General features: G+C 41.2%; 5 protein-coding genes across 7 annotated transcripts; 4 read left to right on the top strand and 1 right to left on the bottom strand.

Annotated features, from left to right (window-relative positions):
* The first annotated feature begins 8,435 nt into the window (after window positions 1-8,435).
* LOC124870279 (regulator of G-protein signaling 13-like) lies at window positions 8,436-10,209 on the top strand. Of its 2 annotated transcripts, none has more exons than XM_047368872.1 (5): window positions 8,436-8,597; window positions 8,700-8,759; window positions 8,853-8,914; window positions 9,011-9,177; window positions 9,290-10,209. In XM_047368872.1, exons 1-5 carry the CDS (start codon window positions 8,452-8,454, stop codon window positions 9,473-9,475), a joined length of 621 nt encoding a protein of 206 aa, XP_047224828.1. In that variant the 5' UTR covers window positions 8,436-8,451; the 3' UTR covers window positions 9,476-10,209. The 2 variants fall into 2 exon arrangements, with proteins under 2 accessions (XP_047224828.1, XP_047224827.1); XM_047368871.1 differs by having other exon boundaries at window positions 8,437-8,597; window positions 8,697-8,759.
* A 29,006-nt stretch (window positions 10,210-39,215) lies between these two features.
* Window positions 39,216-42,564, top strand: LOC124870346 (regulator of G-protein signaling 5-like). Its single transcript, XM_047368978.1, has 4 exons — window positions 39,216-39,543; window positions 39,810-39,871; window positions 39,964-40,130; window positions 41,425-42,564. Exons 1-4 carry the CDS (start codon window positions 39,491-39,493, stop codon window positions 41,689-41,691), a joined length of 549 nt encoding a protein of 182 aa, XP_047224934.1. The 5' UTR covers window positions 39,216-39,490; the 3' UTR covers window positions 41,692-42,564.
* A 1,178-nt stretch (window positions 42,565-43,742) lies between these two features.
* On the top strand, window positions 43,743-57,892 carry ro60 (Ro60, Y RNA binding protein). Of its 2 annotated transcripts, XM_047369184.1 has the most exons (10): window positions 43,743-43,842; window positions 46,493-46,705; window positions 46,879-47,470; window positions 48,791-49,011; window positions 50,860-51,006; window positions 51,091-51,228; window positions 51,315-51,431; window positions 51,722-51,838; window positions 54,853-54,999; window positions 55,510-57,892. In XM_047369184.1, exons 2-10 carry the CDS (start codon window positions 46,616-46,618, stop codon window positions 55,660-55,662), a joined length of 1,722 nt encoding a protein of 573 aa, XP_047225140.1. In that variant the 5' UTR covers window positions 43,743-43,842; window positions 46,493-46,615; the 3' UTR covers window positions 55,663-57,892. The 2 variants fall into 2 exon arrangements, with proteins under 2 accessions (XP_047225140.1, XP_047225141.1); XM_047369185.1 differs by lacking the exon at window positions 46,493-46,705 and having other exon boundaries at window positions 43,757-43,842.
* Window positions 57,893-61,203: 3,311 nt separating this feature from the next.
* Window positions 61,204-97,154, top strand: cdc73 (cell division cycle 73, Paf1/RNA polymerase II complex component, homolog (S. cerevisiae)). Its single transcript, XM_047368317.1, has 17 exons — window positions 61,204-61,399; window positions 62,007-62,112; window positions 62,214-62,283; window positions 65,930-65,992; window positions 66,142-66,194; window positions 69,104-69,192; window positions 69,342-69,555; window positions 73,367-73,465; window positions 73,607-73,685; window positions 77,024-77,088; window positions 88,644-88,701; window positions 89,625-89,660; window positions 89,747-89,834; window positions 91,279-91,440; window positions 95,674-95,774; window positions 96,032-96,173; window positions 96,275-97,154. Exons 1-17 carry the CDS (start codon window positions 61,269-61,271, stop codon window positions 96,309-96,311), a joined length of 1,593 nt encoding a protein of 530 aa, XP_047224273.1. The 5' UTR covers window positions 61,204-61,268; the 3' UTR covers window positions 96,312-97,154.
* On the bottom strand, window positions 78,103-84,638 carry LOC124869987 (beta-1,3-galactosyltransferase 2-like). The gene is made up of 3 exons (XM_047368319.1): window positions 83,594-84,638; window positions 80,973-81,038; window positions 78,103-79,680 (listed from the first exon to the last, which is right to left on the bottom strand). The coding sequence occupies exon 3, from the start codon at window positions 79,578-79,580 to the stop codon at window positions 78,366-78,368; it is 1,215 nt and encodes a 404-aa protein (XP_047224275.1). The 5' UTR covers window positions 79,581-79,680; window positions 80,973-81,038; window positions 83,594-84,638; the 3' UTR covers window positions 78,103-78,365.
* Window positions 97,155-144,179: the final 47,025 nt, after the last annotated feature.

The following is a 144,179-nucleotide window of genomic DNA, read 5'->3' as shown; positions in this document are numbered from 1 at the left end:
GAGCAAAACAACCACGTATGAAATAGCAGGAATCCACTGCACCTGACTGTCCTCACAAGGTAGCAATTAGCCGAAACATTCTTGTTATCCTTGTCCTTGTTATCAGCTATCCATCAACAGAAAATATTGCCACTTACAGCTTTCCGTTGTCAATTCTTTCCAGCTTGATCTTTAATCCAAAAAATATCCAGCATGTCTTTTAAATCCAGAATCCATGCGAAGCAGTTTTTTGACAAAAATGTAGATCCTCATTAAACGAAACCTGAGCCTGACGCTCCCATTACCTCCCGCATGTCTCTCATCCCGAGAAAAAATATAAAAAATAAATTCTCAGAGATGTCTTGCTTCAAAATGTTTACTTAATGAACCGAACATGTACAACAAAAGAGAAAAATAAGGAAAAGCGACTTATCCACATGTTGTTAGCTAAACAAAAAGGAGGGAGGGAGGTCAAAAAACTGTTAGGCTTCACTCCCCATCTTTTTTCGTCTTCCACCTCGACCTTCCTTCTTTCCCCTAGGCTCCACCCACATCATCTGACCAAAATAAGCATCTTACCAGCCTCATAACTAACAAACACCCTGCATAACACATAGTTTAGGCTCCTACAATAATGATGCAGTACGTGTATGGATACGAGTACGAAGTGGGAATGAACAGCTTTATAAGGCTACAATACTGTAGTTAAAGTACTGCAACAAAAAAGTGTTGTGGTTATGAATATGAATATAGTATTTTATATTTACTATTAATACTTTCATTTTTTGTTAAATAATATTTAGGTCTGTTAAGGGTTGTCCTGTGAATACCAGCCCAATAAGGCGGTGGTATTTGGACAAAATTGAAAGGCATGAGCCAAGCTATGGGATTATTGAACAGCAAAACTCTGTACGCACACAGAATGAATTCACACAATTTATTAGAATACAAGAACTTATTAACAAACATAAGTCAACTCAAAGTCAGACATATTTCAATCAACAAACTCTTTACTATGCTAAAACAATCCAACTAAACTACCAAGCAGAATGAAAGAATAAGGAAGACTAATAGGCTATGTACAATATAAACAAGTGAATCAAAGATGGATGAAAACCATGATCAAAAGAGTGATGGATGTTTGAGAACCAAGGATTGTCTTGAAGAATGTGGAAATTAAGTTAAGTTAGTCTTGGAACTAAATTAGGCAATAATTGGTATACCTTCAAACAACCATTCACAATGCAAGATCAAATATCACATTATTTTAATAGCATTTTGAAGAATGATTTGCTGAATAAAACCAACCGTCTGGATGACCAATTCTCAATGGTGTTTAATTAGCTGCCTTTATTTATTAAAATAATATTTAAAGAAATGTTATTAAGGAAACAGTAAAATTATATTTAGGGAAATATTATTTTGAATAAGAACCAAACATTTCTGGATAAATGGGTCTTAATGGTGTTTAATTAGTTATCAAGTTTAGTAAAATAATATTTAGGGAAATATTATTTCCTAGATTGGAAACTAACAACCTTTCTGGGTAAATGATCTTCAGCTGACTCATAAAGCTGAACAAAGGTCAAGTTGACGAAGCATCCACGGTGAACAAAGGGTTAACTTGCAGCTAACCTCTGTAGCTGTGGGCCAAACTACACGCAGAGCGGCGTGCTGCGTTGCGGTACCTTTGTCCTTCCTTCAGACCGGGAAAACCGCTCCACTTGGCGTTGTAGAGACAGGGTCTCTGCTGGGAACTCAGTTTGCTTTTGTAGACTTCAGAAAGAAAAGTCAAGCCACGCTTGCACCTTAACAACCCCGTTCATGAATAAATACTGGATACACAAACAGCAATTCATTCCTACTTAAGTTGGTGGATATGATCGTGTGATCGTATGACACTCTTGGATCCAGTTTGAAGAGTTATGTCTGTTTGCCAGCAAAGAGACAGTAGCGCGCTGTGTCCCTCCATCCAGTTCTGCTGGGGACCTGCGTGGAAGAGGTCTGTTTGTTGGGACGTGGGGTTTTATTCATACAAGTAGGTTAATGTGATTTATTTTGAAAGTTCCAGAAAAGGTCTTATTGGCCTTTAATGTTGTAACCCATGGCTGGGGTCCCAACAAAAGGCAAACATTTATATCTTACACTTACTATTTAAGTTCCCAAAAAAATCAAAGTAATCTTTCTATTTAGATGAATTCATCAATAATCTGGCCTTATTAAGCGCTTAATTCTAAGTGACCTCCTGTGTTTTAGTGTTTTTTTATAAATGTAGTTTGAAATGTAGTCTCAAAGCCTTTCCATTCCTATGTAACCGTCTCGATAGCAATAGACCCTTTCGAGTCAGACTAAGCGAAGCGTACCAGCTGCTGACCTCAAAATTCAACAATCCACAGCAATTTTTTACTCAGCTCAGAACTGCTTTAACAAGCAGCACTCATACAAAAAACATAGAAACAAGCTTGTTTTATAGATGGTTTTATAGGCTGTTCTTTTTTCCTCAAGCTCCTGCTTTGCTGCCCCACTGTGTGAAACTGAGATCAGTCTGAAGAGGAGGAGTGCTTATTTAATATGAAAATATTGCATGAAGTCATCTGAGTTGGCCACTCTGCCTTCACGTGAGTGCCTACTAAACAGCTGTCTAAAAGGATAACATGACACACAACTCTTTATTTAAAGTAAGTGGCTCATGACTCAAAAAGAGAGTCTAGTCTGAGCCAAAAATAAAATGGAGTAGGATCTGAAAACCCTTTTCATATCTCATTCAACAAATAACCTAAAGAAGACTAAAAAGAATTATAAAAGATCAGAAATAAAAATCTAGTCCACACATGCAGGGCCAGCCCAAGTCTCCACGAGGCCCTTAGCGAAATTTGATTTTGGGGCCCTCGATTTCTGCAATACTATGGATTGTTACAATAAACAATCAGATCATTCACACACCTTCTATAAATTATCATATCATTACAGCTCTGGCAGTGTTTTTTACATTCTACAATAAATGTCATCTAGTGTTACAAAAAGTAACAAAAATAAACTGACTAAATTAATTTTCATTAGATGTAAATCTTATACGTAAAAATTAAATGTATACTGCATGGTGAGTCTTTCCCTCACCTGATGCATTAACCACAGTTGAGTGTGAGGATGTGGACCATCACTGGGCTGATTCTGTGCCTCCATAACAATTCTCCTGGAGAAGTTTCACATACCTTATGAGTTGATGTAAAAATAAGGTTTATTTTACTCACATAAATTACCATGCTCTGCAGCAAACATTTTGTGAAAACAACATATCTCAAGCTATAACTAGATGCCATGTAACCTGACGCAAAAACATATTGCTAGCAAATGTCAAACATGGTGATGTTTTGCTGTTGTTGATATAACCTACTGGCTGTTGTTTTGATAGCACAGCTTCGTGCCTCCTGCTAATGTTAGTGCTGTGCACTCGCTTTTAGCTCCTTAAGAACACCCCCTTATTGTGTGTTTTGAAAAACAATATTAAACAAACAGTTTTGCAATCTTTTTGGTTGCCTTTTTTGCCTTGGGAAACACATGATCCAAAGGTATTCAGTGATGTTGATGCAAGCCTTAGCTAACTCGTTAACTATGATGGGGTCTTGTTTAAAAGTTGTGTTCATTCAATTTGTGGTAGCATTAGCATTTTAAAAGGTGTCTTACATGTAGTTTGTGTAAAAATGTTATCAGTAGCATTAGTAATGGGATTACAGCTTTTGTTACTACTGTTAATTCCTTAACCTTTCTCTGCTATGGTTTAAGAATTTAAATTTTTCAAGTAGCATACTTTGGCAGGTGTGTTCAAAGTCACTTCTTGTGTGGTTCTTAGGTTTCCCTGCTTTAACACACCTGATTTAGATTATTACAGCTCAGCAAAAGCCTGTTAATCAACCATCGCTGTTGTTTGTTGGATTTGATAGCTTACAGCTACAATAGTAGTTTTAGTGCTGTTGTTCTCATTCATTAGTAAACGTAGCACATTGTTGGTGCAATGATTTTGTATATACTTCTTGTTTTTTAGACATTTGTTTACATTTATCAAGGGCAAGTAAAGTAATGGAATCTTGTTTTATTGATATGTTTAAAGCAATGAGGCAGGAGCCATCATTTACCAGCGAACGGGGTGGAGTGGCCCCCTGGATGCTTTAAAAATGAGGAACATGAACATCTAAGGAGCTAAAATAACAAGAAATTTAAACCAAAGAATTGCAGTTTCACTTTATACAGACCACATCTGAATGATTTAAATAGGAAAAGCAAGGATTTAAAAGCATATGTCCCCTTTAACTGGACAGTTCACGATAAATTTCACTAGTCTTTAGCGAACTAATTCTCTATTAACGACTACACAAATCTCTTTGATAAATATTACATTAACAAGACATGCGAACATACCTTTATCTTAGCTGTTTTCTCTTCTACCACCTTTTTCTCTCCACCCCTAAAGGAAATGTGCTTTTTTTGCAACATTGCTTTACCTAATTGCCTCTCATTTGCACTTTGGAAGGTTAGATGCACGTTGCACTGCAAGAAGCACATATTACTGGTGCAGCAGAACATTTCAACACAGGCACTCTGTCATAAAGATTTATAACAAACATATATTTTTTGCTCGTATGAGTAATGATTTCTATTCGATCAAAGATATTATAGCAACTTAGGGCCTCTCCTGAGAGACACTGTAGTGTTTTGAGACTTGTAGATCTGTTTTTTTCATGCCAGGCCAGAAAATGAAGTTGTCTGCCGCTACACATTTCATACTGACAATGTGTCAATTCGTACCAGCAAGGTGACCCAGATACAACGGGGCTAGCAGCAAGTTACTAATATTTAAACAGACACATTTATGTTAATGCCATCCAGGTGGTTTTAATTCTTCACTCTTGCAGATAGTTAAGCTTTACTGACTTTTTCATAATTCCTCACAAGCATCAGAGTGTTAATCTTACAAGATTCTACAGCATGTTCATAGTACTATTCATATTTGTGGCCACCACTCTCTATAACAAATTTTATGTAGTGGCCTTTTGACGTCCTTCAAATGCACCTTTTTATTTATATATGTGTACAGGTCCTTCTCAAAATATTAGCATATTGTGATAAAGTTCATTATTTTCCATAATGTCATGATGAAAATTTAACATTCACATACTTTAGATTCATTGCACACTAACTGAAATATTTCAGGTCTTTTATTGTCTTAATACGGATGATTTTGGCATACAGCTCATGAAAACCCAAAATTCCTATCTCACAAAATTAGCATATCATTAAAAGGGTCTCTAAACGAGCTATGAACCTAATCATCTGAATCAACAAGTTAACTCTAAACACCTGCAAAAGATTCCTGAGGCCTTTAAAACTCCCAGCCTGGTTCATCACTCAAAACCCCAATCATGGGTAAGACTGCCGACCTGACTGCTGTCCAGAAGGCCACTATTGACACCCTCAAGCAAGAGGGTAAGACACAGAAAGAAATTTCTGAATGAATAGGCTGTTCCCAGAGTGCTGTATCAAGGCACCTCAGTGGGAAGTCTGTGGGAAGGAAAAAGTGTGGCAGAAAACGCTGCACAACGAGAAGAGGTGACCAAACCCTGAGGAAGATTGTGGAGAAGGGCCGATTCCAGACCTTGGGGGACCTGCGGAAGCAGTGGACTGAGTCTGGAGTAGAAACATCCAGAGCCACCGTGCACAGGCGTGTGCAGGAAATGGGCTACAGGTGCCGCATTCCCCAGGTCAAGCCACTTTTGAACCAGAAACAGCGGCAGAAGCGCCTGACCTGGGCTACAGAGAAGCTGTACTGGACTGTTGCTCAGCGGTCCAAAGTACTTTTTTCGGATGAAAGCAAATTCTGCATGTCATTCGGAAATCAAGGTGCCAGAGTCTGGAGGAAGACTGGGGAGAAGGAAATGCCAAAATGCCAGAAGTCCAGTGTCAAGTACCCACAGTCAGTGATGGTCTGGGGTGCCGTGTCAGCTGCTGGTGTTGGTCCACTGTGTTTTATCAAGGGCAGGGTCAATGCAGCTAGCTATCAGGAGATTTTGGAGCACTTCATGCTTCCATAGGCTGAAAAGCTATATGGAGATGAAGATTTCATTTTTCAGCACGACCTGGCATCTGCTCACAGTGCCAAAACCACTGGTAAATGGTTTACTGACCATGGTATCACTGTGCTCAATTGGCCTGCCAACTCTCCTGACCTGAACCCCATAGAGAATCTGTGGGATATTGTGAAGAGAACGTTGAGAGACTCAAGACCCAACACTCTGGATGAGCTAAAGGCCGCTATCGAAGCATCCTGGGCCTCCATAAGACCTCAGCAGTGCCACAGGCTGATTGCCTCCATGCCACGCCGCATTGAAGCAGTCATTTCTGCAAAAGGATTCCCGACCAAGTATTGAGTGCATAACTGTACATGATTATTTGACGGTTGACGTTTTTTGTATTAAAAACACTTTTCTTTTGTTGGTCGGATGAAATATGCTAATTTTGTGAGATAGGAATTTTGGGTTTTCATGAGCTGTATGCCACAATCATCCGTATTAAGACAATAAAAGACCTGAAATATTTCAGTTAGTGTGCAATGAATCTAAAATATATGAATGTTAAATTTTCCTCATGACATTATGGAAAATAATGAACTTTATCACAATATGCTAATATTTTGAGAAGGACCTGTATATTTGTATATTGTATATATGTATACTCTTTAATGCAAAAAACAAAAAGCAAAGTGTCCCGGAGTCAAATTCCTTGTTTGTTTGTACGAACTTGGCAATAAAGCTGATTCTGATTCTGATTCAGGTTTTCCTGTCCCACCTCAAAGGCAAAATGCCTCCAAAAAGCGCTTTCCTTTGCCTTTTCATCTGTAGAGGGTCACAGAGACTCTTCCATACTTGCCAAGTTATGGGACTTTTACATTTCCAGCACCAGCTTACTGTTTTGATGGTCATCACTGTACAGGTATGCCACTGCAAAGGAGAGGAGTGTTTGTGTCTCTGCAGAGCTATTGTGTGAAATTGTATACCAACTCGGGAAGATGAAAATGGCTCAGATTAAATAGTATTAGTTACAAATGAGCATCTTGTTCTATTGAAATACTGATTGTTTTAACAGCACAAAATGCTTAGAAATACATTGTTATTAGCTTGTATTACTAATAGTAGTTTGCACGGTCAGTTAGCAAATCAGATTGGTTTTGACCTTGGAAGTGAAACATGGTCAGATGTCAATCCAAGTCTTCACTTCAGAGGTAAGTGCAATACAACCTACCAGCACTTTATAGTCGACTGGTTTAATTTATAGTCGTCTGCTTCTGTTTATTTTGCAACTTCTTTATATTTTCTCGGCTGTACTTCTGTTGAAGCAGATCCTTATAAAGCAAACATTAATGATTACTGGTGCTAAATAACTTTACATTATTGTTGATTCATTCACATTTATTATTTTTATTTGTTTTCAAAAAAGGTCAAAATAAAATTGTTTTAGTGTTGTTGTTTTTTCGGTTCACTCATGGCATTCTCCAATTACTTTAAAGGCCATGACAATTTGCTTGTGCTAGTGAGGCAAAAAATAACTGACGAGCAGCTACAGGACCTGCAAGCAAAGGGCTTATGCTTTCAAACAGAAAACAACCACTCGGGCCCCTTATTGACCTCGATTGGTACTTGAGGCTCAGACACTGGCAAGTTGAGACAGACCACCTGCTCATAGCCTGGGCTCAATCTGGGTTACAGTAAGTTTTTTAATGCGTTTGGCCCAGAAAAGCAGACGGTAAAAATTTCTAGAAGCTTCAACTACGTTTAACTAGGACTGCTAAAAAAACACAATAATAAAGCTAGCATAGATTTTAACAAAGTCCTCCAAAACTTTGACTAAAGCATAAAAACTTACGTTTACCTTCTGCTGCAGGTTAGTAAACAGCAACCAGAAGCAAAAATTCAAAACAAGGCTTGCAAAATGACTGAATTTGTTGAGCCGATGAAGGTTTGAAGTCATTTCTTGTGGTTTCACAATCATTTGTAAAAGAAAAAATATGTTCTTTCCACTTAAAAAAAAAACAACAACAAAAGAAACATTAGTTCTCAAGTATAAACAGGTTGAAATATGTCTCATTTAAATTTGACAGTAGATTTGGTTGCTGGAATGGCTTCAGTATCTATTTTTCCAAAACATGAAATTGTGATACTGGCTATGAAGGCAAAGTAGGAAAGATACTAAAGCATTTGCCTGTGCTGCTGAATTTTCTACCACCGAATTTGCATCCCCAGACCCATAACCAAATAATGCAAGTTGGAGTACAGTACAGTCAGACAGCTGTAGTTGCATGCTGCACGTTTGCGTCATCCTCAACTTCCTCTTTGCCTGTGGTTTGTTGCTCTGACGTTACTCACCATCCCCATCACAGGCGCCTGTACATATATAGAGTTGCTGCGCGGGCTCGACAAACAGATGCTGTCAGAGAACTCTGAAAGCTGGCTAACAAACAAAATCCCACAACTTCAAAGCATTGTTGCCATGCCAAGTCTAGCCACGTTGACACCAAGGGAGTCGCAACACCTAAACATGGACATTGACAAGAAAACTCTTGGATACAGGTAAATATTTTATTCTAAGTAAGACTTTTTCAAATTTCCACTGATCTACTTCAATTTTTCAGTGAAGTAACCCGTGTTGTCTTGTGTGTTTGCTTTTAGCAGTAACAGAAACTTAAAGTCTCGGCTTCAGTGGAAATTTGCTCAACCAGCCAACACAGAGGAGTAAGTTAGGAAATCTCTCACCTTAAAACTGAACGTCTCCACTTCTCTATCGCTCCTTTCATGTGTTAGTAACAATCTAATCTTCTTTCGCAGGCTCTGTTTTGAAGAGATGTCCCAGTGGTCACAATCACTAGAGAGACTTCTATCCTCCAAATGTAAGTTGACCAATAAATCGTCTTGTACTTAAATCTGTTATGTACTATTCTTCTAGAACGTCGGCTAATTGCAACTTACTTTCCCAATCTGTTCAGATGGGATGAAAATATTCCAAGCCTTCTTGAAGTCTGAGTTCAGTGATGAAAACCTGGAGTTTTGGGTGGTATGTGAAGACTATAAGAAGATCAAGACTTCCTTCAGAATGTCCTCTAGGGCCAAAAAGATCTTCAAATGCTATATTCAAGCAGAGGCTCCCAGAGAGGTATGCAGAGAGCTTTTTATACTGAAGACGTTTTTTTAGCACGTCTCTTAAAAGTCAGGACAGGTTCAGTAATTTTCTTTTATTTATTAATGTTATACATTTTTAATTCAAGATCAACATCGATCACAAGACCAGGGAGGTGATCAGGACAAACATAAAGGTTCCATCTGCAGTGTGTTTTGACGACGCCCAGAGGATTGTCTTCGGATTAATGGAGAAGGACTCATACCCACGTTTCCTAAAGTCAGACGTTTACAGGACTTTGCTGGACTCTACTTCAGAACCAATGAGGATGTAAAGAAAATATGTGGTACTGCCATACTGTAAGCAGTTTAAAACACTGGACTAACTGAGAAGTACACCATCTGCGTTTGGTTGATCAAGATCTGGGGTGACGACCATCAGATTTGACCCAAAACATTCACAAAATGCTCCTATCTTCCTCTAGAGTTTGAGATCTAGTTACAGATTCTCTTTTCCAAAGATAACTCTGTGTGAGACTTCCAGTTTGCTTGTAAAAACTTTGAATTTAACATTTTGATCTCAAATGTCTCAGGAGCAACAATGGGTCTACTAAAAAAAAAAAAAATCAGCTGTTGCGAAATGAGCTGGAAAGCAAAAGACTTCCCAAAGAGACAATGATTGTGCAATGAAAATGCTGGGGACTTTTTCTGAGTGATAGCTGAAACTAGATGTGGCGAACACAGTTCCTTCCACCCAGAATGAAAGTGTACTCTGGGGATTATCTACAGCGGCACTTCCACTCAGGTTTATTGTTATCGCACTAAAGCAATATCTAAGTAGATGCTATAAGAGGTTTGGACTTGTTTTATGCACAACTTCATGCATGTAAAAGGTTCCGATTCTGACGTCAGTGCAAACACACTGAGCTGATATATTACATATATTACATTATATTATCTGTAATGAAATGATATAAGCTATTTGTTGTAAATCTACTTGTGGGTGTGTAAATGTGAATATTCATATAACAGATCTGTGGTGTTTAATAAAAACATATTTAAACCCAGAGACAGGCGTTCTGAATTGTTCCGTGATTAAAATCAACTTTTGTCAGACAGTCCGCCACAATTAAGGTTGGGTGTAAGAATCACATTGCCTCAGCACAGGAAGCAACTCAGTCACGAAGTCATTCATTTCTTTTTCTCATTCATTTACCTACTTTCTCATACATAGAGACTTTACTACCCAGCGGTTTCAAAAATTTTCAAAGTAGCAGAATGTGCCAGGGTACTGCGTAGAGGGACTAATATATCTGGCACAATGAAATAGAAAAAGAAACACCATTGATCTTTGTAATAAATTCAGTTTAGACTTCCTGAATACATCTCTTCTGGCATAGATGAATCTGAAGTCCCCACTTAAACCAACTGACCTATATGACTAAGTTGTCATAGTCATAGATTTGAGCATTATGCTATATCTTTCTAAAGTAGCTAAATGTTTCAGTCATTGCTACTACAAAAGCTTGCCATTTTAAAACACCAGAACATTGTTCTAAGTGAGGTCTGTCTCACCAAGTGCTATTATTGCTGTTATCTCTGTCTGATTGAGTAGAATGTAAAAAATGTATCCGTTATGTTTAGCTTCATGTTGTATCTATGCTGGAGACTTTTAGGAAAAAAAGTAGTTTTTGAGTTGCTCTGACAGAGTAAATGGTCAATGGACTGAACTGATATAGCGCCTCTCCAGTCATACCAACCACTCAAAGTGCTTTACACTAGAGCCACATTCACCCAATCACACCCACACATTCATACACCTATACGCAGATTGGTATGTAACTTGAAATTAATTGCCTTGCCCAGGAGCACATTGACATGTGGCAAGAGGAAGCAGAAATCAAACCCACAACTTTCGGGTTGCAAGACGACTACTCTTCCTACTGAGCCACAGTCACATTAGTCAGCTAAGAAAGAGCTGTTGTCTGGCTGGCTGACAACACTTGGTTACATGAGCATTAAAGAAGCCTAATCCACTATAAAATTATTTATTATGAATCATTTGGGGTACTACTCTGTAAAAAAAAAAAAAAAATTAAGCAAGAAGAAAACGGTGACAGATACAATAGTTTGAAAATTCTCTGAAAATACATCCACTGGCTAAATGCTAGTCACCAGATGCTAAAGCTACCATCTTCTTTGGAGCTTCCTATCGGCCCCATAATAGAGGGCTTCATCTGGTCTTCATTTAATCATGTCCTCTTCAAAAACGGAATTAGACTGATTAATATTAAACTACCTAGTCCTACGCTGTATAGTGATCCTTTAAAAAATACTTTGACATTTTTGTATAAGTGAATGAGCTATTCATCCTATTTGAGAAAACACAAAGAGAGGCATTTTCAAAGCTTTTTTTTTTAGAACCACTTTAAGAATAATATAGCCATAATACTGTACATGGACTAGTCAGTTCTAGGCTGGTTTATTCTATGCCAAAGATTACACAATTTTTGAACTGTGAGACCTTTATCTTTTTTGTGGAATTTGTTATGTTAATTTTCCATAAAATTGCATCTCTGTTATCACAAAGACAATATCGTGTACTGTCTTGTATTGTAAATTGGACGTATTTGGTGCGCCCTCTTAGCATAAGCACCAATTTATATATTCTGCTCCTTATATATATCTACTCTTTCAAACTCCTAAAACAACATTTTTCAAATTGTTCATAATGGGACAAATAGAGTACCATCCTGAGATGTTAAAAGTCCTGCTGTGTTGAGTGTGGGTTCTCTATGCTTTACTTATCTTATAATTTTTTAGGTTATACATCTTTTGGAGTTTATTTTTGGAGCATGACTTCTCACACTCACACTATTTCTAAACTTTTTGTGATATGTGGTTTCTGCGTCTCATAGAGTTAAAGGTTTCTCTGGGTCTGGCGTGGCACTGATGGTGTAGGGGTTAAGCACGCAACCATGTGCAGAGGCTACAGTCCTCGAAGTGACTGTCCCGGGTTTGAGTCCTGGACCCGGCGACATTTGCCGAATTTCTCCCCCTCTCTCTACCCCTCTTTCCTGTCTGCCTACTGTCAAAATAAATAAAGGCCACTAGTGCCAAAAAATATCTAAAACACAAAAAGGTTTCTCTGGATCTGAACAAAATACTCAGATATGTTTCTGTGATGATCATTTTGCCCCACCATCATTTTCCATCTTTCTACTTTCGATTGACCTCATTTTTCCAGGTATGAAATAGTGGTGTGTGCCACAAGTTGCTTCGTACCCAACATTCTGAAGTTTATATTTAACAGGGGGGCATTTGAACTTGTTTTGACAACAATCCATCCATCCATCCATCATCTTCCGCTTATCCAGATCGGGTTGCAGGGGCAGCAACCTACGCAGCGAGACCCAGACTTCCCTCTACCCAGCCACTTGGGCCAGCTCGTCCAGGGAATCTCAAGGTATTCCCAGGCCAGCTAAAAAGGCCAAAAAGGGTGGGTAGTCTGAACTGCCATTTGGTGCATAAGCACAAACAACAGTCAGAACCCGTCCCCACACCCGTAGGTGAAGGGAGGCTACCCTCTCGTTCACCGGGGTGAACCCCAGTGTACAGGTGACAAGTATGCTCACCCCAGCTCAGCGCCTAACACCAAGGGCAACTCCAGAGTGGAAGAGTGTCCAACCCCTCTCAAGGAGACTGGCTACAGAGCCAGAGCCGTGCATCGAGGTGAGCCTGACCATTTCTAGCCAGAACCTCTCTACCTCGCACACCAACTCAGGCTCCTTCCACACCAGAGAAGAGACATTCCACGTCCTAAAAGCAAGCTTCTAAAGCCAAGGATCGGACCGCCAAGGTCTCCGCCTTCTGTCGCCACCCATACCACAATGTACCCGACCCTTTCGGCTCCTCCCAGAACCTGTTTTGACAACAATCCATCCATCCATCATCTTCCGCTTATCCAGATCGGGTCGCGGGGGTAGTAACCTAAGCAGCAAGACCCAGACTTCCCTCTACCCAGCCACTTGGGCCAGCTCGTCCGGGGAATCTCAAGGTATTCCCGGGCCAGCTAAAAAGACCAAAAAGGGTGTGTAGTCTGAACTGCCATTTGATGTATAAGCACAAACAACAGTCAGAACCTGTCCCCCAACCCGTAGGCTGTCCAAGTGCTTTGTATATGCCTAATGAAAAGACAGGCTTTTTCTACAATGCTTCTACATAGAAACGTGGACAAAACTGTTGGTAACCCTCAGTTAATAAAAGAAAAACCCACAATGGTCACAGAAATAACTTGAATCTGACAAAGGTAATAATGAATAACAATTCTATGAAAATGAACAAATGAAAGTAAGACATTGCTTTTCAAACATGCTTCAACAGAATTATTTAAAAAAACAAACTCATGAAACAGGCCTGGACAAAAATGATGGTACCCATGTGACCAAAGGGACAGGTTAAATCAAGGTGTGTCCATTAATTAGCATCACAGGTGTCTACATTCTTGTAATCAGTCAGTGGGCCTATATATAGGGCTACAGGTAGTCACTGTGCTGTTTGGTGACATGGTGTGTACCACACTCAACATGGATCAGAGGAAGCGAAGGAAAGAGTTGTCTCAGGAGATTAGAAAGAAAATTATAGACAACCATGTTAAAGGTAAAGGTTATAAGACTGTCTCCAAGCAGCTTCATGTTCCTGTGACTACAGCTGCACATATTATTCAGAAATGTAAGATCCATGGGACTGTAGCCAACCTCCCTGGACGTGGCCACAGGAGGAAAATTGATGACAAAACAAAGAGACAGAGAATACAAACGGTAACATAAGAGCCCAGAAAAACATCTAAAGAGATTAAAGGTGAACTTCAAGCTCAAGGAACAACAGTGTCAGATCGCACCATCTGACATTGTTTGAGGAAAAGTGGATTTAATGGGAGACGACCAAGGAGAACACCATTGTTGAGAATGAATCATAAAAAATCCGGACTAGAATTTGCCAAACTTCATGTTGACAAGCTACAAAGCTTCTGGGAGAATGTCCTATGGGCAGATGAGACAAAAAATTTAACTTTTTGACAAGGCACATCAGCTCTATGTTCGCAGACGGAAAAATGAAGCATATAAAGAAAAGAACACTGTCCCTACTGTGAAACATGGAGGAGGACCTGTTATGTTCTGGGGCTGCTTTGCTGAATCTGGCACAGGGTGTCTTGAATCTGTGCAGGCATAATGAAATCTCAAGACTATCACGGGATTCTAGAGAGAAATGTGCTGCCCAGTGTCAGAAAGCTTGGTCTCAGTCGCAGGTCATGGGTCTTGCCACAGGATAATAACCCAAAACACACAGCTAAAAACATCCAAGAATGGCTAAGAGGAAAACTTTGGACTATTCTGAAGTGGCCTTCTATGAGCCTTGACTTAAATCCTATTGAGCATCTTTGGAAGGAGCTGAAACATGCCGTCTGGAAAAGGCACCCTTCAAACCTGAGACAACTGGAGCAGTTTGCTCATGAGGAGTGGGCCAAAATACCTGCTGAGAGGTGCAGAAGTCTCATTGACAGTTATAGGAATCGTTTGATTGCAGTGATTGCCTCAAAAGGTTGTGCAACACAATATAAAGTTAAGTGTACCATCATTTTTGTCCAGGCCTGTTTCATGAGTTTATTTTTTAAAATAATTCTGTTGAAGCATGTTTGAAAAGCAATGTCTGACTTTCATTTGTTCATTTTCATTGAATTTTTATTCATTATTACCTTTGTCAGATTCAAGTTATTTCTGTGAGCACTGTGGGTTTTTCTTTCATTAACCGGGGGGTACCAACAATTTTGTCCATGTGTGTACGTAGGATCTGTTCTCAAATCAGCCTTGCTGTCATGTTTCATTGGCTTTCATGCCTTTGAATGGCTTTCTTATCATAACACTACACTACTGCCTAATGCACCTTGGTTTACAGTTCAGTCTTTTATTTATAACAGGAAAGACACTTCACCTTGACAAATTTTTGTCCTCAGACAGCAGAAAGGATTAAAACCAAAACTGCATCTGTATAAAGAAAAAAAAAACACCAAAAAGGAAGTTTATCTGTGAGAACACACCAGGTATCACTCTGTAAAAGGTTAAAAAAAATTAAAGAGGAAGTGTTCAGGCCTGACTGCTTCACCACATCCTCTTTAATCTCGCTTGTGTACTTTTAAGGGAGCACAGACAACGACAGGACCACATACACAACCAAAGTACAGCAGAAGCACCTTTTGATTTTAAATCGAAATGCGCAAGAAACTGTGGCAATAAAAGCCCCTAAGTCATTAATATTTTTGCCAAAGAAGATTTCTGTGTTTCTTATTCTGTCACATGTCTTTAAAAATATCTTCAATTATCCAAAAAGTAAAAACATCCACCATATACATGGGAAGGTAACTGTTACAGGAAACATAATTACTTTTGACAGCCATGTTTTTAGCTTTCACGTGCGTTGAGACACAAAATATTGGCAGGAATCACACTACCTGTGAACACAGTGTGACTGGGATGCTGTTTGACCAGTTCAACAAAGCAGCCTTTGTTTTAGGTGTGTTTCACAGACAGGTGAGAGTGTTTTAAGATGGAAACTTGCTTCCAGATAGAGATCAGTTTCCATCAATCAGAAGGACAAAAATTTTTATTAACATGACTACAGATAAAACATCTGAAGAACCTAGCAGAGAAAATGAATGAGTTGATAGAGTTGGATGTATAGCTGCATGGAAAGAATCAGCAGTGAGGAACTGAGATGGAATGATTAAACTAAATGGGATATGATAATTTGCAAAAAGTTATTTAAAAAAACACACCTGGTAACCTCAATGTAGCAAAACTCGGATAAAGAGAAATGTACATTTATAGCCAAAGGACCAGGTACTTTGGACATTTTAAAAATGCAGAAGTGGCAGCTATATTTTTACTTTCTGTTTGAACCAAAACCAGTCCAGACTGCACAGACTTCTGCCTATTAAAACGTAGACTGCTGGTGTCATGCAGAGAATGCTTTAATTAGTTATTTCTAAGCTATCCTACAGCACTTATTAAAAACACTCAAGTACAAACTATCAAGCGGTAAGTTAAGCACCCAGAACCAATGCTTCAACTTAAACTTAATGTCCTCCGCATTCAGAGCAGTGAGTGCTGGGTAAACAACTGAAATGTAAAGACAAAAGTATACAGTTGTAACGTGGAGAGAGTTGCCAACAATGCCACCAATCAGGCATAAGATGGGAGTCATGGTGTTTAAATTTTTTCCTACTTTCTCCTTGATTTCCTTGATCCTTGACCTGATCGTTGTCAAGGCTGGAAAGAGGTGCATTCAAAATTTATAGAGGAAAAAATAGAATTTTAGATAGGAAAGTGTTCATTTTTTACCAACGCTAAACTTTGTTCAGCACTGATAGAACAGTATAAAACAGTATAAAAACAGTATAAAATTAGATGACTTACACTCAATCTAACTATAGTTGGTAGTTTTTGTCAAAATATAATACATTTTCCCCAGACACAATTGTGGTGGGTTGTACCATGTTTCTTTTAAGTATTATAACCCTCCCTTTACATAAAACTAGGAAAAAAAAAAAGGTATTTATTGGAAAGTATTCTTAGACAGTGGAATACAAAGACACAAAGCTGTGCTTGCTAATGTTAAATCAAAGAACAATCAGAGGTCTCAAACAAGGGTACGCCAGTCAGATCAGTGGTGGTGTCATCTGCACTGAGCCATTTAGCAAATCATAGCCACGAGAAATGCGAGTCAAATGTGCCTTATGTGTGTATATGTATTTATACATATGTTTTTTGTTCTAAACCATTTGAGTGTACCTCTTGCTGTAAAGGAATGTGAACCTCTGAATGAGTTTTGAGTCGTTTACACACGTGGACAAAATTGTTGGTACCCCTCGGTTAATAAAAGAAAAACCCACAATGGTCACAGAAATAACTTGAATCTGAGAAAGGCAATAATGAATAAAAATTTTATGAAAATGAAGAAAAGGAAGTCAAACATTGCTTTTCAAACATGCTTCAACAGAATTATTTTTAAAAATAAACAATGATGGTACCCCTGAAAATAATGTGACCAAAGGGACAGGTTAAATCAAGGTGTGTCCATTAATTAGCATCACAGGTGTCTACATTCTTGTAATCAGTCAGTGGGCCTCTATATAGGGCTACAAGTAGTCACTGTGTTGTTTGGTGACATGGTGTGTACCAGAGGAAGCGAAGGAAAGAGTTGTCTCAGGAGATTAGAAAGAAAATTATAGACAAGCATGTTAAAGGTAAAGGTTATAAGACTGTCTCCAAGCAGCTTCATGTTCCTGTGACTACAGTTGCACATATTATTCAGAAATGTAAGATCCATGGGACTGTAGCCAACCTCCCTGGACGTGGCCACAGGAGGAAAATTGATGACAAAACAAAGAGACATAGAATACAAACGGTAACATAAGAGCCCAGAAAAACATCTAAAGAGATTAAAGGTGAACTTCAAGCTCAAGGAACAACAGTGTCAGATCGCACCATCTGACATTGTTTGAGGAAAAGTGGATTTAATGGGAGACGACCAAGGAGAACACCATTGTTGAGAATGAATCATAAAAAATCCGGACTAGAATTTGCCAAACTTCATGTTGACAAGCTACAAAGCTTCTGGGAGAATGTCCTATGGACAGATGAGACAAAAATTGAAGTTTTTGGCAAGGCACATCAGCTCTATGTTCGCAGACAGAAAAATGAAGCATATAAAGAAAAGAACACTGTCCCTACTGTGAAACATGGAGGAGGCTCTGTTATGTTCTGGGGCTGCTTTGCTGAATCTGGCACAGGGTGTCTTGAATCTGTGCAGGTATAATGAAATCTCAAGACTATCACGGGATTCTAGAGAGAAATGTGCTGCCCAGTGTCAGAAAGCTTGGTCTCAGTCGCAGGTCACGGGTCTTGCCACAGGATAATGACCCAAAACACACAGCTAAAAACATCCAAGAATGGCTAAGAGGAAAGCTTTGGACTATTCTGAAGTGGCCTTCTGACCTAAATCCTATTGAGCATCTTTGGAAGGAGCTGAAACATGCCGTCTGGAAAAGGCACCCTTCAAACCTGAGACAACTGGAGCAGTTTGCTCATGAGGAGTGGGCCAGAATACCTGCTGAGAGGTGCAGAAGTCTCATTGACAGTTATAGGAATTGTTTGATAGCAGTGATTGCCTCAAAAGGTTGTGCAACACAATATAAAGTTAAGTGTACCATCATTTTTGTCCAGGCCTGTTTCATGAGTTTATTTTTTTAAATAATTCTGTTGAAGCATGTTTGAAAAGCAATGTCTGACATTCATTTGTTCATTTTCATTGAATTTTTATTCATTATTACCTTTGTCAGATTCAAGTTATTTCTGTGACCACTGTGGGTTTTTCGTTCATTAACTGGGGGGTACCAACAATTTTGTCCACGTGTCCTCTAAATGATTTTCTTGCAGCTTTGCCCTGTATTTACCTCCGTTTATCTTCCACTCATCTCTGACCATCCATCTTCCCATTTTCCCATAATGCCAAATGAGCCTGCTTCTGCTGAAGATTTCGTCCTGTTAAGGGGAGTTGTCCTTTACCCTGTTGCTACATGCATGCTACGTATGAAAGATTGCTGCAAAGTCAACGACTCAGTGCAAGCAAAAGTCCACTACATGCTCTTCCAGGAGGAGTGAATGCTTCAAGTTAGTGACCCATGCAATTTGCTGTGTTTCCTTAGACAGAAACTTTTTCAGCAAATTTAAATAATAAATTGAACCTGACTGTATTGTAGGATCAATTTGGAATGTATGTAATTGACTTGGAATTTTTCTGTATGACTCAATTGAACTGACTTTTTTTGTAAAGTGTCTTGAGTTGACGTGTTATGAATTGGCACAATCTAAATAAACTGAAATAAATTGAATTTAATTCATGGTGATGTTCAGTGTTACTTTTCTGCTATACAGCCCTTTGCATATAGGCCAAGAGGTTCAGTTTTGGTTTCATCTGACCAGAGCACATTCTTCGACATGATTGCAGTGTCCCCTACATGGCTTGTAGCAAGCCCAAACAGAACTGAAACAGGACTATTGGCTTTTCTGTCACTCTTCCATAAAGGCCAGATTCATAGAGTGCACAACTTATAGCTGTCCTGAAGACAGATTCTGCCACCTGAGCTGTGGATCTCTGCAGCTCCTCCAGAGTTACCATGGGCCTCTTAGCAGTCTCTGCCTGTCAGTGATGTTGGACAGCCATGTCTTGGTAGGTTAGCAACTGTGCCATATTCTTTCCAATCTCAGATAACGGATTGAACAGAGCTCTGCACAATGTTTTAAGTGATCACATTGTTTTTAAGCTAACCCTGCTTTAAACCTCTTCACAACTTCATTCAAGTCATTCCATCATCTTCATTGTGATGTTGGTTCTCTAAACCTCTGAGGCCTTCACAGAACAGCTGGATTTAAACTGAGATTAAATTACACACATGTGGACTCTGTACTCTAATTATGTGACTTCTGAAGACAATTGATTGCACTGGATTTCATTTAGGGATATATGAGAGCTGAACACAAATTTTTATTTATAAGAAAATGTGAAAACTATGTGGGCTATCACTTACTTTTCACAATTATGTTCTACTTTATGTTGGTTTATCACATTAAATAACAATAAAATATACAGTGGAACCAAACAACATACAGTATGAGTTATGGCATGACAAGTCAAGCAATGTGCTGCAGGTGATTGCTAAAGTGCTCTGAAGTAATTCAAAACATGGAATAAAAGTCAGAACATACAAAGAATGCTTTTTAAGTGCACTAGGCAGCATAGCCAGCTCAACTCTTGAAGGAGTTTGATAGGATTTACATTGTTGGTGCGTAATGAGATTTCTTGCAACTGCCCAATTAGGGTGTACTCTTTACATGGTCTTGTATAACAAGAGTTGGTTGCCCTCTCATACCTACTGCTCCTAACCTCAGGCCCAATGTAGTTGCATGAAACAGCCTTACATCATGCAAAGGAAATGGTATTAAATTCGGTCAGGTTCTCGTAATAGTCTGTATTGTATAGGGCACACTCTGTGTCAGGTGACATTGTTTTGTCAGACTGTTGGGTGTTCTTGTAACTCACTAGAACACATTGCTCTACACAAATAACATTTCATGTCAGTCCTTAAGGGCTGGTGTCCTGCATGTTTTGGATGTTCCCCTGGTTCAATACTGTCTACAGGTAGCACAGTCACATGAATCAGCTGGAGCAGAAGCACATCTTCAATATGCAGGTCATCAGCCTCCAAGAAGAAAAACTCTTCTCTGCATGGAATGTAATTTCCAATAAACACCAGCTCCTTGCAAATGATATAATTTACAAACGAATACAAACTAATTACTGTTGTGCATGTAGGCCTATAGCAGATTAGGTCTAAGCTGACCACTCTTTTTGGGTGCTCACTTGGCCAGTTTTTATCAGTGAGTGTATATTTATCCAATCATTTAATATTTACATAGGTACACATCCTGTCTTTACCAAGAAAAAGAGAATAATCAAATCTATTGTGGCCTACATCAGATTAAAAACATACATAAACCACCCAGACATCTGTCCAGCTGACCTACATGGAAGACCCACATTAATGTCACCGTGGAAAGCCAACAATAAAAGCACCAGGTGCCATTGCCACCCTGATGTGAATTGCAAATCAAACCCTGTAAAACTTTTCAGTCTCCCATCTTCTTAACTTTTATGTTGTATGTGACTGAAGATATATTGCTGTGATCTTAATTGTCATGCAAACATGGTTTCTATATTTATATGTGCAATAGGGATTATAAATCCTCGTATCTTAGAACAATGTGGTTGTATATGCTGAAATATTTTCCAAAAGTATTGGTGATATGCACAGAGCAGAAAAGCTGACACTGCTGTTTTCTGTTATTCTGAGACTAATTGAGTGTAATTCACACATGAAGTAGTAACTGTTGTCAAACATTTTAATTTTAAAATCCCTAATAAAGTCTTCGGGCAGATGTGTGTTGTAAAAAAAAAAAAAAGCTGATTTCTTCTGTGTTTGCTTTTTTGCCATTTTTATATCAGATAAAGATAACCAGAGGTGCTTAAGTGGAAGGCAACTAATTCTTATTTTGTTTCTGGAAGATGTTTTGCCTCTCATGTCCTGGATGACTCAGAATCTTCACCAGCACAGAGTAAATACAAAATGCAGTTTTCAAACGATAATTTCAAAAGCAATCCAAAGCAACCTATGTGAAAAAGCAATTCCACCTAAACACTTCACCCAATGACAATAACTGACATCAATGGGCAATGGGTTATGTACCTTGCTGTGGTGGAACTTTGGGCCACCCTTGTTTGTTTTAATTCGGCCACATTGGATGGTTTTTGAGCAGGAAAGGTCTGTTAAAGCTCTTGTCGCAGCATCTGAATTAGATTTAAGACAAGACTTTAACTTGGCCAATTAATCACACCGCCACTATCTGTTCATTTACTCACCTGTGTAGCATCCAGCTGTGTGTGTAAAGATTGATCATTATATTTAATTATTTTACTGAAGTAGGAAGTAGAAAAGCATTGAGATATATTTTAACTTTCAACAGCCTTGGCTATACAGTGAAGATATGATTGGATCTTCAAAATGGAAACATTAACAATCCTTTAGCAAGGAAAGGACTAGAAATTGACATTCTTTGGACTTATCTAAGGTCAGTTTGCTTTGTATGCTGTTATGAGCCAGTCTTGGTCATGAAGACTATAGGAAACAGTAGCAGAGTGCTTCAACAATTATTCAGTTGAATATATGGTACAAGGTCCTGATAAAAGCAAAGTCCACCTCTACAGAATATATCAACAAAAACTTAGAGTTAAAATTCCCAAAATGTTTTCAGACCTTCAATTCAGCTCCTGACTACAGTTATAATAAAAGTCATGTAAAAAAAAAAATCCCACCCATCGGAGTTATTGGGTTTTACATATTTTGTACATATTTAGTTCAGGTTTATCGATACAACCAACTCCCAAGATGAGATGATACATGCCACTGGGTCCACGAGAAGGTGATGAGACCAACATTTTTGGGAAAACTTTTTTTTCCACAGATGGAAAAAAAGGTTTCACAAATAAGAAAGTAACCAATGTAGAATCCGATTTGAAACACTGCTTTCTTATGTTTGCATAAATAGAATAAAGGTTCTATTGAGCACGGACTGTTTTTAAGAAACTTGAATGTTTAATCAATGTCAGTGTCAACTTTATTTATATTTCACTTTACAACAAACAAGTTGCACCAAAGTACTGCACAGCAAGGGCAAAATAATTCATAGAAGTTAAAAAGAAAAAAAAAGTAGAAAAAGATGATCGCGCCAGTCTGTCTCAGCCTTGTTCAACTTGGTGTTTGTAGCATCTCTGTACTTCTGTACGTCTTTTGTTTAATGTAGAATAATCCAGTATTTTAGATTTGGAATAACTGGAGATCCAGTCAGAGCTCATTAATAGTGTGAAATAACCCTTTAGTTTATCACCAAGTGAAAGCTCTGAAGGAGATGCTAACTTCAGCGTTTTTAGTGGCTAACAGATAGCCAGTCGGGGTATTCTATCAGTGCTCAGACTGTAAGGAGTAACTTACTTATTGTTTTTATCTTGTCTGTCACTGTGTCACCATTTTATTTTTGTGCAGAGAACCTAAAGTGTTGTAGATAAACAATTTTAAAGTAGCTGAGTTTTCTTCAGTGCTAATGTAGCCTAGAGTTGCCTACTATCATCTTTGCTAGCTGACTCTTCGTACCTCATACTTGTTGATCTTCATAAAAGAGTCTCAAACATAGATGCAAGCCTGAGGCACTCATCTTCACATCCAACTCTCATAATACAGTATTAGCAGAAACTTAGTTCACCAGTACAAGTCATATGATGACAGCAACTGAATAACGCTTTGCAAGACCAACTATGCTTTGATGAGAAATGTTGTGGCCTTTTAATATTGTGATATCTTGTACCATCGTTTTTGTGTCATTCTACTGTTCATTTATACATTATTGGGGCCTGCCATAGCAATGCATAGGAGGCATTGAATGCATTGCGAAGATTAATGCGGCCCGAACCGCAGCGCGCAGCCCCACAATATATACATCAAAATGTCCGGCTCGGTCCCAGGAGCTGTGCTATTACTTTTATTGGCGTTTCAAGTTACCATGGCGATGTAATTTACGGAAAACCACCCCCCCAAAATCCCCATAAGAATGAATGGAGTCAGGGGCGAAGGAATCCTCAAAATTCACTGTTTTTGAGGCTCTACTGTATCGCCATACTTTCACCTAGAAACACAGTTTGACTTTCAGTTTGTAGAAAAATCCGCCGGCTTTTCAGAAGTGAAAATGGTTTGTTGATAACTGCCACGGTGTCGCTAAAATTAGACTCCAAGCGACACAAAGTTTGCGAGAAAATCACACTCGTAACAGTGGAGATGGCAGTTACTAGAGTGTAGAAAGAGGGGATTTTTCCGTCTTTTGCCTTTCCGTCAGATTGTAGGGCCGGGCCTCTGCTTTCACACAATAATTTCAAAATTGTTCTAGGTCACATAGTTTTCTGTCAAAACCCCCTCGATCGCCAAGACTCACAGGAATTCTGTAGGCCTCCCATGTATTTTCAATGAGAGTTTGACGAGTAATCCATGAGTGACAGCATTTCTTTCCATCATCCTATTTTATATTGTGAATGACATAGAGCTATGAAAATCTCCATGATTGGGGACAAGGGATAGCTGTCGCCCACAGTTTAAAAACATTTCAAATACCATGTACGGTTTCCGAGATATTAGACTTTGTTCGGGAGCATGTGCAGACATTTTTGTCTTTTTCTCCATTTTCCCCCTTTTTTCACCCAGTGTTGTGTCTTTATTATTATATTTTCAAAAATAAAGGATGAATATTAATGTTCCCCTGTCCGTTCTGATAAAAACGGTCCAAGAATGACATCGATCGCCCCTACGGTTTCCGAGTTATGGCCAGTCGTTCGGGAGCATGCGCCTCCATGTTATAAAGCCAGGCCAGGGGCAGACACAGAGTGAGGTGCTGCATGAGTGAGAAACAGCAGGTGTCAAGTTACACTGACGCTCTTTGCTGATTGGCTGATTCATTCCTCACTGTTCTATTTATAGCTCTGTGTATCTCCTACAGTATATGTCTGGATGTGATTCTGTCTTTCTTTCTGCCTCTCTGTGACACACACAGACACACACCCACACACACATGCATGGATTACTATCTTTCTGAGGACTTTGCATTGACTTTCATTGATTTTCATTCATTTCTATGGCTTAAACCTGACCCGACCCCCTAACCCTTTGTCCAGCTTCATAGGGGGCAAGTACATGGCGGCCATGATGTGTGGGGAACTTAAACAGCATGTACTGCTGTTCCAACATCCACACAACAGTGATTGACCCTAAAGGTCAATTTCTTTCATCAACCTTCCATGCTTACTAATGATTATTTAAAGCTTATAATAACATACACAATGGTTTTAGAATAGCAAGCATGTTCTATATAACTAATAGAAATAACCCAGACCTGAAAGGACAACCATGCTTGATTTTGAAAATAAGACAAAACATGCTCTACAAAATAAAAGCTTTTAAACAATAGATGATTGCAGGAGTAGGCTTCACACTACTGTTGGAGCTCCCCCAGTGATGGGAATTGGACTATGCTGGTCCTTTGAAACAGGCTTACTGAAACTTCCAAAATAAAAGCCCACACCTTCCATAGTTACTATGGATTTTGTGAGCTGAGAGTTCATAGAAAATGATTTTTAAATAGCAAGCAGGTTCTATTTAACTAATGGAACTAACCCAGACCTGAAAGTACAACCATGCAGGACTTTCAAAATAAGACAAAACATGCTCTACAAAATAAAAGCCTTTGCATTTTGAACAATAGATCATTTCAGAACTGGGCTTCACACTAATATTGGAGCTCACCCAGTGTTGGCCTTTTAAAATAAGGCTTACTGAAAATTTCAAAATAAAAGCCTCAGTCTTACAGAATCACTAGTAATATTTTAAGCTGATAATAGCATAGACAATAAAAAAATAGCAAGCTCCGGTCCGAGAAGCACGCACCAAGAGACAGGCCCCGTCTAAATTTCTTCCGAAATTTATACTGCATTGGAAAGGTGTTATTTTGCCGCAAAGAAATAGTGATAAATTTAGGTAGGATCTCGCCGCAAGGAGATCAGAGACGACTAGGCGCCGTAAAGTGAACTGGATAATTTGGTTGGTAACATTCCACCGGAAGGGAATGAAATTAAGTGTTAAATAATAAAGAGATCTCATAAACTAAGCTAGGTCGACCATACATATTGCTGAAGGGACATAAATATGTTAAAATACTAACTGTGTGAGTGCTATCTTATTGTTCTTCCTATTTTTATTACACATTAACCATCATCTCCTAAACATCAAAGTGGGGATGATTGTGTTAAATGTGCTATAATTTAGAAGATAACATTGGTTTTTCACAGTGTGGAAGTTTAAGTGTAAATGAGTAAAAAAAAAAAAAAAAAAAAGTTAAAACTTTCCTGAAGGAAGTTTTGTTTGTCTTAAATATTGCGATCAGTCGGAAAAGAAGGTAAAAAGTGAAAAGGGACATTAGAGAGTCGAAAAGAATAGTCTTAGAAAGGAGTATAATGCATGTTGTGGAAGGAAGTGACAGGCAGGGGGACGACTGACTGACTGACTGATAATATTTCTTTGTGCAAAATCTGAACCTATACTAAACTTTTTCTTCTGCCTCTCTCACACACAAATACACACATATATGGGATTTGAGTTCAACATCTGTGTTTTTGAGTTTGGATTTTAGAAACCTGCCCTTCTCCATGGCTACTCGACCAGAGACGCTTCGCCAGCATGGCCTGAAAGAGAGAGATCTGCCTTCCTGCCTGCATGTTTGTTGAAAATTGCAGTGTGAGTTTCCACAAAAAACGAAACTCAGAAGAAGTCTGGCCCGAACCCACTGAGATGGACAGAGATCCATGCTGTTTGCAAGAGCCAGAAGAGCGATACACTGGATTTATACTGAAAGCACATCTTATGCGGGCAGAAGAGAAACCGGAGCAAAGTTTCTTCTTTCTCCCTCCTGGAGAAGTTAAAGTGGACAAAGAATGATTGAATGTCCCACCAACAGACCGGGGAAAGGCTGGGTTGTTTTTTGGACTGATAGAGGACTGTGTGCCATGACAGTCTGACTCTGGAGCGATTAAGAAACTGATGGGGGTAACGTACAAACACACACACATTTGCATAAATCTTTTCCTATTAACCGCTGCTCATGTGACGCTTGCTTGACGTTGACAGATATAGCGGGTTAAAATATTATTTTAGGGTTAGAAAAGTATCTTTAAAAGGGTGATAACTTAACTCATTTGATACTTTCCAGTTAATTCTTTTAGAGAAACAAGTTCTCTTTCGTCGTGGAATATTCAGGGTCAATTATTCTAGTTATTAAAAGTTATTAAAAGCAGAGGAAGTTACAACATCTCCAAAACTCAGCAGTAACCAAGTGTTTCTATGTTATTCTCAGGACAGATCTCATGAAGGAGCATTTTTTAAAACCCAGCGCATTCGTAAAACCTGATGGGTTTCTCCTTCAGGTATTATTTTCTGTTGTCAGATTTTGTATTCCATAAATCTAATGGGTTAATGGCCTCATTAAAACAGTCTTAGTTCTACTGCAGATGGTCTTCATACAGTTTCTGACACAGTACTTACAGTTTGGTGCAGTTTTTGTCCACAAGTGCTAACTGACGCTTATGGAAAGTACAAATTCATTGTTTTTCACAGCAGCTGCTGGGAAGAGGTTATATTAGGTTTTTCTTCCCTCTTCTGATTCATGCAGCGTGTTGATTTACACTGTACCTTATAACAGGTCCTGACAAAAACTATGAAAGGCTTGGTTCTGCAGGTTCTTTTTTCTCCCTTTGGAGAAGGAAAGAGAAACCTGTTCAGTTCTGTGTTGCACAGAAATATTAAAACACTTGTTGTTTTCTAAGATATCACCAGCTAAAAACTTTTAAAACTTTGAGAGTAATTGGTTTTGTTAAACACATTTTCCTTGGTAAAACAAACCTTTAAAATGAGAATGAAAAATGGGGTTATTTAGAAAGAATCTGATTGGACAGTGGTAGCACACAAAAATTTAACTAATCTCATGTTTCCTAAAAGACTCTGCATAGAAAAGGCCTTCAGAACCGTGGAGTTATTTTCCACCACAGTACCAAGTTTTTTAAGCATGCTTTTTCTTTATTTTAAAACAGATCTGGGTTTTTGTTTGTTTTGTTTTTGGCTTTTTAACATAATGTTTGTCTGAAGCTTCTTATGAACTGGGTTAGAAGCAAATATGATCTGAGGTAAATTAGGAGCTGTGAACTAATAATTTTAAATCTGATTATTGTCCAAGCAGAAATAATATATTTAGCCAATCCTTCAATCTCTGCAGAAAGTTAACACCATTGTTCAATGCAGTAGTACTCAACTTGTGGTTCCTGGACTCCTGAAGCCCATAAGCCACAGATTTTGGTTCCATAAAATTATAATATTTAATTAAAGGTAGACCGATTACCTATTAAAACAGATCTAAGCCAATGATGAGTTCCAGTCATTTGGTGGCTTTGAAATGCAATAATACTCAAAATTTCTACTTTGGGGAACACAGATTGGGGTTGAAGAGTTTTGTTTTGGAACCAAGGTTAGGATTTTTATAACGGAATAAAGACAAGTAAAATCTTTCATTTTAGGAAAAGAAAATAAATAAAGGCCCTCTTAACAGTTTTGTTTTTTTTAAACACTCTGTGGGAAAAAGTCCAGTTTGGAGACAAGCTTCTTATCTTAATTTCTGATTAAGTCAAACACTGCAGTTTTGTTTAGTTTGGGTATAACATAAAAATGTCAATGCTGACTTTTCTAATTTCCCCTCGGGGATCAATAAAGTATCTTTGAATTTGAATTGAATTGAATTAAAAATACTTCTTTGCATTTAACCTGAAATTCTGTAATACAGCTGCGATCAAATTTAGCCAAACAAAAAGTGAATTATAACAATAACTCTCAGGATTGTAGTAATTATTATTATAGAGTTACAGTATAAAGAATTAGCAAAAGGTTTCGGCATCAGTAAATTTGGATTCATTTAAGAGAAAACTGTTGCTGTGCTTCTAAATACTTTGAGATCTTTTTGGACTATGTGCACTCATTTTTAAAAAAGGATCCTGAAGATTGTCATAACAAAATTGATCAATTATAGTATTAAAAGATATGGTTGAGAAAACATATTCTGAAAAGAGATTGTTACAAATTTCTTTGAATTCTTGAAGCTTCAAATTTGGCCATTTGTTTGTCTTTGTTTTGATGGAATGAATGTTTGGTTATATGTTGCATGAAACAATAATCCATGTTTAGAATAATGTTTCTAAATCCCAGATTGATTAAACTTTGAGTTTTCAGGAGAGTTAAGAAGCAGCTTGTTTCTCAGGTAGGTGCATGTTAACACTTTTGCAGTTTAAGGTTCACTAAGATGGGTTGGAATGTAGAAACTGTGGGTCCCGCCCATAAGCTGTCCATCATAGGTTAGTTCTGCCTGACTCCGCCCACCTACCAGGTTGGTTCATGCCTTTGCTGTCATGGTAACGGTCAGCACCTCCCTTCCTGAGTTTTAACACTGTTTAAGGGACAATAGAGTCAAAATGCTTGTAGTGATTGTTGCCTTAATAACATGTGTTTTTGGATGTAGGATGACTTTTAGATGTATGTGTTTTACTATTAAAAGGTTAATGAAATAGTTTAAACTAGTTTGAAGAATTAGTTTTGCATACAGAATCATTTGTAATTTATTAGATTGGAAGTTTCCCTGGTACCCTTAAGCTAACTGACAGTTAAAGATATGCAAAAGTAAGGAATATATTTTTGATAAAGAATCTGAGTCATGCCTTTATACTTAGTGGGAATTATTTATTAGATTCGAATTTGTAGGATTTATGCATCTGAATTACATTTGATGTCCATTAATCTAATACTCATCTTTGTACAAGACAAATCAGGATGATATGTGACTAATTTCTAAGTGAGACATTGATGAACTGAATAATTAAAGTTGTGTTTTGTTGTTAATGGAACTGAATTGCAGTTAAAAACATCTGGATTTTCTTTATGCTGCTTTTGTTAAATTCATAGTGGCACGTAGTTATGTCAGAATTCATTTCTTTGGTTCTATCCAATGTGATCTTGGTTACTAGAACATTCTTGTTTAAACCTTTTGCTGGATTGTCACATGGGTTGGACCCTGCGCCAAAAGGGGGGAATGTCAGAATAAAGTAACATGGAGATATTTCCAAGATCAAGTTTTTTTCACATCTTTGTGTGAAGATAGGATGTTGTTACTGTCAAAACCTGTCCACTGTGTTTTCTCAAGTTTCACAGACGGTGAAGGCTGCATTACCAGAAACAGCCACTTCCACCCTCCAGTCCTTTATTCCTGGTGACTGGATTCTGCTCAGAGAATTTAGGAGAAAACACTGGAAGTCCAGGGCTGGAATGGCCCATATCAGATCCTACTAGACACCCAGGAAAGCTGCAGTCCAGCTCCTCCAGCTTCATCTGGCTTCCAGGACACAAGTCATCTTCCAACTGGATCATCCATGGCCCGAAAGGTGTGAGGACAGCGGACCACCACAAGACAAAGAACTGTAAGCTGATCACTGGCGAGTGATTGAAGAGGTGGTTGAAGAACACTGTTCTTACAAGGGCACAATAATCCCTTGGGCAGTGCAACGTTATTTCAGAATCTACTTAAGGCCATCGCATTGCCTGAAAGTTAGAAATCATAAGGTCATTTGCCTCACTGCACACACACCACAGTGAGAGACACATAGGAAACATACAGGGAAGACCTCTACACATTGCACATAACCTTTCTCTGGATGATGGACTGGCGACGTCTGCAACAGAGAGACAGTCAAACGCGCGCCATGATGCTTATTTTCCTTAATTTCTTAATATTTGGTGGCTACTAGGGGCTCCTTTGTCTGGACGGCGAGGGTCAGCCAAATTCTTTTCTCCCACTTTGACAGCGAAACTGACCCTGAGGAGGAAATCTTGGATGCTTTTGTCTAACTTTCATGTTTATTGCTTGATATCTATCATTATGGCACAAATTTGAAATGTTTTCATTTCCGCCGTTGTTATAATTTGTTTTCTTTGAGGAAAAAACTGTTTGCTTTCAGTATCAGAAGGAAGGAGTTGTAATGGAAATTATTTTATTAAGTGTTCCAAAGTGTATGACCTTTGGGTTACCTCACTCCCCTGAACATCTTTTAGTGGAGGAAGCTATAAAAGCCATTATCAGAAGTTTAATGGTTAAGGCCATTTGTTAGGGTGATGCCTTTGGAAGAGCAGATGTTGTTCCTAGGTAACCTTCTCACCTCTGAACCCGAGAACGGTCTAGGGTCATAAAGCACAAACTCTTTTAAGTGGTGATAACACCCATATACTCTTTAAATACTGTGTGTAAATGTTGACACCACACTAAACCAAAAAGCAGATGATTATGATTACATGTTGTAAATGAATATATCTTCCATGCCTGAGTGTATTCATACTTGTACTTCATAAAATGACCTTATAGCAGAAAATTGAAAGAAGTTGCTGTTTAAGTGAAGTGAGAAAAAGTGCAATGATGATATGAGGCTTGTTTTAATTCTTTTACTTTTTATTACATTTTGTTTCTTTGCTTTATTATTGTTTTACTCTGCCATGATTGGTGGTCGCCTGGCGGAGGAACCGTGTAAGTGTTTCCCACAAAATAATCTGTTTTCCGTCCTGTGGGTTTGTGCTTACACAGAGTGTTTCATTTTACATGTATTTACTCATGACTTATTCGTGATAAAACAGGGGGGAACTGTTAGGGTTTTTATGACTTTTCTTATTGTTTATCACTTGTGTCTTGTTGGACCACTTGTTTGCTGAGTATTGGATTATCTGCACGTTGTTGGACGTCACTGTGCCCCTCCAATGGCATCGGCCATTTTGTACCCAGGACAGCCCGCTCCTACATATCCCATCGAGCATTGCGACTGATATGACTGGTGCTATATAGGAGGCGCCCATGTTTGAAAACTTGCCTTCTGCTAGAAATCATCTGGTGATTGAAGCGCGTCACTTTAAGAGAAGAATTCTGTGCAGAGTTCATTCATTCTCTCTCGTTGGACAACGAACCATTCATAACTGAAGTCTGTGGACTAAGAAGGCCAGAGATTTCACTTTGCCGATCGAAGACGTGAGTTAACACGTAACTGGAGACACGGAGTTTCGGAGAGACGAACCGCTACCGTGTTTCATTTTCAAGTCGACTTTGATGGTCAGATCATATTTTTCCTTTTTGTCAAGAAGACCAAAGGACAAAGACTGACCGTTCCCCTGAAGTTAATTGTGGACGCACATTAACTTAATCCCACTTTTCCTCGCTCGCATTCCCTCATTCGGAAGAAGACGACACAAGTAAAACCCTTTTTTTTTATTTCTTTATTAGAAGGCCTGCGCAGGGTCAGAGGTTGTAGAAGCGATCAGAATCGCTGGTTAGGATCTCATGTGTTCTGAATAATATGTACATGTAACCTTGATTGTTGAAACTTTGATGTGTTATGTAATATCAGGATCCGCCGTGTCCTCGAGCTGTTTGTGTTTACTATCTGAACGCGGGTGCGTTGCAAGACTGGACTGTTAAAACGACCTCATGGTAAAATTCTCCATTTTACCTTTGTCTTCAATCTCACTGTGCTAGCTTGCCGCCAAAAGTTATCAATCCTTTGTGGTCAGGAGTTAGGGGGAAGTTTTATGATCAGAAGATCATAAAGGACAGTCGGAGCTGCGCTCCAACCCCCACCACTCACCACCACTCATATCCCCCTCTCCCTTCGTCTGTAGTGCCATAAACTGCTGGTTGACTCAATACATACTCACTACCGTTTGTTGATTTTGCTTATTTAGATGTGTTTACCCCTGTGTTTGTAGAATTTTGCATGTTGAGTAGGTGAAAATTAATAAATATTCACATAGATAAAGAGAGAGCGTTTGGTGTTTCATTGTGTGCAAAAAGTGATGTGTCAGTCAAAATAAGGTTCAAGTTCCACACGTTTCGGCAGAAACGGTCGATTAAACAGTGACATCTCCGGCAATAGTTATTAACTATTACGGAGTATTTAACGGTTGTAATTGTCAGAGGCGTTGAGCCACAATTACAACACCAGAAACATCTCTGGTCTCGATTCGTAAATGAGGATTTATGGTTAAGAAATTGATTTTGTCAGATTATGATTTGTAATTATAATTATTGATCAAGATTATTCAATCAATAATCATACTCCCAACAGTCTGCTCTAAGTGCTTTCTTCCCCCACATGTCATAGACAAAGAGATAAGAGAGAAGGGTGAGTTATGCTATTATCAGCAACATCTAGGGACTGGCACCAATCCTCACTCCTTTCTCTTTAAATCAAGACACATGAACCCTAATCTTTCTGACCCCACACACACACACATATACACCCCCACCCTGAATGATGTTTGAACTGTGTGTGACCAAGCATGTATAAATAAAGAGAGAGGGGGCTAATAGTTCGTAGTCTGTAGTGCACAGCTACCCTTGCAAGTAAAACTGACTCGGTGTCTTTCCTTACCTCTGAGTTGATTAAATAATACCTATCAGCACCTCAACCACCCAGTCAGCTGACAGCTGGCGAGGCGAGCGGCTGCTGGGGCAGCGGACGAATACATTAGCGCATTTGTTCAATTAAGCAATATCTTGATTAACTGATCAGATATTTTAGGTTTACACAAGTACATTCTCGTCTAAAAACAGTTCAGTTGTTTCACAGAATGCGCAATATATCCAATTTTATTCACAACTTTTCTCTGCCCTCCGGCCTTTGCCACTTCCGTTTGAACAATCTACTTCGACTCGCAATGAATCATGGGATAGGGTGGGACACGCAGGATACACCGGACCCATCCTTCAAATCTGGGGATAAGAAGGACGCATTTGTTGGAACCTTGGAGATTGGACAGCATTCGTCGCCTCATCCAGGACGTTATTGGCCTACAAATGCATCCTTCAAAGGATGCAGTCCTGAATTTGGACACAGCAATAGTGAATGACATCCATGAATCATTAAATCTATGTTTGATTAATCTGTGGCTTCAAGGACCCGGATGTGTGACACAAAAAGCTGAATTTTGGAACTGAATTTGAATTTCAGACTTGAAAGTGAAAGTAATCAAACTGAATTTTCAATACAAAGCAAAGCAATTTTCAAAGCAAACAAATTCAGTTTTAAACCATTATATTCAGTTTCAGTTTAGTGAAATTCATTTTCAAACCAATGCATTTAATTTCAAATTACACAAATACAGATTCAGTCAGACCAATTCAAATTCAGTTTCTGATGGCACAGGTTTCTTCCCATACTGCTGCTGCCACAAATCTGTTTGTTTGTTTTCCCATCTGAAAGTACTTCTAGTTTGGTCTTTCTGTGTTTTTTGTGTCTGGTCTGAGCTCTCTATCCTCGGTCAGCTGTGGCAGATGGCTGCTCATACTAAGTTGGGTTCTGCTAGATGTTTCTTCCGGTTAAAAGGACATTTTTTCTCTCTAACGTGTCCACGTGCTTGCTCAGTATGAAGAATGGAGGAAAACGTAATGACTGGTGCAATTGGTTTTGCGTTTTAAATGTCAGTATGTTTGTGTTTTAACTGATTAATTTGATTACATATCCCTGGATTTGAACTGGATGTTTGTCTTTTAAAGTGTCCTGAGAAGAAATTTGTTTGAATTGCTGCTATAAGCTGATTTTATTTTAATTGAATTAGAATTTCTGAATGCTTAAATATTCAGAGTTTTTATTGTTCATTCTTTTGTATTTTTGTTAAGGGTCCCCTTAGAGCAAAAGGCCCTAGACACTTCCTCACATTACCCTTTTGGTAAATCCGGGCTAATTTACGACAACGTTATAGCTTTAATAGTCACTTCGTTTAACCCAGTACATATTACAAGTACATATAGCCTAACAGTTTTAATCTGGTTATCTTTGATTTTTATCATTTTTTGACTTTTACTAATCGCTATCGTTGTTAGTCTTTTGTAACTGCTACATAAAGTAGCCAACCTCCAGATTATGTTTCATCTACTTGATGTTTGTCCATGTCATTACATGCTGATCTAGAAAATGTAAAAGTAGAATACAAAAGAGAATAAACCTGCTTTATTCAGATTTTTACTGATCTTGTAATGACAACAGTGCTTTTCTATTCACACAGTCCATAATGTCATTCACTTCTTAGGTTGTTTTGCAGATTGAGACGTCATCAAAAATATGAAGTTGTTCTGGTTTAACTCTTGGCAACTCTTACCTTAGTTTTCTTAAGCTCATATCAGGTTAAGGAGGAAGTAAATAACATTTTTCAGTTTTTTGCACAACAGAAGAAAAACAGCTGCTGATCATTCTCACGCCAGCAGCTGCTAGGCCTGCAAAGACAGATAACAGGGATTAACTAATTTTAACTAAACCAACCATCTTAGTTGTAAAACATAACTGCACATCGGACACACAGTGCATGTTGGTTCTGTTTTAGTTGTAAACCAAGTACACAACAATCTTTATATTGGCGCACAACTCAGCTTACTGTTGGCGGGCATATCCTGCTGATAATGAAGCAGTAGATAAAGACTAATGAAGATAAAAGAAGGAATTGGAGAGTTATATTTTAGATACAATACCCTGCAAAACGTACTTATAGCCTTTGCAACCACAAATGTCAAGATTTATAAACTTTTAAGTGTTAATCCAAGGCAAAATTTTTGTTGTAAGACATAATTATGATATGGAGAGAAAAATAATACATGGTTTTCAATTTTTTTTACAAAAAGAAAATTTAAAAAATATCCCACACTTTTGTATTTAGTTTCTTTTACTCTGTCTATTATTGTTGTATCTCTCTACATGAATGTGAAGATGAAATGTCCTTGAGTTAGATTAGTTTAATTCATACAGCACTGTTTCACATCAGTTTTGAAACATTTTACCAGACAAGCAGGTCATATTTACGGCGAAGTATTCACGGTCATGGTTCAATGAAAGGAAAGTTTAGTTCTAAAGTTTTACCTTGTGCAAAGTGCACAAAACAACACAACAAATTCCGCATTGTTATAAATAATAAATCAAAGATGAGGCCAAACTGAAAACTCTATGTGTAAAAACAAAAACAATTACACCCAATAAGGAAGTAGTATATAAAGACACATTTGAAGTAGCTTTTTTCTTTATGACTTTTTCCACCCCTCCCATCAAAGCAAAACGAATTTTGGCTCACTCACAACTTCTTCACAACATGTTTCAGTTCATTTAGGTTTGCAGAAAGTTTGTTTCTGTGCAGCTCTCTTAAGGTCCCAACACAAGATTACAGTCAGTTTGTGGTCTGGGTGTTGACTGGTCCATTGCAGCATCTTGAGTCTTATCTTTTTCAGTCATCCTGTTGTAGATCTGTTGCCGTGTTTGGAAACATTTTTATTTTGCATGATCCAATTAAGGCCACAGTTCAGCCTTCAACCAAATGGGCTCAGATTTGATTAGGATTATATATTTATATATATTATAATATATATAATCCTAATATATAATATATATGTATATTTATATTAGGATTGTATTTTGTTATATAGAATGTCATCATCAATTCATTGTCTGCAATGAGGTGTGACTGCAAAGAAAGCATGCCCAAATCATCAGCTCTGTCTCCACCACCAAAATCAATAGTATTTTTTTATAATGATTGTTGTTTTTGGCTTTCTCCAGATGTAGCTGTTCAGTCTTTCTTATTTTACTGGCATAAGCTTTAATGTTTAACATGTTAAATGTTTTAACATGTCTCTGAACATTGGAAGGGTTGATGTTTTTGTAAATTCACCAGGAGGTCCTTCCCTGGGCAAAATGGTCACCGTCATTAATCCAGTATTCTCCACTCGGGACTAATATTTCTCACTTATAATATACTCAAATAATAAGAAATTACTTTTTAACACTACCCAGATTGATGGGCATCAGCATTTGCTTATTTAGGGTCATTGCTGCTGTCTTTCCACTTAGGGGTTGTGCACTGTACAGGTCCTTCTCAAAATATTAGCATATTGTGATAAAGTTCATTATTTTCCATAATGTCATGATGAAAATTTAACATTCATATATTTTAGATTCATTGCACACTAACTGAAATATTTCAGGTCTTTTATTGTCTTAATACGGATGATTTTGGCATACAGCTCATGAAAACCCAAAATTCCTATCTCACTAAATTAGCATATTTCATCCGACCAATAAAAGAAAAGTGTTTTTAATACAAAAAACGTCAACCTTCAAATAATCATGTACAGTTATGCACTCAATACTTGGTCGGGAATCCTTTTACAGAAATGACTGCTTCAATGCGGCGTGGCATGGAGGCAATCAGCCTGTGGCACTGCTGAGGTCTTATGGAGGCCCAGGATGCTTCGATAGCGGCCTTTAGCTCATCCAGAGTGTTGGGTCTTGAGTCTCTCAACGTTCTCTTCACAATATCCCACAGATTCTCTATGGGGTTCAGGTCAGGAGAGTTGGCAGGCCAATTGAGCACAGTGATACCATGGTCAGTAAACCATTTACCACTGGTTTTGGCACTGTGAGCAGGTGCCAGGTCGTGCTGAAAAATGAAATCTTCATCTCCATAAAGCTTTTCAGCAGATGGAAGCATGAAGTGCTCCAAAATCTCCTGATAGCTAGCTGCATTGACCCTGCCCTTGATAAAACAGGTCTGGAATCGGCCCTTCTCCACAATCTTCCTCAGGGTCCGGTCACCTCTTCTCGTTGTGCAGCGTTTTCTGCCACACTTTTTCCTTCCCACAGACTTCCCACTGAGGTACCTTGATACAGCACTCTGGGAACAGCCTATTCGTTCAGAAATTTCTTTCTGTGTCTTACCCTCTTGCTTGAGGGTGTCAATAGTGGCCTTCTGGACAGCAGTCAGGTCGGCAGTCTTACCCATGATTGGGGTTTTGAGTGATGAACCAGGCTGGGAGTTTTAAAGGCCTCAGGAATCTTTTGCAGATGTTTAGAGTTAACTCGTTGATTCAGATGATTAGGTTCATAGCTCGTTTAGAGACCCTTTTAATGATATGCTAATTTTGTGAGATAGGAATTTTGGGTTTTCATGAGCTGTATGCCAAAATCATCCGTATTAAGACAATAAAAGACCTGAAATATTTCAGTTAGTGTGCAATGAATCTAAAATATATGAATGTTATATTTTCATCATGACATTATGGAAAATAATGAACTTTATCACAATATGCTAATATTTTGAGAAGGACCTGTATAGCAGCAATCTGCTAAAACTCCTGCTTTGATAGAGGTGAATCAAGTGCATTTGATTAGCTGCACATTGTTGGTATTTCCCCCATTAAATCATTTAAAAGCAGCATGGATCTTGTTTTTCACAGTCTTGTTTGTGACAAAGCCAGAAAGCCCACGTCTCATTCCTATATTTACTGCAGGAACAATTTTCAAAGTCTGCTATGAATTCTTATCAAACCTAACCAACTGGTGGCTTTCTTTAGGGCCACAGGAAAGATCTATACTTGGCTGTATTTTCTATTACAAAGGCACGCTCATGCCACATAGTTAAAAGATCTCCTGTCTTGTTTAAGCTATGTATAATTTGGTGAGCGATTCTGTTTATAAGTTCTACTGGGTGGAATAGCATTTTCTATTCCCAACTTCTTGGATCATCTTGCAGGGATCCATTCATTAAAGGTTTCTTTTATTAATGGATCCATACAGTGTGAAGTTTGCTTACTAACTGCATGCACCACAATATTGTGTGCATGTGTGTTTCTCCATAAAATACTATGAAAATGTCTATACAAAATACAAATGTTAAAAATGTAATAGGGACGTAAGGACACATCCAGCTCACAAGACAGGCTGATGCATTATATTGAGTTTAAAAAGAATGAGACAGGCTACTAGCAATAGTTTTGGGAACACTCAAAAAAGTGTTTTTGTTTAATTAAAGTCACAGTAGAATTTCCCCGTCCAAGTTTAACTGGTCCAAATGTTGAGGTATGTATGCTTATCTAATTCTATGGTAATCGTAACTACAAAAGAAACACATGAAAACACACAATGAAATTTAAAAACATAAAATTCCTTTTTTTATTTTCAAGGTTTCAAGTAAACACTATTGTTGAGCCATTTATTCCTCCAAATGAAACTTAAAATCCTCCCATGTTCAAAATGAGAAAGCCATTTCATCTTTGCCTGGGCAGTTTAAATGCCTAATAGAAAATCAGAAAAAAAGCAAATGTTATACACAGATTCTGACTTTTTAAAGCTAATGGCCTCAGAACTTTGATCAGATAATGAACAGCCTTATAAGTGTAAATGCAGTTTTTAATATTTTGCTAACTATTTTTTGTCTCTTGCTCCTGTCTTTTAACATTTTGAATGTCTATGTAAAACCTGGTCATGATCTACCAGCAGTTTATTTTCCAGTCTGAAGATTTTGGGCAGGAGCGCATCTTATCTTTGTTTTTCCAGTTGGAATCCCATAATGACAGTGAGTGGATAGCACTGTGAGACAAATTTCACTTTGACAATCTTGTAAGGCCTTGTGCCATGAGATGTTCTTATACCCTTGTAATTTAAGGTGAGATCATGCAAAAACTGGATGTTAAAGCAACAAAAATTCACTGACTGTTCAACATAAGGAAAACAAACACTGATGAGACTAGTGGAATTTCAAGAAAATGTAACTAAACCCATGATCAAACAACCTGACACTAAAAATAGCACTGACCTGAATCGCTAGTCAGGTGGCTTAGAATGCCTTCATGTGTGAAGAATGTGGTGGGCGTTGTAACACTGAGCAAGTTGTGTTCTATAATTAAACCACAAGGAAGAGCACGTATTTATGTGCATATCAGCCATTCATGCTCCTTCAAGCCGGATAACAAAGAGGGATATCATGCTGTAACCTACTATTCAGGAAGAAATGTGTTTGCACGAACTTCTGATTCTAGTTACCCAGTCAGCAAACAGAAAGCCAGGATCCAGCGGAGAGTTATAGATGTCCGGTAAATCTCAGTGGATGTTGGAGTGATTCCTCAGATGACCGAGCTGCATCATGCACACCTTGCGATTTAGTCAAATAATCTTTATTGTTGAGGTTATTCGGTTCAACAATGAAGGGATTCTTTAAGAAGTCACAAACAGCCCTAAACGACACAAGGAAAGTGTAAGTGCAGTTTATATGGAATAACTTAAGACATCACTTAAGGCTATGTATTCCATGTTTATGTGACTCTTACATGGTTTAGGTATTACAGCTTTTTACGATCTAGCGATATCGCATGAAGTTAGAAGTGCTGTATCCTATGCATGCAGAGTTCATTACCATAGATGTAGATCTGCAGTTGTCATTTGGTTTTACTGCAACAAATTTTGTATCTTACTGCTGTTTTTAAATGTGAACAAAAAAACTCTATTTTCTCCTCATTGCAGACAGGAAACATATGAAACAAGCCTATTGGGAGACTCACTTGAGATGGTTCTTTCCAAGAAAAGTAATTTCCTTCTGCTTTCAGGCAGTTCAGAACTAATGTCATGGTTGGCTACTGCTGTCTTCATAATGCAGCCCTGTTCTTTTCTGTAAAAGGCGGACAAAAGGTGTTTCGGGATTTTCTGAAGTCGGAGTTCTGCGAAGAAAACCTGGATTTCTGGCTCGCCTGTAAAAAATATCAGACATTTGACAGTCTAAAGGAGCGGACACGGATAGCGGCGAGTATTTATGAAGAGTTTATCAGGGATCAATCTCCAAAACAGGTAAGGGCTGTTCATTTGAAATGGACTTACTCAACCAAATGTACTTTGTAAAGGTATTCACACCCCTAGAACGTTTAGATTTAGTTACAGTACAACGACAAAGGTCAAAGTCATTTATAGGGATTATATGTGATTGCCCAACATAAAGTAGTGCATAATTGTAAACACTGGCTTAAATGATTAATGATTTCTTATTATAAATAAAATTCTGAAAAGTTTGGCATGCATGTTTGTCTCAATACTTTGCAAAACCAGCTGGAATTAAAGCTGCCAATCGTTTTTGAATCTCAGCTAACAAGCTTTTCTGACATTATTCAGCCTCTAACAGGATTTCTTCCAGGATTGCTCTGTATTTAGCTCTATCCATCTTACCATCAACTCTGACCAGCTTCCCTGTCCTTTCTGAAGAAAAGCATCCCAGCATCTTTGATGTGGCCTCCACAATGTTTCACTAAAGGAATAATATGTTCAAGGTGATGTGCAGTGTTAGTTTTCTGTCACATTTTGCTTCTAGGCCAAAAAGTCAATTGTTGGTTTCATTTTACCAAAGAACTTTCTTCTAGATGTTTACTGTATCCCCTACTTGTCTTTTGGTAAACTGGTCATGTGGATCTCTGCAGCTCCTCCAGAGTTACCATGGGTCTTGGCTACTTTTCTGATTAATGTTTTCCTTGCCCGGCTTTACCGTTTGGATTGCAATGTCTTGGTAGGTTTGCTGTTGTGCCATGCTCTTTTCATGTCCAGGTGACGGACTGAGCAGAACTCTGTGTGATGTTCAAAGTTTGAGATATTGCTTTCAAACCAAACCCAACTTTACACTTTTCTACAACTTTCTCACTGACCTGGCTGCTGTGTTCCTTGGTCTTCATAATGCTGTTTGTTCTCTAACGAACCTCTGAGGCCTTCATAGAACATACTGAGATTAAATTTAACACAGGAGTACTTTGTTTACTAGTTAGCGACTTCTGAAGGCATTGGTTGCACTGGATTGTATTTAGGTGCAGCAGAATAAAGGGGGTGATTACATATACATGCCATATTTTTATGATTTTTATTTCTAACAAACTGAACCATTGACCATGTATAATTTTTCTTCTGCTTCACAATAATGCACAACTATGTGTGGGTCTATCACAGATGATGGCAATAAAATACATTAGGGTTTTTGGTTGAAAAGGGACAAACGTAAAGATTCAAGGGGGTATGATTATTCTTGCAAAACACCACAAGCACCAAGAAAAGTGAAACACTGTACTTTCTGAGGGTTTGTATAACTGATATGCCATTTCTGCAGGTTAATCTGGATTTCAACACAATAGAAACGATCAGACAGAGTCTGGGGCAGCCAGGGCCATCCTGCTTTGTTGTGGCAGAGAAGAAAATCTACATCCTGATGGAGAGCTGTTCCTTTCCACGCTTTATTGAAACTGAGCCATACAAACTCTTTATTAACTCAATTTCTAAACAAAGAGGCCTAAAGAGAAACCGCATGGCTGTGAGATTAAAGATCCCTGTGGAGGATTTCAAAGTGAACCCACTACTTCTGGGGAAACAGGACTGACTCCATGTGTGCTGTTGATGGTATGAAGCGTTGCCCAGACCGAATAACGTAGGGCCGTGGGTCAAAGTGCTGCGAAGGCACTTCCTCATCCCACAAAGTATCAAAGCACATTTCTGTCAGAGAAAACAGAGAGCTGTGAAAATGAAGCGGACATGAGTCATCAGCAGAAGTAAAGCTCTATCTTTTACTGTGCAGCTTCTGGCAGGGACTGTCGACATCTTAAATGTAAACATGATTGTTATTGATCTGCACAAGTGACTTCAGACAAAATGTATTTTGTACTTTGTGAGTTTGAACTTTAACAGTAATTGTGAAAATATGAAATCCTTCTGTCATGTAGGCATCATAAAGCAAAGAGTTTATTTCATGTTAAATCACCTGCTTTCACAGAAACCGCTGCGTTGAGGTAACAAGAGGGCATCCTTCATGTTGCACCTGGTGCGCTACTGCCGCCCAGTGGACGTTAATATTACTTACAAAATGTAAAATATTACATTCAAAAATTTTTACTTTAACTTTTGAATGAAGATTGAATTGCAGTTTCTTGAATTGCAGTTTCTTTAATTTCTTGTTGTCTTTAAATTTCTGGAAATGTACAAACTAATTCCTACACTGGTTCCATTGCTTGTTTAATACTCATGCTGACTTTAATGCAAGGACTGGACATCTATATCTTTGTAGTTTGTAACCTAAGATGGATTTTTTTCAAATGTACCACTGACAAACAAATCAGCAGTGAATGCTATAATATATATAGGACAGACTGGTCCAAAAGATTAGAGGGAGTTGTAGTTTCTGTTAAAAATAAGTTTCATGCAAACATCATGATTAGCAAAGCAGATTGTTAATTAAAGAATTTGAAATAACTGGAAACCAAGTTGTTAACATTCCTACCAGGACAAATGTAAAGTACCCAGAAAAATCTTATTTCAGTCAGTCATTTTCTACCGCTTATTCCATAGTGGGTCACAGGGGAGCTGGTGCCTATCTCCAGCAGTCTATGGGCGAGAGGTGGGATACACCCTGGACAGATTGCCAGTCCATCGCAGGGCAACACACAAACAACCACGCACACACTCATTCATACACCTAAGGGCAATTTAGAGTGACCAATTAACCTAACAGGCATGTCTTTGGACTGTGGGAGGAAGCCGGAGTACCCGGTGAGAACCCACGCATGCACGGGGAGAACATGCAAACTCCATGCAGAAAGACCCCAGGCTGGGAATTGAACCCAGGACCTTCTTGCTGCAAGGCAACAGTGCTATCAACTGCTCCACTGTGCAGCCCAAAAAAAAAAAGAAAATCTGATTTAATTTATCTTATTTAGTCAAAACAACTCTATAAATATACATCTGTCTTTATATTTGCCAATGACATCAATGACCACTGTATCATTGCTACAGTAGGAAACAGAAGAAAAACATCCTAAAACCAAACCACAAATTATTGTAAAAGAGACATGACTGTTAGGTTAATTTGTCTCTCTAAATTGACCTTATGTGTGAATGAGTGTATGCATGTTTGTTTGTTTGTCTCCAGCTAACCCCGCGACCCAGTATGGAAGAAGTGGGTATAGAAAATGGATGGATGTATGGATGGATGGATGGATGGATGGAGACATGAAACAGAGAAATGAAACAAGATTAAAGAAAATTATGTTTTCAGATGCTCTACATTCAATCGGACTGAGCCTGAAGTATTTTGCAAAGCAGAATGGGCAAAGGTTTGAGTATCCATGTGTGCAAAGCTGTTAGAGACATACCCCAAAAGACTTGCAGCTGTGCGCAATATTTTCGTGCCAAGTCAAAATTTGAAAATACTAGAACAAATGGTTGGGGTAAAAGTATTATTATTGAGAATAAAAACCAAAAATAGCCATTATTGGTTTAAATGTACAAAGTGGTGCTTGGTGTGTGTGTGTGTGTGTGTGTGTGTGTGTGTGTGTGTGTGTGTGTGTGAGAGAGAGAGAGAGAGAGAGAGAGAGAGAGAGAGAGAGAGAGAGAGAGAGAGAGAGATGTATTGTGTGACAGTATCCCAGCATCCACTGCGCCCCACCCTCATCCCCCTGGTTACGTCACTGCCAACCGGAGGGGAGGCCTTGCGCCATCAGGCTGCATCAAAACTTTAGCTCTGTGTAAATATCTTGAGGTAAGTAAATATTTATTCAGAATTTGGTGATGATTATTTCTAGACAGAGGCAAGCATCATATGTTTGCCGTTAGATCAGCAGCGAGAGGCGACTAGCCTCCTGATAGTCCTGATCTCCGGAGTCCAGGTGGATCAAAAGTGCTCAGATTGATGATAGTTCTGGCTAAATAACAGCGGCTTGGACAGCTCTGCTATGAAGTTATCTTTTTAGGTGTAGGTGGTGGAATATGTTTCGCTAACTTCCTTAAAGGCAATTTTGTACATTTACGAGCTTTTTATAACATTGATATTTGAACCAACGTAACTTGCAGGACAGACTGTGCTCATCCAGTGCAACTAGTTTATTTACTTAGCTGTAACTGGAAATGTTAGCATAGCCTAGATTTGCATGCTAGTTAGCAGGGTGGGATCTCTGAGGTGAATTACAACTTCTGTTCAGGGAAGCCTTAAAACTCCATCAGTGTGGCTCCTCGCTGTGGGATGGGTGTCATCATGTCTTCTAATCGGCTTTAATCTATTTCTGTCAGGGCTCTGAGGCAGCGAGGAAATGATGCTAGTATGCAAAGTCAGTGTTGAGTTGGATCTGATCTCTGCTGCTTAAACCTTTCGGAATGTGGTAACACCGGCTATTTAGCAAGCTCTTCTTTTCCCCAGCCTCTCTCTCTCTCTCACACACACACACACACACACACACACACACACACACACACACAACACGACGGGAAAATAAAAACCTGTAGCCTATCTGTTGGGGAAAAATAAAGCCAGTAGCTATATTATTTTAAATGGAAAGACCAGACTTCCATCCTCCAGTCTGCACAGACAACTTTGAGATTTTTCTCTGATATAGAACAGTGAGAATATATTTACACGTGATGGTATATAATGGGTAGAGATGCACCAGTTAATTGGCCAGTGAGAGTAATGACCAATTTTCCTTTTGGTTTCTGTAAATGATCAACCAACAGCATGCACTTTCTTTAGTTTAATAAAAACCACATAAAGGTTAGAGACAGTTCAATTCAAAGATACTTTATTGATCCCCGAGGGGAAATTAGAATTCCAGTACAACCCATCCAAACATACATCATGACACAAGACAAGGGTGGATGGGTTACCGAGGCTTTGCTGCCCACTCACAGGCGCTGCCCTTGTTAGATGAGAAAAGAGGCCACATTAGGAAAGTAGAGGGAAAAAAATCATATTTCACACTTTATCCTTAGCAGGATACAGTTTGAGATTGCAAATGCTTTATTCCCATTGGTGCAAGATTGCAATACTTTTTACCAATACCATTTCCTCTCTCAAAAAATCTGCAGCACATTTGATAGTCTTATGTGTCCTTATAGAATTAAAAATCGACTGTCCTAGAAAGTCAGAAATAGATATTGGCAAATAGAGGCTGATTGGTGCATCCATAGTATGAGACATTTATAAATTAGTAGAAATTTAGAAATAAGTAATACATCCGTACATAAAAGTAAGTGATGCTGACAAGGCAAAACATACACTGTTTCCAGGATAAAATGCCAGCACAGAACATCAGAATGCAGTGATACTTTTCCAGTTTTAGGTTGAAATTATATATACAGTGCCTTGCAAAAGTATTCACCCCCTTGGCATTTTTCATGTTTTGTTGCCTCACAACCTGGAATTGAAATGGATGGTTTGAGAGTTTGTACCATTTCAGTTACAGAACATTTCAACAACTTTCTTTAGGTATTTTCATCTGTGTTTATATCCATCTACCTGTCAACATCTGTCTATTTTTATCCGTTATATATGTTTTCATTCATTTTTGCTGCTTGAAAGGGGCGAGGCCAGAAGCACAGAGTTACAGCTTCTACTTGCAGGAGATTTGGTGCTGCTGTCCACACAACTCTAGGGGAGTTTAAAAAGCGCTGATATTCTAGCTTGTTTTGCAGGTAGTTGCGACCACTGACATATATTACCAAAGGTTGCAGCATTTTGTTCGGGCACGGTATGTGTGTATTCACCCGTGAGCACACACGTCGCATGTGGCTGTGCATTAGGGTGTCAGGGTGATAGAGAAAAGAACATAATAAGAAGATTTTGTTTGTTTCATAAAAAGACATTGTATAGAACTGGTTTTTATAGGAAAGGTAACCTTTAATGACTCCTGGTGTGATCCAGATTAGTTAGAAAATAAATTTGATATAATTATTAACTAGGAGGGGTTCGTTGAAGGGGAGGGACTCCCCTCCAATATAACGACAGGGGAAACGCAGCTGAGCAGGGCATTCAAAGCAGGTCACATTAATTCAATTCAAAAATACTTTATTAATCCCAAAGGGAAATTAAATGTTGTTGTAGCTCATATTATGAAGGTTTCTTCAAAGAACCGTTGTAGATGCTGATGGCTGTGGGCAGGAAGGATCTCCTGTAGCGCTCCGTCTTACAGCAGATCTGAAGAAGCCTCTGACTGAAGACACTCTGTTGTTGTAGGACACACAGAAATGTCATTTACTGTAAATGTCATTTAAAATGGTTAAAAACCACTTAAATTGCTCAGGAAACACATTTTGTCTGGTCAACAAAATGATCGTTTACAGCTGAGGATACAGTTTTAGAAACCTTGGATCAATAATCAGCTGTAATAATTTTTGTTGTTGTTGTTTGTTTGCAAAAGATGCAGCTGCCAAAATGACAGAAAGATACACCAGAGGGTCCCCAAGTCCAGTCCTCGAGAGCTACTCCAGGACTACTGAGTTACAAATTGGCTCATTTTTAGGCCTCCGCAGAGCTGAATGACATGAGGGCATTTATTGAAGCAGGGATGGAGCTGCAGGATAGTAGCTCTGGAGTACTGGACCTCGGCAGCCCTGCAGCAGAGAAACAACAGGTATCGGGAGCTGCTTCTTCTCAGAGACTCTGATGTCGTCATTTAAATAAAGCTTTAATCAGGACTCCGGGCTCGTACCTCGGATCAGAGCGGGACATCCCGCGTGGATACATCTATTCTTTGAGGGACGTTGTGAAGAAATTAAAATATTTTTTTTACCTTCTCTAATCCAGGCCTTCTCCAGCATTGCAATGGAGCTATCAGGGAACACTACAAGCAACCACACCCTGAACTCAACAGGTGCTGAGAGCTCATGGGAGATCAGTGACAAGACTAAACTGTGTCGCTTCCTCTGCTATGGCTCCGAGGAAGACATCTACACTGCCAGAGAGCTGGGACACGTCACCATAGACCACGCCGGAGCCCTGCTGTCCTTGCTGCAGGAGGGGAGAGGTGCAGAGGTTGTGGAGGAGATAAAACGCTTTGCCCAAAATGGGTGCGTCGTCAGACCGGGTCCTGCCTTTTTTGCCCTGGCCTTGTGCTCGCAGCATTCAGAGCTGAAGACCAGGCAGGCAGCTTTCAAAGCCTTGAAGGAGATCTGTCGGGACGCTGCCCACCTGTTTTCCTTCATTCAGTACAAAAAGGAGCTGAAAGAAGGCATGAAATGTGGAATATGGGGGCGTGCCCTGAGGAAGGCCGTGTCTGACTGGTACAATGAGCAAGATGCCCTGAGTCTGGCTGTAGCTGTGACCAGATGTAAGCAGAGAGGGGGGTGGTCTCACCAGGACCTGCTCAGACTCTCCCACACCAGACCAGCCACAGATGGTTAGTAGGTACAGATGCACGTTACTCAAAGGGGATCACTTAGGCTACGTTCCCACTGCATGTCTTAATGCAAGTCCGGTTTTTTTCAGGAATCTGATTTTTTTTTTTTTTGTGTGGTCGTTCCCATTACTTTGAAAATATTGTGGCTCCAAACTGACCCGTATGTACATAAAAACAATAATTGCGTCGTTAAGCGCAGCACAACAGCAAACACTGAGAAATAGCTGTTATGGTTTAAGTGTACAACAGAAGCCATGTATTGTGTCAGCAGGAGCTGTGTGGGAAACGTGTGAGTAAAAGGAGAGTGAAACTCTTTATTGTTCCGTTTTAGGGAGATCTGACTACCAGTTCAGCACAACAAACTGTTTGGATGCTGAGACACAGCCAGCAATGGTGGGACAGGGATGTTATCAACTTTACACAGACAGAGTTTATTCAGAACTTTATCATGTCGAGGGCAACTTTTAATCTCCTCTCAACTCCACAGGCAGAAGACTTGATGCAATCCATTGTATCAGACTGCAGCAGGGGCAGATCATCACATGCTTGGTAACCTCAATAGCATTTTAAAGTCCTCTGTTTGAACAGTTGCATACAAATTTTACAATACAAACTATGCCCCACATCCAGACGGTTCCTATGAGCCTTTCAATTAGGCTGGAATAAAGTTTTATCTCTGTTTATTTACGTGCTCCAACGTCTCGCTGTCTCTCCACTGTGCAGTTCTATTCGAGCCCCCCGTCTGTTTTGCTAACTGCTACCGTTTCCTGCTGGGCGGCGCAAAGTTGTGATGAATGTGATGGAAAGTGGTGTCAAACTTACATCTAATCGTTCCCACTGGAGTCACGTTCCAAAAGATCAGATGTGAGTCGGATTCAGGACCACATATAAATGTGGCTCAAATGTGACTTGAAAAAGTCAGATACGGGCCAAATATGAGCGTTCCCACTTGCTTTAAACAGCCTGACCCGATCACTTGACTCCAAAAAAAAAAAATCAGATTTGGGCCATATTTGCCTGTAGTGTGAACACGTACTGTACTTAGAAACACGTTATGGTATTAAGGAATGTAATACAAAACTCTGGACTTGCAAAACATGACTAGTGAATGTTTTTGGTTAGTGGTAGATTGAATACATATTTATTTTTGCTGTGCCACCTCTAAGATTTTAAACACTTGTGTTTTTTAAATGAAATGCTAAGGGACAAGTGAGAAATTTACACCACAGCAATAACAGCAGTAACTGTCAGACATCACTGATTGCAACATTCCTAATTTTGACTCGGGGATAGTGACGACCAGCTCATTGTGTGTTTCAGCCGTTGCCTTGATCAGCAAATATGTAACAAAAGGGTGGAAGGAGGTCCAGGGGGCTTATGCAGACAAAGAGAACTCAGAGGAAGTTGTCAAAGTGCTTTCCTACCTTGAGGTGGTGGAAAAGGTCAAGCACAGCCGTGATGAAACGGAGGTCAGCAGTTTAATAGAGGAGCACAAGCTAGAGAGGGAGCAGCTGCTTACAGATCATCTGAGGTCAAAACAGGTAATCTGGTTTTCTTTTATTATCCTTCATTGATGAAACAATGATATCTGTGTTTTCAACAAATTAGATAGAAAATAGAGATGCAGCAAGAGACTGGAGGCTCATTTCCAGTCGGCAGTTTTTCTATTGATTCAACCTGCTAATAGATAAGTGGTCCTAATTATTTATAATTGGAGTGTGGAGGAGACATCACATGGTGGGGTGGTTGTATACAGATATATATAAAGAGACTTGATGATTTGCGGTTGACATTTTAAACTAGTGTTAGCATTTTACATTAGTGTTATTATTCATTGTGATTAGCTGGCTGACCATAACAATCTGTAAACCGCAGACTGTGTGTATTTCTTAGAGAATGCAGACCCTTGGATGTATTCAGAGGTTTCCAAAGGGCTTCCATCATTTCCAGATCCAGTGCATTCAGAGGCTGAAAGCTCAACAGAATAAAACTGAGCTGAAATCAAACAGCTCCATCAGCGCGTCAGGTTTAGTTGCGCTTAAAGTAGGGGTTCTGAAACATTATCCCCCTGAACTTTATTTCCCTACCGTGGGTGTTTGTTATTTCCGTTTCTGTGAGGTCCACAAGCCTGCCATTTATGTAGATTATGTCCTCTGACTCCCACAGGACTGCTGCTAAGTCCAGGAAGTGATTAATAATGAACAGGGAAATAAGACCAATTCATGTCCACATGGTAAACTAGAATAGATTTTAAATGAACTACACTAATCTCCTACGTGTGTGCAGGGAAGAAAGAAAAGGAGATCCAAATCATAACCAAGGATTGTAACTTATGTAGTCTCTCCAAACCTAATGTAACAAACCTTAACTGAATTTCACAGACTTTCATTTTTACTTGTTAGAATGGAGCACAGACACACAGCAGCAGCTTAAGTGTGTCTGCTTCATGCAAATGTAGAATCACTTAAGGATCCACTATTATGGGGGATTGGGATGGTTTTAATTTGTATCTCAAAAGATAAACACTAAAATATTGTATCTTTACCTGTTAATCTCCCAATAAATGGCTTTGATGGGATTATCACTCCCTCAGCCTCCAGCAGAAGTTCATAATCAGTTAATTCATTTGTTTTATGAATGTATTTGAAAGGTAACACTGTAAAACACTGATATCCAACATAAATAAGCTGAGTTTAAATGTTGTCAACAGCAAAGATGACAGTTACCCCAGAAAACTACCTACATTCCTGGATGTGGTTCCTAAGGTGGAAACACACATTATGAAATGATCAAGAAGCGCTGAAAAAATGAAACAGTGAAGTAGTGAAATGACAGGCATCCAAACTATCTTACATCTGTGTTTGAGTGTTGTTTTTACAGAAGTGTCTTCCACACAGAACATTTTGTTAGCGCTTAAATATGGTGTATTCAGTGATCAAGTAAAAAGTTGTATTTCTTAGCTCCCGACTCGCTCAGTGCTGTTTATCATGAAAATAAACCAAACCTAGTTACCAGCTGATTTCTCTGTGCATCTCTGGTAGAAAATACTTGTTTTTTTGTTTTATCTATCTTGGTTTTAGTAAACTCATAAGTGAGATTGCATCCTGGAGTTTATGTTCGAACTGAACGGCTTTGTGGGGACATGCTTTAATTAATATGAAAAGATAGTTGCTAAAACCCATCTCAATCACCTTCTCATTTGTTCTTGCTCAGCGAGTCTCCCAACAAATTGTTTTTGGTGTTTTAAGTTCCGCTGTTTTAATATCCATCCCAACATGGTTGTTTTCCTTAAAAATTACTGGACATGGTTAACACTAAATAAGAAGAACTGGGGATATGGTAAATATGCATAGATTTGATGAAAAGGTTATTTGATTTATTATTTGAAGGTATGGAGCGCTCTGCTGAAGGAAATATCTCTGCATTCGATTCTAAAAATCCTGGGAAAGATGACGTCGAACAAACTTCTTGAACCAAGAAGCTCAGAGACACAAATAATATGTGACAGACTTCAGAACGAGTCATCTCTAAAGAAGGTACAACTGTAAACGTACTCTGATGACCTGACAGTATCATTGTGTTGCCTATAGAAGCATTTCAATCGCTTTTGAAACCTCCAGGCAAAAATCCACCCTTTCAGCATCCTGTTGGCCTCAGAAAATTATAAACGAGGCCAAGGCTATCAGGGGAAAACAAAATGGGAAGCAGACAGCGACATCCTCAAAGCCATGGACTGTGCTTTTTACAAAAGCTTTATGGTAAGAGGATTTTGTTTCTCCTCAACTACCTGTAAACGTGACAGTCAGCTTCTCACACACCACATCTGCTCTTGTTATGTCCTCAGAACGTGGAGCCTATAGGTAAGCGACTCGTCGTGGCAGTAGATGTGAGCACATCGCTGACCAGCGTTGTCCCGGGAACAGCAATCAGCACTGCTGTAGCAGCCGCAGCTGTAACCATGGTAAGAGCGGAGCAGAGCTAGGATAACTTTAGTCTGTGAGGGCCATAGACAGCTGTGTCTGTAAGCAGGGCTCATCTGTGGAGGAGGCCAGTATAGAGGACTGGGCCTGTTGACGTACTGGGAATTCCTTGCAAATTCTTTCCACGATATGTTAATCCACAGGCCCCTCAAAGGTTATAAGCTAGGAAAAATAATATCACGTCAATGACTGTAAAGAGACTTGTTTTAAATGTACTGAAAGGTACTAAGAGGGCAGAATTTGGCTAATGTTATATGTCTGTTTGCTGCAGATTTTTGCTCGGACAGAAGCAAACACACATGTCCTGGCCTTCTCTGAGGGAACTGTGGTTCCATGCTCTCTTTCTGCAGATATGACGCTTGCAGAAGTAACTGTAGAACTGGTTAAGGTAAGAGCTAATGTTTTAAAATGGGGGCTGGTTGGCTTGTGACTTTCAAGTATTTTTTCCATTATTCAGGGGTGAAAATTAACACTTTTTTTACCATATGGTGTCACCGGTTCCCGGGTGGGTGGACTCTTAATTCCCCTAATACCCAGACTTGATTTATATCTCTAGTGGCTAGGACACTAAAGTTCATGAAAAGAAGTGGGGGCATTCTCTAATGGCAAAGAAGGAAAAGAGTTTGAAAAATATGGATTAATTGTCATCAATATTGTAATCGCAATTTGCAGCTGTAGTTTTGCAATTACATAATTTCTGGATATTTGTGCAACAATACATCAGTCAAAAAACATCTTGACGATCTCCAAAAAATATTCTGTGAACTAATGACACTTAAGTGAAACATTCTGAAGGTGTCATTTTGTTAAGCTGATGTAAAATTTATAGATTATTTCGGAAAAAGAACATTGTGCCAACAAACAAACATGGCGTTGCTAGTATGTTGGTTTGGGGTTGCTTTTCTCCTTCAGCTCCTGAATGATTTATGGCAGAACAATGATCAACAACAGAACAACAAGAGCAGAACAATGATCCATAGAACACCAGCGTGTCCTCCTCTCTAAAGTCTAGACAAGAGGGTGAGCTAGACCTTTTCGTTGTCGGTCATTTTGACTGTCAGGATCAAAATAATCCTGTCATAATCCATTTTACACATCATTTTACTTTTTAAAATGAAAATAATTAAACATTCAATAGCATTTATTTTCATTCATTTTAATTAATATTCAGTCCGACCCTCAGCAGGGTCCTAGAGGGTGCATGGGAGTCCACCCGACCAGTCTACATGTGCTTTATGGACTTGGAGAAGGCGTTGGACCGTGTCCCTCTGGGAATCCTGAGGGGGGTACTCCAGGAGTATGGGGTACCAGGCCCTTTGATACGAGCTGTTAGGTCCCTGTATGACCGGTGTCAGAGCTTGGTCCGCATTGTCGGCAGTAAGTCAAACTCGTTTCCGGTGAGGGTTGGACTCCGCCAAGGTTGCCCTTTGTCACCGATTCTGTTCATAACTTTTATGGAAAGAATTTCTAGGCGCAGCTAAGGTGTTGAGGGGATCCGTTTTGGTGGCCTTAGGATTGCGTCTCTGCTTTTTGCGGATGAAGTGGTCCTATTAGCTTGTGATCTACAGCTCTCACTGGAGCAGTTCGCAGCCGAGTGTGAAGCAGCTGGGATGAGAATCAGTGCCTCCAAGTCCGAGGGCATGGTCTTGAGCCGGAAAAGGGTAGAGTGCCTTTTCTGGGTCGGGGGGTCCTGCTTCAAGTGGAGGAGTTAAAGTATCTGGGGGTCTTGTTCACGAATGAGGGAAAAATGGAGCAGGAGATTGATAGACGGAGATGCAGTAATGTGGGCGCTGTACCGGTCTGTCGTGGTGAAGAGAGAGCTGAGTCTAAGAGCGAAGCTCTCGATTTACTGGTTGATCTACGTTCCCACCCTCGTCTATGGTCACGAGCTTTGGGTCATGACCGAAAGAACGAGATCACGGATAGAAGCGGCCGAAATGAGTTTACTTCACAGGGTGTCTGGGCTTTTCCTTAGAGATAGGGTGAGAAGCTCGGTCAACCGGGACGGACTCGGAGTAGAGTCGCTGCTTCTCAACGTCGAGAGGAGCCAATTGAGGTGGCAATACCAGCGGGCAGAGACTGGGAAGAGCAGCAGTGAAGAGAATACAAGATACTTAAAAGACTTCTTCTACACCTGCAGAAACATCAGCAACGTTACCGAAAGGTGCACGGTACTACTAATGAATGGAAGATGTATTTGGTGATAAATGTTGCTCAATATAGAACATTTGTGTATCTGTTAACACCTGAATCTAAACACCAGTATGTGTATGTAAGGTTTACAATAGCGAGTGTGAGGAGTCACAGACCTGCCTCCTTCGACCAGAGACGGACACGGAGGAGATCTGAGCCACAGACGTCCAAAGGCCCCCAAGAGCATGGGAACTTCAGGTGAACCACCGCTGGGATTACTGAAACCCCCACCCAGAGAAGTGCAGAGGAGAGCCCACCACCCAGCAGCCACAGTGCAGAAGCCCCAGGGAGATGCAGTGACGAGCCCACAGGCCCCCCCCCCCGGCAGACATCTACGCTGGAGCAGATCCAGCCATGGACCCAGAGACCCGAGACCCCGGGGCACATAACCCCCCAAGCAGAGCTCCGACAGGGCCCCAGGCCCCGGCAAGCAGTCACCGGAAATGAGCCCACCAAAGCACCCAGCTCCGGACACTGAAAACCACCAATACCAGTGGGCAGAGACTACAGCCACCGGCAGGAAGTGTGGTGGTGAGGAAATAGGCCCCGCATTTGATGGGGGCTTAAGCTGATTCAGGAGAGGGAGCAGCCCAAGACCCAACCTGACACAAAGACAGACGCACAGAGTCGCAATCACACATTCCCACCCTTATGAGTACACTTAAAAACATTCACACCCACACACTCAACATAAAGACACACAACAATGGACGTTATGCACTCACTCAAACTCTCTATACATACACTATACTCTCAGGTCCAGGTACCGATACCCCAGAAGGGCAACCAGACCCAGGAGGTGGTCCCCTTCATTCCGGGGTGGAGACATGCAGGTCACAGCAGCACCAGCCCAGACCAGTGCCGGCACCGCCCGAACCCGAACGACTCTGCCCCAACCCCAGCCTCCAATGACCCCCGTCCCAATCTGGAGAGAGGGTCATGAACAAAAGAGGGGCCTACCTGGTCCAAATGAGCCCGCCAACCAGAGCCAGCAGGCCTTTTACAACATTCTAGTGGAAGCTAAGGCACTTTGCTGCCCTCAACAAGTCAGAGATGAAAATTCAACACTGCTTTCCGTTACCTGTCACTGCCAATTTCCACCCCTGGTTTTACTTCACAACTGTGCTATCTGTAATCTGTTGTCTGAAGTTATGGTTTGCCTGATGACTGAACATGTGTGTCTTGTAAACTCTAGCTCTTATCTTCCAGCTCCCCAGTGGCAGCACAGACTGCACTCTTCCTATCACATGGGCCACAGGAAATAAGAAGTACATCGACATGTTCATCATTCTGACTAATAACCCACTGTGGACGTTTACAGCTAGCCCAGTGGAATCTCTGAAGAAACACAGACTGGTAAGTTTGTCTCTATGAGAAGGTGTTTTTAAGTCATGTCATTCTTGTTTTAAGAGCTGTGTTGAGTAGATGTTCTTTCCTACCTGACTCTCTTGCACTGTCCGCTGAAATTTATAGCAGCAAATGAGCCAGCTTGAGCAGCATGTATTACAGTGTTGCCCCAGGTTTTATCCACTGTGAATGCTTGTTCAATGGTAGCGTTGAATAATGAATAGACTATGTTTTCAGGTTAAGCAGAAGAATTGTTTTCTCCTCATGAATAACAATAAAAACCTCAACAGTAAAGAAGCCAGCCAGAGTGCAAGTTTCTTTCTTTAATTTAATGTTAAAGTTGACTTTTTATCAGCTGATCCTTGCTTTTGATCCCCGACACAGATAATCTCAACCAACAGTCTTTCTTTGCTCATTTTGATGACCCACCTACATTTTTTCCATGTTTTGAGATGATGGGTTATTTAAATAATCATCATCATTTCACAAATAAAACATTCTTCTCCTCATCCTCAACAGGCATCAGGCGCAGATTCCAAGTTGGTGATGTGTGGCTTAACTTCCATTGGACACACCATCGCAGACACGGAAGACAGGGGTTTACTCAGCATCTGTGGCTTCGACCTTGGAGCTTTTAACATCATTCGTAACCTTGCCCTCAATCTGATCTGATCTAATGTCATATAGTAACTGGACCATCTGAGTCATATAACGAGCGTACAAACAGACAGAACAAAGTGGACAAACAAGGCCCACACATGGAAAGTTCAACTAATCCCAAAGATGCTGACAATTCCAGATTCTTCTTTTTTGTATAATGTATGACAAAGCGTCCAGCGGGCTGGACGGGCCCCTCTGCTAATGTTACGTGCACATATTTTCTGTGAAATTCGAAAGCCAAGTGCTAATACAGGGTATGCTGGATATGATGTGGTCAAAAGTGACTAGACAGTAGGCTTTTGATGGCTCTCGGTTAGACAAGAACATCTCTCATTTTCAGCAAGAAGATTGCAGATTGATAGGCGAAACTGAGTGAGTCACAATGTTACGTTTCATGCAACTGTAGGTTTACTTTAAGGTGGTTTCCTGGTAGCATGTAAGAGATAAAGTATAGGTTAATTGTTAATTCTTCAATTTTATGAAGTGGAATATTAATTATTAACCTATCTATAGGAAATGAAGATGAGAGAAATCATCTAAAGTCCACAGAATAACTTCCTGTTTGTGAAATTGTTGGATTTATTTAGTTGGACCAGTTTTATTTAATTACCAACACTAGATTTATTTTAGATGAATTACTCTTAGCCCTAGTTAGGCTAGTTTTATTACATCACAAAGTAGTTCTCATTGATCTTGATATACGTTCACTTGCCACGAGCATGAATGCCATAATTTAGAGATTTTACTGATTTATTTGAACCTGTTGGAATGATGATACTGTATTGTTTAGAAATAGTTTAAATGTACAGTAGATTTTCTCCACACTTACACACCCCATTAATAAATGTCCCTTAGCAGGCTACAGATAAACCACTCACTTAATTGGCTTAATTCTATCTGACCACTGGTTTTATCAGAAATGGAGCAGATCATTTAAATGAGCTGGTTTTCTGCCGCAGACTAAGGTTTTAAGCAGAGTTCAAAGGTTTTCAATCAGGTTGAGAACAGGGCTGTTCCAAAACCTTGATGTTAGGCGGCTTTATCCATTCCTAAACCAGTTTGGATGTATGTTTGGGATCGTTGCCCTGTTGGAATAACCAACTGGGTTCCGCTGGGCAGGTTTCAGCTTTTGATTTCAGATGAAGTTGGAAATTTTGGATGTAGTCCTTCACCATTACTTTAGCCACTTTGTGCAGTTCATCAGTACCTCTGGCTGGGAAAAAGCCCCACAGAATGATGTCGCCACCACCATGCCTGATATTGCATGCAATGTTTTAGGTTTAAATGCCACATCTTGATTCCCCTGAACATTTTTGTCTGCTTTTGGGTTTTTTCTCCTGGTTTTGGAGCAGAGTCTTTGTTTTTCCTTGGTGGGTGAGGGCTCGCTCACCTGTCACCTGCTTGAGCTTGGTGTTAGGCTGGTTCGGTAGCATTAGAGCAGTTTTTCCTTACATCTCTAAGACGGGTAGGTGGGGTCAGATAGACGGAACCAGTCTAATCAATGATCCAAACACAAATCAGAAAGGGTTTTGAAACACTTCCATTACACTTTCTGAATGACCTCCCAAAGAACTCTGACCATATTCTTATTGAAAGTTTCTCAACTATGAATAAAAACTGGGTCTGCCTCAGGAAACCAACCAAGTTAATCTGATTTTTGATCAGAAGAGTGGTTGAATATCCAGCCAGAATTATGCCAGAACATTGCTCATGTGACTTCTCTGCAACCTGCTAAGGGCCATTTATCCAGATATTACTGATTGTTTGTTTTCTTTGAACTATGTTAACTTTGATCCACTTTGGATGAGAGAAAGTTCACATTGAATTCAAATTTGAGCAGCTAGTTCTTGTTTTTTAAAATGTTTCAAGTACATCATTAAAATGCCAAAATTGAAGACCTTTACGCCCATGATGAATGGATGTCATGTTCTGAGCGGCTCTGTATATCAATAACTCTTAGCGGCCTTTAAATGTGATGATCAGTTTTAGAATGAAGGATTGTTGTTTTGAATTTCCCTCTTCAACAGAATTATGCAAATGTGTAGGACTTTAACTGGTTTTGATGGAAGTTGTCACAAATAGGACAATGTTGTACTGTTTAAAAATCAGTCGTAGCTGCGTAAAAACTGTTCACCATCACTGAAACTGCTGAAGTTGCACTCCTGTATCTTTAATTTAAAAATGATTGTTTATGCAAAAACGATGAATTGAAACTATTGTAGAATAAATCAAATTGAATGTACTTTTTTAGGTCATAAAATTGTTAATATTTAATCAATCTGCTTTATATTTCTCCATTAACAGATCCACTGTGCTTACTGTCCCAGTACAGAGGAGTTCATACTGTAGTAATTACAGTGGTGCGTATTTAGGAAGGAGAAATGCAGATGTCATTCACTAAACTTGTCAGTCATGCTGGTGTGGTCCACTGTATAGAAAGATTACCTCAGCCCTGGAACTGAAACCTTTATGTCCATGCCCATTCATCCTTTAGTTTTCTGTGTTGAGGCAATATGCACGTTCTTTTGACATAGACTTGAATAGTATAAATCTAAAGTAACTTTTCCATAAATATTGTTAATGCAGCATCTGTACTTCACACAGGAGATAGTAGTGGGGTATGTCTCCACTGTGGTTCACTTCTTATTCCATCATACTGTCTGTACAGGTCCTTCTCAAAATATTAGCATATTGTGATAAAGTTCATTATTTTCCATAATGTCATGATGAAAATTTAACATTCATATATTTTAGATTCATTGCACACTAACTGAAATATTTCAGGTCTTTTATTGTCTTAATACGGATGATTTTGGCATACAGCTCGTGAAAACCCAAAATTCCTATCTCACAAAATTAGCATATCATTAAAAGGGTCTCTAAACGAGCTATGAACCTAATCATCTGAATCAACGAGTTAACTCTAAACACTTGCAAAAGATTCCTGAGGCCTTTAAAACTCCCAGCCTGGTTCATCACTCAAAACCCCAATCATGGGTAAGACTGCCGACCTGACTGCTGTCCAGAAGGCCACTATTGACACCCTCAAGCAAGAGGGGTAAGACACAGAAAGAAATTTCTGAACAAATAGGCTGTTCCCAGAGTGCTGTATCAAGGCACCTCAGTGGGAAGTCTGTGGGAAGGAAAACGTGTGGCAGAAAACGCTGCACAACGAGAAGAGGTGACCGGACCCTGAGGAAGATTGTGGAGAAGGGCCGATTCCAGACCTTGGGGGACCTGCGGAAGCAGTGGACTGAGTCTGGAGTAGAAACATCCAGAGCCACCATGCACAGGCGTGTGCAGGAAATGGGCTACAGGTGCCGCATTCCCCAGGTCAAGCCACTTTTGAACCAGAAACAGCGGCAGAAGCACCTGACCTGGGCTACAGAAGAAGCAGCACTGGACTGTTGCTCAGTGGTCCAAAGTACTTTTTTCGGATGAAAGCAAATTCTGCATGTCATTCGGAAATCAAGGTGCCAGAGTCTGGAGGAAGACTGGGGAGAAGGAAATGCCAAAATGCCAGAAGTCCAGTGTCAAGTACCCACAGTCAGTGATGGTCTGGGGTGCCGTGTCAGCTGCTGGTGTTGGTCCACTGTGTTTTATCAAGGGCAGGGTCCATGCAGCTAGCTATCAGGAGATTTTGGAGCACTTCATGCTTCCATCTGCTGAAAAGCTTTATGGAGATGAAGATTTCATTTTTCAGCACGACCTGGCACCTGCTCACAGTGCCAAAACCACTGGTAAATGGTTTACTGACCATGGTATCACTGTGCTCAATTGGCCTGCCAACTCTCCTGACCTGAACCCCATAGAGAATCTGTGGGATATTGTGAAGAGAACGTTGAGAGACTCAAGACCCAACACTCTGGATGAGCTAAAGGCCGCTATCGAAGCATCCTGGGCCTCCATAAGACCTCAGCAGTACCACAGGCTGATTGCCTCCATGCTACGCCGCATTGAAGCAGTCATTTCTGCAAAAGGATTCCCGACCAAGTATTGAGTGCATAACTGTACATGATTATTTGAAGGTTGACGTTTTTTGTATTAAAAACACTCTTCTTTTATTGGTTGGATGAAATATGCTAATTTTGTGAGATAGGAATTTTGGGTTTTCAGGAGCTGTATGCCAAAATCATCTGTATTAAGACAATAAAAGACCTGAAATATTTCAGTTAATGTGCAATGACTCTAAAATATATGAATGTTAAATTTTCATCATTACATTATGGAAAATAATTAACTTTATCACAATATGCTAATATTTTGAGAAGGACCTGTATATCTACTTGTTACACAGGTATTTTGATTGTAGTGACAATGTAATCCCAACTCTAATAAACGTTTATGCTGCTCTTGAAATCCTGTTCAGTCTCATAAATCACTGCCTAACTGTGCCCACTTTTAATTGTTAAGAAACAAGTAAAAGAACGAAGCGGCTGAGTTAAGAGTCAGCTCCTCATAATCTGGGGCCTTGTTTCTCAAATGGAAAAAGGTTTATTGCACCCTCCATGTTAGGGGTTAGCCTCATCCAGAGAGAGGCTTGCATTGGAGGTGCTGCTACCATCCAGCACAAGTCATTTGAGGTGGTTCTGGCATCTGATCAGGATGCTTCCTGAACACCTTCCTTTGGTGGTTTTCCTGTCACATCTAACAGGGAGGAGACCCCATGGCAGACTGAGAACACATGGAACAGCTTATATGCCCCTTCTGGCTTGGGAATGCCTTGGGATGTCTGAGTTTTCCCCCCCAAGACCTGTTATGCCCCAAAACTTGATCTTGAATAAGTGAAAAACAGAAGATGGATGGATGAGAACAAGTGAAGCAGTGTTTTTTTTAAATTGTTAAGGAGGAAATCTGTATTTGTCTTCTTGGAATGCCTCAAGGTACAAGGCATCCTCTAAAGATTCAGTAATGACTGTGCTGCCACAAATATGGACATCGTCCTGAAATATTCAGATGAAACTGAAGTAACTCCCCTGATTACTAATGGATGCATGCAGAAGAAGGAAATCTGATGAGATTGTATGAAAGCAATAATCTTGCTCTCTTTAACATAAAACCAGTGAGATACATGAAGAAAAGGACCAACAGTTTCTGAAAGAGCGTGAGAAAGTTTAACCCGAATCAAAACCACCCAACCAGATATACAACTACAGCATCCTGACCAAGAGAGGCAAGATGTCCTTACTCTGCAAGCACCTGTAGTGATCACAGCCTCAGAGAGAATTGCCCCTGATCCATTATGCTTACTGAGTCACAAACAGCACTGTGTAGAAGAACTTTGGTACGAGTGCAGATACCTTTCTTGTTTGGACTGAGATTTATCTGAACAAAGTGAGAGTGAGAAATAGAGAAGCTTGACTGTCATTCAGAAAAGTGGGAGTTGGCAACCCTGCGTTTAAAAACATATTTGGAACCCAAGTGTGCAGATTCATGGCGTGATTAAACTCGAAAAAGATGGTTTGGAACCAAATTCACCCTCAAATAGATTTCGCGTCATTAGTAGCTAAGGGAAACTTGGCTCATAAAAATTTTTATTTCGGATCAGGCACCTTGCGAGGCGGCATGATGTTGATATACGGGGGCCTCGTAAACACACTACATGAAAGCAAGTGAAGATGGCGGATGTGTTGAGCGTTCTTCGTCAGTATAACATCCAGAAAAAAGAAATAGTAGCTAAAGGGGATGAGGTGATATTTGGAGAGTTCTCTTGGCCAAAAAATGTCAAGACCAACTACATAATCTGGGGGTATGTTTGCACATTGAACACATTTAAATCTCTTGTAGGCCCGTAAGCTCTTTCCGTAACGACGTAAAGCTTGCTAGCTACTTTATGCTAACAACTCCTGTGAGCTCAAAACTTTAAGCTCTTGGTTGTTTTCGCATTATACTGTAATAACTTTCACTATATTTTATATTCCAGATTACTAGCTATACTTTGGTGACAATGTAATTTTTGCACGATCTTTGTATTTGTTATTTACCAGAAGTAAACGGCCAAACTTGTCTGTGAGGTGATGCTAAATTTGCAAATCCAGCTAGCTCTGACTTGTTTCATGAAGTCACATGAAGTCAGAGATTCATGGGGACATGCTTGCCTTTTATTTTAATACTTAGTTGTTATTCTGTTTTGTTGAATTTTGTAGTTTACAAAGAACACGTCCACCCTGTGGCCCAGCAGATAAAGCTGTAGATTTACAAACTGTTGTTAGGTGTTTATGGATTAACAGAACTAGCTGATGTACCTTCGTAAGACATGGTTTCATGCTAGTAGACCTGTATAGATGACATTTACTCGACCTAAATATTCATTCTTAACTTTACTCCTGATTCTGGATATGTGTTTTCTTCATCAGAACTGGCAAAGAGGGCCAACCCAAAGAGTACTATACTTTGGACTCCATTTTATTCCTGCTAAACAATGTGCATCTGCCGCATCCATCGTATGTGCGAAGAGCTGCAGTAAGTGGAGCGCTTTGTCAAAGCGTCTAGCATCTTTCTTTAGTTTGTCTGCAGCTGTGTAGAGCTTGTCTGTTCGTGACATGTCTGCGTGTTGTTTATAGACAGAAAACATCCCTGTTGTTAGACGACCGGATCGAAAGGGATTGCTGTCCTACCTCAATGGCGACAGTTGTAAGTAGCAGCTGTAAAGTCACTGTTTCTTAAAGGTATAGGATGTTTAATTTTTTTTATCATATGTGCAACACCATTGAATTCCACAACACGTTATAGTAGGCAACAACTTTGGAAAATCGTGCAGTTGCTTTTTGTATAGTTGGAAACTCTTATGCAACAGTGGTAGCTACTGGAAAAGCTGTAACCTCTTACTCCCTCAAAGCTCAGTCACTCACAATAATACGTGTGTGAACCCTTTAAAACATTAACCTCTAAAACAAATGTACTACTCAGGAGAACTAAAAGGAAATGCACAAATCTTCACATGTAGTATCTCCCATATTCAGAATCAGAATTCTTTATTTGTCATTGCTCCACATGGGTGCAATGAAATTTCCAAAAACAGAACAAAACAGTGCAGGCAAGTAGTGCAAATTAAAGAAAGTAAATATTAAAAAGTTATTAAAAAAAAGGACCGTGCAGGTGGAAAAAATATATACAAGAATATTTACAGGTTGCTCCTTACACTTTTAACACTTAGTGTTAAAAGAAATTGTACGGAATGTATTTACTGTTTATGTCATTATTGATAGTAACAGTTGTTACTGTGTACATGAGGCGTTCAGGGCAACAACAGCTCTGGGAAAAAAGCTGTTTTTCAGTCTGTTTGTTTTTGTCCTTATTGCCCTGAAACGCCTCCCAGAGGGGAGCAGTTGAAAAAGATGGTGACCGGGGTGTGAGGAGTCCCTGATGATGCTGTGGGCTCTCCTGATGCAGCGGATGGAGTAAATCTCCTCCAGGGAGGGGAGAGGGCAGCCAGTCAGTCTCTGGGCGGTGTCGATGACCCGTTGGAGCTGCTTCCTCTCTGCTGCAGTGCAGCTGGAGAACCACAGTGAGATGCCGCAGCTCAGCACCCACTCCACAGAGCAGCGGTAGAAGAACAGCAGCAGCTCTGGTCGCAGGTTGAGACTGTACTTCCTGAGAGTCCTCAGGAAGTACAGTCTCTGCTGCGCCTTCTTCAGGATCGCCGTAGAGTTAGTAGTCCACGTCAGATCCTCGCTGATGTGGGTGCCCAGGAACCTGAAGTCCGGCACCATCTCCACCCTGTTCCCGTTGATGGTGATGGTGTGTCCTGTTTACACCTTCGAAAGTCAACGATGAATGGTGTTCAGAGTCAGGTTATTGTCCATGCACCATGCTGACAGATGCTCCACCTCTGCCCTGTAAGCCGTCTCATCCCCTCCTGAAATGAGCCCCACCACCGTGGTGTTGTCCGCGAACTTGATGATGGTGTTGCTCGGGTGGGTGGGGGTGCAGTCGTGGGTGTAGAGGGTGTAGAGCAGGGGGCTCAGCACACAGCCCTGTGGAGAGCCCGTGCTGGTCCTCAATGGAGAGGACAGGTGGTGTTCTACTTTCACCCTCTGGGAGCGGTCTGTCAAAAAGTCCATAATCCAACTACAGGTGGTGTTGGGGAGACCCAGGTGTCCCAGTTTGCTCACCAGCCGGTTTGGGATGATGGTGTTGAACGCCGAGCTGAAGTCCAGGAAGAGCATCCTCGCGTAGCCCCCTCGCTGCTCCATGTGGGTCAGCGGGGTGTGCAGAGCGGTGGCGATGGCATCCTCCGTGGACCGGTCGGCCCTGTAGGCAAACTGGTGGGGGTCGAGTGTGGGGGGCGGGTGTGAAGTGATATGACCCCGTATTCTCAAGCATGGAAATGCAGAGTACCCGCACACTCTTTAGAAGTCCACTAAAGTTATTCAAAGGTTGAGGACCGGAATGGTGACCCTCTTCTCTGATCATTACCATACATATTAGGGATGTCCCAATCAGACATTTTAGTCCTCAATACCGATCTTCCTCAGTTAAGAAAATGCATTTTTCCCACCTGGAAACTTTATTAAAATAAATGCAGTGAAAACTCTAGCAATGTGTTACATTGTTGCAACTCACTTAACTCACTCTCAAGTGTTGTTCTAGAGGCTTTTGTATCTGTTGATGCAAGTTCACTCTTTAATAATCTAACGTCATGCACTTGGCATGACATTAGGCAGCTGACAGGAAAGGTTGTTCGCCTGCTCTGTTAACACATCATTTAATGACTAGTGTTGTTGTGAGCTGCTTTCTCTGCAGCTCTTCCTACAGAGTTCTCAGGGAGCCCTGCATGCACAGCAGGCCACATGGCATAGACACACATGAAGGTGCAGAAGCCAATACAGTCTCTTATTTACTGTGAACGTCATTATAAAATGTGATGAGCACTTTTATTGTTAGAGGATCTACTCATCTTTCTACATTTGTTAGCTAAACAAAACATTGTGCATTGCTTACAATCTTTGCTAAGGATTAGTTTGGGACATTCCTAATACATACTGCAACCTTTTGTCTATTAAGAATACTTAATAAATGTATTATTTCAATTGAAAAATCCTTTATTGATCTCGTCAAGGTCACATCCTTAGGGTGTTAAGACTGAGGTACCTTGAAAGCAGTGGCTTGCACTGTCACTGGACATGAATCTCATAGAAAACAAATGAGATCAGCTGAGCCATCGTCTAGAAGCCCGTAACTCTGTACCTCAGAACCTCAATGACCTGAAGGCTGACCTTCAAGAAGAGTAGGATGCCATATCTCAGCAAACAATAGGTCGACTTGTCAACGGCATGAAACATTGTGGTCAAGCTGTAATTGATGCTCAAGGCCACATGACACATTATTGAGACACTGACATTTGTTGTTGGCTTTTCTTTCAATAAATTGTTTGAGATGAGAGAACCTTGCATGCTTCTACTTAAACACTCTACATTCGTGATATAATATCACTGCGTGAACCTTTTACGTTTTCCCTAAATTTCCTCTGAAAGCCAAATATCCCTAAGTTGTTGTGAGTAGTCTATATTAACCTACCAAATCTTGCACATGGTAACAATTGTGATTAATTCTAATGTGCAGCTCTAGTGGAGGTGACAACTAAGCTGGATTTTAATATTGGTGGTGTTTCATGGTTGCGTGGCAGATTTGACATACACCATATGCTTTAGTCATATAGTTAGAAATCTAATTGAATTAAACGGTTTTTTTTTTCATGTGTTTGCTGCAGATCTCAGCCTTTTTCCATTTCATTACTATCTTCTCCCATCAGCATAACCTTAAAGTCATAACGTTCTATTTGGGGCTTTTATCAAATTTCCATGACATCATCTTTAGTTTTTATACACGATAGTTGCCTATATTGTTGGCAGTTAAAAATAATCAATCATTGATGGTGTTCCATAATATTTTTGTTTGCTAGCTGGTAGCTCTTGATGGTGACGACATGGTAACGCATAATTGTTAAAGTCTTCATCTGGAAGCTGAAGAAGCAACAGATTTTCACAGCTTTCACAGGCTGAGAGTTAGCACACATAGACATGCAGTCTTTCCAGACTCCAGTGGAAATGAAATAAATGTGCTTTTATTCTGCTGTTTATACATAGTTGTAAAAGCTCATTAAAAAAAAAAACAGACATTATTTACCCGACAAAACTCAACAATTCCTTGTCAGATGTTCCTGTTTGTATCACCAGTTTGATGAGAAACTCACCAAGACTTTGGTTGTCCTGTAAAGGCAAACATTCAGTGTAGGATCAACTGATCTAATGTTTAATGCCCTTCTGATTCCTCACAGCGACATCAACGAGCATTGACAGAAGTGCACCCATAGAAATAGGTCTTCAAAGACCAACACAAGGTAAGTGTATAGCAAGCTTTCTTTTTATAATGATGTGGAGATTGCAACTTGTTTGAACCCGGTTTACTGGCTCACTTTCAGTTTGTGCGGTTTCAATTTTCAGTACATTTGTACGATGATAAAACTTTTTTTTTTTTTTTTCCTCCAAGTTAAAAGAGCAGCTGATGAAGTGTCTTCTGAGGCCAAAAAACCAAGGATTGAGGTACCTCTGAGTCAAATGTGATCTATGGACCTTATGTTTATGAAAAGTTATAATTTGCCAGCAGATTAACTAATTTAAATGTGAGAAAAAACATTTTAACCTCTGAATCCATTATATTGCTTAAAAATAGGCTAAAAAGAATCGTTCGACAGAAAAGGCTGACATTTTTTATTAAACCTAATTTAGTAAACAGGCTCTTTTTTCCTCTAATTTCTAAAACAGTTGGTGGGGTTACATTTGTGTAAAATGATGAAATAAATGTGTTCTTTGGCTGCACGATTTAATATAACAATTTTCATGATGTTTTAAATTCTGCTATAATGACCACATTACATTTGCTGCAGGGCGGCACATGATTTCACGGTAGAGCAAAGACCCCCCATAAACAGAGTCCTCAATGAAGCCGTCGGGGGTTCAGTTCCCAACTGTCGGGCCTTCACTTCGTGTCTTTAAATTGAAATCAACAGGACTATAATGCATGAAATACAGGTCCTTCTCAAAATATTAGCATATTGTAATAAAGTTCATTGTTTTCCATAATGTCATGATGAAAATTTAACATTCATATATTTTAGATTCATTGCACACTAACTGAAATATTTCAGGTCTTTTATTGTCTTAATACGGATGATTTTGGCATACAGCTCATGAAAACCCAAAATTGCTATCTCACAAAATTAGCATATTTCATCCGACCAATAAAAGAAAAGTGTTTTTAATACAAACAACGTCAACCTTCAAATAATCATGTACAGTTATGCACTCAATACTTGGTCGGGAATCCTTTTGCAGAAATGACTGCTTCAATGCGGCGTGGCATGGAGGCAATCAGCCTGTGGCACTGCTGAGGTCTTATGGAGGCCCAGGATGCTTCGATAGCGGCCTTTAGCTCATCCAGAGTGTTGGGTCTTGAGTCTCTCAACGTTCTCTTCACAATATCCCACAGATTCTCTATGGGGTTCAGGTCAGGAGAGTTGGCAGGCCAATTGAACACAGTGATACCATGGTCAGTAAACCATTTACCAGTGGTTTTGGCACTGTGAGCAGGTGCCAGGTCGTGCTGAAAAATGAAATCTTCATCTCCATAAAGCTTTTCAGCAGATGGAAGCATGAAGTGCTCCAAAATCTCCTGATAGCTAGCTGCATTGACCCTGCCCTTGATAAAACACAGTGGACCAACACCAGCAGCTGACACGGCACCCCAGACCATCACTGACTGTGGGTACTTGACACTGGACTTCTGGCATTTTGGCATTTCCTTCTCCCCAGTCTTCCTCCAGACTCTGGCACCTTGATTTCCGAATGACATGCAGAATTTGCTTTCATCTGACAAAAGTACTTTGGACCACTGAGCAACAGTCCAGTGCTGCTTCTCTGTAGCCCAGGTCAGGCGCTTCTGCCGCTGTTTCTGGTTCAAAAGTGGCTTGACCTGGGGAATGCGGCACCTGTAGCCCATTTCCTGCACACGCCTGTGCACGGTGGCTCTGGATGTTTCTACTCCAGACTCAGTCCACTGCTTCCGCAGGTCCCCCAAGGTCTGGAATCGGCCCTTCTCCACAATCTTCCTCAGGGTCCGGTCACCTCTTCTCGTTGTGCAGCGTTTTCTGCCACACTTTTTCCTTCCCACAGACTTCCCACTGAGGTGCCTTGATACAGCACTCTGGGAACAGCCTATTCGTTCAGAAATTTCTTTCTGTGTCTTACCCTCTTGCTTGAGGGTGTCAATAGTGGCCTTCTGGACAGCAGTCAGGTCGGCAGTCTTACCCATGATTGGGGTTTTGAGTGATGAACCAGGCTGGGAGTTTTAAAGGCCTCAGGAATCTTTTGCAGGTGTTTAGAGTTAACTCGTTGATTCAGATGATTAGGTTCATAGCTCGTTTAGAGACCCTTTTAATGATATGCTAATTTTGTGAGATAGGAATTTTGGGTTTTCATGAGCTGTATGCCAAAATCATCCGTATTAAGACAATAAAAGACCTGAAATATTTCAGTTAGTGTGCAATGAATCTAAAATATATGAATGTTAAATTTTCATCATGACATTATGGAAAATAATGAACTTTATCACAATATGCTAATATTTTGAGAAGCACCTGTAATATATGTTGTTTGCATACGTTTGGTCCACTTTAAAGAGACCAGAGTTCGTTTCCCTCGTTGGTCCGGAACTTTTGTGCAGGTGTGAATACACTCAAGCAAACCCTGGTCCGGACCAAACAACCGGACCAAGACCCACTTTTTGAGGTGGTCTCGGTCCACTTCCAAGCAGACTCTGGTGTAAACCTTGCCAGATGATGAATCTAGTGCTGAGTCAGGATGTTATTCTGTTTTTAAATCCCTGTCTTAGAAAACTCAGTAAAGCTCTTCATACCTACCTGCACCCCACTGGAACAGATAGCCATGGATTAATAATACTAAAAAATTTTTACTAGACACCCTGAAGGGAAGTTTTTAAATTACAATATTGTATATAAAATTCACATGTGGCCATAGTCAATTTATTTGAAAAATTATTTCATTTCTGTGAGATTTTTCTGAGATTTGTTTAATTTTTTTTTATTGTAGACTATTTTACATTTAAAGGTTGACATACAACCATTTAATGCATCTTATCTGGAAAAAGTGTCTATAGGAAAAAGAGTATAGAGCATTTAAGGCTTTGTCCCCCCCTTTGTTTCTGCATTTTCCTTTGCATGATCATGTTTAACATACAGACTTAATAAAAGGTGGATCAGCAACAAACTTAAAAGTAAAGCAGGGGTGTCTTTTTAAATGGAGTAAATGATGGTCATTACAATAGCTGCTGTTGTAACTTTGTAAGAGTGAGATCTGACTCCGTTATATTTGGATGTTTATATATAGCTAATTAACAGTGAAATAATTAATGCTGGCATTGCTTTGACCTTAAGGATGCAGAACGAGTGCGTCTGGACAAGGAACGCCTGGCTGCCCGCCTGGAGGGTCACAAAGAAGGCATCGTGCAGACAGATCAGATCAGGTATATAACCGTTTATGTTGGAGATTTACATGTAAAAAGGTTTAGCGACTTATCCTCAACTCAAATAATCTGATTCTTCTGAATGCTATGTTCCCGTAAAAGCAGTTCTTCAAAAATAAAGAGCTTAAAACCTGTATTTCTTCAACCAGATCATTGTCTGAGGCCATGTCAGTGGAGAAAATTGCAGCCATCAAAGCCAAGATTATGGCCAAGAAGCGTTCGACCATTAAAACCGATCTGGATGATGACATTACACTGAAACAGAGAAGCTTCGTGGATGCAGAGGTGGATGTCACCAGAGATATCGTTAGCCGCGAGAGGGTTTGGAGGACCCGGACGACCATCCTTCAGAGCACTGGAAAGGTCAGAAATGGCAGTAACACCATTGTGGTGAGGCACAGGGATCTGCCTGACTGTTAACAAGGATCTTCTTGAGAACTCTGAACTTTAAACTCTCTTGTGGGATGAACATTAAATCAGTATTCAGCTGACAGATATAAAGTTTTCTTCCTGTTCGCTCACTTTTTCTATACTTGCTTTGTTGCTTCAGGTCTGCCGTGGGTTACAGCTTGCTCCTCAGGAGGTTTCATTACTAAGTAAAAATCTGTTTGGTTTCTAAGACGTGACAAACATTCCTCTTGAATGTGAAGGGCTTACTGGTTGAGAAATGCTTAAACCAAAGAGATTAAACACAACGTTTTGCTAAATCAGGATTATGTAATATCTACACAGGGGAAGTTGACAACAGCTTCACATACGCTGCAATGATAAATGGCTGTTCCCGCCCACGCTGAGAGAGTCTCTGCAGTGCGGAATGAAGCATGAAAGAGCCTCGCTTAGAAGAACTGTACAATATCATGGGACTAGCCAGACAGTCTCTGTTTTAACCACTAGATGGCGTCAAAAGCTTGAATTCTGAAGTCGTGGTTTTACTTGAACAGAATGTAATCACTTTTCTGGCAACTCTTTTGACATCTGTAAATATGTGGTTTATGTTTCAACTTTCAACGATATTATTTTTCTGTTGCCCCTTAAGGTCCCAAAACAGTCTGAAAAAAATCATATTTCATTTCGTGGCCTTCAAAGTTAGGACAAGTTTCAAAAAATTGTTTTCGGACCTTATTCTGTTTTAGGACCTCTAAAACATAAAACCTCTGAATTTCTTAAATCTTAAAATTTTATTTTTATTTTTTACACAGTTCTTTTATATTGAGATTACAGTAATACTTTCAGTTCCCACATCAAATCTGATTTTAGTTTTAGTTTTTTATGCAACACACTAAACCCACAAATAAATACTTATTTAAAAAATCATCTAATTTTTTAAATAAAAAAATGATTTATTACCTGCCACTTCTATTTAGACCAGTGGTGTCCAAACGTTTTGTCAGATGAGCCAAAATAAATAAATAATTTTTTTTATTTACAACTAAAAATGCTTTTTTTTCCTGCTAAAAATTAAACTAAACAAACAAGATTTTATTAAAAAGAACAAACTAGTCATATTTTTGTGGGACATTGATATTTACAGGTCCTTCTCAAAATATTAGCATATTGTGATAAAGTTCATTATTTTCCATAATGTAATGATGAAAATTTAACATTCATATATTTTAGATTCATTGCACACTAACTGAAATATTTCAGGTCTTTTATTGTCTTAATACGGATGATTTTGGCATACAGTTCATGAAAACCCAAAATTCCTATCTCACAAAATTAGCATATCATTAAAAGGGTCTCTAAACGAGCTATGAACCTAATCATCTGAATCAACGAGTTAACTCTAAACACCTGCAAAAGATTCCTGAGGCCTTTAAAACTCCCAGCCTGGTTCATCACTCAAAACCCCAATCATGGGTAAGACTGCCGACCTGACTGCTGTCCAGAAGGCCACTATTGACACCCTCAAGCAAGAGGGTAAGACACAGAAAGACATTTCTGAACGAATAGGCTGTTCCCAGAGTGCTGTATCAAGGCACCTCAGTGGGAAGTCTGTGGGAAGGAAAAAGTGTGGCAGAAAACGCTGCACAACGAGAAGAGGTGACCGGACCCTGAGGAAGATTGTGGAGAAGGGCCGATTCCAGACCTTGGGGGACCTGCGGAAGCAGTGGACTGAGTCTGGACTAGAAACATCCAGAGCCACCGTGCACAGGCGTGTGCAGGAAATGGGCTACAGGTGCCGCATTCCCCAGGTCAAGCCACTTTTGAACCAGAAACAGCGGCAGAAGCGCCTGACCTGGGCTACAGAGAAGCAGCACTGGACTGTTGCTCAGTGGTCCAAAGTACGTTTTTCGGATGAAAGCAAATTCTGCATGTCATTCGGAAATCAAGGTGCCAGAGTCTGGAGGAAGACTGGGGAGAAGGAAATGCCAAAATGCCAGAAGTCCAGTGTCAGGTACCCACAGTCAGTGATGGTCTGGGTTGCCGTGTCAGCTGCTGGTGTTGGTCCACTGTGTTTTATCAAGGGCAGGGTCAATGCAGCTAGCTATCAGGAGATTTTGGAGCACTTCATGCTTCCATCTGCTGAAAAGCTTTATGGAGATGAAGATTTCATTTTTCAGCACGACCTGGCACCTGCTCACAGTGTCAAAACCACTGGTAAATGGTTTACTGACCATGGTATCACTGTGCTCAATTGGCCTGCCAACTCTCCTGACCTGAACCCCATAGAGAATCTGTGGGATATTGTGAAGAGAACGTTGAAAGACTCAAGACCCAACACTCTGGATGAGCTAAAGGCCGCTATCGAAGCATCCTGGGCCTCCATAAGACCTCAGCAGTGCCACAGGCTGATTGCCTCCATGCCACGCCGCATTGAAGCAGTCATTTCTGCAAAAGGATTCCCGACCAAGTATCGAGTGCATAACTGTACATGATTATTTCAAGGTTGACGTTGTTTGTATTAAAAACACTTTTCTTTTATTGGTCGGATGAAATATGCTAATTTTGTGAGATAGGAATTTTGGGTTTTCATGAGCTGTATGCCAAAATCATCCATATTAAGACAATAAAAGACCTGAAATATTTCAGTTAGTGTGCAATGAATCTAAAATATATGAATGTTAAATTTTCATCATGACATTATGGAAAATAATGAACTTTATCACAATATGCTAATATTTTGAGAAGGACCTGTATATCATTGCAGATTGAAAACTGACAAAGGTTTTTTCACGTTTGCCAGGCACCCAATTTGCAGATTCTTTTGGGGTCAATTGCTTCCTATTTTCTTTGCCTAGAAAACAATATAGTCTATCTTCAGCAATAAGTACAGTATTTGGGTCACCTATTCTGTGTTCTAAGTAGAGGTGCACTGATTGCCATTTTCTGGCCGATTAGCAATCTTTAAAAAGCCATACCTGCCGATTCTGATTTTGCCTGATACGATTTATTTTATATATGTGTGTTTGTGTATATATATATATATATATATATATATATATAACTGACACTATCAGATTGTATTAGGTCACGATACAGCTATAAAGTTCCAATCTTATTTTATTCAAAAACATTGAATTGTCATTGAACTGCACATGAGGCGGTGGTCTCTAATATAAATGAAAAGTTTAGGAGCATTGCAGTTCCTTTTAATCTTTCATTTTTCACATTTGAAAAATAAACCAAACTGGCACAATAGGTTAGACAAGTAGATGAGATCGGTTTCACATGTAAGTATCGGCTGATAACCAACCTTCCAAAATTAAGGAAATTGAGGCCCATCAATCGGTGCACCTATGGTTTTAGGATATGCTTAATAAATTGATTAAAAGCAGATTTGTTTACTGCAACGTCTGATTTTGAGCAAAAGTCACTGGAGAGATGTGGTTCAATTCATTATGAAAAAGGGTGGAAATACTTTGTACAATGGAAAATACTAGGTGCCAAACAACGATTTTAATTTGTGGATGGATATTCCCCTCCTAAAAAACAAAAAAGGATCTCCATCTCCTTCAACCATCATCATTCTGGCATTGCAGACAAAATTACCTCTAGGTTGCTTTTTGGACACCCTTGATTTAGACACTGGGCTTGTTTAAAGGTAGTATTAATAAATGTCCTTTACATTAGTTGTAGATGTGTTTTAAAATGTACAATACTTTGTAAAGATTGAAACTTTGTGAGATTATTTATAGTCATGTGTGTCTGTGTTTGTATATCTCCAATGCAGAACTTCTCCAAGAACATCTTTGCCATTCTTCAGTCAGTGAAAGCCAGAGAGGAAGGGCGAGCACCAGAGCAAAGACCTGCACAAAACACTGCACAAGTGGTATCTTGTTTTTGTTGAAAAGTTAAAGGTTCCTTAATTTTATGAGTTTCTGAAATTCAGTTAGAATTCAGGCAGAATAAATGGTGGTAATGTTAAAAAGAAAGCTGTATGCAGAAATGAATGTTCTTTCTGTTGGTGCAGGACCCGTCCTTAAGGAACAAGCAGCCTGTCCCAGCTGCCTACAACAGATACGATCAGGAGCGATTCAAAGGAAAAGAAGGTGACTTCTCCCTCATGGTTCTGTGACTTGATTAGAATTGGACCTATACAACAAAACCTGGCTGGACAATAGATTGAGCAACATGTTTCTTATAATCAGTAAAATGTCATTTAGTGTAAACCTCATAGTTTTCTTTCGAACCCCTCTGTGCTCTTCTCCAGACCTAGCACCTTTTTTATTTCTGTTAAATACAAAAATGATGTTTGCTTATTTGACAGGTTCAGTGCTCCTCGTCAGTTCTGACCCCTTTCCATTTGGTACCCATGTACTGCCTATTTCCATTTAGTTTGTATTTACTAGAGCCGGATAACAGCATTTACTTGCATTTCACTATGAGTAAATGTTTGTAAACTGATTGGTTATCCCATGATGTGGCTCCTCGTCGTTGTCGTTTTGTCATCTTCCAATTTATCTGGGACCGGGGGGGGGCAAGGCGTTCCCAGGCCAGCCGAGAGACATAGTCCCTCCAGGCCGTCCCCTGGGCCTCCTCCCGGTGGGACGTGCCTGGAACATCTCCCAAGGAAGGCATTCAGGAGGCATCCGGTATAGATGCCCCAGCCACCTCAACTGGCTCCTCTCGATGTGGAGGAGCAGCAGCTCTGCTCTTAGCTCCTCCCGGATGGCCGAGCTCCTCACCCTATCTCTAAGGGAGTGCCCAGCCACCCTACGGAGGAAGTTCATTTCAGCCGCTTGTATCCGGGATCTCGTTCTTTCTGTCATGACCCAAAGTTCATGGCCATAGGTGAGGGTAGGAACGTAGACCGACCGGCAAATCAAGAGCTTCGCTTTTCGGCTCAGCTCTCTCTTCACCACAACGGACCGGCACAGTGCCCCCATTACTGCGGCAGCCGCACCGACTCGTCTGTTGATCTCCTGCTCCATTCTTCCCTCACTCGTGAACAAGACCCCGAGGTACTTGTACTCCTCCACTTGAGGCAGGAACTCCCCTCCAACCTGAAGAGAGTAGCTACCCTTTTCCGGTGGAGATCATGGCCTCGGACTTGGAGGAGCTGATCTTCATTCCAGCCACTTCAGACTTGGCTGCGAATTGCCCCAGTGCATGCTGTAGGTCTTGGCTAGAGGGGGGCAGCAGGACCACATCATCTACTAAAAGAAGAGACGAAATCCGCCGGTCCCCAAACCAGACACCATCCGGCCCTTGGCTGCGCCTAGAAATCCTGTCCATAAAAGTTATGAACAGGACCGGTGACAAAGGGCAGCCCTGCCGGAGTTCAACATGCACCGGGAACAGGTCCGACTTAGTGCTGGCAATGCGGACCAAACTCCTGCTCCGCTCGTACAGGGACCGGATGGCCCCCAATAAAGGACCCCCGACTCCGTACTCCTGGAGTAACCCCCACAGGGCATCACGAGGGACACAGTCAATGGCCTTCCCCAGGTCCACAAAACACATGTTGACTGGTTGGGCAAAGTCCCATGAACCCTCGAATTCCCGTGTAGAGCTGGTCCAGTGTTCCACGGCGAGGTCGAAAACCACACTGCTCCTCCTGAAGCCGAGGTTCGACTATCGGCCAGACTCTCCTCTCCAATACCCTGGCGTAGGCATTACCAGGGAGGCTGAGGAGTGTGATCCCCCTATAGTCGGAACACACCCTCCGGTCACCCTTCTTATGAAGGGGGACCACCACCCCAGTCTGCCAGTCCAGAGGCACTGTCACCTGACCACCACACAGTGTTAAAGAGGCGTGTCAAACATGACAGCCCCACAAAATCCAGAGACTTGAGGTACTCAGGCCGGATCTCATCCACCCCCGAGCTTTTTAACCACTTCGGTGACTTCCGCCTGGGTGATAAGAGAGTGCAACCCCGAGTCCCCAGCCTCTGCTTCCACCAGGGAATGCATGATGGCAGGATTGAGGAGATCCTCGAAGTACTCCTTCCAACCCCTGATGTTGGCGAAGCACTGCTTCCCCCTCCTGAGGCACCGGACGGTATGCCAGAATCGCTTCGAGGCCAACTGGATGTCCTTCTCCGTGGCCTCACCCAACTTCTCCCAGGCCTGAGTTTTTGCCTCTGCCACAGCCCGGGCCGTGGCACGCTTTGCCTCACGGTACCCGTCAGCCCTCTTAGGAGTCCCACAAGCCAACCATAACCGATGGGACTCCTTCAGCTTGACATCATCCCTTACTGCCGGTGTACACTGCCAGGTTCGGGGATAGTCACCACGACGGGCATCGCAGACCTTATGGCCACAGGTAAGGGCAATCGACAATAGACGCGGAGAACATAGTCCACTCGGACTCTATGTCTCCAACCTCCCCCAGAATCTGGTCAAAGCCCCCCTAGAGGTGGGAGTTGAATACATCCCTGGCCGAGGGCTCCGCCAGATGTTCCCAGGAGACCCTCACTATGCGCTTGGACATACCAGTTCTGTCTGGTTTTCTCCTCTTCCAGCAGCTCCAACTCACCACCAGGTGGTGATCAGGGCTGCCCCTCTCTACACCCGAGTGTCCAAAACATGTGGCCAGAGGTCTGAGACACGACAACAAAGTCCATCATCGACCTCCTGCCTAGGGTGTCCTGAGACAAGTGCACTGATGAACACCTTTATGCTTGAACATGGTGTTCATTATGGACAATAGTGGACTAGCACAGAAGTCCAATAATGAAACACCACTCGGAATCTGATCGGGTGGCCATTCCTCCCAATCACCCCTTTTCAGGTGGCACTGTCGTTTCCCACGTGGGCGTTGAAATCCCCCAGCAGAGTAACAGAGTCCCCGGGAGGGGCACTATGCAGCACCCCGACAGGGTGCCAAGAAGGCCAGGTACTCGGCACCACCGCTCAGCCTGTAGGCCGAAATGAAAGAAACCCAGCTACCAGGCGCTCTCCGACAAGTCCCGACCCCAGGCCTGGCTCCAGGGCGGGACCCCGGCTCTGCCGTGCCGGGCAACGTCACGTTCCTCAATTTTTTTTGGTCTTTGTGAAGGCGTCTTGAACCGCTCTTTGTCTGACCTGTCACCTAGAGCTTGTTTGCCATGGGAGAGCCTACCAGGTACATTTAAGCCCCAGACAACATAGCATCTAGGATCATTCCAGCACTCGAACCTCTCCACCCCGTTAAGGTGGTGATTCAAGGGAAGGGGTGTGGCTTCTTTGTACCCAAAATAGCTGAGTATTAAGCAATAAAATTGCAGAAGTACAAAATGGTGAAAAGGTGAAATATCCAGCAGCCAAGAAAAAGACATGAGGTGTAAATTGAAGTTTATGTTGTTTAAAATGTATTTCTCAAAGGTATCTTAGGTTATAAATGCTGTGGAATAATCTATGTTGTACATCTATAACCCTGCAGCTCATTACGTTTCTTATTTTGTAGAAACGGAGGGTTTCAAAATCGATACTATGGGAACCTACCATGGCATGACCTTGAAGTCGGTGACGGTAAGAATAGTTTTCCAACATTGTCAGTTAAAACTGTTCCAGGGCTTAACCAGTGCCGCTGTTAAAGCCAGGAGTTTTTTATCACTATGATGGAATTAACCCTTTAAAATATAGTCACACATTTTCCCGTTTGGATCATAACAGTCTCTTTTATTAAAGTGTGATAGGTTCATTTATTTATATTGTTTATGCCATTCTGGTCCTAGGAAGCTAAGATTTGTCCTGCAACAATGAGGGAGAACGTTTGGAATGAGGTTATTAGAGCCATGATTGGGTTAATAAATGCTAACGGCACTGATTCTGATGCATTGATAGTTTTGGAACACTTTTTACCTTCAGGACTGGTTTTGTCTCTTTTGTAAATTTGTGATTCAAAATTGTAAATTTCAATGTTTTTGACTTCGGATCGCTTTGGATCTTAAGACCTAAACATAAATGTTAAGTCATACATTTATTCATATTGGTGCAAAGTTTGAAATTTGTCATGAGGTTATTATAGCCTTGACTAAGTCAGTAAGTAATAACACTAACATTACTTTATGCACATTTGGGTTTTATTTTTAATTAGTAAGTTTGAGCCTCTGGTAAAATAACTTGGGCTTATTAGTGCCTGAATCAGAGTTGCAGGATTGGTGTTAACCAGCACTACTACCAGTTTAGCACTGGAAGCAGTTTGGTGATAAAAACCAGTGTTGCTAAGTTAAACCTCACTCTAACATGTTTGTGGAGAACCTCTAGAGGATTAAGATTTCTGCTGGTCTTGTCATTTTGTTTTCCGTGTAACATCTTTTACTTTTCTAGAATTGGTCCAAATTACAGACACGTACCTCAGTGCTGGTCGTGGTGCAGAAACTAGTGGTCCATGTCACACTGTAGCTGCCTGCTAAGTTTGTTTCTAAGATTGTTATAAGCTTCTGAGATGCTTTGGTGACTCTGTGGGGCCTGCTTCAGGTGATTAAACCCTATAGTAGGTTTATTATTTTACAGAGACATATCGTCTTCACTCTGGTCCAATTCATTCAGCATTTTTAATAACACAGAACCGTGTACATGGGCATTTTGCAAAGGGACTCAGTCTAGTAACAGTTGACATATTAGTTGAATATTTGCAATAATTTCACAGCATTTCATCAGTTTTTACACATTTTGTTTGTCCACATATATAAATCCCCTGTTGTGTTGAACAGGAGGGTTTAGATGAAATTGTCAGTGTTTGAGTAAATGAGCCTGCTTGTCTCTGTTCATCCTGGTGCTGTGTACTCTGCCCGTTCTTTCTTTTATGTGTTGATGCAGGCGTTGTGTTTGTTGCTCTGAAGGTGATGCCAGTATTTGAGCAGTTCATTTGGGTGGAACCCATGTGATGTTATCAGGTGGCTGTACTTGCAGCTGGAGTACGACACCCGCCAGTGGTTGAACAGGAACCCGTTGGAAGGAGGTGTGGGCTCTATTTGGAGCTTGGCTAGGCAGATTCCCACGTACACGTCCTCCAAGTGCAGGTGGCGGATACTCAGGGAGGTCCTATAGATTTTCGTGGCCAGGTCGCCAGAAAAGACGTAACCCGTCCCAGAGCAGAAGGTGGGATACTTGTCACCTGGGTAAAGCTCGGGGGGCATGTACCACTTGCTGTTTTGATTTCGGTTGGGCGCAAAGCCTCTCATGTTGTTACCTGTGAAGTAGTTCTTCTTGGGCTTCAGATCTGGCCGGAGCAACTTGTAAATGAGGTACTCGGTGTTGACAAACATGTCGCTGTCAGTTTTCATGACATAGCTTGCCTTCGGACAGTGTATTGCCACCCAGTTCATTCCCATCAGAGTCTTTATCGTCAGGTTTTTATAAGAATCCAGGAAGTCTTGCTGAATGATATCATGATGCCTCCGGCTCTCTGCCTCCAGCATCTTCTGCTGAAGGAGTCCCAGTTCTCCCTCTTTTTTCCCCAGCAGAAATAGTCTGATGAATACCAGAGAAGGGAAAACGGTTTCATTCCCCCAAGTCTGCCGAATGGCATTCCTTGCTTCAACCTGTCGAGCTTCAGTGGCAATTAGCAACACTAGAAACGGGGCTAGCTGGTTCTCTGCACATTTATCAGGCTCGTTGATGATGTAGGGGGACGGTCCGTGGGTTAGAGTGGCATTAAGAGCTCTCTCTTGGCTCTGGCTGGTGTTGGCAGTCAAATTGTTCTTAAAGCTCATGTCCTGTGGATGAAAAGAATTGCTGTGCTTCTCAGATGAGCTAATGTTAGCATCTGCAGTAAAAGATGGCTGAGGAACATTTGCAAACCTCCACACTGAATGCACGGCGCTAGTGTTCCATTTGGTGTTAGCGGCATGAAGTACCGTATCGCCATACACCACAGGGTAGCCCCTCCACCACGAGATACCAGAGAGCTTGGGGAGCCACACTTGGTGGACCAAAAATGCAAGGAAACCCAGCAGTGAGAGGAGATACAGGAGTGTAGCTGTGTGCGTACAGCAGTGACGCCGTCTCCACTGCATAGTTCTGCTGTTTTATACGACTGCAGAAGTGAATAGTTTCTGTTGAGGTCATTCACTCTGCCTTATGTTGTTGACATATAGACCGGTGCCAAGGGATGACCTAGGAGATAAGAGAGTGAATGTAAGCAGTTGCAATAAGATAAATGGTTGTCTGAATACCTAGAAATAATCAAAAATGATTATGCATCAAAGTGATTATTTTTAGCCCCCCCCCAATATATTCTAATATCACAACTCTAATAATATAATCAAAATTTTTTGCAGTAGTCTAATTCTCCAACCTCAGATGTATGTAAAGTCTTTGTAGAGAATGACATCAATGATTTCGGATCCAAGAAACAGAGAAATCTAGATTTTCTTTCCTGAGTTTGATTTCCCTCCTGATTAGTTACAGAGATTTTTCACATTCTTAAAAAGTATTAAAGCCATAAATGTAATAATCTTAATTTTAGCTCCTCAATTCGAGGTTGTTTCCCTTATAGCGCCTTAAATGGCCTTTAGTTAGGACTTAAATAGGCACATTTCTTCTTTTATTGCTCCCTCCCTTGCCTTTTTTCCTTTTACTATTGAGAAATACTTTGATGGTATTTATATGTCCCATGTTCTGGCTGAGAAATTGAGGCATTATTACTCTTTGTCAACACCACAAAGCCTTTGTAGAGCAGTAAACAGCCCCGTTGGAAGGAATTTAAAACCGGACGTTCAGGCTTCTCATGAATTGTTCTGGTTTCTTTAGGGAAATAAAAACACAATGTTTTCTTAATTATTTACGGCCAGGCTTGTATTTAATAAGGTTTGGCTTGAAACTAGGGATTTCAGCTGGTTGAAGCTTATTGTATGTATTTAAAGGCACTGAAACGAAGTAACCTATAGATGTTAAAGTACGCATGTCCCATATCTATGCTAAAAATCAGAAGCTTTAGTGGATAAAAATCATATCGCAGTATATTGAAGTATAAAGTCTTAACTGCATTCTAATAGGATTGGACCACAATCATTTATTTACTTGTGAGGAAAGGCGAGGTAATGTGGTTCTGAGACAGATCGTTGTTAATAATTCAGTTAATAGTACCAGATTAAAGACAGAAATGCGAGAAGTTGTTTGTGTATTGTGAAGCATTTAGAGGGTAGATCCCACATAATCTTAAATCCAGGTTTGGTGAGCTGCTGTTGGTCTATTTTAACTGGACTAAATATGGAAGCCACATTGTTGCAGCCAAGAGCCACCATCAGCAGTTCACTGGGTGCTGAGCACTATTAAAGCACCCAGTTCCCAGCAATCCCTCCTGAGGCCACCAACGCTGGAGAACAAATAATGTCTTGTTTTTATTTACTTCATTGATCAAGTTTGATAAATTGCTGATGCAAGGAAGAAGCAAATCTGTGACTAACCTTTGCTCTGGAGGCTTTTCTAGATGTTCTCATATAGTTCTCATAAGATCCAAAGAACATTCAAGCCTTAAATCAAAAGGTGCAGAGTAAAGCATTAGTAGTTGGACAGATTTCCCCTTGCAAAACATGCAACAGTGACAGTCATAAGTGCTATTTATTATATGCATATATGCTATTTAATTGCAACTCACTTTTAGGAGACACTTTTTGATAACAGCTACTCTAAATTTTTAATAAGGTTTGATCCATGGGTCTGCATGCTTTTGTATGACATCCTTACTGTTGACATCAGGGTCCTATTTATTTTGATGAATATTTAGAGCACTTAATGTAGACCAGCATGTAGTCATCATGACTCACCCATAGTGTTTCTAACTCTTCTCGGCTCAGTGCTATGTTCTGACAACAAAGTTGTTGATCAGCTTGTGAACGCATCTCGCTCTTCACTGGTTGAGATTTGGATCAGCACATTAGCCAAGTGTTCAGAAACGCTTCTTTCCTATTGGTAATAATTAAGGATGTGCTAAGAAATCCACTGTTGACGTCATCGGGCAATTTACAACCGGGAGCGGTGTGTGTGTGATTGGTCAGAAACTCAAAAATCTAGCTTTTTTTTTTTTTTTTTATTATCAATTCAGTGAACGCACCACACCTAAGTGCTACAAGGTCACACTCTTTGGTGTTGAAGTTTTAATTATGGGAAGAAAGGCTGAACATATTAACACAAAGCTGCTTTGTATTATTCTTTTGACTTCTCATCCACTGTTCTAAAACATGTTGGTTTTGAACGTTTCGGTAGTCTCTTGGAAATCTCTGTTTAGGTAAAGGTCGGCGTTTTTTTAGGGAAACAGATTGATTTTTACAGTTTGTATCGCTAACTCCTCTGATTGCAGTGTATAATGCTAAAGACAGTTAAAATGACAACCTCCAAGCCATGTTTTAAATGTCTAAGACCCTGTTTACAATCATTGCACTGTCACACACAGTATGACATCACCACTGTTTCCAAAGCTGCTGTGTAACTTTTGTTAAAATGTTTTTTTTTTTTTTTTTTTTCATTTTTGTTAAAACTTATCACAAGTCCTGACAGTGGAATATTAGACAGATAATCTGTGAAAAAATCAAGCTCTTCTAGCTTCTCCCAGTGGTCCTACTGCCATATGCAGAAACACCCCACTCCCAGTCAGAAAGAACCAATCAGAGGCAGGATGAATGTCTAAGCAGTGTCAATCACGCCCATGTACATGCTGCTCACCCCCCTCCCCCACACAGCGCGTACCGTCTTTCTACCTCAAGATTGCCGCTGCTACAGCTGTGCTAATGGTATGGACAGGCCATAGTAAAGCATATCTTTGTTTCGTCCCTACCAGTGAATGTGCCATAGCTGTTTATATGCCATCATCTGTGGCCATGTGACCTGTAAAGTGTGCTTGTTGAAATTTTCAGGCTAAGTCCACAATTTTCTCAGCAGCTTTAATTAAAGGCCGTTTGCTGTGATGTAACAAAAGGTACGTACCAGCCATCTTGGAGAACTAATGAGCCTAACACACATGCCGCATGTATCTAAAACATGTTTTTAAAAAGAAGATGGGGAGGTTTTCAAATAAAATCTTCAATTTAATTGATGGAATAGACCTACACCTGATGCCAGATAGCAAATGTAGAGTAAATTCTGAGTGCTTAAGATGCCCAACATTTTATACATGGATTTAGAGAAGAACGTAGTGTTCACAGTTAAGAACAGAACTAGTTTACATCTAGTTGGGTATGAAATATTTTAGTGGCCTACTTAAAGGATAATGTCATTATCGACGAAAGAGATTGTTTTCCTTTCTACTCTTGGGTAAAGCTACCAGCCACTAGGCTTGTGCACTTTTGAATAAAGGCTTCTGTAAGCCTTTATTCAACATGTATCCAGCCTGGCTAAATCAGTGAAATGGACAGGTGCATTTTTTTATAAATGTATGTGCAATGGCTAAAAAATGTATTTTCTAACAGTTTAAGTTACAAAAGTAGACACCCAGATCAGATTAATAATTATTTTTTTTAATTTCCCTTTGGGATTAATAGAGTATTTTTAAATGAAATTATATTTTTAAATCGAATTATTGTGAGATCTTGATATAGTTCAAGCACTGGCCAAGTGCTTGAGCAAATAATAAATCGCTACTTCTTTAAGAAAATACGTGTGATATAAAAAAAATATATATATGAGAAGACCACATTTATTGTTAAATCACTTCAATACCCGAGTTCCCTTACAAATTTAGGACATCAAACCATCTTCATCTTGATAATTTCTTGGTTTTCACATCTTGATTTGTGATCATGATAGGAAATAATAAAATGTATCAGCTCATATTTTTCTCTTCTACAGTTTGCAACAGCTCAGAAACTTATTTTATCTTAAAAACCCTCTGTGGCGTTGTTCTAGTAGTGTTGTTTGATATTGCTTTGTTCTGCTTGTTCTTTAGAGCAGAAGGGCTTCCCTTAAAGAAAAAGAAATTGAAGGGTAATTCTTTTCAGCAGATTTACCGGCAATGATCTTGGAAATTGTCAAGAATTTGAACATGTTAACAAATGAGAAACAGTTAGTTTCCAATAAAATCATTTTAGCTTACCAAAGCCTTCTACTGGTGTCTGATATGGAAAAATGTCTTGTTGTTCAGACACCTAAAATCCACAGAATGAGTTCCTTAGATCATGTTGCTCATTTCACCAAATAATTGGTTCCTACATGTGCAGCAGCAGCAGCCTGATGTTCATTGAGCTTTCACTTGTCATGTTTACTAATGTTCCCTAAACCAAGCAGTTCTCTATTGAAGGATTGCAACAAGAGAGAGGGGTTTGTGAGGACTGAGGAGTTTTATCTTTCTTGTCTGCCTGAGTAGAAACAGAGAAACAGAAATGTGTTTCCTTTAAATAGACACACCCTTCACATCCTGCAAGCTACAATAAGAAACTGGTTTTTCTATTGTGGGTTCTGGTCCTTTTTGAATCTCTTGGAGAATTACAGATATGCAATGCAGGCTTGATGATTAATATCCTCCTTCATTTCCTCCAGAGCACATGAATTATCCTGTTGTTGCAGCTTTAAAGGATTGTTTTTTATCGCTCTACTCATCATAGGATAATGAAGTGTTCAGGCAGTCATCTTGTCCTCGCTTTCCCGCTACATCAGCTGAGCGTGCGTAAAGAGCTTGAGTGTTGCAATCTTTCCATCTGTCTTGATGCATTGTCCCCCCGAGGCTCGTTGCTAATACTGCCGTGCTACAGCTGCCTGTAACCAAAGGAAGAAGAGAGGTGACCGTTAGCTGCAGCCCCAGGTCCTTTTCACCGTCCTCGTAGTTGTATTGTGTTAATCAGATGAGGATGGGTTGGCCGGGCTTTTATCTCCGTTCAGTTCCTATTCCTTTTTCCATTCTGATGCCTTTTCTTTGCTCTTTTTCTTATATGTTTCCATCCTTTTTGTTTTGCTGTTGCTCTCTTGCCTTCCCTCATTCAGCCGCCTCTCATGCTCTGTTCTGTGGCTGCAAACAGCGGGGGAAGAAGATGACCAGGAGGAACGCGAGCCAGTGCTGTCAGTTGTGCGATTGTTCTGAAAGGCAGCTCCAGGCTTACTGGCATTACGCTCTCCCAGCATGTCACGCCATCTCTGCTGCTGTTGCTGCCTGCTCTGTTAAGTGGGGAGGGGGGGTTGGGCTACTGACCTATTTGTATTCACACCCACTCCCCAGAAAGAGGAATAAAGTATGATCTGAATTTGGCATGCTGTGAGGAGAGGGAAGAAAATTCCTTGTCGACACTTGGAACACATTAGATTAAAAAAATTAGATTAAAACATGTTAACGGTCTAGTTGCATCTTCTCACTTTGGCAATGATGAACTCTGCAACTTGAAACCTCTTGCAACTGACCTCCAGCATCCTGTGTGAGATAGGAATTTTGGGTTTTCATGAGCTGTATGCCAAAATCATCCGTATTAAGACAATAAAAGACCTGAAATATTTCAGTTAGTGTGCAATGAATCTAAAATATATGAATGTAAAATTTTCATCATGACATTATGGAAAATAATGAACTTTATCACAATATGCTAATATTTTGAGAAGGACCTGTAGGTACCAGCCTTCAATTGGATAATTACTGAATGGGCGATTATGTTTCAGCTGGCAACAAGTTATTTAACCCCAACTGGTGCAATGAGTTGCTTCTCATTTCTTAAACAACCATGTCGGAAGACACATCCTGTGGTCGTGGAAAAGATGTCAGTCTGTTTCAGAAGGGTCAAATCATTGGCCTCCATCAAGCAGAGAAAACATCTAAGGACATTGCAGAAATTACCAAAATTGTCCAACGCATTATTAAAAACTAGAACAATAATGGGGACCCATCGTCTTCCAGGAAGAATTGTGGCCAGAAAAAAATCCTGAACGATCGTGATCGGCAATAACTTCAACGTTTGGCGAAATCAAATCGAAGAAAAACAACAGTAGAACTCCAGGCTTTGTTTAATAGTGAAAGTAAGAGCATTTCCACACGCACAATACAAAGGGAACTCAAGGGATTGGGACTGAACAGCTGTGTAGTCTCAGTGAGGCTAACCAGAAAAAAGGCTTCAATTTGCTAGGGAGCATAAAGATTGGACTCTGGAGCAATGAAAGGTCATATGGTCTGATGAGTCCAGATTTACCCTGTTCCAGAGTGATGGGCGCATCAGGGTAAGAAGAGAGGCAGGTGAAGTGATGCACCCATCACGCCTAGTGCCTATTGTACCAGCCTGTGGGGGCAGTGCTATGATCTGGGGTTGCTGCAGTTGGTCAGGTCTGGGTTCAGCAACAGTAGGAGTTCAAAGAATGAGGTCAGCTGACTACTTGAATATACTGAATGACCGGGTTATTCCATCAATGGATTCTTTCTTCCCTGATGGCACGGCCATATTCCAAGGTGACAATACCAGCATTCATTGTGCTTGAATTGTGAAAGAGTGGTTCAGGGAGCATGAGATGTTATTCTCACACATGGATTTGCCACCACAGAGTCCAGACCTTAACCTCATTGAGAATCTTTGGGATGTACTGGAGGAGGATTTGCACAGCGGCGACTCTTTTTTTTTTGGCCAGGCAGTGTATCTCACCAGTGATGTTCACAATGCTGGACCACACATTTTACTTGACATTTTTATTTTTGTTTTAAAGATATACCAGACTCCACATATACAGCTACAGTCTTCAATAAACTCATATCTTGCTCCTACTCATGATGTTTTAATATGGAAGTGTTCCCTGACGTGTTAGGCTAACCTTAGCATGTTTCCTGTTTGCTCTGATGTGCACTTTTAATTGCATGGCTTAATGTTTTTCAGTCCTGACAAAACTTAAAGAAAAGGTTGTTCCATCTTCCAAACATTGCTCTTGCATGATGTTTTGGGAATGTATTTTCAGGTCTTATGCTATGGATCAAGACGGGGAAACCGATTGACATTATTATACACTTCAATTTGATTGGCTTTAGTCCTTAAAGACCAATAAGGCTGCATAATAAACACTGTAAAATGAACAGGATGGCTACATGTGTGTTCTAAATTAGTACTGCATAGGAATACAACTCACTGTTTACTGATTTACTTCTAGGTGCCACACTGCATGTCAATAACACATGGCTTTTTAGTGGCTGAGACGCAGAAGCACATATTGTAGTGAGCATTGTGGGGGGTTACTATTTGAGCCAAATTTAACTAGGCAGCATAACAAAATTAGTTGCAAAGGGCTTTATGAAAAAGCTTTTTTATTAATTTGTTTACTGTACTGCATTCCACAATGCAAATCTGGCTACAGGAACTTGTTTGGCTCAACCTTGCAGCGTACACCTGGTATCTGTGTCTGATCACATTCAGTCCATAAATGAACCTCGCAAGAGTTTGGAACCGTACTGAGACCTCACTATGGTTTTTTGGGTCCAAACCTTTAGTACAACGTGCCATTTTTTACATTACAGAAACAAACCAGAGTTCATTTCAAACAGCCTAAACACCTGAGGTGTGAAAATACCCTTAGATTTTTCTCATTTCTTTGAGTTAAGCTGTAAGTAGACACTTGATAATTAGTTTGCACAAAGAATCAAACTGAAAGTTTTTTGCACATTTCACAGTGCATGTTTATTTTTCCCTGAACTTGAGCAAAGTCAGTGGAGCCAGAAATGTTTTGGCATATCAGCAAAAGTTTCTTACGTTGTGAAAACACATGTGCTAATATGAGGATAAACACTAAATACAGGATTTCAAAGATTTATGTTTGAGTTATGAAGCTTTATAGCATACTGTAGGAATAACTTGAAGCTATATATTTTAAAGCCATGGAGCAACATAGTGAGGCCAGACCCACTCTTACCAAACCGATCATGCTGAACAATGTTGCAAGCAGCATTATGTTCCTTGTAGCTTCTTCACACCCTTTCATGTCTGTCACATGAGCTCAGAACGAACCTGCTCTCACTGGTGAAAAGAACAAAGCATCAGTGCTGAACTTGCCAATTCTGGTGTTCTCTGACAAGTGCAAGTCGAGCTCTTTGCGATTTAATTAGTTGAAAATGTGTTTTCAGTGTTGAGGTTCGCCTCACCCTAACCCCCCAGTGTGTAATTCAGAGCACATAATGTTTATGCTTAAAAGCAACACCAACCTAAAGAGATGTTATTCTGGTAATCATTAAAAATGGTAATCATTTCGTCACCAACTGGGAAAAACTCCATATCCACTGAATCACTCACATTTGACACGTTAAGAAGTTTAGGACTGTTTTTAGATATGGTTGAAGATCTGTGAAAGTAGAGCTCTATGGTGCACAACTTCCTGGACTGCTGTTCTTTTTGTTGATTGAGATCCAGCAGCAGAGGTCAGTCAGTGGTTGTGTGAGAAGATAGGTTTGAGTGCGTTTTTGTTTCTTGGTTTTACTTGGAAAGGCATTTTGCAGCGTAGTGGATCCCTGTACAGAAGGCGCTGGGTGTAGCCAGAAAGCTCGCTCCTCATATTCTGACACCAATGGTCCTGAAAGTCGATTCAGTTCCCAGCCTTAAGACCTTTGCTGCATGTCTGCTCTTTTTCTCTCTGATTACTGTGAATAAAGGCCTCTAGCACCACAGAGTGTAGCAAGCAGGTTGCATTATTCTTTTCAGTATTAGACATTTGAAATTGTTCAAAGGCAGTTTTGCAGCTGATTTGTTAAGCGGAAATAAACTATCCAAGCCTTCTGGCCCCATGTAAAAAGATGTAATTGCCCCTTTTGTACAATATGAATGAACTGTGATGAACTACATATACAGTTCCTCTAGACGTACCCAGACCTGTAGATTAAAATCTGTTAAACTGATTCAGATAAGGTAATTAAACCTTTTTTCTGTTTTAACAAAATATTTTGAAGTGGCCTAGTCAAAGTCTTAACTTAAAGCTTGATGGTTGTTGTTGGTTTAGGAGGTGATAACTTTTCATAGGGGGCAGGTTGGTTTGGATAGCTTTCTCTCTTTAAAATTAAATAATGATTTTAAAAATGATGATTCAAACCTACTGAAACCAATAAAGACTTTTACCTTTATCATGTTTTCCTTTGCAAATCTCAAAGACACAAACCAATAAGTGCTTAACAGGGTGTGTAACCATGGAGTGTTTCCTTTTTGAAGGAAGGAGCATCTGCCCGGAAGGCCCAGACCCCGGCGCTACAGCCAGTAGCCCGTCCAGGTCCGTATTGATTTTTAAATCTTTAAGTGGAAACATTTTGTTCCCATTGTGTTTTTCCTCACTTATAACAATGACCTGTCCTTCTGTTGAAGTCTACCTTAAACATGGGAATGAAAACGTCCGCTTGTCACCGAATATTTAGAACTGAGGATGTTTAGCAGCTCATTCTGGAACCCTGAACAAAGCCAAACCTGTTTGAAGTAACTTGGTTGTGAAGTTTGAATTTGTTGCAGAGGACCGCTGATTTGTTGAGCATTTCTGGCGTACATTGGTATAAACAAGTCTCTGCCCTCTACAGGACGGCAGTGGCATTTATTTTTTTAAAGTCTTATCTGTTCTCTCGTCACAGATAAACATTTATGCTCTTAAAATGACTTTTCTTTATAGCTCATAAAATCTGTATTCATGCACATATTAGCTCCAATGTATTTTTTCTTGTTTGTGCTCTAACGGTTCAGTCAGTTATACTTGCTCAAAGAGAGAACTGTAAACAAAGATTTTCTTTGCTGTAATCTTCCCACGAAGAACCTCAATTTGCTCATCACCAAAAGGTGGGAAGAAAAAGACTTGGTTGCAGGTTCTGTGAACTGATGCCGTCTGACTTCAGCTAATGAGAAGTGACCAAAGCAAGAGAAATGTTCTGATGTCTGAATAAGGCTTCATGAATAAAGGGACTTCTTGTTATCAGAAGAGTCACATGACTGTTTGGCAGCTGGGCCGACACTGAACTGATACTCCTTCAGCTCTTTTCCTTTTTTTCCACCCCATGTGGCAAAAGAACAGTTTCAGTCACATTCTGGAGTTTATCTTTCTAACTTAATCATTTTTTTCCCATTGTGTTGTAATAATGTTTCAATAATGGGTATTTAAACATGTTTAGATTGATATTCATCTGAAACGAATAACTTTCTTGTTTTTTTTAGTTTCACAAGCTAGACCTCCACCAAATCAGAAGAAAGGTACACATCTGCTGCCATATATATATATACCATGTAATGAAAGGCATTGTCTAACCATCTGTTCATTTTTTTATGGATCCCTTCAGGATCCCGAACCCCCATCATCATCATCCCTGCTGCCACCACCTCCCTGATCACCATGCTCAATGCTAAGGATCTTCTGCAGGATCTGAAGTGAGGACAGTTTGATGCTTGGAGAACGTTTTAGTTACAGAGATGGTTTAATGTTGGGTCATATCTACTCGGTCTGTAATTGTCTTGAATTTTAAAAATGATCAAAATGTTTATTGATAGGAATAGAAATTCTGCACAAATCTTTCCTGTTAGATAAAGTTGCTGGCATGTAATGAGACCCTTTCCCTACTGTTCCTCTACCAATACGTGTTCCTACTGTGCTTACCTGAAAATGGTGAAAAACAGCTCTGAAAGTGGCCCTCCATCTTTTCATTTATGTGCAAAGTTTAAACATTAAAGATGGACACCATCTAGCTGACCATGTGGTATATGTCTGGACATGTGCTTGTGAATGCAGCGCAGGGCTGGGGTTGTTTAACTGAATCAGAGAAGTAATGTCAGCGGTGTGGTCGTTTTAAATGTTGGAAAAAGTAGGAACATTTACATGATATAGGTAAATATCAATTAATGGCCATAACAGCAATATTAATATTGATATCGCCCCAGATTTTCATATTAGTGCATTCCTAGCTGAAATACCACAGCTTCAAAGTATGCGTGGTTTTTACACAGATTTCAGACAGAATGCACAACATTGCTTCTCTGTAAAACCAAAGGCCTTCCGTTCTTCCTACTGCTCCTAAAACTATATAAAATACGCAATATTACCTTCATGGTTTTGATGCATAAACTGAAGCAAAACTAGAGAAATGACGAGTTCTGGAACATTCATGGTTTGGTGAGTTAAAGGAGTGCTCCATGTAATGCCAAACATTACATCCTGGGTTTGACTCCCAGGCTGTTGCCGAATTTCCTCCCCTTCCTCTCTGCTCTCTTTCCTGTCAACTTGCTCCAGAATAAAAAGTCATAGAAAAGAAACAAAAACACTTATTGTGCATGTCTTTCAGTATGTTTTTATAGGGTAATAGACTGTTTGTCTTGAAATGATCCTGTTGATTAATCCCAGCCTGCAGTCAGCTGCTTAACAGACATGCTGCTTTTAGTTTGACTGCGTTCTATTAGCCAGCTGACCTGTAGTGTGCAGCAACATGTGGAGGAAGGACAGCGGTAGCCTTTAAAGCAACTCTAACAGAATCCTCATTAGAGGTGCTGTAACCACATGTCAGGTTTGCCGTCTCCTCAGAAAGCAAAACTCCAAGCAGTTTGTCCCCCCGTCTAGGGCTTAGTTCTCTCTGTAGCGTACACTGGCTTCTCATTCGTGCCGCTTCACCACTGCTAATCCAAACCTATTGCAAATCAGGATTAGGTTCACCTGTATTCTGTGGTGACTAAATTCAGGCCCAAGCACAAAGGATTAGTACTCCTAGTTAGATGGACAGCCAAGATAAACTAGATTTATTTCTTTATTAATGACCTCTCAGCCCCCCACACACTTCAAACAGAGAACCAGAACACGTCAAACCAACCAGTGTTTGGGTTTCAGGCTTGTTACATCAGAGGACAAGAAGAAGCAGGGCATCCAGCGAGACAATGAGGTTCTGCTCCAGAGGCGTAAAGACCAGATCCAGCCCGGCGGCACAACACTCAGTGTTACCGTTCCCTATCGTGTCATTGATCAGCCGCTTAAACTGGCTCCCCAGGACTGGTGAGCTGTTTTTAAAGATGTCTTTTTTTTTCTTTTTTTTTTTCATTCTGTGAAGAGAGCAAACATGTTTTCAGTTAAACCGCCGGGTTTAACAGCAACATCTATGTTTACTGGTGTGTCTCAGTAGCGCTTAGAAAGCACTGGGTCCATTTCTCCATTTCTTGTGTGCTTTAGAAATGAATCACGGTCCACCTGGTCTTTGGTTCCTTTTTTTCATTTAACACAGTTGTGTTTTCATCACTTTAGCACTTCATATGCAACACTAAGCCTCTACGCCCTCATATCATGAATGTGGTTTGGTCCTACTTTGGTTATGAATAAGCATCATAACATACAGCCGGTCAGTAAGCAGTAAAAAGCTATGCATTATGTCACTATCTGACATCAAGTTGCATCACAACTTTCTAAAAAGCCCAGTTTTCTTACAGAATACAAATTTACACCGATTAATATTATTACTGTAAAATTCAAGTGGGCAAAAGTGAAAATAAACTAAACACTAAAATAACAGAAGAAAACAGGATATAAAAAGAGGAATTGAACAAGCATGAATCACATGTGGTACACAAATAGACTATAGCAGTCCAGTAACCTATTCAATGATAAACTTATTCATTGAGATATACCTGCTGGTATATCTCAATGAATAAGTTTATCATTGAATAGCTCATTTATTTTAGTGATTCAATTCAAAATGTAAAACTCACATTCGTTATGCTCAGACATTGTTTTAACTGTTCATTTGTTCATTTAGGTGATTATGTCTACCAGCTAATGAAAAATTCAGCGTCTCAGAAAATGTAAATTTTACATCAGTTTTAAAAAAGGAGTTTTAGTTACCAATATGTCTGACTGAAATACCTGGTCATAAACTGTACAGCATACACACTCCATTTGCATGAATCACTGCATTAATGTGGCGTGGCATGGAGCCTGGCATAAGCCTGTGGTTCTGCTGAGGGGTTCGGGAAGCCCAGGTTGCTTTGAAAGCAGCCTTTGGTTGTTCTGCATTGTCTCTCTTGTTCCATTTAACAATCCTTCATAGATTCTCTGTGGGATTCAGATCAGGCCAACAGGCCAATCAAGCACAGTACCACCACAGTCATTGAAGCAACTTTTGGTGCCTTTGGCAGTGTGGGCCGGTACCAAGTCCTTCTGGAAAATGATATCAGCATCACCATAAAGCTGGTGTGCAAAAGGAAGCATGAAGTGCTCTAGAATGTCCTGGTAGAGGAGTGTGTTGACTCTAGACTTCATAAAACCCAGTAGAACAACACCAGCAGATGACGGAGCAACCCAAATCATCACTGACTGTGGAAACTTTACACTGGACTTCAAGCAACGTGGATGCTGTGCCTCTCCACTCCTTCTCCAAACCTTTAGACCAGTGAGCAAAAGTCCAGTCTCTTCTGACGTTGTCTCTGGTTCAAGAGTGGGTCAACACGAGGAATTTGAAGCTTGTAGCCCATCTCCTGGCTGCCTCTGTGGTGTGGAACCCATAAAAAAAAACCATCATGAATTCTAGAATTGCGTCGCTCAAGGTGGCAGCAGGTTGGAGTAGCTCTGTTACTTTTGATTCTGATTTATTCTTTTTTTGGAACTATTCCTCTTGTGGTGGATACAGTTGATTTTTTTTGGATGACTGTCCACTCCGGTGTCGGATGCTTGGAGGATTTTTCTTAATACTTTCTATTTTTGGACATTTGTTATGATGCATTGCCATGGCAACGGGGTTGTTTCTTACAACCGGGAGCAGCTGATTAATATCTCAAAAGCTCAAATAATGCTTCAGCTACAACCCCAAATCCCTGATGAGTTGAAAAGGAGACGCCGTGGATGCAGAGCAGGAGCTAAGAGAAGAGAGAGGAGGAAGCCCCTTGTTCAGAGACAACCTGTAATAAAGAGGACTGTGAGATAATGGTCACAGGAAGCTGAAGAAGCAAGATGCTGATGCTTCCTTTGCTTCCCCCTTCCACCTGTGTGTCTCAAGAAGTCAGGTGAAGAGACAACTGGAGAGACTGAATAGGAATAAGGCTGCAGGTCCAGATCATGTCAGCCCTAGAGTCCTGAAGGCCTGTGCAGAGCAGCTCTGTGGGATTCTGCAGAACCTCTTCAACCTTAGCCTGGCCCAGAAGAAGGTTCCGGTGTTGTGGAAGACCTCCTGTCTTGTTCCGGTACCAAAGAAAACTCACCCATCAGTCCTCAATGACTATAGACCTGTTGCCCTGACATCCCACATCATGAAGGTCCTAGAGAGACTCCTGTTGGCCCACCTGAGTAAGCAAACAGTAAACCATCAGGACCCCCTTCAGTTTGCTTATCGCTGTGGAGTTGGAGTTGAAGATGCCATCATACACCTGCTTCAACAAACCCACTGTCATCTGGACAAAGTCAGCAGCACTGTGAGGATCATGTTCTTTGATTTCTCCAGTGTATTTAACACAATCCAACCTGATTTGCTATGTCAGAAACTCCAGAAGACTCAGGTGGAGGCCTCAACAATCTCCTGGATCAAAGACTACCTGACAAACAGACCACAGTTTGTGAGACTGAAGGGTTATGAGTCTAACCAGGTAGTCAGCAGCACAGGAGCACCACAGGGGACAGTACTCTCACCATTCCTTTTCACTCTGTACACCTCAGACTTCCAGTACAAAACAGACTCCTGTCATCTGCAGAAATACTCGGATGATTCTGCAGTAGTGGGGTGGATCAGAGATGGACAAGAAGCTGAGTACAGGAAGGTGGTGGACCGCTTTGTGGCATGGTGTGGAAACAATCATCTCATTTTGAACGTGACTAAAACAAAGGAGATGATTGTAGATTTGAAGAGAAACAGGAATACATCAAAAACTATTTCCATCATGGGAGAAGAAGTGGAGGTGGTGGAGGAGTATAAATACCTCAGTGTTCACCTGGACAACAGACTAGAGTGGAGATGCAACTGTGAAGCCATCTACAAGAAGGGACAGAGCAGACTGTACTTCTTGAGGAAGCTTAGGTCCTTTGCTGTTTGCAGCAAGATGCTGCAGATCTTCTATAAGTCTGTTGTGGAGAGTGTGATCTCTTCTACCATCATCTGCTGGGGAAGCAGCATCAGAACCAGGGACTTAAAAAAGCTCAACAAGCTGATAAAAAAGGCTGGTTCTGTTCTGGGGACTCCTCTGGAACCTCTGGAGATCATTGTGGAAAGAAGGATTCTTCATAAAATAAAGAACATTATGGAGAACCCTGAGCATCCTCTTCATGAGACTGTCCTACAACAACAGAGTGTCTTCAGTCAGAGGCTTCTTCAGATCTGCTGTAAGATGGAGCGCTACAGGAGATCCTTCCTGCTCACAGCCATCAGCATCTACAACGGCTCTTTGAAGAAACCTTCATAATGAGCTACAACAACATTTAATTTCCCTTTGGGATTAATAAAGTATTTTTGAATTGAATTTGAATTGAATTTGAATTGAATTGAAAGCTTCACACCTTGTCAATCTGTGCTACTCCATGCGTTACATTAACGCTCAGCTTGGACTCCTGCCATACTTGCACAATGATCACCTGCACTGTTGTACGGCTCTCGCACCAATACTGCTCTATATTTACTCTCACTTACATAAAACTGTGCACATATATTTATATTATATTGTAGATATGTTTATACTGTTTAAATTGTATTGTATTACACTGACTAAGCCAAAACAAATTCCTTGTATGTCCAAAAACGTACTTGGCAATAAAGCTTTTCTGATTCTGATTCTGATCTGTTACAAACACTATCTCATCACAGTTCTCTCAGGGCTGTGGTTACTGCTGCTGGGTGTGCTTGTTTTTCGACCACACATTATCCTTCTTCTTAATAAAATTGCTTGCAGCACCCGAAACAGCCAGCTTTTATAGACATGACGTTTGGTGGCTTTCTGTTTTTGTGGAGCGCGTCAACTCGCCAGCCATCCTCATAACAAAACATGTCTGTATTTATAGTATTTATTGCTCTTATGTAATAATCTAATTACCTAACAGACTAAAATATAGGTTTTCATTATCTGTAAACCATAATAATCAGTCTTAACTGAAATAAGGAGTTGATGTCTGGATTATCCATCAACTTACTTTATTTATGATTTGACTATTTATGTTTTGGCATTTGAGAAAATAATCCCTCAGGTAACCTGTGCTGCAAGTATCTGAAACACCTTTCAGGGAAGTGTAGAGTTTTGATGTTGGTTTGTGTTGCTGCAGGGATCGAGTGGTGGCCGTGTTTGTGCAGGGTCCTGCCTGGCAGTTTAAAGGCTGGCCATGGCTGCTGCCTGACGGATCGCCGGTCGACATTTTTGCCAAAAGTGAGTAAAAGACTCTGGATTACCATCACAGCTGTAGGGCTTCAACATGGTGGTTAAGTGGTAGCAATCACACACTGCTGACGTAGATTTTGGGTGTGCTGGAGAAGAATGTGATAGTTTCAGTTTAAATTAACTGCATGTTGTTTTTCTGACCAAACAGCTCCACCATGTTCTCTGAAACATATTCCCTCATGCAGTTTTTCCGTGAAGCTCCCTGTCACTGCAGTTTGCTCATTGTGTGCCTCTCTCCTGTCCAGTTCGAGCCTTCCATCTGAAATATGACGAGGCAAAGACGGACCCTAATGTGCAGAAATGGGATGTGACCGTCTTGGAGCTGAGCCGCCACAAGCGCCATCTTGACAGACCCGTCTTCTTACGCTTTTGGGAAACCCTCGACAGGTGTTTACTTTCCTGCATCTTTGATTTTTGACTTAATTTCTCAAAATGATTACTCTGCAAACTTACCTCTCCTTTATTTTCCTCTCTCTCTCTATATTTAGATACATGGTGAAACACAAATCTCACCTCCGGTTCTGAGCTCGGATCAGAGTTTCTCTCTGAAACTCCCTCAGATTGATTCCACAGCCTTCCAACTCTGCGCGGTTAACGTGTTTTCCAAGCAACCAAGCCATCCTCCAACATGAACCCTATTTTACCTGGAGGAGGGGGGGACAGAACATTGAACTTCAGTGATAACTCCTAAAGCATTGTTGAGTTTTTCCTTAGAACATGAGAAACGTCTTTATGGGGTTTTTCTGTTTCAGTTCCACACTTATTTTTTTCCAGGTAGTTAAACAGAAATACCAAATTATGATTGATGTAAGAGGCTATTGGCTGTGGAAGTCATTAAAAAACACGTTACTAAACAACACAGTTGATCAATAGGTTTCTGGTTTGCTTTGTTTAGACCGTGGTATTAAAGAAATTGTTGCTTTCGGCTCAGAACTGTTCAGATTGAGGAAAATAACTGGACACAAATGATGCAGAGCTACGTTAGAAGGCAGAGACTTTAATAACCTTTTGATTTAGTGTGGTTGTGGTCAGGATGTACATACATGATAAAACCTGGGAGAGCCAAGATCTTGGAGCAGAGAAAGCTACAGGTAAGTGATTTATGTTAGAAGCCTCTGCTCCGGCTCAGTGAACAACCTAAGTCGGTTCCTACTCCTTCTGTTCAGACCATCAGCACCTCTACTGGTCATGTAATGACTTTGTCTTTTTCTTTGTTGGTGTTGTGCTAGATGAGAAATGATTGCTTTAAGTCATCACATCAGAAGGGACGTTAAAGCCTTTGAGAAACACCTACTTGAATGTTATTGGCTGTGATGTACATGGATTTCTTTCACTTCAGTACTTAATAAAGACGATATCCCTTTTTCACTTGGTGAAACCATTTCATGAACATTTCTCATGTTTCAGTTTAAATAAAACAATTTTAAGATTGTCTTTTAATCAATATTCTCAGATCTTGGAGTTTGGTTTCATTACTGACCAGTATGAGATGAGAGTATGGAAAAAATATTTATATTTCCAGCATTTATTTGATGCGCCGTTGTCCTTCCATCATTCCTTTTTTTCTTCCTTGTGCCTTACTGACCTTCCTTGTGTCTTTTCTTCTTTTCTTGCTTGTGGGGTTTATTTTTTGAGTTCATCATGTCTTTCCTTCGTTGTGCTACCCCCTCTTTCCATCTTTGTCCTTCCTCATTCCCTCGTTATTCCTTCTTTTTGCCCATATTCTTCCTTATCATTACTTCCTTTCATTTTTATTTCTGTTTTTCCCTATCTTTACTTTATTCCCTCTTTGTCTTCCCTTTCTTCTGTATTTGCCCTTTTCTTTCTTTTATTCCTTGTTTTCTGTCTTATTTTTCTTGCCCCTCTTTACTACCCTGTGTGTGTTTACCTCTTTTTTGTATTCTTCATTCTTTTCCTCTCCTTTTCTGTCACCTCGTCTTATTTTTCTTCCTAGTGTCCTTCCTTGCTTGTGTCCTCTTTCATCTCTTGCAACTTACCTGCTTTCTTTCTTTGTGTTCTCCCTGCCTCCCTTTCTTGTGTCCTTAACATCTTGGTGTCCTGCCTACTCTAGAAATGTCTGCCATGTGTTCACAGTTAACTTTAGTTGTTATGTTTTAAAACAGATGTAAGTGGCTGAGAATTCTGGAAGGTTGAATCAGAAAAAGTCTGGAATTTTTTCATGAAAATGTAAAGGAATACAGTAATCTGATAATTAATGGTAAAGCTGATAGTTTATCACAAAACAAAGCTGCTTATTTGAGATTATTCAGCAGAGTAATGTGAAAAACTAAATGGATAAAACATGAATGAACTCAGAGTCATGTGACTGAAGATAGTCAAGTTTAGACTGGATTTCATAAAAAACATCAAACTTTCACAACAATGACTTCACTTTAACTTGTCTCCTATGACTTTAAAGAGTTGATATCTCACACCTAAGTGTGTTAGAGAGGAACCTTGCCAGGTGCTCGATCAAGCCTGCTGCACCCCTCCTGTATTTACAGTAAGCACGCTGCAACTGACATGTTCACCTTAGAGCAGAGAAAGCTGCAGGTGATTTATGTCAGAATCCTCGTCTGCTTTGCTCTGGCTCAGTAAACAACCTCAGCCAGCTGATGTCCCTTTTTTACTTGGGTGAGATACACGCTGCATCTAACATGCTGTTCACCTGCTACTCTTATTTCAGTAGGCCTCATACTAGGGTATTAAGGATAATCAAATGTTCCCAGAATAAGTCCATCTTTGTAAGGTGTCGGTAGGTTGATGCAACTCCAGCAGTTTTGAAAGAAACCCAAGTCATTTTTACACACTTCACCTTTATGAATCTGAGTGTAACCTATGGGGAAAATATATCCCCAAAAACTGCCCAGTATTTGTGTTTGGTTGTTGCAAACATTTTACAGTAAAATGTCCATATGTTGTTGTTTTTAACCAGACCATGTTTGTCTTTACCACTACTAACATTACTGCTCTTTGCTTGCGGTTAGATTTGAAAAACGAGTGAATAAAAGGGGTAAACCTGAAACCTAATATGGTGGATGCTTTGCTGCTTTGGTAGTATCCAGCTGAAGACATGACAGATGGCATCATGCCCATGGGCAGGACTTCTTGGTAAGGGGGAGCAATTAGATGTAGGTTGCTGTGGAGGCAGATTCTGCTGGGGTGGTGTAGGGCTTGATGCTACCCACAGGTGCTTCTGAAGGGGCAGTAGCATAGGCCTGACTAGACCTCGACATAAAGCTCTAGTAACTAGGCTGCTGAGCCTTCATCTCCTCCGGTAAGATCTCCTCATCTGTATGGATCTACTTGCTAGTTGCATCAATGGAGCGGAGGGTGGCTGGCTTACTGTATTTGGGGGTTTAGGCACAGTGCTTGTATAGAGGGATTAGTAGAAGAGGATGCAGAGGGCTGGGAGAGTTTCATGCTACACCTCATGACAGGCCCTGCTGGGGCGATGCGGCTCTGGAAAACGGGTTTAATAACAGCAGGCCGGTAGGATGGGTGTCATGATAGCCTGGCCAAGGTGACTGAAGAAGGCCAATTGGCAGATGTCCAGTGTAGCAGGTGATTTATTTACTAAAAATTGTGACCATAAAAAGATACTGACAAAAATCCAAACAAATATTTAGCAAGCAGGTTCTATATAACTAATGGAAGTAACCCAGACCTGAAAGGACAACCATCGTATCTTTCTGAGGACTCTGCATTGACTTCCATTGATTTTCATTCAGTTCTATATATTAAACCTGACCTGACCCCTAACCCTTTGACCATCTTCATAGGAGGCAAGTACATGTTGTGTGGGGTACTTAAACATAACATTGCACAACTAAACCGAACCAAAGTTAAGTCAACCAAAATTGATGTCAAGTGCACTCAGCTACACTGAGCTGGTTCTCTTCTGCTTAAATAGTGTCAGGCAAGTCAAACAAAATGGTCTCTGATGGAATATTCCAGATACCTGGTATGATTAAACATCACAATTATTTACTTATTGATGCTACATTTTAGTGTAACCATTAAATTATACAACAATATATACAAAGCTATGGCAAACAAACTCAAAAGTAACTTTAGCAAAGAATTCCTCTTTTCACTTTGTTCCTTCCGGTGAAATCAGCCTTCTACAGGAAGCTAGAAATACAGCAATTGAGGCGGTATTGTCTCCATTTGCTCCTGGAACACAGGTAGGTCAGGCAAGTTCATAACGGAAACTAAAATGCACAAATCAACTGCAAAAAAAATTTAATTTGAAAAATCCTTTAAGAATTAATTTAAACCACGATGTTATAGTGAATCTGTAAAGGTGCAAAACGAACAAACCCGGTTAGTAAATGTAAACAACCTCTAGGATGAGGTACAGCTAAATTAAAAAAAAAAAAACAAGAATGTTAATGTGTTGTCACCCACTTTATCACAATGGGTATTGGTCATGCTGCAGGGGTTTGGAGCAATGTGGGACACCCCTGGCCCTGGAGACATGTCAGGTGGCATCCAAGGCAATACTGGAGGTATGCAGTACATCATAGAAGGCATTCCTTTATACCCTGCAGAAGGGCGGTCCGTGTATCTTTTGGTCATTTGATTTTCCTTTTAGAAACGAATATTAAAAAACCGACGACACAAGTGGCCTTTTTTTCTGGAGCCGCTGGTGTTTTCAGCAAGAGCTCACTATGAGGTTCACGGTGAGGAGGAGGACACTTAATCAGCTTCAAATACCACAGCTCAACGTTTCATGCGAACACCTGCGTCTACTTCATGTCCAGCTGCGCAGCGGGTTCCCCCCAGAGCCACTGTTACTAAAACATGTCAAAGTAGTGATGTCAAAATGAGGCTTTTTGAAGCATAGAATCATTTTGAACCATTGTGTCATAAAGTGGTTCACAACCCGAAGGTTCATTCAATTCCCTTGGGTGACATCTACTGGTAGTAGTGATTATTGCACCAGATGAAGCGCTGCGAATGTGATGCACCTCTTGTGTAAATAATAGCACTTATGTATGTATAGATGCGTGTTGAACATATGTGTTTTTAGTAACCCATTAAAGATTAAAGAGTGATTAACTCTTGAAAAAATAATTTAAAAACAATGTGACCTGTAGGGGATTACAGATGAAAATTAGCCATTAGGTCAATTCTGGCTTCTTTAACTTGAATTGTCATTTGTTTTATAAAATTCCACTGTCCCATTTTAAATAAATGACCCAAAAAAATAAATGAAGTGAAAATTTTTGATTTGTCTTTCATATCCATCCAGGACTTATACAGGTCCTTCTCAAAATATTAGCATATTGTGATAAAGTTCATTATTTTCCATAATGTCATGATGAAAATTTAACATTCATATATTTTAGATTCATTGCACACTAACTGAAATATTTCCGGTCTTTTATTGTCTTAATACGGATGATTTTGGCATACAGCTCATGAAAACCCAAAATTCCTATCTCACAAAATTAGCATATTTCATCCGACCAATAAAAGAAAAGTGTTTTTAATACAAAAAACGTCAACCTTCAAATAATCATGTACAGTTATGCACTCAATACTTGGTCGGGAATCCTTTGGCAGAAATGACTGCTTCAATGCGGCGTGGCATGGAGGCAATCAGCCTGTGGCACTGCTGAGGTCTTATGGAGGCCCAGGATGCTTCGATAGCGGCCTTTAGCTCATCCAGAGTGTTGGGTCTTGAGTCTCTCAACGTTCTCTTCACAATATCCCACAGATTCTCTATGGGGTTCAGGTCAGGAGAGTTGGCAGGCCAATTGAGCACAGTGATACCATGGTCAGTAAACCATTTACCAGTGGTTTTGGCACTGTGAGCAGGTGCCAGGTCGTGCTGAAAAATGAAATCTTCATCTCCATAAAGCTTTTCAGCAGATGGAAGCATGAAGTGCTCCAAAATCTCCTGATAGCTAGCTGCATTGACCCTGCCCTTGATAAAACACAGTGGACCAACACCAGCAGCTGACACGGCACCCCAGACCATCACTGACTGTGGGTACTTGACACTGGACTTCTGGCATTTTGGCATTTCTTTCTCCCCAGTCTTCCTCCAGACTCTGGCACCTTGATTTCCGAATGACATGCAGAATTTGCTTTCATCCGAAAAAAGTACTTTGGACCACTGAGCAACAGTCCAGTGGTGCTTCTCTGTAGCCCAGGTCAGGCGCTTCTGCCGCTGTTTCTGGTTAAAAAGTGGCTTGACCTGGAGAATGCGGCACCTGTAGCCCATTTCCTGCACACGCCTGTGCACGGTGGCTCTGGATGTTTCTACTCCAGACTCAGTCCACTGCTTCCGCAGGTCCCCCAAGGTCTGGAATCGGCCCTTCTCCACAATCTTCCTCAGGGTCCGGTCACCTCTTCTCGTTGTGCAGCATTTTCTGCCACACTTTTTCCTTCCCACAGACTTCCCACTGAGGTGCCTTGATACAGCACTCTGGGAACAGCCTATTCGTTCAGAAATTTCTTTCTGTGTCTTACCCTCTTGCTTGAGGGTGTCAATAGTGGCCTTCTGGACAGCAGTCAGGTCGGCAGTCTTACCCATGATTGGGGTTTTGAGTGATGAACCAGGCTGGGAGTTTTAAAGGCCTCAGGAATCTTTTGCAGGTGTTTAGAGTTAACTCATTGATTCAGATGATTAGGTTCATAGCTCGTTTAGAGACCCTTTTAATGATATGCTAATTTTGTGAGATAGGAATTTTGGGTTTTCATGAGCTGTATGCCAAAATTATCCGTATTAAGACAATAAAAGACCTGAAATATTTCAGTTAGTGTGCAATGAATCTAAAATATATGAATGTTAAATTTTCATCATTACATTATGGAAAATAATGAACTTTATCACAATATGCTAATTTTTTGAGAAGGACCTGTACAGGTCTAGGGTCAGGAAAAGAGCTGCAAACATTTCTGCAGACCCCACACATCCTGCACATAAACTGTTCAGTTTTACCTTCTGGCCGTCGCTACAGAGCACTGTTCACTAAAACCAGCCGCCACAGAGAGTTTCTTCCCCAGGCTGTTTCTCTGATGAACATTTGTGTGTATATTGTTTATATGTATTTAAGGACATAAAGATATATGCAGAATATATCTTATAACGCAAAAACAAAAAAAAACCCAGAGAGCAAAGTGTTTGTTGTATGTACGAACCTGGCAATAAAGCTGATTCTGATTTATTCTTTGGGAGTGTGCTTGGTGTACCGAGTGTTTTTGGACATTGTGCTTGGTGTAATAAAAAGGGTGCTTATGTTACTTCAGGCGTTTTTATTCAAGAAAAGTAATTTCTGCACAGTAGAAGGGCTCAAATGGTTTTTTTTTTTTTTTTGAGACAATTTCTCCAGCTTTGGAAAATACTCTTTCACAGGGAATAGAGGAGGGTGATGTGACAAGGGACTGTATGACATTTAACTGTCATTCCTTCTAATTCTGCATATACAGGTCCTTCTCAAAATATTACCATATTGTGATAAAGTTCATTATTTTCCATAATGTAATGATGAAAATTTAACATTTATATATTTTAGATTCATTGCACACTAACTGAAATATTTCAGGTCTTTTATTGTTTTAATACGGATGATCTTGGCATACAGCTCATGAAAACCCAAAATTCCTATCTCACAAAATTAGCATATTTCATCCGACCAATAAAAGAAAAGTGTTTTTTATACAAAAAACGTCAACCTTCAAATAATCATGTACAGTTATGCACTCAATACTTGGTCGGGAATCCTTTGGCAGAAATGACTGCTTCAATGCGGCGTGGCATGGAGGCAATCAGCCTGTGGCACTGCTGAGGTCTTATGGAGGCCCAGGATGCTTCGATAACGGCCTTTAGCTCATCCAGAGTGTTGGGTCTTGAGTCTCTCAACGTTCTCTTCACAATATCCCACAGATTCTCTATGGGGTTCAGGTCAGGAGAGTTGGCAGGCCAATTGAGCACAGTGATACCATGGTCAGTAAACCATTTACCAGTGGTTTTGGCACTGTGAGCAGATGCCAGGTCGTGCTGAAAAAGGAAATCTTCATCTCCATAAAGCTTTTCAGCAGATGGAAGCATGAAGTGCTCCAAAATCTCCTGATAGTTAGCTGCATTGACCCTGCCCTTGATAAAACACAGTGGACCAACACCAGCAGCTGACACGGCACCCCAGACCATCACTGACTGTGGGTACTTGACACTGGACTTCTGGCATTTTGGCATTTCCTTTTCCCCAGTCTTCCTCCAGACTCTAGCACCTTGATTTCCAGTGACATGCAGAATTTGCTTTCATCCGAAAAAAGTACTTTGGACCACTGAGCAACAGTCCAGTGCTGCTTCTCTGTAGCCCAGGTCAGGCGCTTCTGCCGCTGTTTCTGGTTCAAAAGTGGCTTGACCTGGAGAATGCGGCACCTGTAGCCCATTTCCTGCACACGCCTGTGCACGGTGGCTCTGGATGTTTCTACTCCAGACTCAGTCCACTGCTTCCGCAGGTCTCCCAAGGTCTGGAATCGGCCCTTCTCCACAATCTTCCTCAGGGTCCGGTCACCTCTTCTCGTTGTGCAGCGTTTTCTGCCACACTTTTTCCTTCCCACAGACTTCCCACTGTGGTGCCTTGATACAGCACTTTGGGAACAGCCTATTTGTTCAGAAATGTCTTTCTGTGTCTTACCCTCTTGCTTGAGGGTGTCAATAGTGGCCTTCTGGACAGCAGTCAGGTCGGCAGTCTTACCCATGATTGGGGTTTTGAGTGATGAACCAGGCTGGGAGTTTTAAAGGCCTCAGGAATCTTTTGCAGGTGTTTAGAGTTAACTCGTTGATTCAGATGATTAGGTTCATAGCTCGTTTAGAGACCCTTTTAATGATATGCTAATTTTATGAGATAGGAATTTTGGGTTTTCATGAGCTGTATGCCAAAATCATCCGTATTAAGACAATAAAAGACCTGAAATATTTCAGTTAGTGTGCAATGAATCTAAAATATATGAATGTTAAATTTTCATCATTACATTATGGAAAATAATGAACTTTCTCACAATATGCTAATATTTTGAGAAGGACCTGTATATCTATGTTATGCTGACTTTGATTGGTGGCACGAGGCCGAGTGTTCTCTTGTTTGGCTCTATAATGCCTCAGCATTGATGACGTGTTATTATTATTATTATTATTATTATTATTATTATACGTCAGCAGCTGCGGGCAAAGCAAACACTGCACCTGTAAAACCAAGATAACAACCCGTTACTGCACCTCTTGCATGATACCATAACTATAACACTACTGCATAGTATAGGCTATAGGCTCTCTAATAAACACTTTGAATGTACATTACCTTATTAGGTGGCACCAAATTGAAATATTCCCACACTTGGGAACACTTCCTAGATGGTTGCTCCATGACAGAATAATCCACCAAAACTCTGTTCGTAACGTATAAAACGTGTAGAACGGGGATGTGAAGCAGGGTTTAAGCCATCTTAAATACACTGAATCGAGCCAAATGTTTGAAACTCCGCCAGTCAACTCGAAGCAGTCAGCTGACTCGGTCTGAATGAAGCAGTGAAGTGGTTCACACGTCATCGGGGACGTCACATGAAGCAAGCTCTGCCCCACTGCTTCACCAAAACTATCCTGTCGAGTTTGAAGCTTGGTTTGAAGCCTCGGTGTTAGAGGTAACATCACTATGTCAAAGGAAACTTCTTAAATGACGATGATACGATTTTTAATTTTAAAAGTACCAATTATAAAACTAGAATTAAATATAATTAGATATAATTGCAAAACACCTTCACATTTGATGATATGATCAACTCCAGTTGTCATTCTTTGTCTCCTTTGTAGTTGTATTGTAATAGTTAATACTACTTGTACATTTCATTTACATTATTATGCATATTTTAACAGTTCCGCCTGACTTTCATAACATCTGCCTAGAAAGTAGAGGTTTTGTTTTTGCAGTATCTGTCAGCGAGCTTATGCAAAACGTTATGAAAATATTCACTTGGAACTTTGTGTATTGTTTGGACCTAAGCCAATGAAGAGATGATTACATTCTCACGCCAGACAACCCAAAGATAGGCCTACTAAAAAAACAAGCTGAGCACATTTTATAGTAATTGATGGCGCAGTTGGCAGCACTGTTGCCTTGCAGCAAGAAGGTCCTGGGTACGACTCCCAGCCTGGGTTCTTTCTGGATGGAGTTTGCATGTTCTGTTGCATGTGTGTCTCTGTGTTGCCCTGCAATGGATTGGTGACCTGTCCAGGGTGTACCCTGCTTCTCACCCGTAGGCTGCTGGAGATGGGCTCTAGCCCCCACTGACCCACTATGGAATAAGTGGTATAGAAGATGAATGACCCCTACTTGGTCACAGTACTGCAAACAAAATGCATTAAAGATTCTTGTTGCACAAGAACTGGGCTTCCAGGAGTTAGATTTCTTTTATTTGTCCAAAGATTGAAATGCATTGCGGGTTTTTTTATCCTTACCTTTGTTGTTCAGACTATTGAAACTTTATTTGAAATCAGCACCTGTTTGTCAACCTAATGCTTCTGTATTTCAGTGGCTTCTTTAGTGTTTGGGACAAAATATTCATTTGGCTACCAATTTCACCAACTGTTTCTGCTATGTTGGGACCACAGAGCCATGGGTTTTCAACACTAAAACTCCGGTACATACTTTCCTGAAACCTTTCAAAATAAAGTGCATTAACCTTCTTCCAGCACAGCCAGGAAAGGGGGTAACTGCGGACTTCCTGTGGCGCCAATACCCAAATAAAAGCCCCACCTTTCCACAAGTCTTTCTCTTCCATACGGCCTGCCAGAGGGACCGGTCAGGAGGGAACACAGCGCGCTGAATGTCTTTTGCTGGCAAAAAGACATAAATTCAACTGGATCCAAGGACCGATCACCGATCATTTGCAAAAGTTAAGTAGAATGAAATACTGTCTGTGTATCCGGTATTTTCATTCATGAACGGAGAAATTAAGGTGTAAGAGTTGCTTACATTTTCTCTTCGAGGCCCCACAGAAGCAAACGGTGTTCCGAGAGAAGCCGGTGGAGAAGCTGTTTCGACAAGCCGAGTCTGGAGGGAAGACGACGGCAGCAACCGTGTTTACGGTAACGAACAGGTGGTCACCTTCTGATCGGGAGAAACTGAGGAAGTTAGCGGGAAGCTAACCTTTGTTCACAGAACAAACGCACCTTCGGATCGGAAGAAACTGAAGAAGTTAGCGGGAAGCTAACTCTTTGTTCACGACGGATATCTTCTTCAAACTTCGACTTGGGACGACATTCCCTCAACAGGTTCAGAGGTTGGGTTTTGGGCAGATTAACAGATTGGTTTAGGATGAAATGATCTAAACGTTTTCATGTTATGAAGTTTGTTTTGTGGAACTCGGCTATCTTGGTGCTAGCATGCTACCTGTAGCACCCAGGCCGGTTCGTGTTCTTTGTATGTTTTAAAGCTAAGATCAACTTTATTTAAAGGATGGTTTTAACCAGAACATTGCTCATAACGCGCCGTCAGCGCTTATGCATTTTAACCCTGGTATTTTAAAGGTATGTGTTGATTCTGGCGCTAAGCTATCTCTAGCTTAGCACTTTAGCTAGCTTCTTTGTTAGCCCAACGGCCAGCCGGTAAGAACACGTGTGCTAGCATTAAGGCTAGTCAACAGAAAGGTTGTTAGTTTTCAAGCTAGTGAATAATAGTCCCTGAACATCATTTGCTAGAGTTGATAACTACAGGGGTTGGACAATGAAACTGAAACACCTGGTTTTAGACCACAATACTTTATTAGTATGGTGTAGGGCCTCTTTTTGCAGCAAATACAGCGTCAATTCCTCTTGGGAATGACATACAAGTCCTGCACAGTGGTCAGAGGGATTTTAAGCCATTCTTCTTGCAGGATAGTGGCCAGGTCACTACGTGATACTGGTGGAGGAAAACGTTTCCTGACTCGCTCCTCCAAAACACCCCAATGTGGCTCAATAATATTTAGATCTGGTGACTGTGCAGGCCATGGGAGATGTTCAACTTCACTTTCATGTTCATCAAACCAATCTTTCACCAGTCTTGCTGTGTGTATCGGTGCACCGCCTTTAGGATACAATGTTTGAGCCATTGGATGCACATGGTCCTCAAGAATGGTTCGGTAGTCCTTGGCAGTGACGCGCCCATCTAGCACAAGTATTGGGCCAAGGGAATGCCATGATATGGCAGCCCAAACCATCACTGATCCACCCCCATGCTTCACTCTGGGCATGCAACAGTCTGGGTGGTACGCTTCTTTGGGGCTTCTCCACACCATAACTCTCCCGGATGTGGGGGAAAACAGTAAAGGTGGACTCATCAGAGAACAATACATGTTTCACATTGTCCACAGCCCAAGATTTGCACTCCTTGCACCATTGAAACCGATGTTTGGCATTGGCATGATTGACCAAAGGTTTGGCTATAGCAGCCCGGCCGTGTATATTGACCCTGTGGAGCTTCCGACGGACAGTTCTGGTGGAAATAGGAGAGTTGAGGTGCACATTTAATTCTGCCATGATTTGGGCAGCCGTGGTTTTATGTTTTTTGGATACAATCCGGGTTAGCACCCGAACATCCCTTTCAGACACCTTCCTCTTGCGTCCACAGTTAATCCTGTTGGATGTGGTTCATCCTTCTTGGTGGTATGCTGACATTACCCTGGATACCGTGGCTCTTGATACATCACAAAGACTTGCTGTTTTGGTCACAGATGCGCCAGCAAGACGTGCACCAACAATTTGTCTTCTTTTGAACTCTGGTATGTCCCCCATAATGTTGTGTGCATTTCAATATTTTGAGCAAAACTGTGCTCTTACCCTGCTAATTGAACCTTCACACTCTGCTCTTAATGGTGCAATGTGCAATCAATGAAGACTGGCTACCAGGCTGGTCCAATTTAGCCATGAAACCTCCCACACTAAAATGACAGGTGTTTCAGTTTCATTGTCCAACCCCTGTAAGTAAACACCATTAAGCCCCATTTCTCCAGAAAGATTTGGCTCTTTTCCAAAATACTCAATAATATTTCTTCAAATATTATTTTAATAAATGAAGGCAGCTAATTAGACACCGTTGAGAATTAGTCATCCAGGGGGTTGGTTTTATTCAGCAGATCATTATTTAAAACATTATTTTATTAAAATAATATTTAATCTGATCTTGCATTGTGAAGGGTTGTCTAAAGGTTGCTGATTATTTTCTAAGTTAGTTCCAAAACTAACTTAACTTCACTTCCAGATTCTTCAAGATAATCCTTGGTTCTCAAACATAAACATTGCATGGTAATGTTGCATCACTCTTTTTGGTCATGATTTCTAATCATCTTTAATCAACTTGTTTATATTGTACATAGTCCATTATTCTTTAATTCTGCTTGGTAGTTTAGTTGGATTGTTTTAGCAAAGTAAAGAGTTTGTTGATTGAAATATGTTTGACTTTGAGTTGACTTATTTTTGTTAATAAATTATTGTATTTTAAGAAATTGTGTGAATTCATTCCATATGTGTGCAGAGTTTATGCTGTTCAATAATGCCAGAGCTCGTCTCACACCTTTCTATTCTGTCCTAATACCATCGCCGTAATGGGGCTGGTATTCACAGGACAATCCTTAACAGACCAGAATATTATTTGGTAAAATATTAATAATGAAATATTAATATTAAATAATATTCTCAGATTCATATTTACAACAGCTATGAATCAGAAAAAGGCAGACCCAAGATTCAGCCAGACAGTACTGAAAGTTTAAAAGGTTTATTCAGCCACAGGAAAACGTCACACAGGTAACACTCCTCACAGCTTCCAGGAATCACTGAGGCAGAAAGAGGGATTAGTGACTTGTAGTCTCTCCAGATTTTGCAGGGATCAGAAAAGTCACTAACCTGCTTTTGTCTTGAGTCGGGGCTCCACGAAGGGCTTAACCTGAGAAACGTGGAACGTGGGGTGAATCCTCATGGAGTTGGGTAATCTCAGCCGTACAGCGACAGGGTTGATGATCTTGGAGATTGGGAAAGGTCCAACAAATCGGGCTGCCAATTTCCGGGATTCTATCCTTAATGGAATGTCCTTGGCGGAGAGCCAAACTTTCTGCCCCACCTGGTACTTAGGGGCAGGGATCCGTCTCCGGTTGGCCGTTCTTGACTGAACCAGTGATATTCTGATCATCGACCTCATGGCCTTTCTCCATATTCTTTGGCACCTTAGAGCAGCCGCTTGGGCGGACGGAACATTAGCCTCTCTCTCCTGAACCGAAAACATGGGTGGCTGGAAACCAAACACAACATGAAAAGGGGACAAACCAGTGGCACTTAATTGCATAGAGTTCATGGCGTATTCAACTCAGGGCAAATTTTGTGACCACTTGGTCGGGTCAGACTCACATAATATACGAAGTTTGGTTTCAGCTTCTTGGTTGGCTCTCTCGGTTTGGCCATCAGACTGAGGATGAAACCCTGAAGAGAGACTAACAGAAATTCCCAACAAAGAACAAAACTCCTTCCAAAAACGTGACACAAACTGGGGTCCTCTATCGGAAACAATGTCATTAGGGATTCCATGGAGCCTGAAAACTTCTCGGGTCAATATCTCACCCATCTCCTTTGCAGATGGAAGCTTCTCCAAGGGCACCAGATGAACCATCTTTGAAAATCTGTCAATTATGGTTAGTAGTACAGAGTGACCATTTGAAACCGGTAGACCTGTCACAAAATCCATTGCAATGTGCGACCATGGGCGAGGGGGAATGAGCAATGGGCGCAACAACCCCGCAGGGGGGCGACGAGAAGGCTTGGCTCGACAACATTGAGTGTATTCAGAAACAAAGTCTTTGACATCCTTGACCATCGATGGCCACCAAAACTGAGACTGAACTGTCTGAATAGTTCTGCTGATTCCAGGATGACAAACGAGGCGAGAGCAATGACAAGACTCCAGTACCTTTGGCACAAGGCGTTCAGGAACAAAACAGCGGTCCGGTGGGCATGATGGTGGGATAGGCAGATCCCTAATGGCCTCCTGGACCTCTCTTTCCACCTCAACTCGGGATACAGACAACCTGACGGTTTCAGGAAGGATAAACTCCTCTTCACCCGCAGAATCTCAGTCTGCGGGTGAAGAGGAGCTTTTGAATCCGGGATAGAGCGTCAGGTTTGCCATTTTTACTCCCTGGCCTGTAAGACATTTCTTAGATCCAGTTTAGAAAATATCTTGGCTCCCTGGATCTGATCAAAAGCTGTGTTCAGGAGTCGTAAGGGGTATCTATTTTTAACTGTTATCTCATTAAGGCCTCTATAATCAATGCATGGTCTCAACGAACCATCCTTCTTCCCAACAAAAAAGAAACCAGCACCTGCAGGAGAGGAAGAAGGTGGAATGTGCCCTGCCTTTAATGCCTCATCAACATAATTCTTTATGGCCCTGTGCTCTGGACCAGACAATGAATAGGTTCTGCCTTTAGGGGGTGATGTGCCAGGAAGCAAATCAATAGCACAATCATATGGTCTGTGGGGTGGCAGAGCTGTGGCCTTGATTTTATTAAATACTTCCTTTAAATCATGGTATTCTTGCGGTACCTTGGATAAATGTGAAGGTTGTGTTTCTGCAACCAGGAGGCCCCTAGGACCACAGGAAGTTCAGGTGAATTAATGATCATAAAAGTTACTTTTTCTTGATGATTACCTCCAACTGTTAAGGTAATCTCCTCCGTCCTGAGATGTGAATTGTTCATGCTGTGACCATCCAAAGCTAGCACGTTTCTTGTGTCAGCTGACGGAATGAGCTTTATGTTGTTCTTATTTGCGAAAGTTTCATCCATGAATTCAGTGTCTGCTCCTGAATCAATAAACACGGCCCCCTGGAGAGACAAAGAAGAGGTTTGAAAACGAGCAGGAAACAAGAAGGAGGAGGCAGTTAGCTGACTTTGGCTCAGTAGAGACCTCCCTTCCTCTGCTGAGCCTGTCCTTTTAATGGACACCTGAGTGCTAAATGTCCCTTCTCTCCACAATAAAAACAGAGCTTGAATCTTTTCCGACAATCTTTCTCCTCAGGGGTAATCTTGGTTCTGCCCAACTGCATGGGCTCACATTTCTCATTTTCCTCAGTGAGAGGTGACCGGCTCCTTCTCTCATTCCGGTGTGCGGAACCCTGAGTTAATGATGAGCGACCCTCCTCATGTCGCTTCTCCCTCCTTCTCTCTGCCAGTCGAATATCAATGCGAGCAGGCAGATCCTCGACTTGTTTCAGGGAAGAGGGGTAGTCACGGGTCGCGAACTCATCCTTGATGTCTGCGTTTAGTCCTTTCATGAATGCATCCATCTGTGCTGCCTCATTCCAATGGCTCTCTGCGGCCAACAAATGAAAGTCAATTATATAGGACGAGACAGGCTGGTCACCCTGTTTGAGGGACAGTAATCCTCTTGCGGCCTCATGACTTGGAATAATTGGGTCAAAAACTCAAAAGAGTTCCTTAGAAAAAGTTTCATAGAAGTTACAAGATGTAGACCTGGTTTGCCATTCAGCAGTCCCCCACTGCTTCACCCTTCCTGCCAGCAGAGATATAACAAAAGCCACCTTGGAACGTTCAGTGGGAAAGGATGACAGCTGAAGCTCAAAATGAATTTCACACTGAGTTAGGAAAGCTCGACATTGGTCTGAGTCTCCCCTGAACATCTCAGGAGGAGAGAGGCGTGGCTCCCTTACCTCTGCTGTTGTCCGTGTTACTTGGGCGTGGTTTCTTTGTGATGGTGGCGGCTCAGAGACAAGGTTGATAGTACGTAATGTGGAAATTATTTCCTCCAAGCCGGAACCCAGGAAAGGGTCTCATCAACATGGGTGCGCCACTGTTGTGTTGGCAATGGGTCCATTTTTGGCCAGATTTTTCTGCTATGAATCAGAAAAAGGCGGACCCAAGATTCAGCCAGACACAGTACTGAAAGTTTAAAAGGTTTATTCAGCCACAGGAAAACGTCACACAGGTAACACTCCTCACAGCTTCCAGGAATCACTGAGGCAGAAAGAGGGATTAGTGACTTGTAGTCTCTCCAGATTTTGCAGGGATCAGAAAAGTCACTAACCTGCTTTTGTCTTGAGTGGAACTTGAAACCCAGAGGGGAAACCTCAGTGGGCAGCAGGCGGTGATCTCCGCAGCTCAGGTAAGAAGTGACTCCAGGCTGAATAATCCGAGGGCTAGGCTGGCTCAATAATCCAAGGACAAAAACAGGGTCAATGATCGGAACAAGAGGCGTCAGGCAAGGGGCAGGCAGAGGCATAAACCAGATGCAGGAAACAAGGTCGACAACCAAAATCCAAATAGTTCAACAGGGAGCAGGCAGAGGCATAAATCCAAAAGGCAAGGCAAGGTCAAGAACAATGATCAGACAGGAAGGAACGCTGGATATCTACTCACACGATGGCTTTCAAATATCTGGCACCGTCTGCTTGTCAGAGTCAGTATATATCAGGGAAGACACAGGTGCTTGGCATTCCACAGATTGCACTGCACAGCAGCAGCCACCAGGTGCATCTAATCTGCTGATTGCAGCCAGGAGACTGGGTACAGTTTCTCCATACAGCACCTACTTCTTTTTTTCTGCAGAGCTCATTGGCGATCTTGTCACGTACATGACCACATCCGGTCTCGACATATGAACAAACGGTCCTTTTTTGTTTCTATTTTAAAGTGATTTTTTGTTTTTGTTATACGAAAAACAAAACAAAACTCAAATCATTAAAAAAATTTTGCTCATGCTTTTTTGAAAACTGAAAAAGAAAAACGCTTTGTATTTTGATTTTAGTATTTTAAAACAAAAATGAAATAGCCACTTTTTTGGTTTTTTAATATCCGTTTCTAAAATCAAATGACCCGGACATAGGAGGTATCCCAGGTTTTGTGAATGGTGCAACATACCCTGCCTGAGGCTGACAGCAGATGTCAGACTGATGTTTCCTGCCTCATCATTGTGTTATGATTTGGGGTTGTTTGGTTTGTGGTTTCTGGTTTTTTCTTACGTTTTTCACAGTTAAGGTTTTGACTTGTTCTTTTGTTTATTCTTCTTCTTCTTCTTCTTAGATTTTGAATCATGCTTCTGTTTTTCCTGGTCATGCTTTAGCTTTGTCGTATTGTTCATGTTTTGTCAAGTTTGGTTTTCGGATCTGGTTATGCTTTTGCTTCATGTTTTTTTCTAGTTTCTGTTAGTTTATGTTCAAAAGTCTCTGTTTTTGCCGCAGCCACGTTTTGTTCTGTCTGTCAATTAAGTTTATCAGGTTCACCTGTCCAAGTTAATCTGTCTCCTTGCTCCACCTGGTTTTCACTCCATATATACACACCTGTTCAGTTAGTCATCGCGGAAACATTTTTCATGCTCATGTCAAGTTTTCATGCTCAAGTCTTGTTTTTTGATCATGCCATGCCTGTCTTGCCTGCCTGTTTGTTTTGTTCCTGCCTCCTATAGTGAGTGAGTTTTTTTTGTTATTAAATCTTTTACACTTACCATCATGCTGCCTTCTGGTCTGCATTCTGGGGTCTTATATCTGGCAAACCATAACAGAATGTTTCCGCCAACCACGGACCCCGCGGTCACGCAGAAGGCAGACACCTCGGATTGCTGGGTTCAGCGTCAGAAGGAGGAGGCTATGAGCAATCTGCCGACCAACCTGGAGGTTGTGCCCTCTCAACTTCTGCTGGAGGAGATGGAACTCGCACCTGCTGGTCCTGGGTCTGGCCGCGATGCGGTGGACCTCTTTACCTTCCTGTCGGGAGGCGGAGAAGTCACTGCGCCGGTCTGCAGGGCTGTCTGTGCCGCAGTCGGCTTACGGTGGATCCGGGTTGGCGATTCCATGTCCGGGGACAGGTCCTGGTCGTTGCCGTTCTCCGCCTGCTCCCCTGGCTGCTCACTCTGGTCCGGCAGTGAAGCCCTCGCCCTCCTCTCGCCGCAAGAGACGTCGGCGCGGAGCGCCTTCCTGTGGTTCAGCTGCCGAGGAGGTGGTTTCCCAGCCAGCCGACGTGAAGGCTGCGGCAAGTAAACCCGCATCTTCGTCTGCCACAGCACTGTCTGCCAGGCTCGCTGCACCTCCGCCCATGCCGTCTGCGCTCGCTCCAGCCCGGTGTTCTGAGGCAACACCTGACGAGCTGAAGCAGCGCTTGAGGTTCTACGCACACCAGATAAAAAGCTTCAGGAAGACCAGCCTCATGTATTCCTCTCCTGAGTTGATGGACAGAATCAGGCAGATGGAGAGGGATTATGAGGCTGCAGTCAGGCAGTTTTACTGCCGTCCACCTCCTTCCACGCCAGGACTCCAGGGAGTTGCTGCTGCTGTAGAGCAGCCCACGCCAGGACTCCAGCCTGACACACCACAGCCTGACTCCAGGCCAGACACACCACAGCCTGACTCCAGGCCGGACCCTAAATCAGCCTCAACCCCCTGCACACGTCGCAGAGGACGTCGTAAAAGGGACACCCCGGCTCAAGTCATCGGGGGCCCCGGCGACGCCTCTGCTCACGCCACTGAGGGTCTCAGCGACGCCTCAGCCTCTGTTCACGTCACTGAGGGTCCCGCTGACGCCTCAGCTCCTGTTCCTGAAGGGTTCAAGGAGCAACTTGCCCTCGTTCTGGCCTCTGAACCCTGCGACGAGGGGTTCGAGGAGGAAGTGCCGCCGAACCCTGTTCCTGAGGGGTTTAAGGAACGTTTTGTCCTTGTTCTGGCTTCTGAACCCAGAGATGAGGGGTTCGAGGAGGAAGCGCCATTGAACCCTGTTCATGAGGGGTTCAAGGAACAGTTTGTCCTCGTTCTGGCCTTTGAACCCAGAGACGAGGGTTTGCCAGGCTCTGCTTCAGCCTCTGAGGGTTCACCAGGCTCTGCTTCAGCCTCTGAGGGTTCACCAGGCTCTGCTTCAGCCTCTGAGGTTTTGCCAGGCTCTGCTTCAGCCTCCGAGGGTTTGCCTGGCTCTGCTTCAGCCTCCGAGGGTTTGCCTGGCTCTGCTTCAGCGTCCGAGGGTTTGCCAGGCTCTGCTTCAGCCTCCGAGGGTTCGCCAGGCTCTGCTTCAGCCTCTGAGGGTCCACCAGGCTCTGCTTCAGCCTCCGAGGGTTCGCCAGGCTCTGCTTCAGCCTCCGAGGGTTCGCCAGGCTCTGCTTCAGCCTCCGAGGGTCCGCCAGGCTCTGCTTCAGCCTCCGAGGGTTTGCCAGGCTCCACGCTTCCAGAGTTCCACAGAGTTTCCGGGGGGTCCTCTACTCTTCTTGGTCGCCCGCCGGAACTATGTGCCTGCTGGGGATGACCTCCTGGTCGCCCGCCGGAACTCTGTGCCTGCTGGGGACAACCTACTGGTCGCCCGCCGGAACTCTGTTTTTGTTTCTGAATCTGAGCAGAAAGTATATCCCTAAACACTTCAGAATTCATCCGGCTGCTTGTGTCTTTTGTCACATCATCAATAAACACAATTGACCCAGTGCCATTGGGAGCCATGCATGCCCATGCCATCACACTGCCTCCACCATGTTTTACAGAAGATGTGGTGTGCTTTGGATCAAGAGCTGTTCCAACTCTTCTGCAAACTTTCTTCTTCCCATCATTCTGGTAAAGGTTGATCTTAGTCTCATCTGTCCAAAGAATGCTGTTCTAGAACTGGGCTGGGTTCTTCAGGTGTTTTTTGGCAAAGTCAATTCTGGCCTTTTTATTTTTGAGGCTGATTAATGGTTTGCACCTTGTGGTGAATCCTGTGTATTTACTCTCATAAAGTCTTCTCCTTATGGTAGACTTAGATACTGACACACCTACTTCCTGGAGAGTGTTCTTCACTTGAGTGGATTTTATGAAGGGGTTTTTCTTCACCATAGAAAGGATTCTGTGATCATCAACCACTGGTGTCTTCCGTGAACGTCCAGGCCTTTTTGAGTTCCCTAGCTCACCAGTGCTCCTTTTTTTTCAGAATGTACAAAACTGTTGATTTGGCCACTCCTAACATTTGTGCTATTTCTCTGATGGATTTCTTCTTTTTTTCAGCCTCAGGGTGGTTTGTTTCACCTCCATTGAGAGCTACTTTGACCGCATGTTGTGTGTTCACAGCAACAGCTTCCAAATGCAAACGCCACACCTGGAATCAACTCCAGACCTTTTAACTGCCTAACTGATGACATGTTAATAAGGGAAGAGCCCATGCAGCCTTGTTATTTTTTTATTTTTTGCAGCCTTCTGAATCAACTGTCCAATTACTTTTGATCCCTTAAAAGAGAGGTGGCTATGTATTAAAGAGCTGTAATTCTAAAACCCTTGCTCCAGTTTGGATGTGAATACTCTCAATTTACAGCTGTCAGTACAGAGTCTGCACTTGAAGCCCATATTGATTATATAATTGTATCCAGAATATGTTTTCGTAAACAGCTAAAATAACAAAACGTGTGTCACTGTCAAAATATCTCTTGGCCTAACTGTATATTACCTTGTTTAAAATTGGTTGAAACAATTTGAAGTATTTGTTTTGATTTAATATTTATCACTGTCTGTACAACTATCTACACTGTAGTGTTTATCTGACTTATAAGATGTTATCTGTGGTATGGGACCGTTTGGTCACCATTTGGTCTGCTCATTATTCTGACTCTAAAAGTAAGATACCTCTGCATTCTCAGTGACTCCCAACAGAGACATGGGGATTCGCACTGGCTGCCTGGATGGAATAGCATCAAATGGCCCCCATCCCATGATGTTTTCCTTAACTCTCTTCCAGAGTCTGCCGAAGTCACAAACTGCTGCAGAGGCTTAACCACCTGTCTTTATCTTTGGTTTTCTGTTTGTGTATAAAAAGGAAGTGAACAAAGTTCAATCTGGTCATACTGCTACCCAGTTGTACCAAAGATGCAAACTTTGCAACTCTGTGGTGACACATCTCATTGTTTTTGTTAATTGTGCAGAGCAATCAGATCCACATTAATTCACTTCCAAGAGCTATGCTTGCTTACAGAGTCTATAAAAAAAAAAAAACATTTTCACTTTATTTAGATTTTGCATCACAATATTTCACAAACTGGAGTGGCCTGCAGGGAAAGGCGGCCAGCTGGGGTGGGTTTGCTTGTTGCCCCCCAGCTCAGCCGTCTCATGTTGGGGTTTACCCCAGTGGATGAAAGGGTCAAATCCCTGCACCTTTGGGTTCGGGACAGGTCTCTGACTGTCGTTTTGGCCTTGGCGAGCTTCTTGGTGTCCCTTTCAGGGGTGCTGCATAGTGCCCCTCCCGGGGACTGTTATTCTGCTGGGGGACTTTAATGCCCACGTGGGAAATAGCAGTGACACCTGGAGAGGCGTGATTGGAAAGAATGGCCTACCTGATCTGAATCCTAGTGGAGTTTCATTATTGGACTTATGTGCTAGTCACGGATTGTCCATAATGAACACTATGTTCAAGCAAAAGGGTGTTTATTAGTGCCCTTAGCACCAGGACACCCTAGGCAAGAGGTCAATGATCGACTTTGTGGTCGTGTCTTCACACCTTTAGGCCGCATGTTTTGGACACTCGGGTGAAGAGAGGGGCTGAGCTGTCCACTGATGACCACCTGGTGGTGAATTGGATCCACTAGAAGAGAATAAAGCCGGACTGACTTGGCAGGCCCAAGCGCATAGTGAAGGTCTGCTGGGAACATCTGGCGTAGCCCTCGGCCAGGGACGTATTCAACTCCCATCTCCGGGAGAGCTTTGACCAGTTTCCGGGGGAGGTTGGAAACATAGAGTCCAAGTGGACCATTTTCTCTGCGTCTATTGTTGATGCTGCCGCCCGTAGCTGTGGCTGTAAGGTCTGTGGTGCCTGTTGCGGTGGCAATCACCGAACCCGGTGGTGGACACCAGCAGTAAGGGATGCTGTCAAGCTGAAGAAGGAGTCAGTCCTATCGGCTGTGGATGGCTTGTGGGACTCTTGAGAGGGCTGACGGGTACCTTGAGGCCAAGCAAGCCACGGCACGGGCTGTGGCAGAGGCAAAACTCGGGCCCGGGAGGATTCTGGTGAGTCCATGGAGAAGAACTACTGGTTGGCCTCGAAGCGATTCTGGTGTGCCTCAGGAGGGGGAAGCAGTGCTTCGCCAACACTGTTTACAGTGGGGTTGGGGAGCATGACCTCGACTGGGGATATTATCGGGCGGTGGAAGGAGTACTTCGAGGATCTCCTCAATCCTGCTGTCACGCCTTCCCTGGTGGAAGCAGAGACTGGGGACTCGGAGTTGGACTCTTTCATCACCCAGGCTGAAGTCGCCAATGTGGTTAAAAAGCTCCACGGTGGGAAGGCTTCGGGGGTGGATGAGATCTGCCCTGAGTACCTCAAGTCTCTAGATGTTGTGGGGCTGTCATGGTTGACACGTCTCTTTAACGTTGCGTGGCAGTCGGGGACACTGCCTCTGGACTGGTGGTGGTCCCCCTTCAGAAGAAGTGTGACCGGAGGGTGTGTTCCAACTATAGAGGGATCACACTACTCAGCCTCCCTGGTAAGGCCTATGACAGGGTATTGTAGAGGAGAGTCCGGCCGATAGTCGAACCTCGGCTTCAGGAGGAGCAGTGTGGTTTTCATCCTAGCCGTGGAACACTGGACCGACTCTACACCCTCTGCAGGGTGCGCGAGGTTTCATGGGAGTTCACCCAACCGGTCCACATGTGTTTTGTGGACTTGGAGAAGGCATTTGACTGTGTCCCTCATGGTGCCCTGTGGGGGGTGCTCCAGGAGTATAGAGTTGGGGGCCCTTTATGAGGGGCCATCCGGTCTCTGTACAAGCGGAGCAGAAGTTTGGTCCGCATTGCCGGCATTAAGTCAAACCTGTTCCCGGTGCATATTGGACTCCGGCAGGACTGCCCTTTGTCAGCGGTTCTGTTCATAACTTTAATGGAGAGGATTTCTAGATGCAGCCAAGGACCGGAGGGGGTCTGGTATGGGGACCTGTGGATATTGTCTCTTCTTTTTGCAGATGACGTGGTCCTGCTGGTCCCCTCCAGCCAAGACCTACAGCATGCACTGAGGCGGTTCGCAGCCGAGTGTGAAGCGGCTGGGATGAAGATCAGCTTGTCCTCTTCAGGTTGGAGGGGAGTTCTTGCCTCAAGTGGAGGAGTTCAAGTATCTTGGGGTCTTGTTCACGAGTGAGGGGAGAATGGAGCGGGAGATCAACAGACGGGTCGGTGCGGCTGCCGCAGTAAAATTTTGCCGGTCCATTGTGGTAAAGAGAGAGCTGAGCCGAAAAGCCTCCCCAGACACCTCCCCAGAGGTTACTGCATTACTTTCTATTGTGAACTTTGGAAACGAGGTAAGGTTCTCTCCTAAGTTCCCTTACTGCTCCTCAGCAGCTTTAACCTGAATGAGCTCATGGATCAGTAAAACCCCGGTGACCATTTACTCAATATGACACAAAACGATGTGAAATTTGAAAAAAAAAAAAAAACTTGAAAGAAATGAGACATTAAAGCTTTACACACCAAACTGAAATAATAATTGTCCCCGGTAGGCTGTGGTGGCTGGGGCATGATGGAATGGGTTGTAGGGACATAGGTTTGTCAGGGGGGTTGAGGGATTTTGGTTGGGGGGCTCAGTGCCCTACGTCTCACCCTGTGCCCTTTGGCCTGGAGGCTGCTGCTCCTGTGCTTCACTGACAGCCTCTGTTTGGCTGTATCGCTGCCCAGGGGTGATGCCTTGTGTCTGTCTGCCTGGGGCTGCTGCAGCATTGCAGAGCCGAGTCCACCTGTTCTTAGTTGCTCCTGGGTGCTGTGTGGGCTTCCCTAAAATCTCCTCAGAGCCACAAGCTGATCTTATCTATGCCGTGCTGCATTGAGGCAGTAACTCATGCAGAAACAGTCCCAACCATCTATGAAGTACATACATTTGACAGTATATGAACATAGTTTTCAGTAGTTCCAAATTTCTGTATTAAAAATCCTTTGTGCCTCTGCCTCTTCAGAATCAAATACAGATAGGGCCAAAAGTCCCGACTCCAAGTATTTTGTGAAACAGGCTCATGTTTGCAATCTGTTAGCTAAAAAGCCACAGGTTAGCTTTATCGGTGCAAAGTTTTCTTACCCTAGTTATGTATATTTGATGCAGCATATTATGTAAATCCTTTGTCTTGTTTTCAGGTTGGAGCTTTTGTCAATCTGCAGATCTGATTAACATCATGGTTAAAAAAATGGTTTTTGAAATATACAAATTGTTCTGATTTGGTGGTCAGAAATATATCATTATAGTGGGGGGGGGGGGGGGGGGGGGGTCTCATGTTCATGTTGCTTGGTGCTCTTTAACTCCTGAAATAACTCACTCCAACTCACTCCAACCCTTTTCACTCATGTATGATCATAACAGGTTCTTTAGTTCTTGGATGATTTCTCCCTCTGTGTGCTTGGCCAGCAGCCCCTCATCCATCTGCCTGCACAGTCCATGATAACTGGTGTCAGAGGTGTTGTCCCCAATTTGAACCCCCATGTACTTTAAACTCCCTCCGCTGCAGGAACGGTAGGTCTTTCAAGGAAACCATGTTATCAGGTTTGAGAGGAGAGTGTCACTGGTGGAGATGTGAGCGGCTACCTGTGTATCTCTAATCTCGGGTGTGTGCACAATATTGCTGGGTTTTACCAGTCCCTCTGCTGGTGACTATGGAAATTGCATCTACAGCAAAATTCAAATCAGTGCATCATTGATGGTGATGGGACATTCTTCATTAATAAAAGAAAATATAAAATTATTCCAGAATGTGTCTACCTTGGATGGTATCCCAAGTGCAAGAACATGCAAAGTCCAAAGAGTATTAGGGCCATCTTCATTCCTGAAGATGAATGAATGAACAATTTATTTCAAACACATACATACAAGAACCTCAGTGTGAACACCTGTCCATCGCAGGGCAACATACAAACAACCATGCACACACCCATTCACACACCTAAGGACATTTACAGAGACCAATTAACCTAACAGACATGTCGTTGGACTGTGGGAGGAAGCCGGAGTACCCGGTGAGAACATGCAAACTCCATGCCGAAAGACCCCTGGTTGGGTATCAAACCCAGGATCTTCTTGCTGCAAGGCAACAGTGCTACCAAATAGATAGATAGATTCCTCTGAGTTGACAAAATAATACCTAACAGATAGATAGATCTATATATATATATATATATATACAGGTCCTTCTCAAAATATTAGCATATTGTGATAAAGTTCATTATTTTCCATGATGTCATGATGAAAATTTAACATTCATATATTTTAGATTCATTGCACACAAACTGAAATATTTCAGGTCTTTTATTGTCTTAATACGGATGATTTTGGCATACAGCTCATGAAAACCCAAAATTCCTATCTCACAAAATTAGCATATCATTAAAAGGGTCTCTAAACGAGCTATGAACCTAATCATCTGAATCAACGAGTTAACTCTAAACACCTGCAAAAGATTCCTGAGGCCTTTAAAACTCCCAGCCTGGTTCATCACTCAAAACCCCAATCATGGGTAAGACTGCTGACCTGACTGCTGTCCAGAAGGCCACTATTGACACCCTCAAGCAAGAGGGTAAGACACAGAAAGAAATTTCTGAACGAATAGGCTGTTCCCACAGTGCTGTATCAAGGGACCTCAGTGGGAAGTCTGTGGGAAGGAAAAAGTGTGGCAGAAAATGCTGCACAACAAGAAGAGGTGACCGGACCCTGAGGAAGATTGTGGAGAAGGGCCGATTCCGGACCTTGGGGGACCTGCAGAAGCAGTGGACTGAGTCTGGAGTAGAAACATCCAGAGCCACCATGCACAGGCGTGTGCAGGAAATGGGATACGGGTGCCGCATTCCCCAGGTCAAGCCACTTTTGAACCAGAAACAGCGGCAGAAGCGCCTGACCTGGGCTACAGAGAAGCAGCACTGGACTGTTGCTCAGTGGTCCAAAGTACTTTTTTCGAATGAAAGCAAATTCTGCATGTCATTCAAAAATCAAGGTGCCAGAGTCTGGAGGAAGACTGGGAAGAAGGAAATGCCAAAATGCCAGAAGTCCAGTGTCAAGTACCCACAGTCAGTGATGGTCTGGGGTGCCGTGTCAGCTGCTGGTGTTGGTCCACTGTGTTTTATCAAGGGCAGGGTCAATGCAGCTAGCCATCAGGAGATTTTGGAGCACTTCATGCTTCCATCTGCTGAAAAGCTTTATGGAGATGAAGATTTCATTTTTCAGCACGACCTGGCACCTGCTCACAGTGCCAAAACCACTGGTAAATGGTTTACTGACCATGGTATCACTGTGCTCAATTGGCCTGCCAACTCTCCTGACCTGAACCCCATAGAGAATCTGTGGGATATTGTGAAGAGAACGTTGAGAGACTCAAGACCCAACACTCTGGATGAGCTAAAGGCCGCTATCGAAGCATCCTGGGCCTCCATAAGACCTCAGCAGTGCCACAGGCTGATTGCCTCCATGCCACGCCGCATTGAAGCAGTCATTTCTGCAAAAGAATTCCCGACCAAGTATTGAGTGCATAACTGTACATAATTATTTGAAGGTTGACGTTTTTTGTATTAAAAACACTTTTCTTTTATTGGTCGGATGAAATATGCTAATTTTGTGAGATAGGAATTTTGGGTTTTCATGAGCTGTATGCTAAAATCATCCGTTTTAAGACAATAAAAGACCTGAAATATTTCAGTTAGTGTGCAATGAATCTAAAATATATGAATGTTAAATTTTAATCATTACATTATGGAAAATAATGAACTTTATCACAATATGCTAATTTTTTGAGAAGGACCTGTATATATAGATAGATAGATAGATAGATAGATAGATAGATAGATAGATAGATAGATAGATAGATAGATAGATAGATAGATAGATAGATAGATAGATAGATAGATAGATCTATATATATATATATAGATCTATCTATCTGTTAGGTATTATTTATTATTTACAAGTTTTCACACCCAACAGTCCCTCCTTTTTTATCGCGAATAAAGTCATGATTAGATACATGCAAAAAGAAAACACTCTGTGTGAGTGAAAAACCCACAGACAGGAAAGCAGATTATATTGTGGGAAAATACTCACACGGCCCCTCCATCCAAGGTGACCACCAACCATGGTACAGTACAATAATAATAAATCAAAGAAAACAAAATGCAATAAAAGTAAAGGAATTAAAACAAGCCTTGTTTATGTCATCATTATACTTTCTCATATCACTTAAACAGCAGCTTCTTTCGATTGTCTGCTATAAGGTCATTTTATGAAGTACAATCATGAGTACACTCAGGCGTCAAAGATATTTTCATTTACAATATGTCATCATAGGAGTAATGGCCTTTATTTTGTAGCTCGATAAAATAATCCTTTTCTGTGTCATCATAGTCATCTGTTTTTGGGTCCAGTGTAGTGTCAACTTGGATCAATGCTGCATATGCAAGAGAATTGGTGTAATACATGTATGTTTCGTTGTCCTTACCAACCACTTGGATGCCTTCTCCTTCCGTCAGGTTTGGACCGGGAACAGTAAAATGTATACGTTTTGCATACCCCCAGAGTCCTACTGAGAAGGCACAGGCTGCTTCTGTGAAATTCATTTTTCTCACATATACTGTAGGGCCTTGGGAATGAACTGGCATGATAGAACATACATAACTTTCTGTTTTATTTTGTGCTTTAGCTGTTTTGTACACATAACGATACCAATAGTTCTGCAGAAACAGATGCCCTCCTCCTTTCTTTAGAGGTTTAAGATGAGAGCCGTCCAGTGTCCATCTCTTCTCGTGTGATGTTGCATCCTGTGGATCCTGCCTTAAACAGAGAAAGAGTCCTGCTACCAGAATTAGGCTCAGGCTTATCAGTCCTGTCCACATGTCACAAAAAGCCATGCTAAGTTGGGCACGGGTCAGTTGTTTTCTTCACCGGTTTGAGATGCTGAGCCCTATGGGTTACCAGCCCCTTTGTAGCCGGTCTTCCCCTGTTACCCCGTCGGTTGGTTTGGCTCCTGTAACGGTAATATTGGCTTACAGTGGCTCTTGTGGATCCAGGATGGTGTCTCTGTGATTTTTAGAGTTGTCGGTGTGGTCAGGAGAACTCGGTATGGCCCTTCCCAGCGAGGGGTGCTCCAGTCCTTTCTGTGGAGTGTCTTAATCAGGACCAGGTCTCCAGGCCTCAGGTTGTTCTGTGGAATAGGAGCAGAGTTTATTGGCAGACTACTGGAAAACTGTGCTTCTTTTGTTCGTAACATTTTATTCATCCATTCAGCTAATGATGTTTCCTGCTGTGCTTTTCCTATGTCATTTAATGCAAATGCCCGAGCCACCTCAACTGGCTCCTCTCCAAATGCAAATAACACCAATTGTCACAAAACATTATGAACACAGGTAGAAACTGGTTTAGATTTGCTCAAAATGCAGTAACAAAATAATACCAACAAAACCCCTCTGTCCTGTATGGTTCATCATAATCATCACCATCACTGCACTGATTGCACAATAAATGTGCAACCAAGTGATGCACAAATGCAATGGCACGTTGGCCTCCTCAACTCTTGATTCCTTTATACTATCAAAATAATTATCATTATTCTAATTATAATAGATGTGGGGAACAAATCTCAATCATGCTCTGTGCGCAATGGCTGGCTTCTGGGTCATGTGACCTCCAGAATGGTTTTAAAGGTTTAAAGTACTTCACATTAGAGGCTGACATTTTTTCGGGAGTCCCACGGGTCACGGGATTCCCATGGGAAACCCGCGGGACGGGAGACAGCATCAGTAAAGATCACGTGATTGGGACGGTACAGGATAAAAAATGAACGGGAGCAGACGGGAGCGGGAGCTAAGCAATAGGAGGGAAAATAAACTAGGATCAATTGTCTTTGGAAACTTTGTTATAAACTTTAAGAAAAAAAAACTTGGATCGACGCCGCCATTGTGTAGTTTTTTATATTAAATAAATATGTTGTGAAATAGAAAAAAATTGAATGTACCATTAAATGTACAATTTATTTAATACATCATTAAATATTAAGTGTACCACTAATTACGTCATGTCGTCTTTAAAATTATACTTAATTATTCAGTGGCACATTCAATTGCATAATAGTTCATTTCATGATATAATGGTACATTTATTGTTTCTAATGATGTATTAAATAAATAAATGGTACCTTTACTTTAATGGCACATTTAATGTTACATTTCTTTCATGTTACATTTACTTCACTTATGGGACATTCACAACATTTATTTATTTAATGATGATTTTATTGTATTAATTTTGTCCAGTTTGACCCTCCATTCTTGATGCCTGTATAGGAGGTCATGTGAGAATTTGAATCAGGTGTTCTGGAGCAGACACACATCTAAAACCTGCAGGGAAGGGGTCCCTGAGGACCAGGGCTGTGAACCATTGAGGTACAGTTTCTAAATTGTGAAGGTAATGCCTTTTTGCACTTTTGTTCACCAAGTATAGTTCTCTTACTAGGTGCATTTTTCTTTCGTTTCAGCAACTTGAAACATAAAAGTGATGTCATTGTTCAAAGGAAACAATCACTTAATAAATGAGTAAAATACAACTATGTACATTTTGTTTATTCAGCTAAGATAGGCATGGTCTGTTTCCTTGTTTGATATTTTATTATTTCTTCATTATTATTCTTTTTACTTTAACTGGCCATTACTACAACTAAAAACAGGGACCTAACTGGTCCTTCAAAGAAATTGCCAAAAGACTAAATGAAGAAAACAAAAATGGGAGTGGCACAGGAGTGTGAGTCGTTCTGAATGGGAGCGGGATGGGAGTGGGAGTCAATTTTCGTTATGCTGGCCTGGGATTGGGATGGGACAAGACATTTTTCTGTGGGAGTGGGATGGGACAGGAGAGAAAATCCACTCCTGTGTCACCTTCTACTTCACATAGTGCGTGTGGTGACAGTGTTCCTAACAGAAAAATAGGAGGCATATTCACGTCATTACATTGATCAGCATTAATCTATGATTGTTGTTTGAGTATCACAGCACCGTTGCCATGGTTATTTGAGCCCATGGTGGGTGCCTTCTGGTTATTTATACTACTTTGCATATGTATTTATAGGCAGGGACCAGGCGGTCCAAGCGCCACAGGCAGCTGCACACAATTCGCTGCAAATTGGGCTGTATGAATGCTACATGTGTGGTGACATATCTACGCACAGTTTCATACATCTGCGCACTCTTTTGTACACGAGGCCCCAGATGGTCAGTTACTAAGACAGTCAGCTTTATTGTGTAGTTCAGTGTTTTCCAAAAACCAGTACATTTGGTATTTGTTGAATGCTGACCTCGGATCACAGCAGTCCAGGAAACCAGCTTCAAATAAGGACAGTAAACATGATCATAGATTTTTCTAATCTGATTTCAGAATCAGAATCAGAATCAGAATCAGAAAAGCTTTATTGCCAAGTACGTTTTTGGACATACAAGGAATTTGTTTTGGCGTAGTCGGTGCAATACAATACAAATTAAACAGTACAAACATATCTACAATATAATATAAATATAAGTGCACAGTTTTAAGTGAGTGAGAGTAAATATAGAGCAGTATAAGATGCAAGAGCAATACAACAGTGCAGGTGATCATTGTGCAAGTAAGCAGGAGTCCAAGCTGAGCGTTAATGTAACGCATAGAGTTACAGGTTACAGGTGTCCTATCAGCAAAAAAAGGGGGGGTGTGGGGGAAAGAGAGAATGTCAGGGTGGTTTCCGGGCTTTGTTAACCAGGCCGGTGGCAGATGGGAAAAAACTGTTCTTGTGGCGTGAGGTTTTGGTCCGGATGGACCGCAGCCTCCTGCCAGAGGGGAGAGTCTCAAAGAGTCTGTGACCGGGGTGGGAGGGATCAGCCAGAATCTTCCCGGCCCGCTTCAGGGTCCTGGAGGTGTACAGTTCCTGGAGCGACAGTAGACTGCAGCCAATCACCTTCTCAGCAGACCGAATGACACGCTGCAGCCTGCCCTTATCCTTGGCTGTAGCAGCGGCGTACCAGATGGTGATGGAGGAGGTGAGGATGGACTCAATGATGGCTGTGTAGAAGTGCACCATCATAGTCTTTGGCAGGTTGAATTTCTTCAGCTGCCGCAGGAAGAACATCCTCTGCTGGGCTTTCTTGATGAGGGAGCTGATGTTTGGCTCCCACTTGAGATCCTGGGAGATGATGGTTCCCAGGAAGCGGAAAGATTCCACAGTGTCAATTGTGGAGTCACAGAGGGTGATGGGGGCAGGTGGGGCTGGGTTCTGCCTGAAGTTCACAACCATCTCCACTGTCTTTAGAGCGTTGAGCTCAAGGTTGTTCTGGCTGCACCAGTCCAACAGATGGTCCACCTCCCATCTGTATGCGGACTCGTCACCATCAGAGATGAGTCCGATCAGGGTGGTGTCGTCCGCAAACTTCAGAAGCTTGACAGACTGGTGACTGGAGGTGCAGCTGTTGGTGTACAGGGAGAAGAGCAGAGGAGAGAGAACACAGCCTTGGGGGGAACCGGTGCTGATGGTCAGGGAGTCAGAGACGTGCTTCCCCAGCCTCACGCGCTGCTTCCTGTCAGACAGGAAGTCAGTGATCCACCTGCAGGTGGAGTCGGGCACACTCAGCTGGGAGAGCTTCTCCTGTAGCAGAACTGGGACGATGGTGTTGAAGGCAGAGCTGAAATCCACAAACAGGATCCTGGCGTAGGTTCCTGTGGAGTCCAGGTGCCGGAGGATGAAGTGAAGGGCTAGGTTGACTGCATCATCTACAGACCTGTTGGCTCTGTAGGCAAACTGCAGGGGGTCCAGGAGGGGGTCGGTGACGTCTTTTAGGTGTGAGAGCACAAGGCGCTCAAAGGACTTCATCACCACAGAGGTCAGGGCGACGGGTCTGAAGTCATTAAGCCCTGTGGTCCTTGGCTTCTTGGGAACAGGGACAATGGTGGAGGACTTGAAGCAGGCTGGCACATGACATGTCTCCAGTGAGGTGTTAAAAATGTCTGTGAAGACTGGAGACAGCTGATCAGCGCAGTGCTTCAGGCTGGCTGGTGAGACAGAATCCGGACCAGCAGCTTTCCGGGGGTTCTGTCTCCTGAAGAGTTTGTTGACGTCCCTCTCCTGGATGGAAAGAGCCGTCCTCGGCGTGGGTAGGGGGCTGGTGGGAGGGAACTTCAGGGTGGGGGTTGGAGGTGCCAAGGCCCCTCTTGAGGTCGGGGAGATGGGGGTGGTGGATTGTGGCTGCAGCTGTTGGGGGGCGTCGTGGGAGATGGTTGCAGGACTGTCCCTTTGTCTTTCAAAGCGGCAGTAGAACTCGTTCAGGTCGTTGGCGAGGCGTCGGTCGTTGATGGAGTGGGGGGCTTTCGGCTTGTAGTTGGTGATTTGCTTGAGCCCTTTCCAGACAGACGCAGAGTCGTTGGCTGAGAACTGGTTTTGGAGCTTCTCAGAGTACAGTCGTTTGGCCTCTTTCACTGCCTTGCCAAACTTGTACTTTGCCTCTCTGTATATGTCTTTGTCCCCATTTCAGTTAGTGTGCAATGAATCTAAAATATATGAATGTTAAATTTTCATCATTACATTATAGAAAATAATGAACTTTATCACAATATGCTAATTTTTTGAGAAGGACCTGTACAACAAAGGAAGGAGCAACCTCGAAATCTGTCTATTGTAGAGCTGGATATTGGACAGACGGCCCAATGTGTAGTAAGTGGACGGAATCCAGAGATATACAGAGCCTGCCAAGAGTATTCATAACCCAAATTTTTTCACATCTTGATTTCCCAGAGCAGCAATTGCATCTCCACACTAAAAAAAATATTTTTGCTTTTTGCTGAGTTCATTGTCTAGCTGGATTCTTCTGCCACATTTTGGTGTTGATAAAGACCTAAACTCAAACAGAGCCAGGTGTATGGAGTGAGGATTTAATTATACAAAAACTCAGGAACTTACTGGGGGCTTAAATACTGAGGAGGAGTGATTAGTGACATAGTAACCAGGTAAGGTAATCAGAGGAATGGTGCATTCCATTTGTACTCAGAAGTCAGACATTCCGACTTCTGAGTAGGAAATTTTAACTGGAACAGATTACGAGTCGGAACGTTGGAGCAACACAACCACACCCGAGTTCCGCATTTGAGATGGCTGCTTCTCATATTAACAGTGTAAAACTTTCTTAGTGTGACTGTCTTTAGCAGTTCTGTATTTTTTATGCAACATGTATTCAGTTGTAAATGTACTATATTTCCTTGTTTATAAGAGGTGATCCCAGATACAACCATTGCTCCAAGAAATGGTTTTCAATCTAAAGCTAGTCTCTAGACCACAGAGTGCAATAAATTGGCCTCTGTTTGTAGTTCCATCACATTTATTTGCAGCTTTGAACATATTGGGTCAGTTTATGGCTTGCAACAGTCTGAGAGGTTAAACATATTGAAGGAAAATCTCTCTTCATCTTCCTCATTCTGCAGGTGATGTGTGTTCCTTTATGGTTTTGTCTTTCTTCCTTCTTTCTGTAGTTTTTAGCTGCTGTGTACTTCTTTGCCAAATGCCAGGGAGTTAGGATACTGTGCTTGAAATGACTCGTACTCGTACTCGTCGTCTTCCGCTTATCCGGGACTGGGTCACGGGGGCAGCAGGCTCAGCAGAAACACCCAGACGTCCCTCTCCCCAGACACCTCCTCCAGCACACTTGGCCTCACGGTACCCGTCAGCCGCCTCAGGAGTCCCACAAGCCAACCACAGCCGATATGACTCCTTCTTCAGCTCGACAGCATCCCTCACTGCCGGTGTCCACCACCGGGTTCTGGGATTGCCGCCGTGACAGGCACCGCAGACCTTACGACTGCAGCTAAGGGCAGCAGCGTCGACAATAGATGCCAAGAACATGGTCCACTTGGACTCTATGTCTCCAACATCCCCCGGAATCTGGTCAAAGCTCTCCTGGAGGTGGGAGTTGAATACATCCCTGGCCGAGGACTCCGCCAGATGTTACCTTATGTTTGAACATGGTGTTCATTATGGACAATCCATGACTAGCACAGAAGTCCAATAACAAAGCACCACTCGGATTCAGATTGGGGAGGCCATTCCTCCCGATCACACCTCTCCAGGTGTCACTGTCGTTTCCCACGTGGGCGTTGAAGTCCCCCAGCAGAATAATGGAGTCCCCGGGAGGGGCACTATCCAGCACCCCCAACATGGACACCAAGAAGGCCGGGTACTCCGCTCTACCGCTCGGCCCATAGGCCGAAATGACAGTCAGAGACCAGTCTCCAACCCGAAGGCGCAGGGATGCAACCCTCTCATCCACTGGGGTAAACCCCAACACGAGACGGCTGAGCTGAAGGGCAACAAGCAAATCCACCCCAGCCCGCCGCCTCTCCCCGTGTGCCACTCCAGAGTTCCAGAGCCCACGCTGTGGGTGGAGGTGAGCCCGACTATTTATAGTCGATATCTCTCAATCTCACTCTAACAAAAATCGAATTCTAAGATTTTTCTTAGAATTTTTTCTCGGTAAGATAAAAGTTATTCACAAATCATCTTAGGCCACAAGAGAGCTCTTAACGTGAGTAAATCTTAAGGATAGTGAGGAGGACTTTTAGTGAACCTAAGAGTGTTTTAAGCAGAGAAGATGGTGGAAAGACAGAGAGAAAGAGATATTCTCTGAACAACAAACAACAGCGAATTAATAAAACGCTACAGGATTGCAGTGATCCACCCCCTTAATAGTTGAGTAAATGAACACATAAACTTCAATAACAATCTTACAATTATTAATATAAAGATAAGATTAACTTTATCATCCCTCTAGGGGGAAATTAAATAGTTTCAGCAGCAGGACAGATTAAAGGTGCACATCTAGTAAGGTAATATTAGGATGGATAAATGAATAATAGAAACAATAATAAATAACCATAAATAAAAAGTGAACATAATTACAAACAAAATATTACAGAATTATTTTATTATTTAGACTGTATAATGCTTTCAAAAAATACATTTGGAAAAACAATATAATAATAATTAAAAGAAAATACCTAAATACAAACTCTAGACGAGATACAGTATAATAATATAAGCACTATATGCATAGAAGGAAGTTCTGGCAGTGGAAATTAATAGGATGAAAAAAATATGACATTATCGTGCTTCCTGGAAAAGTTTCCTACAAAAGAAATGAACCTTTAGTCTTAAACCATAACAGAACCACATGCCATTTGGCTCATTTTGGTTTAGTTAGTTGTAATGATGGTAAGAACCGGCCTTCTCTATAAATATAAACAGATTTTAGTTCTGATTTTATTGCATAATATGTGTCAAGAGTTTTTCTAAAGAGTCTGTTTTTCCTGTTTTGTTTCTTTTAATTTCCTGCAGATCTAGTGTGTGTGTTGGATCCGACTGGGCTCAATATTGGCCGAACTTCACATATAATTATGAAGGAAGGAGAGTCAATGAGCTTTGAATGTGGATATGTAGACTACAAGAGACTTGCTACGTGCTCTGGCAGAAGAATAACAATAAGTCAATGTGAGTACAATAGTAACAACTTTATATTTTTATTTGCTATATTGTTTCCAGGTAATTTATAACAGCATTCATAACCAGGGTATTATTCATTTTAGTTAAAAGGCTTTAAGCAGGAAAACCAAAATAAAAGCTAATTGATGCTCCGATTTTTAAATTCGATTTCAATTCAGTTTATATAAATAGCACCAATTCACAGTACACATCATTTCAAGGCACTTTACCAAATAACGTCAATTCAATCAAGTTCAATCATTCAGACATATTTGGTCCTAGTTATGAAACAATGCACTCAAGTTCACTTTATTCTCCAAAATAAACCTATCTAAACCCAGCAAATTGCATAAACTCACTGACTTACAGAATTCACTCCTCCTAGTGAAGTGTGTAGTTGACTTTGCAGCAATCCCTCATACTGAACATTCATGTAGCAACAGCAGAAAGGAAGACCCCTATTTCTATTACTGAAAAAACATCAAGAAAATGCAAACAAGACTAATAGTCATGCTTTGCGTCTATGTTTAGCTGTCAAACTAAAGAGCAACTATGGCATTCTATGTTTTCCAGAAACGACAATATGGAACCAAAAAGTGTTTTTCTAAAGCAGAGCTAAAAGACAAAGATTTAGCTCAAAGGGTTCTTGAACTGAGATACAGTACCTTGAAAAAATGATCATACCCCTTACATTTATTCCATATTTGAAATGTTACTCTTCTAAAACTGTGTAACAGGGGTCCAGTGTGTTTTTACCCTTGGTGGGACACTTTTCATGCTGTAGATTGCATTAAACAAAATTTGTTACCAGTTTCTTGAAACTACAGGACAAGCAACAATATACACATGACAATACTATCATTACTTCAAAGTAAATGACAATATAATAACAGACAGTAAAAACTAAAAAATATGAATAACATAAAAGTACAAATCAGTGCTTCCAAATTGGGAGGATAGACAAAAAGCAACAGAAAGCAGTATAAGTAAAAATGAAAGCTGCACCAATGCTTTTATTTGATCGATCAACTATAGTTAAATTAGGCACTGAAATATTAATTGCTGTGCTGTTTCTGTTTGAATATTTCTTGGCTGCCACAGAGTGGTGATAGCTCAAGTAAGTGTTGTTTTTGGGCATACCTTTCAAACATTTACATCTTTCTATAACAGTTTGTCTCCTGACACATTAGTCATTAATAAATGTACAGTTTGTTTGTTTATTTGTCTTCTCATTAGGGAAATTGCAGAGTTGCCCAAACACAATAAAATTCACTACCTTTGGATTCACTCACACAAAACAAAAGATGAAACATCTAAAATGCTATTGTCAGAAAACATCTGTGAAGAAACTTGTTGTTTTTCATTTGAAGTCTGTACACTCAGAGTTTGTTTCTGTTGAGTGCTGGTTGACAGTTAATATAAGATGCCAAAAATGGTTAAAGTAAGATATTTGAACAAAACCTCACTGTACCCTTCTTATTGTTTGCCCTCACACTGAGTAAAAATAGTCTTGCACTGATTTTAGACATCTACCCTATCTATCCATCTTTTGTCTGTAAAATCGTTTCATGTTCAGGGATGCTGGAGCTATCTTATAGACCTTGGACAGGTCTCTAGTCATTCACAGGTCCAACACAGGGACATATAGAGGCAAAAACAGAGGCACTCACAGTGGTGAGTAATCTCAAGTCATTAACTAACCACATATGCCTGGTTTTGAAGGGCAGAAGCTGGAATACCAGGAGAAAATCCATAAGTGTAAGAACATGCAAAGCACATACACTATAACATCAAAAGTAATGGATCACCACTCTAAATCAATGATCTTAGGTTTTCCAAACATTCCATTTCCGTGTGTATACAAACCAGCCCCTATGCAGACTGTATGGAAATTTCTTTACAACTAAATATTCCATAGTGAACTGTTAGTGGTTTAGCAAAGGTGATGCCATTTGGAAGGGCAGGAACTCAGCCAGGAAGTGTTAAGAAGTGTTACATAAAATCGGAGCAGAGTCAGTAGATACTGAATGCACAGAGGTCACCAACTTACTGCAGAGCAGTGACGGATGCTGGTCTTTCAAGGAGGGAAAGCTTAATTTCAAGATCGCTGATTCGCTGTCACGGTGGGGTTTTGGGTTGGACCAAAGCGCAGACAAGAGCTTGGGAAGCGCATTTCAAAGCAGTCTCTCAGCTTTATTCAAAGGGTCAAAAAACAAAACAAAAACCCTGCAGGTACTGAACAGGGTCGAGATCCAAACACTTACATCAAAAACACTGCAGGAACATGGAGACTCATGGCAGGGACGAGGGTAGAGGGTCGAGTAGTAACGCAAGGAACCCACAAAAACATAAGGAAACAAACCAACTAATATGCAGAGAGAAAACAAAGGCAGGTAATCAAAGGAACTAAGGACAGGTGAAGCAAGGAGGCAGGAAGGCAGAGGGAACAGGTGAACCTAATACAAGTAATTAACAAGACACAGAGCAGACCTAAAACAAAACTATAAACAAAGACAAATAAAACATAAGAATCAAGAATAAACATGAACTAAAGGAAACTGAGAACCTTGAGGGAACACAACAACCTAAGGCCTAAACACTTAACAAAATAGAAACCAAAAGGGAACCCTGACTAAAATGTAAACAAACCCAAACAAACACTGACTGAACCCAAACTGAGGATGAAGCAGAGGAAACGAGGACTAGAATAAAAGTAAACAATAACTAAGGCTAACCTATGAAGGAGGAAATAGAGAACAAAGATAAACTAGAGGAACAAGGCTAAAGGGGACCAGAGAACTAATAACAACAATAATAATAATGAAACCATTCTAAGAACAGGAAAGCAACGCCAAGGGAACAAAGGGTGAGAGGAGAACACACTGGGAGGCAGAAGAAAACTAGAACTGTAGAAAAAACAGAAAACACGAATACAAAACCATAAACAAGAAACTTCTAGTAAACAGTAAACAAAACAAAACACAAAATCCAAAATGTCACATCCTGACATTCGCTCATTTCGCTGTCAATCAAAAAGGGATTCAGCCTCAGACAGATCATCCAATCATCATGCGGAAGCTGAGCGTCCAGGCCAGTGATAAGAAACTGATTCTGAACAAAAGTTGAACGCTTTGTAGTGCATATTAAGTCAATGACATGTACACACAACAGTATATATTTGATCACTTATTTTTTGACATTCTAGGGGAAGCTGAGCTTCCCTTGCAGTCTCAGAGCAATCGCCACTGCTGCAGACCCAATAGGTACATGCCTCCCAATTTCAGGTGGCCCCACAGAGAATGTGAATGCAGCCCTAAGTACAGTCTCCAATGCGACCATCACAGAAACCAATGAGCTGATGCACAGTACAGCAACAGTGATCTTTGAGAAGCTTGGGAAAGGTAACATTAAGAATGACCACAATGGATAATGTCCCCTTTGGAGTAGAAGGTTGGAAACCAAAATCAATGCAACATGGAAAGAAGTAAGCAATTGTCAGAACTCCAGAAGGGTGCAACCAGAAAGGGAATGCCAAAGAAATATAAAGAGACACCAACACCTGAGGCTCTGGAACCTGCTAAATTGTCACGGTGTGGTATTGGAGTGGACCCCAGAATGCAGACAGGCAGGAAGCAGCGTGGCATGGTGAGTAGAAAATGATTTTAAAAAATAACTCAAAAGGAAAATTTACAAGCAGGCATGAAACATGGAGAGGCTCGGCATGACAAGAGGCAAGGACATGAATGGGATGTTTCCACAGAGAATGAACAGAATGGCAGTGTATATATGAGCATGGCACAGGAGAAGCAGGGAAACTGATTGGCATAGTGCAGGTGGACCAAATGAAGCTGATTGCTTTAACAGAGACAGAGTGTGAAAACAAAGCATGGCTGGAACTAAATACTACTAGGACATAATCAAACCTAAGAAACATAGCAATAACAGAACATAATCCAGAAAGCCATATGAACAGAATACAACAATCAGAAGAAACCAAACCTAAGGAAACACAGCACCACCTCTAAAACAATAAACTGAAGCAAGAACCAAAACTAAACTGTTAGAACAAAATAAAAGAAAAACCCTAACCAAAAATCAAACACCCCCAAACCTTAACATAAACAAAGATTCTAAGCCTTGGCTGCCTGACTGAAGAGACACACAAGGAAGATAAAAGCCTAGGCTCGTATGCTCAAAGATTCTCAGAGAGAACACACCCCTGGGGAGGGGCGCCGGTGCTTATTGATCTTGTCTGGGAAAACAGGTTTCCCATCCTTACCTGTTGCTGCCGGTCCTTCAGGAAGCTGGTGATCCACTGAAGGGTGGAGGCTGGGACTTTGAGCTGGGTGAGTTTCTGGTGGAGGATGTCTGGGTTGAAGGCATTGAAGGCCAAGCTGAAGTCCACAACCAAGATCTAGGTGTATGTCCCTGGGTGGTTGTGGTATTGCTGTATGAAGTGTAGTCCTAAATTGACTGCATAATCTGCCAACTTGTTTGCCCGGTAGGCAAACTGCAGGGGGTCCAGCAGGGGCTCGTGATGTCCTTCAGGTGCTTCAACACCAGTCGCTCAAATGATTTCATGAACACAGACATCGGGGTGACAGGCCTGTACTCATTTAATCCTGTGGTGGTGGGTTTCTTGGGTACTGCGATGACGGTGGAGTGTTTGAAGCAGAAGGGAACCTCACAGATCGCTCTAGTGACTTGGAGATCTCAGTGAAGATAGGAGCCAGTTGGTCGGCACAGGCTCTCAGGAGAAGATTCTGCTCAGGTTGGGAGGAAGGTCTCCTGTAGGCAGTCAGGTTTTTCAAACCATTCCAAACAGCAGAAGTGTCTTCATGTGAGAAGCTTTTTTTTAGCTTCTCACGGAAGCTTCTTTTCGCTGCTTTGATCTCCTTGGTCAGTTTGTTCCTGACCTGCTTATACAGGGCCTGGTCCCTAGTGCTGTGAGCCTCTTCCTTATCCCTGCACAGCTTTCTCAGATGAGAAGTGAACCAAGGTTTATTGTTATTATATGTGCAAAACGTCTTGATCTGCGCACACGTCCTCACAGAAACTAATGTATAATGTTACCACTTTAGTGAGTTGAGACCCATCAATTCATTTTTGTCTTCTGTGGGGGACATGATTCTCAGCCCTCTAATTTAAACATCACATTTGCAACCTATGTTAGTCCCACTGTCATCGGCCATTTTGTATCCCAGGATAGCCCGCTACTACAAATCCCAGCGGCCACCGAGGCTGACATGACGGGGCGTTCCAAGTCTGACATAATGGGAAAGTATAAATGAAGGTGGCCCCTTTAAAACTTTGCTTTTCACGCTGGAAACCGGACAAGCAACTGAAGCCCATCATTCTGGAGAAGAAGTCCCACGTGGATTTAATTTGTCCTCCATCGTTGGCCAACGAAAAATTCATGAAAGAGGTTGCTGGAATAAGAAGGCCAGATACAGTGACTTGTGGAAGTACTCGGCCCCCTTGAACTTTTCAACAGTTTGCCACATTTCAGGCTTCAAACATAAAGATATAAAATTCTCATTTTTTGTGAAGAATCAACAACAAGTGGGACACAATCGTGAAGTGGAATGAAATTTATTGGATGTGTCAAACCTTTTTTACAAATAAAAAACTGAAAAGTTGGTGGTGCAATATTATTCGGCCCCTTCACTTTCAGTGTAGCAAACTCACTTCAGACGTTCAGTGAGGATCTCTGAATGATCCAATGTTGTCCCAAATGACTGATGATGATAAATAGAATCCACCTGTGTGTAATCAGGTCTCCGTATAAATGCATCTGCTCTGTGATAGTCTCAGGGTTCTGTTCAAAGCACAGAAAGCATCATGAAGACCAAGGAACACACCAGGCAGGTCCGAGATACTGTTGTGGAGAAGTTTAAAGCCGGATTTGGGTACAAAAAAATTTCCCAAGCTTAAACATCCCAAGGAGCACTGTGCAAGCAATTATATTAAAATGGAAGGAGTATCAGACCACTGCAAATCTACCAAGACCCGGCCGTCCCTCTAAACTTTCATCTCGAACAAGGAGAAGACTGATCAGAGATGCAGCCAAGAGGCCCATGATCACTCTGGATGAATTGCAGAGATCTACAGCTGAGGTGGGAGAGTCTGTCCATAGGACAACAATCAGTCGTACACTGCACAAATCTGGCCTTTATGGAAGAGTGGCAAGAAGAAAGCCATTTCTCAAAGATATGCATAAAAAGTCTCCTTAAATGTTTGCCACAAGCCACCTGGGAGACACACCAAATATGTGGAAGAAGGTGCTCTGGTCAGATGAAACCCAAATCAAACTGTTTGGTCACAATGCAAAACGATATGTTTGGCGTAAAAGCAACACAGCTTATCACCCTAAACACACCATCCCCACTGTCAAACATGGTGGTGGCAGCATCATGGTTTGGGCCTGCTTTTCGTCAGCAGGGACAGGGAAGATGGTCAAAATAGATGGCAAGATGGATGGGGCCAAATACAGGACCATTCTGGAAGACAACCTGTTGAAGTCTGCAAAAGACCTGAGACTGGGACAGAGATTTATCTTCCAACAAGACAATGATCCAAAACATAAAGCCAAGTCTACAATGGAATGGTTCACAAATAAACGTATCCGGGTGTTGGAATGGCCAAGTCAATGTCCAGACTTGAATCCAATCGAGAATGTGTGGAAAGAGCTGAAGACTGCTGTTCACTAACGCTCTCCATCCAACCTCACTGAGCTCGAGCTGTTTTGCAAGGAAGAATGGGCAAGAATTTCAGTCTCTCGATGTTCAAAACTGATAGAGACAAACCCCAAGCGACTTGCAGCTGTAATTGCAGCAAAGAGTGGCGCTACAAAGTATTAATGCAATGGGGCCGAATAATATTGCATGCCCCACTTTTCAGTTTTTTATTTGTTAAAAAAGTTTGACACATCCAATAAATTTCATTCCACTTCATGATTGTTGATTCTTCACAAAAAATTTGAATTTTATATATTTATGTTTGAAGCCTGAAATGTGGCAAGAGGCTGAAAAGTTCAAGGGGGCCAAATACTTTCGCAAGGCACTGTATTTCACTTTGCCGATCGAAGAGGTGAGTTCAACACGTAACAGAAGAAAAAACCCTCACAGTGGTTTCAAGGAGACGGATTGCCACCTTGTTTTGTACTAGTTGACTGCTGACGGTCAGGTCGTATTTTTCCTTATCGCCAAGGAGGCCAAAAGACTGAGATTGACGCCTTTCTTGGAGTTTAACTGCGGACACGCAGAAACTATTCACCCCCCTTTTCCTCTCACTCGCTGCCCCAGAAGGAAGACTTAAACAAGTAAAACCCATCCTTTATTTTATTTTATTTCTTTATTAGGAATAGCGTGGGCAGGGTAGAGTAGGGTTTAGTGCGATTAGAGGTGCCATTTAGAGTCTAATGTGTTCTGAATTGTATGTGCATGCCATTATTTTGAAACTTGCTGTTGCTTTCGGAGGCCGCCGAGTCTCGCAAGTTGTGTCTTTACCGTGCGAACACCTGCGTGCAGGTTCGCTGTGAAACTGGACTGCTATAATAACCTTATGGTGAAAATCAACCATTTTCTTTGTCTTAAACTTCATGTTTTACTGGTTTGCCGCCAAAAGGGTTTATGATCCTTTCTCCTCTGGGTTTTACAACCTTGCTATGGGGAAGGTTTATGACTGCCCGTGTCCCGCTGAGCTACACTTTCTGGCGGGCTGCGCTCCCAAAGCTTCATTCAGCCATATTCCCTTTTTATTTTGCTATAACTGCCATGACTGCTGGTTTGATCTCATACACACCCAATGCTGTTTTGTTTATTTTGTTTAGTTAGATATTTTACCCTTTTGTGTAGAACTTTGCATGTTTGACTAGGTGAAGATTAATCGAAGAGCGGATTGTATCGGGCGGTTGATTTAATAAAGATTCATGTAGATAAAGAGAAGTCGTTTGTGTTTATTTTGTGCAAGAGTGATTTGTCAGTCAAAATAAGGTTAAAGTTCCACATGTTTTGGCAGAAACGGTTGATTAAACAGTGACATCTCTGGTAATAGTTATGAATTATTACTGAGTATTTAACGGTTGTAATTATCAAAGCCGTTGAGCCACAATTACAACACTAGAAGACATCTCTGGTTTCGATTCATAAATGAGGATTTTTGGTTAAGAAATAAATTTTCTCAAATTATGATTTTTAATTATAATTATTGATAAATATGAATTAATCAATAATCATAATCCCAACAGGCATCATGACAACAAACCTTTTAGAAATAAATGAAAACTTTAGAAATTTTTATGAAACCATATATTAATCTGAATACACTGAAAACGAGGAAGTACAAACAAAATTTCTTAATCGATTAGAATTTCAAACCATCTCAGAAGAAGATAGAATAGCTCTTGATAATCCTTTAACTATAAACGAATGATCTGAATCTATAGACAGCATGAAAAGCGGTAAGGCACCAGGCCCTGACGGATTTCCAATAGAATTTTATAAAACATTTAAAAATAAACTAATTGTGCCACTTCTCAATATGTATGAGGAGTCATATAAAACTGGAAAACTCCTGGACACACTGAGACTGGCTACAATTACTGTTTTATTAAAACCAAACAAACTTCCGACTGAATGTGCCTCTTACAGGGGAATTAGTCTCATGGGATGTGACACAAAGATTTTGGGTAAAGCACTTGCTAGGAGATTAGATAAATACTTGCCCAATTTGATAACAGATAACCAACAAGGATTTGTTAAAACAAGACAAGGATATCATAAAATCAGACGAGTTCTTAATATACTATACGAAAAGTATAACAGTAAAGATACAGCAATGTTATCATTGGACACATGCCAAGCTTTTGATAGAATAGAATGGAATTATCTTTTACAAGTGCTTCCCAGATATGGATTGAGTGAAACATTTCTAAAATGGATACGACTATTATATACCAATCCTATGGCACAGGTTCTAACTACTAACAACATGTCAAAACCGTTTAACTTACAGAGGTCAACCAGACAGGGTTTCCCCTTGTCACCATTGGTATTTGTATTGGCAATAGAGTCCCTGGCAATGGCTCTGAAAGCAAACACAGGAATATCAGGTATTACAATTGGAGGAAGAGAACACATGATTTCTTTGTTTGCAGATGATAAAATATTTTTCATAAATAATTTGAATAATAGCATTCCTAACTTATCAAATCTAACAAAATAATTTTGAGACTTTTCAGGGTACAAGATTAATAATTCTAAATCAGAGTTAATGTTTCTTAATGACGAAGAAAGGGAAAATTCCACTGTAATAACTCCATTTAAAATAACTACAGAAGGTTTTAAATATTTAGGCATTGAGATTACTCCATCCATTAAAGAAATTAAAACTGCAAATTATGACCCCATGGTGAAGTAACTGAACTGCTAAATCGATGGTCGAATTTGCCAATATCCATGATAGGCCGAATAAATGTATTAAAAATGACGATTTTGCCTAAAGTTTTGTACTATTTCCAAACACTTCCATTGCCCCTATCAGATTCATTTTATAGTAATTTGAACAAATTATTTAACCAATTTATTTGGAGTAACAGAAAAGCAAGACTCTGCCTAAAGTTACTTTATTTACCCTATGAAAGAGGTGGACTTCAAGTTCCCAATCTGCAATCCCTTTAACACCTTTCTATATTCCTCAGATGTAAAGACACTTAAAAAAAGAAGAAAGAACCTTTTGCTAAAAAACACAATTACAACTTGGCATGAAGCACACAAACATATAGGAGATGCTCCAAAATTAACACAATTTACACCTAATTGGGGTAATGATAAATTTCCCCCCCGGCAAAAAGGAGGAGGATTTACAATGTGGAAAACACCAGGTATTCAGATCATCAAAGATCTATATGCAGATGACAGAATGCTCACTTTCGATCAACAGTGTAAAAAGTATTTAATACCCCCAAAGCATTTTTTTAAATATCTACAACTAAAAAACTATGTAGTAACAAAAATGAAGCAGGTAAACGACATCCCACCCTTATCTAAAATAGACTCAGAAGCAGTATTTAGCAAATTATAAGAGTTAGGAGACTCAACCTTCTTCTGCATCCAGTAAATAAGCACGTTCATTTCTCCATTTGTATGACATGTTCTTATCTATACCTTAACCAATCTAACTATTTAAGCATGTGAAACACATTTCCTATGAGTCCTGTGGCACTGAGTCAATAACAAAACTTATTTATCAGAAGAATTTGTTGATATGGAGTTTTGACGAAAATTCAAACTGAAAAACTCACCTCCACCCCCTGGCCGTCCTATGACTCAACCGTGCGTCTCTCCTCCATCCAATCAGTGTCAGATCCACATGTGTCTTCAATCAATCATCCTCTGAGGCTTCGCTTTTAAGGACCTCCAGTCATGGATTCCCCACTCTTCAGCTGAGCTTCGACCCTCCTCCGCTCCACCTCCACCATTTTCCTTCCATACTCCTCCCGGCTCCCTTACCTTCTTAGGCCTTTACTCCACCACCAGTATCTGATCCCTAGGGGGGAAGACTTATCTAATTCTAAGCCTAAGACGTTCATTCAAGCTCGTGTCATTCTCAGCATTCATGTCTTCCTCCGGAGTCGGAGCACTGAAGATATTAACTTTTATCAGTAAACTTCTCTAATCGCCATCTTGTTTCTTATTGTGAGTCTTTTCAGGTTGAATTGTTTGTGACACTGGAGAAAAGAACATATGAGATGAAGTGTTAAAATAGGAAACTCAATATGTTTTATGCAATGCTATTTCTCCTTTTCAGTTGATATTTGTGGTGACCACCCTCACGTTCCAAACGGGGTTGTTGTGCAAAAGGGACAACATTATTTGAAGTACCAGTACCCAGATTATTACAAGTTAGTGGGTTCTGATACAGTGGTGTGTCAGAGTAATGGCACGTGGTCTGAAGTCCCCAGATGCAAAGGTAAAATTCAGCCAACACTCAAAATAGTTTTTCTTTTTTTTTGCAGAGGACTTCTGTTTACTGAGAGCTGGAGACCATTCTGACCTAAAATAAACTATCAATAAATACTTCAGAAATGGGGAGACACAGGTGCTGGACTGTGTTAATAAGTGGGTGTTTCCACATTTTTCTGTGTTCCAGTGCATTAATGGGCACCTGCATGTATCCAGATGTAAGTTTCAGTTTTTAGGAACCATATATTTAGATAGTAAAAACATGGGGCAGATAGACCAGAAGGTCATGAACAACATCTCTTAGAGTTTGCAGTTAAATATATAATTGTATTTGCTTATTGTCTGATATATTCTGAATGAAGTGCCTAAAAATATATCATCTGACTTTTCAAGAAATATTAACAATGTATCACATTTGGATGTAAAGCTGGTTGTTGCAGTCATGGTATCATCCAACAGTAGCATCCTTGTCTCTAGCACCATAGAGCCAACATATTGCCAAAGCCCGGTCCTAGAGAGCTACCATCCTGCAGCTTTTAGATGCCTCCCTTCTATAACACAACTAAATCAAATAAATGGTTTATTACCAGGCTCTTGCAGAGCTGAATGACATGCGGATGGGGAAATTCAGCTATTTAATTCAGGTGTGTTGGAGAAGTGACGCATCTAAGAGTTGTAGAATAGCTCTTGAAGACTACTAAAAGTAACAGCAAAATATCTAAATTAGCGAAGATAAGGAAAAAGAAAGACATTGAAAAAAATAAAGAAAATAAAGAATACATAATGAAAAATAGGTTAATAAATAAAAAAATTTAATTTGCAGTTGCAATTACCAATTAGTGCATACTGATGAGTGAGGAAGATTAGGCAATACAAAATAAATACAGTACAAACTAAAGTCAAGAACAAATGTGTACGATCTCCTTTTACACTTGTAAGAATACATGGAAA

Source organism: Girardinichthys multiradiatus, chromosome 6, assembly GCF_021462225.1.
Source record: "Girardinichthys multiradiatus isolate DD_20200921_A chromosome 6, DD_fGirMul_XY1, whole genome shotgun sequence".
Taxonomy (NCBI): domain Eukaryota; kingdom Metazoa; phylum Chordata; class Actinopteri; order Cyprinodontiformes; family Goodeidae; genus Girardinichthys; species Girardinichthys multiradiatus.
The sequence above is the reverse complement of the archived record's forward strand: the minus strand, read 5'-3'. Positions and strand labels throughout refer to the sequence as shown.

What these genes read in the sequence shown, in the direction of transcription:
- LOC124870346 (XM_047368978.1), top strand. Translation starts at nt 39,491, where the DNA reads ATGAAGGGATTCTTTAAGAAGTCACAAACAGCCCTAAACGACACAAGG. An exon ending in GATGGTTCTTTCCAAGAAAA is followed by an intron (nt 39,872 to 39,963) that starts GTAATTTCCTTC and finishes TTTCTGTAAAAG; the next exon opens with GCGGACAAAAGGTGTTTCGG. An exon ending in GGGATCAATCTCCAAAACAG is followed by an intron (nt 40,131 to 41,424) that starts GTAAGGGCTGTT and finishes CCATTTCTGCAG; the next exon opens with GTTAATCTGGATTTCAACAC.
- LOC124869987 (XM_047368319.1), bottom strand. Translation starts at nt 79,580, where the DNA reads ATGCAGTGGAGACGGCGTCACTGCTGTACGCACACAGCTACACTCCTG.
- cdc73 (XM_047368317.1), top strand. Translation starts at nt 61,269, where the DNA reads ATGGCGGATGTGTTGAGCGTTCTTCGTCAGTATAACATCCAGAAAAAA. An exon ending in ACCAACTACATAATCTGGGG is followed by an intron (nt 61,400 to 62,006) that starts GTATGTTTGCAC and finishes TTTCTTCATCAG; the next exon opens with AACTGGCAAAGAGGGCCAAC. An exon ending in AAACTGGCTCCCCAGGACTG is followed by an intron (nt 91,441 to 95,673) that starts GTGAGCTGTTTT and finishes GTGTTGCTGCAG; the next exon opens with GGATCGAGTGGTGGCCGTGT.
- ro60 (XM_047369184.1), top strand. Translation starts at nt 46,616, where the DNA reads ATGAGGGCATTTATTGAAGCAGGGATGGAGCTGCAGGATAGTAGCTCT. An exon ending in CAGCCGCAGCTGTAACCATG is followed by an intron (nt 51,432 to 51,721) that starts GTAAGAGCGGAG and finishes TGTTTGCTGCAG; the next exon opens with ATTTTTGCTCGGACAGAAGC. An exon ending in TAACTGTAGAACTGGTTAAG is followed by an intron (nt 51,839 to 54,852) that starts GTAAGAGCTAAT and finishes CTTATCTTCCAG; the next exon opens with CTCCCCAGTGGCAGCACAGA.
- LOC124870279 (XM_047368871.1), top strand. Translation starts at nt 8,452, where the DNA reads ATGCTGTCAGAGAACTCTGAAAGCTGGCTAACAAACAAAATCCCACAA. An exon ending in AAGAAAACTCTTGGATACAG is followed by an intron (nt 8,598 to 8,696) that starts GTAAATATTTTA and finishes GTTTGCTTTTAG; the next exon opens with CAGTAACAGAAACTTAAAGT. An exon ending in CAACCAGCCAACACAGAGGA is followed by an intron (nt 8,760 to 8,852) that starts GTAAGTTAGGAA and finishes CTTCTTTCGCAG; the next exon opens with GCTCTGTTTTGAAGAGATGT.